At 39.7% G+C, this 121,896-nt stretch overlaps 3 protein-coding genes, 1 long non-coding RNA gene and 1 other non-coding gene across 10 annotated transcripts; 3 read left to right on the top strand and 2 right to left on the bottom strand.

Moving 5' to 3' along the window:
* Nucleotides 1-10,182: 10,182 nt before the first annotated feature.
* LOC119262926 lies at nt 10,183-51,100 on the bottom strand. The gene is made up of 4 exons (XR_005129986.1): nt 50,992-51,100; nt 15,122-15,184; nt 10,444-10,534; nt 10,183-10,312 (listed from the first exon to the last, which is right to left on the bottom strand). It is a non-coding gene; the product is annotated as an uncharacterized LOC119262926 (long non-coding RNA).
* Nucleotides 51,000-82,817, top strand: LOC108424687 (somatostatin receptor type 5). Of its 2 annotated transcripts, XM_037536384.1 has the most exons (3): nt 51,000-51,146; nt 79,211-79,381; nt 79,630-82,817. In XM_037536384.1, exon 3 carries the CDS (start codon nt 79,666-79,668, stop codon nt 81,163-81,165), a length of 1,500 nt encoding a protein of 499 aa, XP_037392281.1. In that variant the 5' UTR covers nt 51,000-51,146; nt 79,211-79,381; nt 79,630-79,665; the 3' UTR covers nt 81,166-82,817. The 2 variants fall into 2 exon arrangements, with proteins under 2 accessions (XP_037392281.1, XP_037392282.1); XM_037536385.1 differs by lacking the exon at nt 79,211-79,381 and having other exon boundaries at nt 51,001-51,146.
* An 8,519-nt stretch (nt 82,818-91,336) lies between these two features.
* On the bottom strand, nt 91,337-101,829 carry LOC108424720 (protein CutA homolog). 5 transcript variants are annotated; one of them, XM_017692909.2, is made up of 10 exons: nt 101,773-101,829; nt 99,465-99,525; nt 99,263-99,295; nt 99,043-99,091; nt 98,578-98,643; nt 96,622-96,770; nt 95,604-95,663; nt 94,730-94,775; nt 94,562-94,611; nt 91,337-92,597 (listed from the first exon to the last, which is right to left on the bottom strand). In XM_017692909.2, the coding sequence occupies exons 5-10, from the start codon at nt 98,638-98,640 to the stop codon at nt 92,498-92,500; spliced, it is 468 nt and encodes a 155-aa protein (XP_017548398.1). In that variant the 5' UTR covers nt 98,641-98,643; nt 99,043-99,091; nt 99,263-99,295; nt 99,465-99,525; nt 101,773-101,829; the 3' UTR covers nt 91,337-92,497. The 5 variants fall into 5 exon arrangements, with proteins under 5 accessions (XP_017548398.1, XP_017548397.1, XP_037392406.1 ...); XM_017692908.2 differs by lacking the exon at nt 99,043-99,091; XM_037536509.1 differs by lacking the exon at nt 99,043-99,091 and having other exon boundaries at nt 96,622-96,766.
* A 138-nt stretch (nt 101,830-101,967) lies between these two features.
* eif3d (eukaryotic translation initiation factor 3, subunit D) lies at nt 101,968-109,335 on the top strand. Its single transcript, XM_017692907.2, has 15 exons — nt 101,968-102,056; nt 103,705-103,830; nt 104,015-104,060; nt 104,155-104,291; nt 104,464-104,622; nt 105,033-105,154; nt 105,352-105,484; nt 105,800-105,947; nt 106,438-106,568; nt 106,682-106,767; nt 107,068-107,197; nt 107,434-107,576; nt 108,430-108,622; nt 108,772-108,865; nt 109,200-109,335. The coding sequence occupies exons 2-15, from the start codon at nt 103,708-103,710 to the stop codon at nt 109,211-109,213; spliced, it is 1,659 nt and encodes a 552-aa protein (XP_017548396.1). The 5' UTR covers nt 101,968-102,056; nt 103,705-103,707; the 3' UTR covers nt 109,214-109,335.
* LOC119262951 lies at nt 102,575-102,666 on the top strand. Its single transcript, XR_005130023.1, has one exon.
* Nucleotides 109,336-121,896: the final 12,561 nt, after the last annotated feature.

Raw genomic sequence — 121,896 nt, 5'->3', positions numbered from 1 at the left:
ACCTTAAAATTATTTGCAAAGTTCTCGCAAGAAGATTAGAAAAAATCACTCCATCTATTATACATTCGGACCAAACAGGTTTTATCAAGGGCCGGCACTCGGCCGATAACACACGCCGACTAATAAATATAATAGACTACTGTTCCATTAACAAATTAGAAAAAATAGTAGTCTCTTTAGATGCAGAGAAAGCATTCGACAGGGTAAATTGGAAATTTTTGTTAGCAGTTCTACATAAATTTGGATTTGGCCCATCCTTTATAAACTGGATCGAAACATTATACAGTTCTCCAAATGCACGGGTTAGGACAAATGATCTTATTTCACAAAGCTTCAGTCTGCAGAGGGGAACTAGACAAGGTTGCCCACTCTCTCCCTCAATGTTTATCATCTTCATTGAGCCACTAGCAGCAAAAATCAGACAGAATGTAAACATCAAAGGAATCCAAACAGAAAAATACAGACCACAAAATAAGCCTTTATGCTGATGATGTATTACTTTTCCTCGGGAACTCACAAACCGCTCTTCTAAAGACAATCACACTTATAGATAAGTTGTCATCTGTATCAGATTACTCCATTAATTGGAGTAAATCAACAGTTTTGCCTCTGAATTGTAAATTTCAGAACATCATACCTACATCACTACAGTCGGGCAACATTAGATATCTAGGTATAAATTTTTCTCCCAGGCTGTTAGATCTGGTACGACTGAACCATATTCCTCTACTAAAAACAATAGAGGACGATCTCACACGTTGGAACTCTCTACCTATATCTCTCATGGGTAGAGTTGCCACAATAAAAATGATGATTCTGCCTAAAGTAAATTATCTGTTCTTAATGATCCCTAATAAACCTTCTATTGCTTGGTTTAAGTCGCTAGACTCAAATATATCTAAATTTTTATGGAAAAGTAAAACATCTAGAATAAGCTTGAAGACTTTACAAAAGCTAAAATGCAGCGGTGGTCTAGAACTACCAAATTTTTATCACTATTTTTTAGCCAATAGACTACAGTATGTTTCAAGGTGGATGAAATCAAACCGTTCAGACAGCCCATGGCTGGATCTGGAACAAACACTCTGTGGGAAATTGAAAATATCTGACTTACCTCTCATTAGCTCCAGCATTAAACATTACAATTGCTTTAAAAGCCTTACAATAAGCACCACCCTGATAGCCTGGTGGGAATTCTTAAAGATGGCTAAGTCTTCACTAATCCCTTGTAAATTAACACCCATTTGGAACAATCCCGATATATGTCGGAAAAAGACAGTACTGAATTTTTCAGAATGGCAAGAATAATTTAGAACATGTTATTCATGATGGGACCTTTATTTCATTTGAAGATCTTATTTTAAAATATGAAATTAGCAGTAGCAAATTTCTGGAATATCACCAATTGAGGTCCATCATACAGGCAAGATTTAATCTAAGTAATCTAAATCTAGAAATCCCTGTGTGGATAACAGACTTTCTAAACCTCTATACCCCTAAACTGTTATAAAAAATATACAAATTATTATTAAAAATTAATGATTCAATATCCCTTCCAATTACAAAATGGGAGAGAGATCTTTCCATCATCCCGGATGAAAATTTCTGGACACAGATATGTCTAAATACTTTTAAAATGACTAAAAATCCAAATTTACAACTTATACAATACAAAATTCTCCATAGAATACATTATACAGGGCACAGAATGTTCCAAATGGGCCTCAGAGAAACAAATATATGCACTAACTGTACAGGTAATTATATTGAAAATTATATGCATGCTATATGGTCTTGCATGCCTGTTCAGAGATTTTGGCAGACAATATGTGAAGACTTATCCACATGGTTCCATTGTGATATCCAAGTCTCACCAAAACTGTGCATTTTAAGTGATATAAGTGAATTAAACATAGAAACGAATATATCACATATAGTTCTTACTGCCTTATGCATCGCCAAGAAAACTATCCTCATGAAGTGGAAATCAAAAAATGATTTATGTATAACTCACTACAGAAACCTACTTCTAGACCACATTAGTCTGGAAAGAATGTCTGCTACCACTAAAAATCAATTGACTACATTTGAATCCTTCTGGTCCCCACTGATCAGCTCCATCACGTGATGGGGGTAACCGGCTGTAGTCTTGTCTTGTGGTGTACCCAGCAGGTGGCTGGGGGTGGGCTGGGGTATTTGGGTGTCTGATGGCTCTTGGACTGGAGATGGGGGCTGACGCTCTGCGGTTTCTGTGTGCGGGGCCTGTTGTTGATGGTGGGGGCCTGGATGTGTGCGCTCACGGTCTTGGGGTGGGGACCTGGGGACCCGTGGGGGTGGGTGCTGGCCCCGTCCGGGGGGCTGGCCTCCTCTGTGTGGGCCGGGGTGTGGGATCTGGGGCCTTGGCGCCTGGGGTCGCCCGTCCCCCGTTTGGGCTCCTCCCTGCGCTGGAGGGGTCTGTGCCCCCCTGGGCGCACCGCCGGGTGGTGGGGGGTCTGGGGCGCGCCGGGGTGTCTGTCTGGCATTCCAGGATTCTGGATGCCTCCCGGGAGGAGGGGTGGGGCACTCAAGTAGGGGGACAACCACATAGGGCTGGTTGGTTCTGGACCCAGGACCACTGTGTTTGCGTATATATGGGTGTGTGTGAAGTTTGTGCGGGTGAGTGTGTTTGTGTTGGTATGTATGTGTGTGTGTTTGTATTGTAATTGTGAGTATGTGTATTGTAATCGTGAGTATGTGTATGTGTGATAATTGTTGTCTCTTGTGTGCATGTGGGTGTGTATGTTTTGTGCTGTGTCAGCTGTGTGTGCAGGCGCCGGCCCGGAGCGCGGTGGTGTCCTGGGGTCGTGGCCGCTTCGGGCCCAGGGCCGGCCTTCCCTGCGCCGCGGCCGGGTGTAGGAAACCGGGGTGCCTAGTGAGCTAGCGCCAGCTGGCTCTCTTCCTCCGAGGGGTAGTTCTCTGCCTCTCGGTCTTTCTTATCCTGACCCTTCCCCTCCTCCCACTCAGTCAAACATCACACTACACATGGGGGTTCTGGGGGAGGGGGGCCCATGCTACAGTGAGTAGGGCCACCTACCTGGCTCTGCTCGCTGTGATGCGTGATGTCCCACTCCTCCCCTTTTTTCCCCCCTTACAATGACACATTTCATGACACAGTACAGTACACACAGGGCTTTGGGGGGCAGGTGTCACTCAGTGGATGGTGGGTGGCGCTGCTGATGTGACCTCACTTATCTGCTCACTGCTACCTGCCCCTCAATTTTATTTACACATTAGACATTGAGGGCCTTGGGGGGCAGCGTGGCAGTGTGCTGTTATTCAGTACTACATTGCCTCTGTCCCTCCAATTTTAATTGCACTGTAGCTCACACACATTCTTTTCATTTCACACACATATTGAGTGTGGGGGGGGGGGGGTGGGCAGGTCCTCTCACACCGGTTTGGTGCACCCTGCCTGGTGGGGAGACCGGCCGGTCATTCGGGGCCGGGGTGGCTGCCTCCCTGGGTTACCGCTGACCCGTGCTGGTGTCCGCCCGCCGATACTGTGAGTCCATGTATGTTCCGTGTGTATGCATGAGTGGGTGACTGGTGTGTGCGAGTGTGGGTGTGGGTGTGTGTGGGTGCATGTGAACATGTGTGTGTGGACAGCTGGGCCTGGGTCTATGACTTGCTGAGCCTGGACATCTGTGGTACATGGTGGTGGGCAGGAGTTACCCCTCCCCACCGCTCCCCGCTGCTTGCCGACTCCGCCCCCCCCCGGGGTATGGGTGCCCTGTGGGTCCCTGGGTGCATGACTGGACATCTTGGTGTGGTCCCCGCCCTGCTCCCTTGGCGGTTGTGTCCTGAGGGTGGTTTGGGCCTCTCTGGCATGGGGGGGGGGGGGGGTCCTGCCGGGGGTCGGCCGGTCTCGGGCGCCTGGGCCCTTGGGGGCCGCATGCTCAGCTCATGCTGGGGATGTTGGCCTGCCGGGGGGGTGGGCTGCTCATTGCCTCTGGCTCTCCGGTCACTTGCCCTTTGTCTGTGGGCGCTCTGTCTGGGGCCTCCATTCTTCGTCCTCTGGGGCGTGCACGCGGTGGCCGTCGGAGCATGTGGCCTCAGGTCTCCTGAGTTCCTAATGGGCTGTGGATGGTCCGGGTCCCCCGGGTCCTTCCCTATCTGTCTCTGGACCACGGGGGCATGGTTGCGGCTTCTTGCCCTCATTGCTGAGCACATTCCATGACACATGACACGTGAACGCATATACACACATATACACATTGCTGCAAACAGTAGAATTGTGTGTGGTGGGTGGGTGTATATGTATAGAGGCATATGTATAGATATGTAAACATGTGTATGTATGTAGCAGCAAATAGTAGAATTATGTCTGGGTGTATATATGTATATGTATATGTGAATATGTATATGTATGTATATCTGTATAATTGTTTTTTTCCCCTCCCTTTTTTTTTTTTTTTTTTAACTTACTTATCTATTTATTTTTATTTAGTTGTCTGTTTATTTACTTATTTTATTTGTTTTTTCTCTCTTTTTTTATTATTATTATTTTTTTCTATTTATTTATTTACTTACTTAATTATCATTATTATGATTTATTATTATTATTATTATTTTTTTTTTTTTCCTCTCTCCTCCCTTCTTCTCTTTCTTTCCTGTCCTCTTTTTTATTGCCTGTCAGGCCTGGCCAAACAAATAAAATAAAAACTTTAACAAGAATAGGCTTTAGTAACCTATAGAGCTTTTTCTTGTGAAAACAAATATGTTTGGTACATCAGTACATTCGGATTACCATTCCGATTGCAAAAATGGCCAGATATGACAGGTTAAAAAAAAAAAAATTCAAATTCCTTTATTGATCCCAGGGGGAAATTGCAGTTGTTACAGTTGCAGCCATTTATGTAAAAATAAACACTTTACTAATAATTTAAGACAATATAGAGAATTTACAGTATGTACACCAGATTTAAGTACTCAAGAATATAGTAAGGTGGCGGTGATATTTGTTGCACACACAATTGTTGTTATTGCACATATGACCAGCTTCATATTGAGTTTTGTGAATCACACACTGAGGGAGGAGTTACAGAGTTTGATGGCCACAGGTAAGAATGACTTCCTGTGGCGCTCTGTGGTGCATTTTCGTACGATGAGTCTTGAGCTGAATGAGCTCTTGTGTCTCATCACCGTGTTGTAGAGTGGGTGGGAGCCATTGTTCATAATGGCCCGCAGTTTAGACAGCATCCTCCTCTCCGACACTGCCGTCAGCGAGTCCAGCTCCACACCCACAACATCACCGGCCTTGCGGATCAATTTGTTGAGTCTGTTGGCATCTGCCACCCTCAGCCTGCTTCCCCAGCATGCAACAGCATAGAGGATAGCACTTGCCACCACAGACTCATAGAAGATCCTGAGCATAGCCCGGCAGATGTTGAAGGACCTCAGGCACCTCAGAAAATAGAGACGACTTTGGCCCTTCCTGTAGAGGGCGTCAGTGTTCTTAGCCCAGTCCAGTTTATTGTCAATATACACACCCAGATATTTGTAATCCTCCACAGTGTCCACACTGACCCCGCTGATGGACACAGGGGTCACCGGTGCCTTGTCCCTCCTCAGGTCCACCACCAGTTCCTTTGTCACATTGAGCTGCAGGTGGTTCTGCTCGCATATTATATTTATATGTTATTCTGCCATATTCTAGTTCATTGTAGGTTTTTTAAGATGACATTTTTTCTATATTTTTATTGACTCTTGTTGTCTGTGAAACTACATTAAGTACAAAAAGTGCTATAATAATAATTATTATTATAATAAACCAGTGTTAATTCATCAGGAGGGACTAATCACTCACTTCACGCTCATATTCCACTACAGCATAACAAAGAAATGTGGAGAAAGTAGAAATCAGTCCAATAGAAATGATCCTGTAACCATAAACATAACTGTAGCATATACACTGACACTAGTGATACATGAATCAATCACACTATAAATCTTATGACAGGTAAAACGGACATTCCTTAAATTCTACTAAATGGTATAAATATATTTTAGATAAGAAAAAGTATATGAAGTCTGTATCCCCTCAGTATTACTATTCATCTGATTGTTTCGTACTTTGATTACTGCACTACTTCATTTAGGGCTTTGATGATCACCTGATTAAAATTAAGATTAAAAAGACCTGATTAAAAAAATAACAACTCATTTAAATGTATTTTATCAATGAATGGACTTCGTGATTAGCTGGTGATTTGAATGATAAACCTAGTATGAAGGTTCTCCACAGGGGGGTGGTTTTGGCAGACAAATTGCTTTTGTGAGAATCACTGAAAAAGAGGAAGCTCACGTCTGTAGGAATATTAATGCACGTGTGTTTGTAGTTACAAATGGAATGAATTTAAATTAAAATGAAATATTTGCCGCTTTGTGTATAGCCAGTAAAATGATCTCTGTAACTCGGTCTCGGCTGAGCAGCTCAGCAGTCAGCTAACAGGCTAACAGACGACTTCAGTAATGTTCAGTTAGTCACCATAAAACCTATCAGTCATGTTTTTAAAACTCTTTTTCAGTAGTGTTTGAAAATAAATAAATAAATAAATCACTAGCATATTCAATTACTAATATACTCAAGAGTGGCAGCATTCTTGAATCTTGCCTGTGTTTATTATTATTATTATTATTATTATTATTATTACTGTTGTTGTTGTTGTTATTATTAAACATTAAACCTGCAGCTGGACTCTAATCACACTCCTGTCTCTCAGTGTAACAGTCTCATACTACCCATTACCTGGAATGATCCTGCTGTATAATAACTAACATATGGTAGCACAGCACTACTAAACTGAACCATCCGTTTTTATAATGATGTATTTTCTTGTGTAAAACGGTACGGCCTCAGCAGAATGGCCAAGAACTCAACATGCATTAAGCTGTTAGAATCTCACAATAATTCCAATGACCGTTAACCAACAGAACTGCTGGTTTGTAGCACAGGTCTAATTTAACGTTATCGCACCGGGTCATTTTGTCTGAGGCAGAGGTTACAGTACAATAACAAACCAGTGTAAACACAAATATCTTACCCTTTATTCTCTTTTAACAGTTCGATGAAGGAAGTAAGTTAATAAGAAAAGAGTAATAAAGGGTGTTAACCAATTTGCTGGCTAGCAAATAAATCTAATGTAAATGGACGTAATTAGCTTACCATGCTACATTGGTTAACATTGCCTGTTGCTAGTCCAACTACTTGAAGTGTGTAATTAAAGGCTTCTTTTACACGGCAGGTCCAAACACTTCTGAGCACAGAGAGAAACCATTCCAGCGGTGTTTCCACACAGACACAAAACACTTAAAAACCGGGCTCCGCCACAGCTGGTTTATGTAGAGCCTGATCTCTTAATATTTCCCGTTATATCACAAAAGGATTGCAAAACGCCAGATAACCAGGAGACGTGAGTGTTAGCTTAGCTAGAATGCTGCTAGCGCTGCTCACTACAGAACAGCGTCGATTCTGACAAACAAAAACTTTACTGACAAATTTAAATGAGTGACACAGCTCTGCCGAGGAAGCAAAGTCGACCGGCTGATGTTAGAGGGACAGAAAGCAGAAATTAAACTTTTTTCCTGGAGCTGGAGCCTCCGAGCTAAGCTAAGCTAAGCTAATACTAGCCGGCTCCTCTCTACTAGCTACTTAGCTCCAAGATCCAAACACCCGAGTTCAATTCGACTAACTGGTGCTCTGCTATCACAAGTATAGGCAATAAAAAAGTTAGAACAGCGAGAGCAAAGTCGACTGATTGGTGTTGGGGTGACAGAAACTTTACATTAAGATGTAGCCTATACTTTAAGATGTAGCCTACTAGGCTAAGCTAACACGACAGCATGGTGCCTCCCACTGCATTACAGGCTCGGTTCTAGCGAACCAATCGTTGAAAACACCCGTTTAGAGAAGAAAGACTTTATCTGAGAGCACAAATTTGAAAGACTGGTGATATAATGCTGTTGTACTTTATTATTACCAATATTATATAGTGATATACACAATATTAATTATTCTTTGTACTTCAATGGAAATAAATGGTACAGTTCTCATTCTTTACTCTTGCTCTTCTGCAAATGTCCTAAAATCTGGATCTACCAGTGATTACCAAACCTAGGACCAGAAACTACATCCAAGGTCTGGATTTGAAGAGCCTTTAGGCTGGCTGGAGAAAAAACACTTACTCACTCTTCTCTTCCCCAGACACGTCCAGAGCTTCAGCTCAGCCTCCAGCTCTGGCAAACCCCCGTCTTCATCTCCAGTTCCTTGTCACTTTCATTGTTCATTGATCTCCATGGGCTCACCCAGGTCTGGCTGTAGGTTGTTTGAGTCGCAAAATATTCTTGTCTAAATACAAGGCCTTCAGACTTGAAATTAGCTGGCTGTAGATCTCAGTCCATGACGCTGACTGTAATAAATCTGCCTGGTCCACCTTCATGTACTCGTCCAGGCCTAACTGTTGTTCAACCTCTGTAGGCTCACCGAGATCTGGCTGTATGTTGGGTTCCTTGCTTTCACCCAGGTCTTGATGTTCATCGACCACCATGTGCTCATCCAGGCCTAGCTTTAGTTCAATCTCCATGGGCTCACCCAGGTCTGGCTGTAGGTTGGCCTCCATGCGCTCACCCAGGTCTGGCTGCAGGCTGTTCATTGATCTCCAAAATATTCTTGTCTAAATACAAGGCCTCCAGACTTAAAATTAGCTGGCTGTAGATCTCTGTCCATGATGCTGACGGTAAAAAGTCTGCCTGGATCATTCTTGTTGTCTGGAGAACCTCTTTCTGCCACTCAAGGTTCATGCAGCAGTGCTTTTTGTAATGAGACTATAAAGTCATAACTGATGCAGCAAAGGCATTAAATAGTTTTTTTCTCCCGCTCTCTTCTAAAGTGTATTAACTCATATTTGAGTGTAGTGACAAAAAAAAAAAGCTGAAATCGAAATGGCTGAGACTTCCAGCTGCGTTACTACTGTCCCGTCCCGAACCACATACTAGGACATTTTAAAGCACAATTAGTTTACTTGCAGATTTTAACATACTCTGTCATATTGTAAGAAAACACTTGAATGCAGACAGTTTATTGATATATTGAAAATTGAAGAGCATACTGTTGTTCCTGTCTTGAAGTGATCAGTTGCTCTTCTTTCACGCTTCAGCCTCCCACAGTGCTCTTCTCCTACAGGCCCATTGGAGCTGACCTGATGTCCCTTCAGCTGCCTCTCCATACTCATCTGTGATCAGACGTACTTTTACAGCAGTGCATGAACAGAGGTCACTGGGCTGACCCTCGTCTGGTTCTCTTTGGCCATGGTGTCTTTCTCTCTCTAACATTGTGCTGTCCATTTCAGTCTGAAAGCTTCTCTTCACTGAGGCCAGTTTCTTCTCCAAAGCCTCCAACTCTATCTGGTCTTCTCTGGTCTCTCTTTGCTGGAGCTGCCGTGTCTCTTTTCGTTGCCATCTCTTAGCTCAGATCTGTCATTTCTCCTTGTTCACCTGGGCCCATTCTTCCTCTCAGTGCTTTTTCTGAACAAGCTCTTCTTTTCTTCTTTCTCCAGCTGGAGCACTTTTCTGTCCATCTCTTCCCTCTTTTCGGTCATCGTTTCCATGATGCTCTTATTCTCCAGAAACGTCCACTCCAAGCAGCCACGATCTTCCCTTTCTCTCTGGTTCAGCACGTTTCTGTCTCTTGTTCTCCAGCTCCAGCATGGTGTTCTCTCTTTCTCTGCCACTTCTCGTGCTCCAAATATATATATAGCAGCTGGGCCCTGTCCTTCTCTCTCTCCATCTCCAGCACTTTTCTCTCTCTCAAACTCCTCCTGCATCTTACTGTCCATTTTCTCTCTCTTCTGTCATCGATTCCATGGCGCTCTTATTCTCTAAAAACTTCTTGAACCATACATCCACATTCTCTCCTAGCAGCCACAATCTCTTTCTCTACTTCAGCAAATTTCTGTTTGTTCTCCACCTCCAGCATGATTTTTTCTCTCTGCTACTGCTCGCGCTCCGAAGCCATGGAGGCCTTCAGCTTCTCCAGCAGCTGGGCCCTGTCCTTCTCCATCTCTCTCTCAAACTCCTCCAGCATCTTGGTGGCCTTTTCTTGAAGGCAGGCCCGGTAAACCTTACTTTAAGCCTCCCGAAGCTTCTCCAGCTTTTCAACTATAAATCAGTTTGTTCCTTTCCATCTTCCACTGTTCTTGCTGACTTTCTCTAGTCTTTCTCTTCTTAGTTCCTCCTCCATCTTGTTCAGCAGAAAATTCTTGGACGTCTTCTCCTTCTACATATAAAAGATGTACATATGATTATTGCTCTATGAATACAGGCAATAAACAAATATTCAAAAAACAGTTTACTTCAGGAACTGAATGACTAATCTCTGTTCCACAAGCACACGGTTTTGATTCTCACCAATCTGGGCCAGCACATCAGCAGGAAACGCACTCTTCATTCTTCTGTCACTTTCATGATGAATCCAAAGTTCAGTTTTATTGATCTTGTTCTTAGCAAAGTGATACACAGAACTGTATATTAGGAATCATTTTCTATTCTTTATAACAAAAGGAAATAATTCCGTTCTGTATTTCTGAGGCAAGTGAATTTAAGCTAACAAATCATTGACCAGATTCACAAAAACTTTAAGAAAAAAAACTTACAAAAGTTCTTAAGACAAACATTAAGAACTTCATAAGAATGTTCTTAAATGCACACACACGCGCACACACACACACACACACACACAGCCGCGGGGGTGCTAGAACCTATCCCAGCTGTCACTGGGCGAAAGGCAGGATACACCCTGGACAAGTCGCCAGTCCATCGCATCTCCAATCCTTATTGTTTTATTATGTAGGCTACGTTGCATTTTACCATATACCATAAACTGTAAAGTAGGAGGCACTGGGACAGGATGCAAGTGCGAGTTGCTTTTATTTAAACACGATTCAGAGTCCAAAAACACAGTGACAGAGGTCATTGGAACAAATGAATCCATGACAAGACACAACAAAGTAAAAAGAACTTAACAAGAAAAAAAAACCAACAAGACAAACAGGCAACAGGGTATATAGACACAATGCAAGACGAAGGGGCTGAGGAAACACAGATATAAATACTAACAAAACAACAAACACCTGAGACCAATGAGAGGACGGGGCTAGGAGACAAAGAACAAATGAAGACAGGACAGGACAGGAGAGGAGCCAACAATACAACAAAAGCACATGTCAAAAGAAAATGAAATAAATGACATAAGATACAATACTTTACAAGAAAGAATTTGTATTAACTGTTGTTTCTGTTCTAGGAGCAAAATGGGGGAAAAACGACACACCAGAGTTTAAAATTTTTTAGCAAAACAAGAACTAGAGGTGATGGTGGAAAAAACAGGCAACAGAAAAAAAAATCCTCCTTCAAAAACAAGAACTGGGAAGCAAGAGATGACGACAGGCAACAGTAGAAAAACTGATAAATTTAGATGCTCACCTTTCAACTCTTACAGCCTGAGACGAGTGTAAGTCTATCACAAGTTTAAGAATGTTTTATTTTTAAAAAAGCATTCGTTCTTAGAATTATTTTTAAGAAAACAATTAAAAAAGAAAATGAGAAAATTCTTAAGAAGTTGTTTGAAGAATAACATGTATTTGTAACTTTTTTCCAAGAATGAAGTTAGGAAAAGCACACATTTAAAAAGATTTTCTTTCTTAAAACACTTTCATGAATCCGGCCCCAGATTTTCAACTTAATAACTTACTTTGATGCTACTTACTTGAAGGTATTTTTAATCGTATGTTTTTTTTGGTTTTGTTTTATGGAAAGCGTAAAATGTGTGTGCAGCCACTATTAAGGTTACAGAGTAGTAATAAAACCACAGGCAGACTGTGACATTTACAGCAATTATATTAACTTTGAGTACAGAATATAAACACAGACTGGAAAAAAACAAGATCTGCCCACATCGTCAGTAGGTGTCTCTGTAGTCCACACTGAGAGACCCACTGCTCAGAAATTATGTGAAACTAGAAGGTAATAAGTCATGCCGTCTCCATCACTGGGCTGGAAATGGTAACTAATCACACCGGAAAAGATACACTATATTTCCAAAAGTATTCACTCACCCATCCAAATAATTGAATTCAGGTGTTCCAATCACTTCCATGGCCACAGGTCTATAAACCCGAGCAACTACGCCTGCAGACTGCTTCTACAAACATTAGTGAAAGAATGGGTCGCTCTGAATTCCATTGTGATACCGTGATAGGAAGTCCAGTCATGAAATGTCCTCACTACTAAATATTCCACAGTCAACTGTCAGTGGTATTATAACAAAGTGGAAGTGATTGGGAACAACAGCACTTCAGCCAAGAAGTGGTAGGCCATGTAAAATGTCACAGTGCGGTCAGCGGATGCTGAGGTGCATAGTGTGCAGAGGTCGCCAACTTTCTGCAGAGTCAAATCACTACAGACCTCCAAAGTCCATGTGGCCTTCAGATTAGCTCAAGAACAGTGTGTAGAAAGTTTCGTGGAATGAATTTCCAAGGCCAAGCAGCTGCATCCAAGCCTTACATCACCAAGCGCAATGCAAAGCGCTGAATGCAGTGGTGTAAAGCGCCGCCACTGGATTTTAGAGCAGTGGAAATGTGGTCTATGAAGTGATGAATCACACTTCTCCATCTGGCAATTCGATGGACGAGTCTAGGTTTGGCAGTTGCCAGAACAGTACTTGTCTGACTGCATTGTGCCAAATGTAAAGTTTGGCAGAGCACTGTAAAAAATGTGACTAATGGTTACTTTAAAAATTATGTCAACAAGTGACACTAATAATATTACCTAAACATGGATTAAAATGCATTAAATAAGTGAACTAAATTTAAGCAAAAATTGCAGTAAATGATAATAAAAGCAACAGTTAAAATGTGCTGTATTTAGTAATAGCACACCACATTATGAGATAAAGTAGTCAACAAATATTGAGTAAATACAAATTAATCTGAAAATTTTAAATAGGAAAATTTTGTAATATCTACCAAGTGTCTGAGCAAAATTGCTTTATATTTACTCAATATCTGTGGAAATTTTATTTACATTTACTAAAGATCTGGTAAAAACTGGTTTATACTTACTACACCTTACTACAGGTGTGGTTGCCAGATCTTCCCAGTAAAAATATATAGTGGAAAAGTATGAGAGATTACCGTATGCTTTTGCCAACTGTAAATTTCTCTCTTGAGAACTGTTGTTTGTTTACAGTTAATTACTGTGAAAAAAGCATATTGTAAAACTGTATACAGTAAATTATTTAAAAAATAACATATACTGTTAACATAATTACAATCTATCAGTGATACACAGTATAACCATATGACACATAGTATTTTATTGCAAATTTCAACTTTACAGTAAATTACTGGCAGCTGTGGTGGCCAGAATTTCATTGCACAAAATACAGTACAACCCACAAGAAATTACAATTAGTTAGCATAGATTTAACAGTCAACAACTGCTTATGGTAAATTACAACAAATGACACCTATTACAATCCAAGACTATTGATGAACTTCAATTGAATTGATGATTAAATAAAATGTCCAGGATACCCATAAAGCTATGCTGAGATGATGAAAAAACAGCACATATCCATACATATAAAGAATATTCCACGGTGGAATGAATAACGATCATGGAAAGAATTAGCCACTTGTCCGGATAGATCAAGAATAATGAGTCACCAAGTCCAGACTTGACCGAAGAAGGTCAACACAGGGACCTGTACAATACTCTCTGTAGTCATAAAACAAGTAAAAGTTGAGATTGATGCCTTACTTCAGCATGATACATACACACAGATAAACTCAAAGCCTTCTGCTGTTAAACTGAGCTCCTATGTAGTAAATATGAGAAACCAGCATTCAGCAATACAGTTCTGCAGGTCCCTTTTATAACTGATAAGAGTTTGGAAGTGAAAAGTAAGCAAGGACACATTTCAACACTATGACTTCATCGGCATTTGTTTCACCACCGTCAACTAGTAGCCTAAATGTGCAGATGCTGCCAGTCAATCAGACACCTTAGCAGCAAGGTGTTTGCACAAGAAAAAAAATCTAATACCAATTTCCCCTGGCTTTATCTTTTTGGTCAACTTCCGTAAATGACTGGTTTTACTGACTGATATCTGTCAGCACTAAAATATTTAGTTGAGCTAACATAAGAATATTTGTGGTACTAAATACAGCTAGTCTCCATCAAACAGCATAAGAAGTACAACAAAGGTGAACACAGCAGATCAATCAATAATCTGCCACTGTTCTAAGAAATATATGCATTATCATAGATTAAGACTCTACATGCTGTATCATGTCTTGAAAAGTGAATTATTAAAGCTCACGTGTGCAGAGGTAAGCATAAACTGATGATCTGATTACTCCAGAAATCAATGGCATTAACAGCCTGCAGTGAGACTGACATAGTAAGCGTGGTACTAGTGTATGAGATACAGCAACGTTTTAATCACCTCACTGTCACTACTGGACCAAGAATAGTCCACTGATGAAGGACTAGAGTATGACCAACACAAACTGTGCAGCAGCAGATGAGATATCGTCTCTGACTTTACATCTACAAGGTGGACTGACAAAGTAGGAGTGTCTAATACAGTGGACAGTGAGTGGACATTGTTTAAAAACTCCAGCAGCACTGCTGTGTCTGATCCACTCGCACCTGCTCTGTGGTGGCCCTGTAAAAAGGGAAAGGGGGGCACTGCATACAAAGAAACAGATGGACTCTATTCTATAAGTCAGGAGTACTGTAAAAATAGCCAGTGAGCATATATGTAGAGTATGTTTGGGAGAGAGAATGAACATCGGAATCGTGCATGTTAAAAATACTCAGCTCGTCACAAAACTGTTCCTTCCCAAAAGGTTATTACAGTCAGTCATCAGTCAGTTATGAGGCATGCTAATAACTATAGTTTAAAACACTTTAATTGGAGTCAGACATATTTATCTTAGACAATTACAAACGTAGAAAAATGAGCGTCAACAAACCAGCAACATGCCAGAGAAAGAGAGGTAAATAAAAACTGCTTCCATACCTGAGAAATGCTGTTGGTAGATGTAGGAATGGTAACAGCTGCCAGAAGAAAAGATGGTTAAGCCTGAAAATGGGGACATGAGGAGAAGAAAGAACAGATTTCACAAACGTTATTGTGATATAGGATTGTTAGCATGTAAAATCATTCACAAACAGAAGCTCAGCCGACATTACTAAACTAATGCTTTAACTGTACCAGCCACTCGACATCTCTCGCACAGATTTCTGGTTTTATCCTCCAAACTCGTGTGAGAAAAGCATCGAACATGTGGTGTGTGAGCCCGTTAGCCTGCAGTCCACCAAGCTAAACTAACATAACAGACCGTAGTTAGCTAACTAGTTACTGCTTTTCTGTCATTCAAACACCAGACAGTTTCTCGACGTCCCCCGTTCAGATCTGAGCCCATCATGGTCAGCACAGGTTAATGGGAGTGAACCGGTCGCCCAGGAGAGACATTAACTTAGCCTAAGCTCGCGCATACGTAGCTAAGCTAAGCTAACTTAACTGTTAGCAAGTGATGCTTATTTTCGTTTTGACATGAAGAGTTCAGCATTCACAAGTTACAGAATGACTTCTCAACATATATTCGTTTGAAAAGCTGTTGCTACGTCAAATAAACCAATAATTTATTCACAAAACGCGAATCCAGGCGCACAGTTATCGCCTCCGCGGTGAAACGTTGGTGAAGGCTCGGAGCTCAATACCGGTAGAATCGGCTCTCCTCAATACGGGTAGAATCGGCTCTCCTCAGTACGGGTAGAATCTGCTCTCCTCAATACGGGTAGAATCGGCTCTCCTCAATACGGGTAGAATCTGCTCTCCTCAAAACGGGTACAATCTGCTCTCCTCAATACAGGTAGAATCTGCTCTCCTCAATACGGGTAGAATCTGCTCTCCTCAAAACGGGTAGAATCTGCTCTCCTCAAAACGGGTACAATCTGCTCTCCTCAATACGGGTAGAATCTGCTCTCCTCAATACGGGTAGAATCTGCTCTCCTCAATACGGGTACAATCGGCTCTCCTCAATATGGGTAGAATCGGCTCTCCTCAATACGGGTAGAATCTGCTCTCCTCAATACGGGTAGAATCTGCTCTCCTCAATACAGGTAGAATCTGCTCTCCTCAGTACGGGTAGAATCGGCTCTCCTCAGGACGGGTAGAATCGGCTCTCCTCAGTACGGGTAGAATCTGCTCTCCTCAATACAGGTAGAATCTGCTCTCCTCAATACGGGTAGAATCTGCTCTCCTCAGTACGGGTAGAATCGGCTCTCCTCAATACGGGTAGAATCTGCTCTCCTCAGGACGGGTAGAATCGGCTCTCCTCAATACAGGTAGAATCTGCTCTCCTCAATACGGGTAGAATCTGCTCTCCTCAGTACGGGTAGAATCGGCTCTCCTCAATACGGGTAGAATCTACTCTCCTCAGTACGGGTAGAATCGGCTCTCCTCAATACGGGTAGAATCGGCTCTCCTCAATACGGGTAGAATCTGCTCTCCTCAATACGGGTACAATCTGCTCTCCTCAATACAGGTAGAATCTGCTCTCCTCAGTACGGGTAGAATCTGCTCTCCTCAAAACGGGTAGAATCTGCTCTCCTCAATACGGGTAGAATCTGCTCTCCTCAATACGGGTACAATCGGCTCTCCTCAATACGGGTAGAATCGGCTCTCCTCAATACGGGTAGAATCTGCTCTCCTCAATACGGGTAGAATCTGCTCTCCTCAATACAGGTAGAATCAGCTCTCCTCAGTACGGGTAGAATTTGCTCTCCTCAGTACGGGTAGAATCGGCTCTCCTCAGGACGGGTAGAATCGGCTCTCCTCAGTACGGGTAGAATCTGCTCTCCTCAATACGGGTAGAATCTGCTCTCCTCAATACGGGTAGAATCTGCTCTCCTCAATATGGGTAGAATCTGCTCTCCTCAATACAGGTAGAATCTGCTCTCCTCAGTAAGGGTACAATCGGCTCTCCTCAATACGGGTAGAATCGGCTCTCCTCAATACGGGTAGAATCGGCTCTCCTCAATACGGGTAGAATCTGCTCTCCTCAGTACGGGTAGAATCGGCTCTCCTCAATACAGGTAGAATCTGCTCTCCTCAATACGGGTAGAATTTGCTCTCCTCAGTACGGGTAGAATCTGCTCTCCTCAATACGGGTACAATCTGCTCTCCTCAATACAGGTAGAATCTGCTCTCCTCAATACGGGTAGAATCTGCTCTCCTCAGTACGGGTAGAATCGGCTCTCCTCAATATGGGTAGAATCTGCTCTCCTCAATACGGGTAGAATCTGCTCTCCTCAGTATGGGTAGAATCTGCTCTCCTCAGTACGGGTAGAATCTGCTCTCCTCAGTATGGGTAGAATCTGCTCTCCTCAATACGGGTAGAATCTGCTCTCCTCAGGACGGGTAGAATCGGCTCTCCTCAATACGGGTAGAATCTGCTCTCCTCAATACGGGTAGAATCGGCTCTCCTCAATACGGGTAGAATCTGCTCTCCTCAAAACGGGTACAATCTGCTCTCCTCAATACAGGTAGAATCTGCTCTCCTCAATACGGGTAGAATCTGCTCTCCTCAATATGGGTAGAATCTGCTCTCCTCAATACAGGTAGAATCTGCTCTCCTCAGTAAGGGTACAATCGGCTCTCCTCAATACGGGTAGAATCGGCTCTCCTCAATACGGGTAGAATCGGCTCTCCTCAATACGGGTAGAATCTGCTCTCCTCAGTACGGGTAGAATCGGCTCTCCTCAATACGGGTACAATCTGCTCTCCTCAATACAGGTAGAATCTGCTCTCCTCAATACGGGTAGAATCTGCTCTCCTCAGTACGGGTAGAATCGGCTCTCCTCAATATGGGTAGAATCTGCTCTCCTCAATACGGGTAGAATCTGCTCTCCTCAGTATGGGTAGAATCTGCTCTCCTCAGTATGGGTAGAATCTGCTCTCCTCAGGACGGGTAGAATCTGCTCTCCTCAATACGGGTAGAATCTGCTCTCCTCAATACGGGTAGAATCTGCTCTCCTCAATACGGGTAGAATCTGCTCTCCTCAATACAGGTAGAATCAGCTCTCCTCAGTACGGGTAGAATTTGCTCTCCTCAGTACGGGTAGAATCGGCTCTCCTCAGGACGGGTAGAATCGGCTCTCCTCAGTACGGGTAGAATCTGCTCTCCTCAATACGGGTAGAATCTGCTCTCCTCAATACGGGTAGAATCTGCTCTCCTCAATATGGGTAGAATCTGCTCTCCTCAATACAGGTAGAATCTGCTCTCCTCAGTAAGGGTACAATCGGCTCTCCTCAATACGGGTAGAATCGGCTCTCCTCAATACGGGTAGAATCGGCTCTCCTCAATACGGGTAGAATCTGCTCTCCTCAGTACGGGTAGAATCGGCTCTCCTCAATACAGGTAGAATCTGCTCTCCTCAATACGGATAGAATTTGCTCTCCTCAGTACGGGTAGAATCTGCTCTCCTCAATACGGGTACAATCTGCTCTCCTCAATACAGGTAGAATCTGCTCTCCTCAATACGGGTAGAATCTGCTCTCCTCAGTACGGGTAGAATCGGCTCTCCTCAATATGGGTAGAATCTGCTCTCCTCAATACGGGTAGAATCTGCTCTCCTCAGTATGGGTAGAATCTGCTCTCCTCAGTACGGGTAGAATCTGCTCTCCTCAGTATGGGTAGAATCTGCTCTCCTCAATACGGGTAGAATCTGCTCTCCTCAGGACGGGTAGAATCGGCTCTCCTCAATACGGGTAGAATCTGCTCTCCTCAATACGGGTAGAATCGGCTCTCCTCAATACGGGTAGAATCTGCTCTCCTCAAAACGGGTACAATCTGCTCTCCTCAATACAGGTAGAATCTGCTCTCCTCAATACGGGTAGAATCTGCTCTCCTCAATATGGGTAGAATCTGCTCTCCTCAATACAGGTAGAATCTGCTCTCCTCAGTAAGGGTACAATCGGCTCTCCTCAATACGGGTAGAATCGGCTCTCCTCAATACGGGTAGAATCGGCTCTCCTCAATACGGGTAGAATCTGCTCTCCTCAGTACGGGTAGAATCGGCTCTCCTCAATACGGGTACAATCTGCTCTCCTCAATACAGGTAGAATCTGCTCTCCTCAATACGGGTAGAATCTGCTCTCCTCAGTACGGGTAGAATCGGCTCTCCTCAATATGGGTAGAATCTGCTCTCCTCAATACGGGTAGAATCTGCTCTCCTCAGTATGGGTAGAATCTGCTCTCCTCAGTATGGGTAGAATCTGCTCTCCTCAGGACGGGTAGAATCTGCTCTCCTCAATACGGGTAGAATCTGCTCTCCTCAATACGGGTAGAATCTGCTCTCCTCAGTACGGGTAGAATCTGCTCTCCTCAATACGGGTAGAATCGGCTCTCCTCAATACGGGTAGAATCTGCTCTCCTCAGTACGGGTAGAATCTGCTCTCCTCAATACAGGTAGAATCTGCTCTCCTCAGTACGGGTAGAATCGGCTCTCCTCAATATGGGTAGAATCTGCTCTCCTCAATACGGGTAGAATCTGCTCTCCTCAGTACGGGTAGAATCGGCTCTCCTCAATATGGGTAGAATCTGCTCTCCTCAATACGGGTAGAATCTGCTCTCCTCAGTATGGGTAGAATCTGCTCTCCTCAGTACGGGTAGAATCCGCTCTCCTCAGGACGGGTAGAATCGGCTCTCCTCAATACGGGTAGAATCTGCTCTCCTCAATACGGGTAGAATCTGCTCTCCTCAGTACGGGTAGAATCGGCTCTCCTCAATACGGGTAGAATCTGCTCTCCTCAATACGGGTAGAATCTGCTCTCCTCAGTACGGGTAGAATCTGCTCTCCTCAATACGGGTAGAATCGGCTCTCCTCAGTACGGGTAGAATCGGCTCTCCTCAATACGGGTAGAATCTGCTCTCCTCAGTACGGGTAGAATCTGCTCTCCTCAATACGGGTAGAATCTGCTCTCCTCAGTACGGGTAGAATCGGCTCTCCTCAATATGGGTAGAATCTGCTCTCCTCAATACGGGTAGAATCTGCTCTCCTCAGTATGGGTAGAATCTGCTCTCCTCAGTACGGGTAGAATCCGCTCTCCTCAGGACGGGTAGAATCGGCTCTCCTCAATACGGGTAGAATCTGCTCTCCTCAATACGGGTAGAATCTGCTCTCCTCAGTACGGGTAGAATCGGCTCTCCTCAATACGGGTAGAATCTGCTCTCCTCAATACGGGTAGAATCTGCTCTCCTCAGTACGGGTAGAATCTGCTCTCCTCAATACGGGTAGAATCGGCTCTCCTCAGTACAGGTAGAATCGGCTCTCCTCAATACGGGTAGAATCTGCTCTCCTCAGTACGGGTAGAATCTGCTCTCCTCAATACGGGTAGAATCTGCTCTCCTCAGTACGGGTAGATTCGGCTCTCCTCAATACGGGTAGAATCAGCTCTCCTCAGTACGGGTAGAATCTGCTCTCCTCAGTACGGGTAGAATCTGCTCTCCTCAATACGGGTAGAATCGGCTCTCCTCAGTACGGGTAGAATCGGCTCTCCTCAATACGGGTAGAATCGGCTCTCCTCAATACGGGTAGAATCTGCTCTCCTCAATACGGGTAGAATCGGCTCTCCTCAGAACGGGAAAAATCTGCGACCTACTTGGAAATTGTTTGTTTCCTAGCAATAATTAAAAAGGTCTTATCTTCGTGAAGTTGAAGGATTGCAACCCCTGAAACGCGTAGTCACTGGTGTCAATGAAGCACAAAATGCGTTGGGCGGAAGTGTGAGGTAATAAAAAGCAATGACCTCCCAATGAGTGAAATCTATCGATTTTCTGCATCAACCTATCGATTTTCTGCATCAATCTATCGATTTTCTGCATCATTGTTGTTCCTGATAAAACATAAAAAGTAAATTCTAGTTTTATTCATTTTATTCAAATGCAATTAATAAAACATTCAAATGTATTGGATTCAGCTCAGTTTGATTTCTAACTGAACATAGTCTTTTTTTAATTATGCAGAGGTTACTATTACCCTAGTCCCACTTTTTACAATGAGGGGATTATGGTGAGGGTTTGTTTTTTTAGGAGTTGGGCTCGGCCCCTTAATTTTAGTGGAAGGAACTCTTAATGCTTCAGCAGACCAAGAGACAATTTCATGCTCCCAACTTTGTGGGAACAGTTTGGGAATGGCCCTTTCCTGTTCCAACATGACTGCACTCCAGTGCAAAGCATAAAGACATGAATGAGTGAGTTTGATGTGGAAGAACTTGTCTGGCCTGCACAGACCTCAACCCGATAGAACACCTTTGGGATGAATTAGCAGAGACCTTTTCATCCAACATCAGTGTCTGACCTCACAAATGTGCTTCTGGAAGAACGGTGAAAAATTCCCATAAACACACTCCTAAACCTTGCGGAAAGCCTTCCCAGAAGAGTTGAAGCTGTTATAGCTGCAAAGGGTGGTCCAACATCATATGAAACCCTATGGATTAAGAATGGGATGTCACTCAAGTTCATAGTGTGAAGGCAGACCACCAAATACTTGTGGTAATATCATGTATCTGTAACTCTACCTTGTAATCATTGGTCTCAGCTGTGTCTTATTCTCTCCTTCCTGTGCATTGTGTGTAATTGTTTCATGTATTTCTTGGATAGGTTTAATCTAGTTTCTTGTTTTGTTTTTTTGAGGTATTTAGTCTCTAGTTTTCTATCTCTGTTGTTTGGATGTCTGTGACACCTCAAAAACGACTCAAATAAAAGAAAACGTGTCCTACATCTATGCCTCCATGGTTACAACAGGAACAGGACCTTTTTTGTCACCCTTTTCCTAGTTTTTCATATTTTACACAAATCGATAAAAATCATGTTGATTTCACAGCACTGTGTAAGCCTACTGTGCTTGAAAATGGGACTATCGTCTGTATAAAAACCAAGAAGAAATGCATGGAATAAGAGGAGCGTCTGAATATAAATGTGTAGTCTACACTCTGTCAAATGTTAATACTCAGAGCAGACTTGCTTTTTTTCACATATTTATCAAGTATAGTAAAATTATAGGCACATTTATAACTGCCATATAAGTTGCAGGATATGAAGTAAGAGCTGTTAGAACCGTTTGATGATGGTTTTAGGTTCCATGGTTTGACCTCAATACCAAAGCTGTGAACTTAGCCAGAAGCCCTCCGTCCATTGAGGGGCCAGCTGGCTGGGGGAAACTCAAATGACCACAGAGATTAGGTCTGTACTCAGAAGATGTTTCCCGTTTACTGATCAGAACAGCAGAGCATATATACACTGAGAAAAAAAGGGTAGGCATACATAAAAATGGCACGAGCATAACGTGATCATGCGACAAGACAATAGAGAGAGAAAGTATTCATGAGACATGGGCCCCAAGGATGTTTATGACATCTGGGTGCATGGAGCCTAAACAACAGATAGTGTTAGAACACTGCTAATCAGATATCGCTGTCACTATGAGTTACAACTAACCATATGAAAGCACAAAAATGAGCTGAGGCCTCTGTATGACACAAGCCCTAAGGCCTTATGCGTACCATAGGCACGAATCCCATAGGTCATAATATAGTCATGAACCCAGGATTGTGCATTGATCAGTAAGCACTGACATTAGGATCTATAAAGAGCAATGACCAAACTCTTAAATTATCTATAGGGGGTCAGAGGGGTCAGCAATATAGGGCTCTGGGGTAATGCGACTCTTTGACTGCCCTGTTGCAACTCCACAGCAGGAATAGACTTAGGCAAAAATAAAAGAATCCTACTTTGTAGTAAAATAATGCTCTGCAGATCATTCTAACACAGTTTTAATAATAAACAGTCTTAAACACTGGAGTTCTATAACTGCTAATTCACATATTAATCCTTAAGATTGTTGTGCAGACTACTTGTCACCATAGCAACACAGACAACAATCTCATCTAACTAGACAAACATCAGAAATTTGGAGACAAATGGATTTATTTGCTTTTATAATTACTCCAGCTGGTTTCCTGATGCATTTAATCTGCAACAAGAAACTGTCAAATACTAAAAAGTTACAAGGCTGAAGTTACAGCTTCTCATTCGCCAGCTTCTTGTTCAAATTTTCCTGTTCCACCTTAAATGGTGCCGCAGTAACATTATGACAATCTCCCCTTTCCGTCTACCAACTTCAGGCTTTCCATCTTACAGCCAAGAAGCTGTAAAAGAGAGATTTCTTTTTTTACCATGACAAATATCTAAAACATGCATCAGAATCAAAAAGAAAATCAAATTCTTACAAGAAGTGAGGTATTCATCTACACACCTCAAAGATTTCCAAGGGTTCTGCAAAGAACAATCGCCCAAGGTACCACCAAAAAAGCAAAAGCAATGTAAAGTAAAAGCTTTTTTTTAATTGCTCAGCATCCATAAGAATTTGCACAGCAAGAAACATTTTTTGTTTTGACTTTGTGTTCAGGCATATAAAAGAAACTATGAGGTTATTCAAGATCTGACTGCCAGCAACAGCATCTGGATGAATTCTGAACTGAACCATTCTGAAGCACTTCCAACTGCTCAGATGCGACAAAATGCCTCAAACTTCAGAGAATTTCACCTTGGAGTAGGACAATGACCCGAAACATTTTCTAAAGCACCCATGACCCTTTCAAGGATGAAAAATGTAACATTCTGCCTCTGTTCTTGAAAGTCTGAAGACAAAAATCCACCAAAACAAGCAGAAAATTGGTTGTATTAAACCAGATACCCACTGTTTGGTTATGTCAATGGCACTGGCAACCAAGTACCAACCAGGATAATTATAATAAACACCTCAGGCAGTTCCTCAATGTCATGACAAAATACTTTTTCATAGTAGTTAATGAATAATTTATGGTAGTTCAGTCTGTCCCACAGGCCTGAAAAGTACCTGGGTGGGGGGGGTGTTGAATTGGAAGTACAGCCTATATTTGGGTACCACTGGTAATTACTGAATAACTTATAGCCGTTCCTAAATAATAAGTCTTAAGAATAATACATAAATAACAGGCTTGCATCTTAAAGGGCTTTTTTTATTGTCTTTTATTTTTTCTGGCTGAGATCCACTTATGATGTTAATATGAGTCATCCACCCATCCATCCATTTTCCAAGCCGCTTCTCCATCAGGGTCGCGGGGGGGTGCTGGAGCCTATCCCAGCAGTCTTCGGGCGGAAGGCAGGATACACCCTGGACAGGTCGCCAGTCCATCGCAGGGCAGACAGACAGACAGACACAGACAGTCACTCACACACTCACACCTAGGGGCAATGTAACATGTCCAATTGGCCTGACTGCATGTCTTTGGACTGTGGGAGGAAACCGGAGAACCCGGAGGAAACCCACGCAGACACAGGGAGAACATGCAAACTCCACACAGAGAGGACCCTGGTCGCCCGGCCGGGGAATCGAACCCAGGCCCTCCTTGCTGTGAGGCGACAGCGATATGAGTCATCATTTATTTTTTTATTTTTTATCATTTACTATTTCCCAACCTCTCTTTGTCCCTATGACATTGAATGTTTTTGTTACTGTGCCTGTAAGACTGATTTAAGACCTTATTATTATTATGATAAGACCTTAGATGAGTAGGCGGGGCAAAACAGTTTCATGCTTATATATAGACATTTACATTTACAGCATTTAGCAGACGCTCTTATCCAGCGACTTTCAAGAAGTGCTTTGTCTATCCTGAGAAAATATCTTTGTTAGTTACCAATAGGTTAGAGAGAAAGCTGAGCTCAGATACTGCTCAGATAGTGACAAAAAGTCACTGTTGATAAACAGAGAAAAAGGAACAGAGTTGAATACAGAACTCTGTGCAATACAATACAATACAATACAATATATAAGTGCAGAATAATATATTGCAGTCAATACATAATTCAATGCTCATTTAAGTGCTGTGTAAAGAGATGTGTCATTAGTCTGCGTTTTAAGCCAGCAAGAGACTCTGCTGTATGGACAGCCAATGGGAGTTCATTCCACCACTTGGGTGCCAGTACGGAGAATATTCTCGACACTTGTCTTCCACGTGCCTTGAAGGATGGCGGGTCAAGCCGAGCTGTACTCGAAGCTTGAAGGACTCGTGGTACAGTTCGAGATTTCACCATTGCCATGAAGTAGGTAGGGGCTGGTCCATTTTTGGCTTTGTAGGCCAGCATTAGGGTTTTAAATCTGATGCATGCAGCTACAGGAAGCCAGTGAAGGGAGCGCAGCAGTGGGGTGACGTGACTGAACTTGGGGAGATTGAAGATGAGCCATGCTGCCGCATTCTGGATGAGTTGCAGTAGCTTGATGATCTGCATGGGAAGACTAGCCAAGAGCGAGTTGCAGTAGTCAAGCCTTGACATGACAAAAGAAGCCATGAGTAGATATTACATCACCAAGAGAGCTAGTGTAAAGAGAAAAGAGAAGAAGACCCAGCACTGAGCCTTGTAGGACACCAGTGGAGAGCCTGCATGGAGAGGTGTAAACCCTCTCCATGTTACTTGATAAGAGGGATCCTCCAGATAGGACTTGAACCACTTCCACGCATAGCCAGTGATTCCAAGGTTGGTGAGGACATCCAGAAGGATTGTATGGTTAACCGTGTCAAAAGCTGCTGAGAAATCATTTAGACATTTAAGATCACTGGACAAAAAATTAGTCACCCTTCACTGAAGCGTATCTAATAGTGTATAATACCTCCACAAGCATGAATAACAGTGATTCTATTTGGCATTAACTGCACAAGTTTCTGGATGTAAGCAACATCAATGTTAAGCCACTCTTGCATCAAATAACTGTGCAGTTCACCCAGATTCCTTCCCTGGCGTCTTACTCTTTGTTCCAGGTAGTCCCATGGATTTTCAAGAAGACTCAAATCTGGGGATTTTTCAGGCCAGTTTAGATGTGTGAATACTCCTGAATGTTTATCATGCTAATAGTCATATTTACAGCCCTGTGAATGCAAGAATTGTCATCTTGGAATACAGGGAAAGGAATGTTATGTTCTTCGCTAAGATAACGAGCAAAAGGCAAAACCTGGTTGTCCAGCAGCTCAATGTAGGTACTGTGGTTCAACTTTACTGTCACCTCAACCAAGGACTCATGTCCACATAATCAAAACACCCCCCAGAATCAGAGACTCATCACAGAGCTCCTCCAGCTTTTGAACCACCCCTTGCACGCATTCCACATTGAACGTTTCTAGAAGTCCACAATGAACACACACCAAGCATCATTCACATACAGGCAGAAATTAGATTAATCTGACCAGATTGCATGTTTTCAGTCATGAACAGCTCAATTTTTGTGTCTGTACACTCACTGTAATCAGGCAACTTTGTGAGCAGAGGTGAGCAAAGGCCTCTTGCAACACCCTCTGCTGCATATGATGCAGAGTGTTCTTTCAGAAATTGGAACCTGTGTTGACTTCTAGAAGCGATTCCTGCCTGGAAGTGAAGCAATTTTTATTCAAGTCATGAAACACGTCAGCGGTCCCTGTCCATCAGTTTTTTTGTCTTTTGGCCACAATTCTGATGAGAATTTCCTGTAGACTGGGATTTTTGACACTGCTCTTAGAACCATATGACTGTGCGCTTCCATACACCTGCAAATTCAGCTACTTCCTTCACACTATGGCCTTTGGCACGCTCAAATGCAATCACTCCTTTTTGCCAATCAATAACATCTGCTTTGCAACCAATTTTCCACACATTAAACAAGACATTCACGGCACTGTACCACCTTTTTTCAATCTATGAATCTTACATTTTCAATCCCTGTATGTACTACCACCTTAAACACACAAGGTGACTATTTTTTTCTGGGGAGATTATATACAAATGCAATGGGACGTCACAAAAACAGCAATTTCAAATCAAGTGGTTTTGCAGCTTAGGTTCCTTATATGGACTGTACACACTGGGTAGTGAATGGTATGAATTGATACACTTAAACATCAAACTCTTACTTCAAAAGAGAGAGACAGTTTTCTGTTATGTGGACCCGTTAAGCGGTCATGGTTATATTGATTTGTCTAATTGCATTTAGTCCCCTGAAACATGTATGCATTATATATTAAAGGGGTTTGTGTCCAATTGGGAATCAGCAGCAGTTTGCTCACACAGCTTATAAGGAATTTTCATTCATGTTTCTCCAACCTTTACATTTTCCCATTACAAATACATATATACATTTAGAAGCTTTAAATTTGAAACCTTTCTGGCTGCTCCTGCCTTGAAAGCTCTATCTATAACTCAGAAGCATATATTCCCTAAACTCCTGTTTTTTAATGGTTTTAAAATTCTTGTGCCACTGCACTTCTTTAATCCATGAATGTAGCTCTAAATCTCCAGCCTACGCCTTTGTGTTTTCAGATGGCAGCTTAAAATAGCGTGTACATGAGTGCAGGGAGAACGCTTGCACTTACGCTCAGATGATAGGCTACTTGAGGCATCAGAAATGTTATTTCAGTGCGATACTGACAAACACGACCATTTTCTCATCCCACTTCATGTGAGTAAACCAACACCTGTGCTTGTGCTCCTCTCTGAAGACCTCAATTCAACCTGATGGCAGTAATGTAAACAAGGCTTGTAGAGATGTTTCATTTGTTCACATGAAGAAGGATCATTTCCTGCTGTGCAAAAGAATGAAATGAGCAATATTAGACCAGGATGATGTACCAGATGTAGAAGCAGAACAAATTGGCAGAGAGTTTGATTGTATTATGGATCAAGTCTCAGCCCCAATACCCCTACCTCGTTATGTGCTCTATGTGATTCAAATACATTGTAGTATTAAAGGACTACTCTGACATACAGTGTAACAAAACCTGACAGCTGAACACACTTGGAAGAGAAGACTAACTGCTATTTGTATTACATTAGAGTGGTGGGGGGAGAGGGAGGACCATCCTACCCACTAACAGAGGACAAGGCCAATCATGCTGTCTTGGAATCTCAGCCACTGATGGATGTAGCATCGCCAGGGATCAAACTCACAATCTCCTAGTAATAAGGCCGACGTTTAGACTACTATGCAGCAACCTAATCTTTATCTTCCACATCTGTAGCATGTGCTTAATTACAATAAATATTAGCTTTGAACAGAACAGAAAAGATGCTAAAGCAATTGACAAAATGCTAAAGCAGGGGTTGGCAACCCAAATGTTAAGAAGAGCCATTTTGTCCTGTCAGCAAAAATTAAACCACCTTGGGCGCCACAACATTTTATGTCATTTTTGCTATCTTGGTTGTAAATATGTTTCAGTATATGCCAATGTAAATACTATAGGATAACAAAATTTACATAAACAAAAATGCAGACTTACTTTGCTCTGCTTTCAGCTTTAGCTCAGCTATAGCTGCTTTTCTCACATCTCTGGCAGGAAACTTTTCCACAAAAGTAGAACAGTTTCTTGTAAAATGTCTCTCAACGTTTGAATTTTTCTCATTCACCTGCTTTTTGTGCAAATTTTCCCGTTCCACCTTAAATGGTGCCTGGCAATGCAATTGCTGCACCATTTAAGGTGGAACAGGAAAATTTGAATAAGAATCTGGTGAACAAGCTGACTCCAACTTTGTAACTCTTTAGTGTTTGACAGTTTGTTGCTGATTAAAAGTATCAGGAAACCAGCTGGAGTGATTACAAATACAAATATGTCTATTTGTCTCCAAGTTATCAATGTTCATCTTAAATCTCTCCCTCTCTTTGCTTTTTTGCTAGATTAGGTGAGATTTTTGTCTGTGTTGCTATGGTGACTAGCAGTGTGCGCACAAATCTTCAGGGTTAAAAGGGGAATTATAAGTTCTATGTTAACTCCACATTTAAGACCATTTATTATTAAAACTGTGTTAGAACGATCAGCTGAGCTTCATTTTACTGCAAAGGAGGATTATATTATTTTTAGCTAAAAGCCTAATTCGGTTATAGAACTGCAACAGGCGGTTAGGAAGCTGCATGTTGCTGACCCCTGTGCATTTTACCTAGTAAGCTGGTCAGGGTACACATTTACTATAAGAGCTAGTATATGCAGAATATTATAGCATGATTTGAATATTTGCAATAATGTAACATCTGTACAGTTGGGCAAATGAACACTATGTTACAGAAGAGTTACTATAATACAGTAAGGAGGTTGTTTACTCTAGTTTAAGTTTAAAGCGATTAATGAGTCCTTGAAGCTCTGGGGAAAAAGCTGTTAGCATGTCTGGTTGTGTTGATTTAATCGCCTTGAATCTTCTACCAAAAGCAAGTGGCTGGAAGAAGTGACATCCAGGATGAGAATGTTTAGCTGTAATTTTGCCACCGTGCTTCCTCTCCCTGCTTTTGTAGATGTCCTGAAGTGTCAGCAGTCACATCCAATGATCTTCTCTACTGTCCTGATCTTCTATACTGTCCTGGACTTGTTTGTGTGAGGTGGAGGAGCAAAACTAGAGAGTTAGAGATGATGCGATGACTCGATGATATCTGTGTAGTACTGCATCATCAAGCTCTGCGGAATGTTGAATTGGCTATGGAGAACAAGAACCTCTTCCACTTTAGCTCCCCGGATATAATAGTGCCCCGGACCTTGAGTGACTCCACAGTGGAAACCACAAAGTCACTACCCTCGCCCTATACTTTGCTGGTTACTCTGGTGACTATGTGACAATAAAGGCTTCATATCATATATCATATCATATCATTAATGCTGAGGCGGTGGTGTGGTTAGGGAGGGGAAGAATGCACCTGAAGGCCACCACCATCTCCACAGTCTTGGGCATGTTAAGCAGCAGGTGGTTGTTGCTGCACCAGGAGACCATCTCCTCGACTTCCTTTCTGTAGGCAGAGTCATCAATGTTGGCTATAAGGTCCGTCACAGCTGGTTCTTTAGAGACACAGCCATTGGTAAAGAGACTGAAGAAAAGGGATAAGAGCACACAACCTTGCATTATACCAGTACTGAGGGTCCGGGTAAAGGATGTGTGTTTTACTAGCCACAGCTGCTGTCTAATTTTTAAATCTTTCAATTGCAGTGGTTCCCCAAACGTGCAGGAACCATGGAGATTTATCGGCACCCTCATTATTTTAACCATATGTCTTTTGAACAAAGGGGGACAAATGGTCATTTACATGAAAAAACAGGTATAATTTATCATTTCTGTTCAATACGTTAAAAAAATCAACTAGTCAACCAAATTGCCACCTTGATAATTCATCAAACTGGTCAGGTTAAAGAGGAAGAAATTCAGCTAGCCAAATAGATTACAGTAAGGCAAATTCGAGTAGCCAATGAAGTTGCAGGAGGGTAAATTTAAATATCCAATCAGATTAAATTCAGTCAAAATCTGTTAGCCAATCAAACTGCCATCTTCATTTATCAGATTACTGGAAGGCAAATTCAAGCAGCCATGTAGATTGCAAGATAAATCCACTAGCCGGAGTGCAGCAGGGAAAATAATCAAGCCAGCAATATTTTATTTCTACCTGAAACCACACAAACTTTGTAAGAAGACTTAAGTAAAAGAATGAAATACAAGACAAAAGTGTACAATATGGGCCCTTCAAACTCCTCAATTTGCTTAATGTAATGTCTACCTTACCTCTGTCATTACAGCAAGGAAGGATTTTTACTGTTCACAGAAGCAAAAATGAAGTGACCTTATTCAAATAATTTCTTCATCTGTAATGCTTTTAGTAATGTTGTTGATTTATCTTAATTACTGGGTTGTCACAAACAGGCAAACAGCCTGGAAGAAGCCGAAAAAAGCTTCAAAGGTTCGAGGCCATGGCAGAAGCGATTGCCTTGGCCTGTTAGCAGAACACAGGCCTGATTCCATGCACACGAGATTTATGAGTTGGACAAGTTCCACGAGCGATCAAAATTCATGAGCTGGACGAGTTCCACCAACTATCAAAGTCTTATTTTTTTTTAGTTATAATCAAGCAGTCACACTCGCAATCAGTTCTCCACACTCAGCCCACACACGCACCACTCAGCGACCTTATTCTACCAAACAATGCTAACTGTATGTGCCACTCAGAGCTTTCTTCTGCAAGCTTTCTTCTGCAAGCTTTCTTCTTCAGTTTTGCGCGTGCTACTTCTTGCGGTCGCCATAGCAACAGCCCAGGGATTGAAATTGGCCCCTCCCAGATGAAAAGCCATCTGCAGATTATTAAAGAGTCTATTTAAGGTTGACAAAGTGCAAACGACTCTATGAAGACATCATGAAAGATTTCTAGTGTGGTAAAACAGCATGGATTCAAGCGGCTCTCCCATCTTGCGGAGAGGAGATATTAACCTAATTGCATTTCCATTTTTTCGGCTGCGGAATGTCTATTTGGATAGAAATGGAGTCAGACATGTAGAGACAGACTCACTGAGAGCACACAAAATGAACTGAACACATCTGGTTCTGTTTCTAGCTCACACATTCATATTGTATCTTAGCTTATCTCCTTAATATGCTGCAGCTGTGCAATTGTGTGCTTCTTTTGAGAGATACAGGGTCTAATTAGGGTCCCCAGGTTCTTCCACAGAACAACACTTTGTGATGACTGAGGTCCATTTCTGACATTTATGTGGTTTATGTGCCAAAACAAATGAAATGCATTTTTAAATGGCCATTTTAAAACTCTCTTTATTCCTGTAATTAAACAAAATGGTTTTGTTAAACATCCTGTTAGTTTCAGAGATGAAATGCTCTGTACAGTTTCAACAGAAAGTTCAACAGACTGTTTTGCAAGCATGCTTTGCATATGTGGACTGAATGGACTGGAACTTTAACAGTGTTTACATGCTATATTGGAACCCTGTATTTAAAAAAGTACAGTTTTCCTTTGGGATGCACTGATTATGATTTTCTATGGTCAATTCTGATTCTGATTTCCAGCATTGCAATATATACAACATTATTTGTTCTTTAAACAATATGGTTATTTACCTCATGAAACTGAGATCAACAAACACACACACACACTCACACACACACACACATCATAAACCGCTTATCCTTCTGGGTTGCAGGGAGGTGCTGTAGCCTGTCCCAGCTGTCATTGGGCAGAAAGCAGGAAACACCCTGGACAGGAAGCCAGTCCATTGCAGGGCAGACAGACAGATAGACATACACATCCACACACAGTCACACACGCATTCACACCTAGGGGCAATTTACCATGTCCAGTTAGCTTGACTGCATGTCTTTGGACTGTGGGAAGAAACCGGTGCACCCGGAGGAAACCCACACGGAAACAGGGAGAACATATAAACTGCACAGAAAGGACTCTGGTCGCTCGGCCAGAAATCAAACTTAGGCCTTTCTTGCAGTGACGTGACAGCACTACCCACTGTGCACTGTGCTGCCCGAGATCAACAAACAAAAAATATATAAATAAATTGACCATGTTTTGAGTGAAAACCTGCCAGTTCAGATCTTTAGGACTGATGTATGTAAACGCATGCTGTTCTGATTGGTTCTTGTAATACATTTCATTCAAAAAGCAGTTCAGACTGAAACAATCCTCATCACTTGAATAAAATAAAAATCACATAAAATAAAAAATGTTGTAAACTGATGAGGCTGATATATGTAAATTAGTGTCTTATATAAATGAGTGATATAGGTAAATGAGGAGTTTCCACACATGGACTGAAGAGTGAAGATACATTTTAAAACTTTAACAGTGTTTATGTACTACATTAAACACTGTAATTAAAAAGTATGGAAACGGTTGTTTTCTATTACATAAGAGCAAAGTACAAACTGCGAATCACCAAACAGTTAGAGAATGTCAGGCAGTGAGTAAGAGTGAGAGGAATAGTTGAATGGAAAACAGCAGCAACTACATGCCAGGACTCTTTACTGCAGTAGACACCGTAAAACTGCAACAAAGTAAAATATATGATCATTTCTCTCATACGCTTTAAACAAAACATGGAATGTTAGTAGCTTAGCATTAACATGCTACTAGGATCCCTTAGTGACGTTACCAGAAATTAGAGGCATTTTCTCCTCATTTTTGATGAGGTTTTGACATTTATGTTCCAAACTCTAGTACATACATGTGTAATAGTTTTATAAATGACAGACTAGACACAATTCTTTAAGGAATTTTAGTCCCATTCATCTTCACTTATGTGAGCTATTTCTGTTTGATTAAACCAGCCTGTCCCTTTCTCTCACATACTCAGGATATGATTGCTCGTGAGGATGTTTTCTGACTTTCAAAACTGAGATGAGGTGTTTGAAAAAAAGGAGACAGATTTGCACAGGCACACCCACAGGCCCTGAATCTTATCAGTCATGATTGTGAAGCAATGAGGCTTTGCCCAAACTGATGTAAACAAGGCTACAAAGAAATTTTATAAAACAAGACTAAGCTGAATGGCAAAAGGTGCATTCAGGTTGGAGAGATTGCAAACACTGGGCAAACATTCGGCTGTTTGGTGTTTCCAGCTGCTGCTACTCAACACAATCAGTGGGATATATTAAATTCATGCTTCAGTGGCCATCTGCAATCTCAGAATCCATGGGAGAGAGAGAGAGAGAGAGACAGAAACACAGAAAAAGAGAGATTGAAGCAATGATGGAGAATCGTCCTGTGGGGTTGTAAGTGTCAGTAAATTGACTTCAGCAGATAAATCATAAGTGAGAGGGAGTTTAGTGAATGTTTCACAAACTAGTCCACTGCAAATGTCACTTCATCATGGGGGGCAGAGTGTGTATGTGTCTGAAGAGGGGGTTGGAGATGAGAGGGATACACAAAAATCACTGAAAGCTAGGTTTGTTGCATTTGATGCTCATTTTACATGGACTAGTTTTATCTGCTGAGGTGCTATGATTTAAGTTAAGTTTACAGGAAAGTTTTTATTTTACTCCAGTACTGAATAGTATTATATAGTGATTTGAACCCAGTATTCAGCTGCAATGGGTTTGGTTTTTACTATGATTCTAAGGATCCCTACAAATTACATCACTGAACCAACTCAAGAAGTGATTCTGTGTTTTTGGCCAATGTTACTTAGAGTAAGCAGCCTCAGTAAGCCTTGACTCAGAGGGTCAGTTGTTTATTCCATATGGTGGAGTACAAATGCTCCTGGTGCATTCCCCATATGGGCATATGGGCCTCAGGGTGAATAGCCAAGGAAAGGACAACTCTAGGTCCAGCTGTCTTTCTTCTGACCGTTGCCATGGTTCCCTTGCTTAACCCCAGGATGCTCCAGGGCTATTATAATATGGAATCCCTGTCTCCACTCTTCAGCATAGTGACTAAGAGAGAACAAGACCTAGCACTGGCTAATGTTGCCTGCAGAAATGATGAGCACCTTTAGAATCATGTGAAGCAACAAATAACACCCCCCCCAGTTCACAATGATCACACAAAAGTAGTAAACAAAGGATTTTTAAGAACTTTTTATTGTCTAAATCTGTGGTCCTCAGGCGAAAGGCTTTTTCATCATCAACTGATATGATGACAGCTTATTTGTTAGGCTGTCTTTGTACAGTGACACTTTAATGAAACAAGTTGCATGTTGTGAGTTGCATGCAACATAATTTCTGTGCAACTTGACAGTTACACAAAGCAATTAAAAAACAATTAAAGTGGTACACATTTCATTAATGCACTATTTTTTTATTTTATTATTTTTAATGCACATGTATTATGATGTTCATGCTGTGACATGGAGATGACTTTATATTTGCATATTTGTAGCATTCTTTAAATTGTTCTATCTATGAGTTATCAGCTGAAAGATTATTCATTTTGGTATCAAAAATGCAACTTAAGAAAGATCACAAGAGCTGCACATGTTTAAAATTATAGCCTACATTATCAAAAACATTACACTTTAAGTGGGAAATTCAACCTAATAACACAGACCTTGTGAAGTGGCTGTAGAAAAGTTAGTCCAGTCAGAGGCAACCAATCCTTCATGTGTTGTGACATCACAACTACAATTTACAGGATGTCTGGCACACAATATTCATGGCTTAAGGCATAGACCAGAAAGGTTTGGATATTGCAGTCTTCTTGGCAAAAAAATCAGGTCAGAATCATAATTTATAGAATTTAATCACAATTTAAACTGCAATCGCAATATTGTTCATGAATAATGCAATTTGATATTTTCCCCAAATCGGTCAGCCCTACTCTGAAGCACTTCAAGTTCATCAAGAGCCACATCTTGATCTCCTCTTCTGTAATAATTTTCATTGCATTCCTCACTCTGTCTAAACTTCTGGGGCACCAAGAGAGGAGAAAATGAATAATTTAGAGAGATGTAGATCATGATAACACCAGGCTAACAAAGGAGAATAAAAGCTTACAAAAGCAGCCGTTTAAACAGCTGTTAGTGTTACCTGGCAAGTTAGCCCAGCTGGTTACATAAATTCTTATGTATTTTGTTGCTCTGGTTCAGGCAACTGACAAAATGAAAAACCACCTGAATAAAGTCATCAGGAGGATGTTCTTTTCAACCGTTCCATGAAGCATCCTCTGTTATATCTTCTGGCTTACTGATCTAGCAAAATTAATCCTTTAGTATGAAGTCTTTTGGCATGTTGACATGATGCGTCGTCTGTGTTTTGACTGGCTTTTTTGTTAAAACTGAAACGAGATTATATATATATATATATATATATATATATATATATATATATATATATATATTAGGGTTAGGGTTAGGGTCTTACACCCCTGGCCATCAGGTCACTCAATCATGTATGCGTTGAATATACTGCACTTCGGGGATGGACTGACAAATTTTTATTGCTGGGATATCAGTAATGCACATATAACCCCATTACTAGGGTCTGGATCTGTGTTTGCAGATATAGACATAAAAATACAGATTGTTTTAGTACAGCATTCAGTACAGTCTCCTGTTGAAACATCCTTGTCTTACAGTGGCTGCATGTTTGTACGGCACCTCTGAAATATCTGCCGTGTGCTGTGCAGGCTGGGTTTGGTGAGGTCATTGGAGTAGTTGTCTGACCTAAACACAATAAGAATATGCAGAGAATAAGGTGTTGTTTGCTAGTCTAAATGAGAGGGAGGGAGGGAGGGAGGGAGGGAGGGAGCGTGAATAGTGGCAGAGAGTGAGCGAGTCTATGTCAGAAAAAGAAAAATGTGAGCATGTGTGTGAGTAAGAAAGTGAGCGTGGAGGGTAGTGTATATGAGGGGGCGTTAGTGTGTGAACAAATGAAGCCCACGCTATGAGCATCTCTTTTTACTCTCTTTCTTTCTCCAGCCAATCCACTTCTCTGCACAGTGAGGAGATGGAGAAAGAGCAGAAGGGAAAAGCAGGGAGAGTAGAAAGTGTCATGCTCATTAACTGTTTAAGAGGCAGAGGGATAATGGGGTGAAACAGAAGAAGATGATGAGGAAGAGTTCATACAAAAATTAAACATATTGAAAATGTACAAAACAAACATATGCAATGGTCTGTGCACCACTGTACAATTGACATATTTTTCTGACTTTCTAAATGAAAAAGTGTTAGCTCGTCTACAGGGAACAGGTTTAAATGCGACATTTTTATGTCTTTAATGTTGCTACTTAAGCTCTGCTCGTTTTATGAGTATAACATAGGGGAAATAAGTTAGATAATTAATTGAAAATGTGCCATAATGTTTGCACAGGCCACATTTATGTCTTTTTCTTTTAGCAAATAATCAGTAAATGTACAGAAGTGTGCTCTCTGTAGAACAGTGGTCGCCATCCCTCCTCCTGGGGATCTACTTCCCTGCAGAGTTTATTTACAGCCTGCATAAGTAACTCTAAAGCGTCTGATCCAGCCAGTCAAGGAAGTTAATTAGCTGCAGCAGGGGTAGCAGATTGGGATTTGAGCTACAGTTTACAGGAAAATAAATCTCCAGGAGCAGGTTGTTGACCGATGCTGTAGAGGACATCTTTGAAAATGACTTTGAAAACCAACAAATCATGTAATCTGACCAGGGACGCCCAGACTTTTGCATATGACTGTGTATATGCTTACTATGTTCCGGTTGTTTACAGAACACTAGTATCTAATGTATAGAGTAAACCTTTCAACCTTCAATATTTTCCACAGATTCTAAGTCTGATTTCTGCCAGAAGAAATAAAAGCTCACAAAGCAAAAGGATTGCAGTGGGTTTGTTTACATGTTATAATGTGAAAAAATGTCCATTTCATTGTTACATTGTTCACTTGTTGTTTACTTGTAAACATGTTGCTTTTAGGCACTTTATATATGCAATATATTTAATCCTGGTGTGGTCTCTGGGGCACATATAAAATTTAAAAATAAAAATTGATGTGATTTATTATTATTTCAGCCACAGATTCCTTGGCCTTCATTCATTTTCTGTGAAGAATATAAATAGCACATTTTCAGTTAATAGCACATTTTTCTTCATACTGTTCACTCCCTACATATTTATATTACACATGTGGTGTTGGGTGAACCCAGAGGGGAGGAGTAAAAGTGTGGAGGTGCTGTGCCCCTTCACTCTGTTCTCCTCCTACATGACCTGCTGTTAGTGTGTGTGTGTGTGTGTGTGTGTGTTTGCATATATATATGTATATATGTATGTATGTATATATATGTATACATATATATATACACATATACATATACATATACATATATATATATATATATATATATATATATATATATATATATATATATAGTGTGTGTGTGTGTGTGTGTGTGTGTGTGTGTGTGTGTGTGTGTGTGTGTGTGTGTGTGAGCGTGGACAATATGGTCAGGCTGCTGACTGGCTATAGCTGCTAAAGGAAAACCCTACACTTACCGCTTGTGATATTTTAAACATCCAGTATTTTTACACCAAATGATTTGGCTGATCAACTATTTTCTATTTTGATTTTTCATTAAACTATGCTTAGTTTATGCTTTTTCATTCTGTATGCTTTCCTGGTGAAAGCCATTGTAGTTTCAGTGAGGAACTACCTGACAAACTACCAAACAAAGACAAACAAGTAAGTAATAAAATGTTTTTATTGGAAAAATACAATACTTCCAATCACAAACATACAATTCACCAATTCCCATTTTCCGCCTTTTGAATCATATGTATATGTATATGTTCACATACACACACAACAACAACAACAAAACTAACCAAAAAAAAACCTCAAAAAAAAACCTTGATAACAATGAAGGATAAAATAATTGAACTAATTACTAAATACCGTGTATTAAACAAAAACCACCCCTCCCCCAATGCCCCCACCTCAGCTCAACATGACCAACTCACATATTGCTAGTTTTTTTAACTATATAAAAGGCAACACAAAAACAAGCACACACTCAATCGGGTAGTGTCCATATTAGTGAAATAGGAAATAAAGGGTTGCCATTTATGGAAAAATTTGACGTACATCCGTACATCCTCTCAACATATATTTCATTTTCTCAAGTTAAAAAAAAAAAATGACGTCCTTGAGCCAACGGGAGATAGAAGGATATTTAACAGACTTGCAATGCAACAATAAGGTGCGTCTTGCTAGGATGGATGTGAAAGCTATAATATCCTTCTGTGTAGAGTTAAGTGCTAATGAGGGGTCGGGAATCCCAAATATAGTGATCAGAGGGCAAGGTTGGAGATTCACCCCAAGAACATTGGACATAGTCGTAAAATAACCCTCCCAGAAGCCTTTCAGATCAGGACAAAGAAAAACATGTGGCTAAGGTGACAAGGAGAGCCATGGCATTCATCACATTTGTCTTCCATTTCCGGATACAGTTCAGATAGTCTAGCCTTAGAGAAATGCACCCTGTATAAGATCTTAAATTGAAAAGTCCGAGACGGGCACAAGAGGTGGTAGATCGAATCCTTTCTATGGCCTGTTCCCAGGATTCCACATGAATTTCTATTCCCAATTCACTCTCCCATATGCCTTTAGATTTACCAGTTGAGTGGCTACTAAAGGCCAAGATAAGGTCATACAGCTTCAAAATAATTCCTCTGTGATGGGGAACAAATGAAAGCATGGTTTCCCACCGCTGTTCTAGAGGTAAAGAGGGGAAATTAGGAAAACACTTGGCCACAAAATTGCGAATTTGAAAATAGCGAAACAAATGAGTAACAGGAAGGCCGTATCGAGATGACAAATTGGCGAAACTATCAAAAACACCATCTACATATAAATATTTGAATTGTGTAATAACCTTGTCATACCACACTGAAAATGTTGTGTCCACAAGTGATGGAGGAAATAAATGATTATTATGTAATAGACCCAAGGAAGAAGCAGCTACAAATTTAAAGTGCCGTCTAAACTGATACCAGATCTTGAGCGTATTAAGAACCACTTGATTATCAGTGTACAGAGAGGGTACCGTAGGTAAAGAGGAATAAGGTAGAGCAGATATAGAAGATCCAGCATGATGCAGCATGATAGCTCCAATTTATACCAAGAGAATCCAGGAGATTTTAACCAGTAACAAAGTTTATGGATGTGAGCAGCCCAATAGTAAGTTAGAAAGTTAGGTAATGCAAGTCCTCCACTAAGTCTGCATCTCTGCAGTAAAGTTTTACGAACCCTAGGTTATTTCCCAGCCCAAACAAAAGAACAAATTATCTTATCCAGTGAGTCAAAAAATGTTTTGGCGGAAAAAGAGGTATTGTCTGAAATAAAAATAGAAATTTTGGTAAAATATTCATTTTAACAACATTGATCTTGCCAATTAATGAAAGGGGGAGATTACCCCATCTTTGAATATCAGAAGTAATCTTTAAGATGAGGGGAGTGAAATTAGCAGATGCAAGGCTAGATAAAGAATGAGGCACATTGATACCTAGGTATTTAAACCCCGATGGACTATACTGAAAAGGTAAATCTGACTGTTGAAGATGACAAGCTGCGATATTCACGGGAAAACACTCACTTTTCCCCAAATTTAATTTGTAACCTGAAAAGGTGCTGAAGTTCTCCAAAATACTTAAAACAGCAAGGATCAAAAGTGTGGGATCTGTTATATATAATAACAAATCATCCACATACAATGATAATTTATATTCAAGTCTGTTACGGGTGATTCATTTGAATAAGGAGGAAGATCTTAACGTAATAGACAGAGGCTCGATAGCAATGGCAAAAAGCAAAGGTGACAGAGGGCAACCTTGGAAACCTCCACGTCCAAGGGCAAAATAATCAGAATAAACATCATTAATGTGGACACTGGCATTAAGGGATGATTAAAGGAGGCGAATCCAAGAAATAAATTTATCACCAAATCCGAATTTCCTCAAAACCGCAAACAAGTCCTCCCACTCTACCCTATCGAATGCCTTTTCAGCATCTAAGGAAATTACAAGTTCAGGAAGTTCAGATTAATTTTTTGAGTAAATTATATTAAAAAGTGTACGGGTATTTAAAAACGGGTATTTTGCTCTTCGGATATAATATGAGGAAGCACATTTTCTAAATGGGATGCAATTACCTTAGCTAACACCTTTACATCAGCATTGAGCAAAGATAATGGTCTGTAGGACCCACAGGAGGTTGGATCTTTGTCCCTCTTGAGAAGGAGAGCAATAGTGGCTTGTGTCAGAGTTGGTGGCAATGAACCACTTTCTAAGGATTCATTGAATATGGATAAAAGTATCGGAGCCAATTTACCAATAAATATTTTGAAAAATTCAATCGGAAACCCATCAGGGCCTGGGGCTTTGTTAGATTGCATAGCTTTAATTGCAGTTGAAACTTCTTCAAGGGAGAGTGGAGAGTCTAGTTGCCTAGCAGTGTCAGTATCAATGACAGGGTTCGAATGGTTCCGAAGAAATTCGTTCATTTTAGTATCATCTGCAGGGAATTCAGATTTATATAATGAAGAGTAAAACGATTTGAAAGTAGCATTAATTTCCAAGGGATCTGTAGTAATAATATCATGAATGTTTTTAATACTAGGTATCAAACGGGAAGTGGCCTGCCGTCGTAACAGATGTGCCAGTAAACGACTTGCCTCGTCACCATGTTCGTAATATGAGCCACGACTGTGTAGTAATAAGCGCTCTGCCTCTTGCAAATCAAAACGCTGCTTAAGCAGTTCCGGAGAAGGGTTCAGTGCATATCTTTGATCAAGGTTACTAATCGCAGATGAAAGTTCATTAAGCTGAGCATTAATCATTTTATTAGAAAAAGCAGAGTAAGAAATAATCTGACCTCTCAGGTAACATTTAAGCGTCTCCCAAAGCAACGAATATGAAGAAGAGTCATTTTGATTGAAAGACAAGAACTCATCAATGGAGCTTGAAATGAGTTCACAAAGTTCCTTGTCTGCCAAAAGAAGAGAGTTAAACTTCCAGAGAGGTGGGCTACGTTGATGGGTAGAAAATAGAATATCTAGTAATAAAGGTGAGTGGTCAGAAATTACAATACCCAAATAGTCCGAAGAATTAACACAAGAATTAAACGTACTGTCGATAAAAAAATAATCAATCCTAGAATATGAATGGTGCACCTGGGAAAAGAAAGAAAATTTTTTGACAGAGGGGTTACAAAACCTCCACGGATCAACAAGACCGTTCCGTTTCATAAAATCAGAAAATACATTGGACATGGCAGATTGAGTCAGATTACAAGGATTAGAGAGGTCCAAGAATGGGTCAAAAACACAATTAAAATCCCCTCCGAAGATCAGAAGGTGAGTATTCAAGAAGGGGATGCTACTCAAGAATCTGTTAGTGAATTCAGCGTCATCGAAATTCGGGGTATATACATTTACCAATAAAACCTTTTTTTGCATTAGGGTACCAGCAACTATGAGGTATCTGCCATTCCTATCAGCAATAACATCTGTGGATGAGAACTGAACTTTTTTGTTAATTAAAATAGCGACTTCTCTAGCTTTTGAATTAAAGTTTGAGTGGAAGACTTGACTTACCCATGAGCAGTGTAACCTACGACGATCTTTAATACGAAGATGAGTCTCCTGTAAGAATACTAAATCAGAGTTTAAACGTTTCAAGTGTGTAAAAACTTTGGATCTCTTAACAGTATGACCCTGAAAGGGTTAACTTTCCTTTGGCCTGTCTCTTCCCCAGTGACTAACATGTATTAATAAAATCAGACACTGCTGAGGGTGCAAGGGTGTCTGCCCTTTGAGCATACTTACAGGCTGTTAATAACTATTGTTCCTCTTTTATTCTGCAAACCACTTGCACTTTTGACTTACTGGATTTTGATGTTGAACTGAGCACATCCAGAGATGGAGAAAAACAACTCCATGTATGGACCAGCAGGTTACGACATCTGTTAGAATGTGGTCGGGCCCTTCCTGGCTGCCTGCGTGCACGTGGGACGGGCTCTCTGTGTTTATAAAGAGGGGACTGCCCCTTCTTCTGTGTGCTTTGTGAATAAAACTCTCATCTCTCTACGAGAGTGTTGTTCATTATTGCATCGAGAGCTCTCTCTGTCTTGGGACTTAGTAGGATTGCCGAGCAGGTTTATCGCTTCATTCTCTGGTTTCTGAGGGAGAGCACTGTTCTAGGAGACCCTTCCTAACAGACCCAGACCTCTAATATTCCATCTAATAAATCTAAGAGGTGTGCCTGGCCCAGCAATGCTGGGATCTATATTGGCATTAACCATTTAAAAAAAAAAATGCAAATGGCCATAGAGAGCCGAGGTGGGACACCCTCCCCCCAAAATACCCCTAAACAAAAATAGACCCAAAGTCCCCTCACAAACCCAGAACAAAGGGGACAGCAGTGTTTCCCACATTAACCTAAAGTTGTAGTCCACACTATGTTGAACTACCCGGAGACTACGTGGAGCAAAGTAAGCAAGAAGAAGAGACAGAAGGAAAAAAGAGAAGAAAAAACCTCCCGCCGATTTCAACATCATTTAACGGTATGCACACAATGCAAAACGTGATATATTAAGAAAACTCACATCGCAAAATATTGTTTCATCTAAAGGTGAACATTCCAACAAAACAATAAAAAGATGACTGCCCTAAGAACACACATAAAATTTTCACACAGATCGGGATACCATAAAGCACATGAAAACACAAATGAGCAAATAACAGCAGGCCCACAGAAAAAGATGCAGAAAGCATAAAGTGTAGTGTTGATCCGATCAGACGTACAACAATATAAAACCTCGTATATCCTTTTTATATGTCAGTGTCCAGTGAAATTGAAAGACAGAACAAAACAAAATAGTGCCTGCTATCAACAAACAATAGTAACACCGACCTTACTAGTGCAACAAACCAGTAAACCACCTAAGACTGTACAGGTGGGGAATTAAGGCTAGTGAGTCCATAAACTCTAAGCAATAATAGAGCACAGAACTAAAAAGCTGTTAGAGTTCACTCAGACATCAAGGTTTTGACGTAGCGGCTGGCTTCCTCCGCTGAAACGAAGTCCTTCTCGACACCGTTGTATGTTATGCGGGTGAATCAGACCATCCCGAGCACCGTCAAAGCCACGATGTTGGCACCTGACCTCTTTGAACGCAGCTCGAGCCCGCGCTACCTTGGCAGTGTAGTCAGGGAAGATCGAGATGATCTGGTCTCTGACCTTAATCTGTTTGGAGTTCTCTAGCGCTGGCGTAGAATGTCAACACAGTCACTGTGATAATAAAATCTGCACACAATAACTCGCGGATGATCACCAGGCTTGGGTTTGGGTTGGAGGGTCCGGTGGGACCGGTCCAAAAGCGGCTCCTTTACCAGACCGAACGCTTCCTTCAGCATGGCAGCTATAGCAGCACACGAGGATGCGGTCGCAGTTTGTGAACCAGGCCGCAGTTGTGTCTGAATAGTATTGCGAGTTTTAGAGTTTTTACCAGACATCTTACGCAGTCCAAAGCTAGACTTCCCAACTGAAAGTAGAGCGGAGTAAGGTATGACTATATATAGGACCAAAACGCGCAGATAAATTACAATTTTAAATGAAATCGTCCTACTCCATTGCAGCTCAGCCACTCCCCCTACATTAAAGTAGCTTTGATTGTAATTTAATGGTAATCACTGTAACTGCAGTACTTTTCTTTAGCAGAGCAGAGGTACTTCTCTATTTCTTTGTATGTTGTGGGCATTTATTAAATGCTGTGCATTTTGCAGCCACCTGGCTTTCCTGAGCCACTCAGGGGATCTTGATACAGCTTGATTTTCTGGGTCAGATGAAGCTTTTCTTCTACAAAAGCTCCTCTTCAGCGCTCACTTACCACATTACCAACATTAGCACTTTTAAATTTAAAGGTTAAAACATGTTTTAAAATATTCAGCTAATTGTTACACTTCATTACCACAGCACCTAAAAAGTAATGAACGCTTGTGACTACCAATTATCTATAAAACCATGGACACAATTCAGGCTTCAATTGCCGCTATTAATGTTTATAGTCACATAGCATATCTTTGGTTTTTAATGATAAAAATATGCCATACAATGTCAGAAACCATATAAGCAAGTTTATCTGAGATGACTTGACCTCTAGATATGGTTTGAGAAAGGTATGTGATGATTTAACTGTGGAGTATGGACATCTTTTACTTGTTAGCTACATTACCTTAATAGCTAAAAGTACAAAACTAAAGTAATACATTTCCCAACACCAAACATTTATTGGCCAATCTGCCACACTTGAGGTTAGTAAGAAACTTCAATAGGTTCTTCTACATTGAATGGCTTTGACACAGACCTTCAGAAACCTCCAGGCTTGGCCACATTTTGGTTTTACTTTAGATGACAGCTCTGAAACAGTAGGAGGCCTTGGTACCTTGTGATAAACGGCACTCTATGTTCTATGTATGTGTGTATGTGCAGCATGCATTTGTTTCAGAGCTGTACTTTAGGAATAAAATCTGTAGCATAGCGTGGCCCATAATAGTGCAGGCAGGGTCCTGTTGGATGGCTGTGAACTGAACGCATTCATGCTGTGTGTCACTGAGTTCCAGTGAAAGCGGTGCGCTTTAATGCTAATCACCATGACTTAACAACAAAGCTTAATGACTACACAGAAAAATTCTGACAAGTCTGACTCATAAATTAACAAGTGCAAGGCTAGAGTGCAGTTTTGTTTAGTAGTGAGAATGTAGTGAAGGAGGTGGAAGAACATTCCTGCTGTGATTTTTTTTTAAATCACCAGATCAGTCTCATTCATCCTCAGTCATCTGTGAAGTTATAACCATCTCTCTGCTTCTTTATTTCTTCCTCTTCTTCCTAAGATGTTGTCTGTATAAACGAAAACAGTGTCCCAACGAAGGCCCCATCCAGATGTGTATTTTTGAAAATGTAGTCTTTTCTCTGCATTTTGGTCTCATGTTTACACAAGATGGCCATTTTCAGTCACTTTAAATGGAAGAGAAATGCTCTCCAGAGTGGGAATTTAGAGTTTAAAACCAGCTCAGTAATTTTCCTGTAGACGGGCAAAACACAGCTTGTTGAAAATGCTGACATCACGTTGTTAACTTGCACAGGCTTTTTGCTCTTTTCATTTGTTGAGCATGTAGAACTGGGTTTCAGTGTGCTCAGTAATTTTGGGGGTAATTTGAAGGTGATGAAGCTTTGAATTGAATTTAACTTTGCAAAATAAGCTCACCGGACAAAAAAAAGTGCCACTCGTGACTGAAATGTACCTAATAGTGTGTAATACCTGTATGAGCACAAATAATAGCTGTGATTTGATGTGGCATGGACTGGGCAGGTTTCTGGATGTAGGCAACATCAATGTTAGGCCACTCTTGAACATTTTAGTGTAAATGAGATTCATCTGACCAGATGTTTTTCAGTCATGAACAGTCCAATTTTTCTGTCTCTTCGCCAACTGTAACAGGGCAATTTTGTGAGCAGAAGTAAGCAAAAGCCTCATGAATGCCACTCTGCTACATATGATCATGGTATGCATTTCCCTGTGGAGTGTTCTTTTAGAAATTAGTTTTGAGGAGCCTGCATTGATTTCTAGAATCAATTCTTGCCTGGAAGCGATTTTTTATTCACAAGCCATGAAACATGCCGGTGGTCCCTGTCTGTCAGTTTCGTCTTTCAGCCACAGTTCTGATGCGAATTTCCTGTAGACTGGGATTTCTGGCACTGCCAGTAGACCCGTATGACTGCACGCTTCAATACACCTGCAAATTTAGCTACTTTCTCCATGCTACGATCTTTGGTATGCCCAATTGCAAACACGCCTTTTTGCCAGTCATTAACATCTGCTTTGCAACCTGCTTTCCACACAACAAACTAGACATTAAATGCACTGTACCATCTTTTCTCAATCTATGAATCCCTTTGCACACCCCACAGGTATTTATAGCCCAATCATCCTTGTGCAACACCATCTGCAGGAGCATGAAGTTACTACTACCTTAAACATGCAAAGGCTTATGAATACCAGTTAGCATTGTAGCACTGAATAACATGCTTTTATATATAAACATGGACAAAACTATGTCACATGACATGGGGTGGTCAATGTGACATTTTTGTGATAAATGATGTCACATTATGTTTTGCTTTCTTAGCATATCTTGGGTATCAACAGTACTTAAATAGCATCTACCAATTGCATGTTTCATTACAAAAAGACCAGGATTGGTTCTGTTTAATTAGATCACAACATTCATCATTTTTTATAGTTTTCACATGCATGAGAGTATGATTTTATAGTATGACACTATGATAAGTTTTCGAATGAAGCCCAACTTTGTTTTTTTTGTCTGTTCCAGTTTGTCAAAATTCAAGAAAGCTGAATATTGTGATGCATATTGTGCGTCGTGAAAGTGTCTTTAAGTATCATAATGCTATATTTTTGCCATATTGCCCATCCCTATCATCACAGTGAGATAGGTAGCAGAAACCATTTAAATGTTGTACTTTTGTCCTGGTTTATATCAAACAGGGTGTCAAATTGGGTCAAAAACTACTCCTTTCATGCAGGGAACCATGCTTAGCACAGTGTTAGAGAATTTTGTGTGAAATTGCTGTGCAGACATCAGACTTCGATGCATCATGCTCGACACAGCAGGGGCAGTTGTACACTTACTGATGTTTTCACAGTGCCAAGAAGCATACTAAAAGAGAGAGAGAGAGAGAGAGAGAGAGAGAGGTAGAAAGAGAAAGAGAGAGACCATTTTACAAGCAGGTGAGAGGGAGGAAAGAAGATGTAAGTGGAATGGAGGGAAGAGTGGATGAGATGAAGAAGAGGTGGTAATAGAAGGATGCCAGCAGGCAGAGTAACGAGGGCAACAGGGAAAAGTGCGTTTGCGCCCTCGTGATGGACTGATGAGGGATTGATCTGTTGTTGCCTGTTTATAGAGAGGCTTTCACAGCTGCTCAGAAAGAGCAGATAAACAAGCAAGGACAAGACACACTGATGTGTGTAAAGACACCTATACAGTCACACACACAAATACTCACATGCCCACATGGACACACTCACAAAAAATGGCTCCAAAAAGTATCTGGACACTCTAACTACTTAACCATTGGTAGATGAAGTTCTTTAGGTTGTTTCATAAAATGTTCAACAAAACGATATTAGTTTCAGAGAAAAACTGGTGGTGCCTCCTTGTGTGGAGAAAGCCTGGAGAATTCTAGCCAGACTGCAAAAAGTCTGCTGTTAGTGGGCTCTTAGTGTTTGTGAGCTTCTGTTCATTAATGGGATCCTGAACTTAGAAGTGTTCAAGTTCATTTTGGGTGCAAACCTGCAGAAGTCTGCAAAAGAAACTGCTCAAATGATAATACCATACTTTGCCAAAAAGAAAACTAGCCTTGGAGCAGTCTGGTCATTTTATTTGTGTGCTGCAAAGAGCTGAATACATTTTTAATTGTGGCACAATTTCTTTGAGGGGGTAATATATATCACTGCTGTCGGAACAAAGGTTTTTGACATAATTTGAAAATACCTGTTGCTTTTTACATTGTGTGTACGTGTCATGAACAATGGATCAAAGGAAACAGGCCAAAATTATTTGAACAAAAAGTCTGGTTCCATTGACTTACATTAAAAGTAAAGTCTCCTGTAAATGTATTATTTTGGAGATATGAGTTTTTGTTCTGACAGCAGCAATAAGGTTGTAATACTACATTGACACACACAGGCACTACTGGGCAAAAGTCAGAGATGTTATTTTTTATTGACTTTCCAGTCAAAAGCACCATTAAGTACAAGTCATTCATTTTTTAGCTTTGGAAAACATCTGTTTAACAGAGAATTACACAAAAGCCTCCAGAACTAAATGTTATATCAGTTTTTCAGTATTTAGCTTGTCCACTCTTCATTCTTTTTGGAAGACTCACTTTCAGTTTTTCAAAGAAATTTGCTGGGATATTTTTCCACACTCCAAAGTTCAGTCTTAGAAGTTGGTTGTAGTTTCTCATGATCCAAGTGATTCTAAGCGCATTTAGTGATTTTGAGGTCTGGACTCTGGGAAGGTCAGTCCATTATTCTACAGAAACCAGCAGCTTCTGTGTTTGATTTGCAAATTTTCGTCTCTTTTTTGGCTGTTTTCTTTTTTCAGTGAGGCTTCTGACAACTACACATCCTTTCAGACACATAATACTGAGTTTTCTTCTCACAGTGGAAGGATGAACAGAAACACCTGTGGATTTTTTCAGATCTAAAGCAGCTTGATTTTCTCCTCTCTCTCAAAGATGAATACTTTGAGACCTGTTTATGTGAGTGGTCTCCACATGGTACTGCATATCTACACACAGATCTACAGGCTCTCACACATGGACAAACTCACAGCGCTCTCCTTGGGGAAGAAGAGAGTGGGAGGGATAGAGTGTGTGTGTGTGTGTGTGTGTGTGTGTGTGTGTGTGTGTGTGTGTGTGTGTGTGTGTGTGTGTGTGTGTGTGTGTGTGTCAGTGAGTCTGTGAATGTCAGGGTAAAGCGAATTGATCCAGAACGGGTATCTGAGCCCTGCGTCCATATAAGAAAGAGCAAAATGGCATCAATCATTCAACCATTACAAAACAGGCAGTCTATTGGGATGGTCTCTTTGAAGTAAAAAAATAGGTGGAAGCTTCTAAGATCACTAAAAACATCACAGCTGTCGGATGTGTACTGTGGCGTCAGAGAAGAGTACAAAAAAGAAGGGAGGCCATGACTGTGCTGTGATTAGTGCTCTTTTATTAAACACCAAGCACATACAAAGCATTGAACTCACATGGGAGCTCACCATTAGTTTTAGGCTTCCACTCCAACAATGACCAGCCCCCCAAAAAACACCCACAACCCTGACACAGAATAACACACATACACATGCTTTTAAACTAGCAACATAAATGTCCATTTCTAGGAGGAGCAAGCATTTCCCATGAGCCTCTTCGCATGGCCCCTGCCTGGCCACACCTCCCGAACCTCTCACAGCTGTGCACGGCCAGTTGTGGGATGCTACAGGATTGTCAGTATCATTCATATTTCATTATTGCACTTTATTATGTGCAGACCAATCAAAATGATCCACTGTTTACTAAGTTGGCCCCCTGTAGCTGCATGATCACACAAGCTGTTACTATAGTGATCAGATAGTTCTAGCATAGTTATAGCACACACACTCTCTCTCTCACTTTCTCTCTCTCTAATAATAATAATCATCATCATTCAAACACAGAGACCATCTGAACACATTTATTGGAACTCATCTACTTAAAAAATGATCATTATTCACCAGTGTTATATTTACTGTTACACTTTGCACTAGAACCATCACTGAGAACAATGTGCAGTATTTTTCTATACAACATGCAATATTCTTTTAATATGAATATCGCTGCTGTCATGCCATTTTTGCCATTTTCAGTTTTTGACACAATTCAAAGAAGCCTGTTGGCCTTCACGTTGTGTGTACATTTCATGTTGAATGGGCCAAAACAAATGACCAGAAATTACTTGGAAAAAAGTCTGGTTCCAATTACTTACATTCAAAGTAAAGCATGTTTTTTCCCTTCTGCTGTAACATTACCATTTTGGAGATTTGCAAAAACAGCTACATATTTTTATATTTTTTCCCTTTATGTATGTTTTATGTCTGTCTATGCTGCCTAGTATATATATATATATATATGTATATATATATATATATATATATATATATATATATATATATATATATATATATATCATTTTGATATTGACTTTGATCATCATCATCATCATCATCATCATCATCAACAACTCTAGTCTAATCTTATCTCAGAAGCAATCATAAAACAATGTCTCATGCATCAGGCAGCATACATAAACATAGAGGTGGGTAATCCAGGTCCAAAAAGTAAAAACCTTCCCCAGGATTTTGTTCCAACTTCCTGAACACCTTTGCGACTGGTTAGAGCAAATTAGAGAAGCCAAGCAGTTAGAACAAAACCCTGGGGAGGGTTTTTAATTTTTGGACCTGGATTACCCACCTGGACGTCTGCTTCCTATCACCATCACTGTGAACAATTTTTCTTGGTTAGTTTCTCTAGAACAGAGCATTTCACATTAAATCTGTACTTGTGACCTTATTTACCTCTTAATGTAATTTAATTACACGAACATTCCCAAACGTTACCCTTAAACTGAGTATGTACTGTTTTTTTATCAATACGTCCCCACAAAGTATAAAAAACATTCCCAAACGTTTCCCTTTAAACTGAGTATGCACTGTATGTTTTTTATCAATACGTCCCCACAAAGTGTTAAATACAATACGCGCACCATTCACACGCACAAGCACACACAGTCATGTACCCGCATAACGCACGCTCACACATACATATACAATAAAAACAGCCTAGTAATCTACAAATTAATTCTACAATAAACTCAAAGCAAAAACATGCACAAATGCAAGCTCTTCCGCACGCACCCCCACCCCAAACACACACACACACGCACACAAACATAAACGCTCGTGCCTGAGGGCGCTTCGTTACCTGGATACGGGATGCTGGTCGCGCGCGCCGCGCCGTGTGCCGGATCATGAGCGCGCACTCGCGCCTCGTCGCTGCTGCTGGACTCTCCGCGGCTTCGGGACCACGCGCATCACGGCCGGACACCGCTGGACACTCCAGGCGCGCGCAGGAACACGGTGAGTTGGGCATTAGATCAGAAAGTGAGCAGCGTTGAAACTTTCCTCAGCAGCTGTTGCTGTAAGGCTCGCTGCGCTCACAGCAGATGAAGGAATGCGAGCTCGTGCCGCACGATCTGTTTATGTTCGTTCACGTGCAGCATGTGTTTGGGTTCAGACAGAAGCAGCCTGCGTTCTCCTACAGAGACCAGGCCAACAGTGAGAAAGTTCAGCCTGCACCTCCGCTCAGGTCTGAATGTGTGATGTGTTGAAATGTCTTCATGATTTTTTCAGATGAATAAACTCTAACACATCAACACACCTTTGTCTCCCAGTTTAACTTCTTTGGCAGTGTTTGCGTTGATGTAACAGGTGTAGGCATTTCTTAATGTGGAAATAAATTCAATCAAAATGCTGTTTGGCCATCTTACACCAGAGAATGTTCTTCCTTCAGCATGTTCATCCTCTGGGTGGGCTCTTATGGCTGGGTTCAGTGCTCAGTGCAGCCTTGTGGAGCGGATTTTAGCTGAAGGTTGCTTGTGCAGCAGGTGTGGCCAGTTTCCCCTGATGAAAGGAATGAATGAAAGGAATGAGTGAGTTTGATCTGCATAATCTGGTCTACTTAATATCCAGTTTGTGTAGGGTACAGCCTTTAGAACTCAGTATGAAGTGGGGATTTGTATAGGCATGCTTCAGTGTTACAGGAATGGCTCACCAAAAATTCTAATGTACAGAGTTTCCTCTTTAGCCCAAATGAAGTCCATTAGTCAATACATGTTTGGTGTCTGAAGTTGGCTTCTTTAGTTTTGCAATTGAGCTAAAACAGCTCAAACATAATAGAAGTCTAAGTCAGCCGAAATCTGTCTAGGCTTTGGCCTCATAGCTGTAGTGCAAAACTAAAGAAGACTAAATGTGTCTTGGCTAATCAGCTGTTTTTGGGACAAGGGGAAAATGTGTAAATCAGGCAGGTCAAATTTAACCACAAGCGTGGCTGCAATTATGAGCACAAAACTTAATGCTGTTATAAACCCAGCCTGACCTGTCACATCACTGACATGCCACTTGGATGCAGTGCATGGCTGGATGGTGAGCTTCGCTATAGCTGTGGAAATAATAGTGGTAGTGTGTGTCAAAAAGACATATGGTAATGATGCCATTCAGCTGAACCTTCACTGCTGATTTTCCTCCATCCCTGTCTTCATTTCCATCTGTGTGTATATCCCTATACCTCTCCACTGTCTGTCTGTCTGACTCACTGTCTATACATCTGTGTTTCTGTCTGCTTGACTTCCTCTCTGTCCATCTGTCTTTCTGTCTGTCTGATCTACTGTCTGTCTCTTTCCACTGTCTGTCTGCCAGCCACTTTCTCTGTCCCTAGCTCTGATAGCCTGTCCAACTTTCTGTCTGTCTGACCTACTGTCTGCCCATCTGTCAGTCTCTCTGTCCATTGCTCTGTCTGTCTGTCTGTCCATCTGTCTGACCTACCGTCTTTCCATTAATCTCGTCAGTCTCTCTGTCCATTAATCTGTCTACGTGCCCAACTGTCTGCCTGTCTGTCCATCTATCAGTTTTTCTGTCCATTGCGCTTTATTTCTGTTCATCTGTCTGACCTGTTGTCTATCCATCCATTTGTCAGGCTATTTGTCTCTTATTTTTTCTGTCTGTCCAACTTTCTGTGTGTCTGACCATCTGTCCATCCATCTGTTAGTCTCTGTCCATTGTTCTGTCTGCATGTCCAGCTTTCTATCCATCTGACTTATAGTCTGTCCATCTGCCTTTTGGTCTGTCCATCTCTCTGTCTCTCTAAATTATCGCCTGTCCATTTGTCTGCTCATCTTTCTGACCGCCTTTCTGTCCTTTGCTCTGTATACATCCATTTGTTAATTACTTTGTCCGACTTCCTGTGTATCTGTCTGAACGATTATCTGTCTGTCTGTTCGTCTGTCTGTGTGTCTGTCTGTTTCTCTATCCATCTTTCTGTCTGTCCATCCAACTGCCTGCCTGCTGTCCATCACTCTACATGACTGTCTGCCTGCTTGTCTTTCTATTATTCTGTCTGTCTGTTTGTTTTCTGTCTGTCTGCCTATCTATCTGTCTGTCACCTTATTTTGTCTGTCCCTCAGTCTGTCTGTCCATCTGTGAATGTCAGTTTGTAAATGATCAATTTCAATGATGATATTTAATCATTTTTGTTATTGACACACAGTAGTCAGTTATATTTTAAAACATCTGAAAGTGTTGTTGAAATATCTATAGTTATGAGCAGGAAGATGCTGAATTTCGGAGCCTATGAATAATCCTGAGGGTCAACAGAGTCTAATCCTACTGCATTATATATGTGCATCCATCATTACATGCAGGTCTGACCCTCTTACTGACTCTTCAGTCCTGGGTAGTCAGTGTTTGTTTGGGAAACACCACGTGATGAGATTTGCAAATGGATTTATTGAAGACCCATGCACCTTATGAGCCTCCCATAAATCAAAATGGCTGCCCTTTTGCCCGCTCAGGTGTCCATTAATTCAGATTAGAGTCCACAGCTGTTCACACTACTGCACCTTGCTTCAGTTTGACTGATGGAGGGAAAAGCACGGGTGATTGATGTCCTCTCCTTGCCCTGTTGGTGCAATTAGCTTCTCTTCACTAACCGCTATCTCTCTCCAGCCGCCAATCTGGCCCTTTCAATAGGAGAGAGATCGATGGAGAGAGTGTGTGTGAGAGAGTGTGTGTGTGAGAGAGAGAGAGAGAGAGTAGAAATGGAAGGCTTCTATTTAATTGTGCTCCATCCTGCCCAGAAAACCTCCTAATGGTGTTTTGTTTCAGTCTCTGTGTGCACTCATTTGATTCTGGCATCGATGCTGAAGTGTTTATTTGAACTTCTTTGTCCAGCTAGCTAATGGCACGGCTGCTCCTAGAGAGCCAAGACTCTTCCATTTAGCCACTGGTTATTGCTGGGAGTCTGAATCGCAGGTGATTTTGTCCTGTCACTGTTGGTTTTAGCTGTTCCTGAGGACTCAGTGTGGCAATTTCTGCTACTATAAAAACAGTCAGAACCAATCAGGCTGGCAGCACTGCTGCTAACCGGCTGCGTTCCACTACTGCCACTGCAGAGGCTTTCAGACAGCTACAAGTGGCAAGCCGGGAATAATCTACTTGCAAATGAGCACTAACAACACAATTAGGAATTTTGCCTCAACAAAGTGGCAGTCTTGAGTCCTCTAAACATCAAAGGAAAATGTTGGCGGCAATGTTTCCTTCATAATGTTTGTGAGTACAGAGCTTCGACTAACAGCTTTTAAACCTTCTTTGGCTTGTTTAAAAGCCTTCTGGAAAGTACACACAAAGACATATACATAAGGCCTTTTGTGGGCATTTCCATTGTTTACTAATTTTAGTGAAATTCTACTCTGCTAATCTTAACCCTACTCTAAAGTTAAAGGAATATTTGGACAAAATGTCTAATTTACAGTATGTACAGATTGGGTTAAGTGGTTTCTGACATTGTATGACATACTGAGTGTGTTTACATGCACTTAATCGTCCAATCATAATCAGATTTCTGCACTCATCTGATCGCTCAAGTGGTCATGTAAACAGCATGCACAGATTTCTTAGATCAGATTAAGGCCTGGAAATCTGATGAAGAAATCTGACAAAGAGAGGATTTTAGCTGAGTAATGTTTTTTTTTTTTCTCCAGTGCAAGTAGATCTGCTTACTCGGATGTATTTTGGGTTTCTCAGTCTGCGCAGGCACAAAAACAGCAAGCAGCGTTTAACACAGCAGCTACGAGATGGCAACACAACTCATTCAAAGCCATGCTGGAAGCAATTGCATGCTTGACAAAATGAAGAATAGCAATGAGTTTTATGTTACCTTTACATCATGTTTTCTTCTATGAGTTCATTGGCTGGTCACAAAGCAGGTATCCATACATTGCCTGGCTCATGTGGACCTGGAGTTTTCCCGTTATCTGATTACACAAGTGTATGTAAACCTGTTGCACGGACTACTGACAAAATCAGATTTTCTGCAGTTTGCAGATTATTAAGTTCATCTAAACACACTCAGTGTTATTTATAAAAAAAGTGTGGCCAAAATTCAGGCTACATGGAGGCTACTGCTGTTTTCGGTTACTTTGTTGTATTTTGGTCCATTTTTATTATAGTATAGAAGAGTGGAGCACAACCTAACACATTTAGGTTTTTTCGAAGTAATTATTTTAAGATAATTTATTTTTTAATATTTTTTTATACAAGCAATCAACGCATCTCTGCTACATATGAAAGCAGGGTTAACTGCAACAGACAAAGGGGCTTGTATCAGTCACTAAAAAGTCTTGTAAGTTAATGCAAATGAATTGATTCTATACAGTTCTATGTTCTTCAACAAAACAAGCGTTCCAATGTAAATACATAAGAATATATGCATCAAAATAAATGTAATTGGCAAAACAAGGGTGTGTCAAACACTGGCAAATCTTTACCCCTTAAAAGGCCAGGGTCCACTGGCAGGCCCAAAGTTTCATTACACATTTCTATAACCCAAGAATAGCTCAGCCAGTTTGCATTGAAGTCCCTGTGCTGAATAATAAGCCTTTGTATGTAATAAGCCTGGGATTTTAAGGGGTTATCTACAAGGTACAAAAGCTCATTTTAGCATGATAAAATGTATTTTACTTACATGATATTTGACATTATTGATGATTCTGTGCATAAAATGTACAAACAATTTTGAACAATTTAGAGGCTCACCATGTGAAGACTTAAAAACAGTGCTATATTACAGCCCTCAAGAAGATGAATTAAAGTTATAGGTGTGAGTTCTGTGCTGTTTTCCTAGTGTAGTAAGGTTACATTACTACATGATTACATTTGACTTTTTCACCAAACTGTTCCCTCCACCTTAGGAATCAAAAGCAAGTTTTTGACCTCTTTACTTTTTTTTTTTACAAAAGCATATATATATATATATATATATATATATATATATATATATATATATATAATGTTTTCCTCATGGGGACCATCCCAGTGTCCTCATAATGTCAAACACTGTCATGTTTTCAGTCTTCCTCGGGACATTTTATTTGTCACATAGAGGTAAATACACAAATACATACACACACTGACAGAGCAGGTACTGAAGCTCCATTCATCATACTGACACAACATTGTTTGACATGAACAGTGTTTGTCTCACCTTTTCTCATGTTTCTGCTTCCGCCACATCTCACACCACGTCCTTTCAGACAGCACTTGCTGCATCAGTGCATACACTTCAGTTTAACCAATTACATTTGAGTGACAGAAGTCAATTTGTCTATACCTGCCTGTTTGAGCCCGCCGCACGCATGCTTAGACACTTCCTTTTCTCCCTCCAGTCAAGCTTCCATTTTACATTTCATCAGAGCAGCAGGGATGAAGTGGGATTCTGAGAATTACAGGAAATAGTGAAAAATGTTCAAATGTGCCGACTGATTAATACACTATACTCTTCTAAAGGTGCCAAAAAGGGATCTTTGGAGCGAGGCCACAGAAGAGGCACTTTTGGTTGCATAATGAAATGCATTCTTCTTTCCTTTGACTATTTTTCCCACTTTTGTGTAAGTTTATAGCCAATATTTCCAAGCTCTCTTTTTCCTTTAGGATTATCCATTAGCAACATGGCCTCAGTGTGAATAAGTGAGCCAAACCTCTGAGGGCTGAATAGGCAGATGCTGCACAGTGCTGTGCAAGAGTCAGAGACTGCTTTAATTACGTTCAAAAAGGCAATTATAAGGGAAAAATGTCCTTTTTTCATAGAATTAGGTTTAAGATAAAAATCTTATAAAAGGGAAAAGTCAATGATAAAGTAAAAGAGGAGTTTCCAAAACTGGAGCTTGAAACACGGTATAATTAAAAGTATAGAGAAATTGTGACTTCTAACAACTGTGCAAGAGTTGGTAGACCAAAAAATGGACAAATTAACTGTCCATCCCAGAGTCCAGACCTCAGCATCACTGAATATGTTTGTAACAACCTGGTCAGTGAGAAGCAGCGTAACGAGGAGCAACGAGGCGGACGCATACGCTGAGATAAGCGAGTTTTATTGAGGGCAAATCCAGGGTCATGGTCTAAACAGTGCAGGGTCAATGAGCCAATACGGAGAGCAGGAGGGACAGACATAATGAAAATAAACATGTTACACAAACAACAGGGCCAGATGATCAAACAACACACAACACATCAAACCTGAAACATATCAAACAAAGACCAATGAAACCAAGGAGCAAACACAGGGCATAAATACACAAGGGATAACAGGACACAGGTGGAAACACAGGTGGGAACAATCGGGGGCGGAGTTACAAAACAAGGGGCTGGACTGGGGATCAAAACAAAGAAATCACATGGACTAGACTAAAACACAGCATGAACACATGGACAGGACTGGGAGGGGCCAATCATGACAAGCAGAAAGCACAACCAACTTCTATGACTGAACTTTGGAAGTGGGAAAAACATCCCAGCTAATTCCTTAAAAAAACAAAAAAAAAAATGAAAGAAAACCTTCTGAAAAGAATAAAAGCTGTAATAAAACTCAATACTGAATACTGAAAATACAAAATCTCGAAAATGTTATTATATTTAGTTGTCGGGATTCTGTCTAATTTTCTGTAATTTGGTTTTTCCTGTTATTGAGAAATTAATGACTTATATTTAATGCCTATGTGTAACGGGGAGCAGGGAGGCGGACGCACACGCTGAGATAAGCGAGATTTATTATGGGCAAATCCAGGGTCGTGGTCAAAACAGTGCAGGGTCAATGAGCCAATACGGAGAGCAGGAGGGACAGACATGACAAAAACCAGAATCAACACAACAAACGGTGACCGAGACATCAAACAAAGACCGGCAAACACACGGGGAAAAAACAGTGCTTAAGTATACAGGGAAAACGAGGGACAGGTGAAAATCGGGAATCGGGGGCGGAGTTACAAAAGAGGGGCAGGACTACAGATACCAAAACAAACGCACATGGACTAAACCAAAACACGAACACATGGACAGGACTGGGAGGGGCCAATCGAGACACTATGTTAACCAGACATTAAATAAATGAAATGTGGTTGCTGACTTTTGTGCACTACTGTACATGGTAATATGTAATATGAATTTTATGAATTCCAAGTGGACTGCTTTTGTAACTTAGTTTCTTAGGACTGAGGCTATAGTACCAGCGCAGGTGCTCAGGTACAATTTGGGTCTCTTGGCAGTGGAAATGAACTGTACTGAACCGCACCTCCACCTCCAAGGCTATGTTCACACAGGAGGTAAAAGCAGCCCAAATCCGATCTTACATATGTGACACATATGTGGCATCTTTGTGGCAGTGTGAACAGAAAAAAACACACTGAATCTGACTTTTTCATTTCTGATTTGAGACATTTTTATGTGGTACTGAAATCTGATACGTATTCGCAATGCGACCCAGTCTGAACAGCCAGATCGGAATTCATGCTAGTTTTATGTCAATACAACCAATACAATCGATAATTTCACGCTGCTCAGACCTCATAAACATCTGGGATGATGTTTCTGTACAAAGAATTAGAAGAAACAGACCAAAAAACCCTTCGAGATCACGTTTAAATGATATTGTGAACAGCCAAACAAAAAAAAATCACATTGGTAAGAAAATCTGATTTGGGCCACTTTTACCTGCTATGTGAATGTAGCACAAGTGACCTGCACTACCCCTGAGTGCCCACGCTGGATTTGGTTATTGTTCTTTCCAGAATAAGTGTGCCAACCTGCAACATATAGGTGGAGCTAGAAATAGCATAGATCACTGATTGTTCAAATACAGTCATCCCAGAACCACCACTCAAGTGGAAAAACAGTGGAGAATATATAAATATAAAATATATTTGTAAGAGTGCAAGCAAATCTCCACAACTAATTCAAGTTTTCTATTAGTTCAGCATTTTATGGCTATGATGTTTATCACACGACACCAGCAGAGAGCCAATCAGCATGTGTTCGGATGATTAATAAAATATTCATGCTTGAGACATTTAGCAGATGATTATTATGACATTATTGTGGCTCAGGCTATGGCTTTTCTGAGCCAGCACTTAGCAGAAACACAAAATTACAGCTTGATTTTTTTTTTTATTTGGTAGAATCACAGCAGCAACAAAGAACACTGATTGCATGGGCTGACATGATTACAATGTTGTCAAAAGTGGTCCAGAAAAAGCTACACCAGAGCACTGGTTTTTCATTTTTATTCATTTATTTGTTGTGCCAGGAAACATAACATAAATATGCCCCCATTATTAGCAGTACAAAACAATTTATTACAATTTCAACTTCAGATTGTTATGTGATCTCACATTTCACAGATAAAAAGATTGCTAACTCTTCAAATAATGCAAATATGCAGAAATTCTATTCAGAAATGGATGTTGGCTAATAGTTCTTTGGCCTTACAGTGATAAAATGTCTCAGAATTTCCTGCCTTGCGTTCCACAATACGAGTGGCTGGCCTTCACATAAAAATTGGCTAAAAAGGAACATATCAGGATTTGGATAAAAGTGAGAAAATAGTTTTTCAACTGACCTGTAAGCCCTGCATTTTGGGTTCGGATGGAGGGTTTGGGACACCTCACCTTCCTCCAAAACTTTCCTAGGTATGTTTGTTTTTTGCTGTTACTTTTCAACTAAGAAGAAAAAACTTGAATGGTATCATTCAAGAAAAAAATAAAACAGCTATTTACTAACACTGAAAAAATCCAGCATCACCAAACGGTCTTCCATGGTATGAGATGCACATTTTGAATGAATAATGTTTGACAGTTTCTATGGAAATAGAAATAGAAATGCTTTGGCCTGAAGTTTCGTTTAAACACCTTTGAGATAAGCTTGCAAGCTGACAAGGAAAAATGCTCCTTTTAATTAAAACCACTTCAAAATACTCTCCAAAAAGTGTACCCAAACTTTTCACAGTTGGTCTTGAACCTAAGTGGACAACCTCCTAAGGTTTGGACATCTTGTCGGGATTTCACAAATTTGAATTCTGACAATATCACAAGCCTTTTTTTTGCTGCAATATTAATATTACTTTTATTTTTATCAATAACATCTGCGTTTGGCCACTACTGGCTGATATTAACGGCCAACCGATAAATTAGTGAGGTCCTAGTGGAGGATGCAGATTTTTCTGTTTTGAATTTTACAGATAAAACCATAAAATTATGGAAGATTCCATGTATTAAGCTAGAGAGTTTTCCTGTACATACACTGAGGACGTGTTGTAAATTAACAAATGTTTCCAATGTAGGAGTGATAGAATTGTCCATTGATCTAAAATGTCATTTTTACAGTTTTTACAGTGATATAGGGCAGATGAGTTCACATGATATGCAGCTTTCAGCCTTATATCCACTAGGAAACCAGAATTTATGTGTATAGTGGGGTTCAAAAGTCTGAGACCACCTTTGAAAACTAGATTTTTTTTTCATTTAAAACAAAGCAAAGTCAGGACAAGTTTAAATGAAGTATAAATATGGAAGATTCTGCACTTAAACAAGATGTTCACTCAGATTGTTTTGCTGATAATATAATTAGTAATAATCTAATATTTCTCATTATGAAACTGTTGTAGTGACATTAAATTATTCAACATAATTTAAGAAAACTTTTAACTATTTGATGTCATTTTCTTTGTAAAATTATCTCCATTCACAGATGCTTATAGTTGGATATATATACAGTGGGGCAAAAAAGTGTTTAGTCAGCCACTGATTGTGCAAGTTCTCCTACTCAGAAAGATGAGAGAGGTCTGTAATTTTCATCATAGGTACACTTCAACTATGAGAGACAAAATGAGAAAAAAAATCCAGGAAATCACATTGTAGGATTTTTTAAGAATTTATTTGTAAATTATGGAGGAAAATAATTATTTGGTCACCCACAAACAAGCAAGATTTCTGGCTCTCACAGACCTGTTACTTCTTCTTTAAGAAGCTCTTCTGTCCTCCACTCCTTACCTGTATTAATGGCACCTGTTTGACCTCATTATCTGTATAAAAGACACCTGTCCACAGCCTCAAGACTGTCCAACAGTCAGACTCCAAACTCAACCATGGCCAAGACCAAAGAGCTGTCGAAGACAACCAGGAAGAAAATTGTAGACCTGCACCAGGCTGGGAAGAGTGAATCTACAACAGGCAAGCAGGTTGGTGTGAATAAATCAACTGTGGGAGCAATTTTAAGAAAATGGAAGACATACAAGACCATGGATAATCTCCCTCGATGTGGGGCATCACGCAAGATCTCAACCCGTGGGATCAAAATGATCATGAGAACGGTGAGCAAAAATCCCAGAACTACACAGAGGGACCTGATGAATGACCTGCAGAGAGCTGGGACCAAAGTAACAAAGGCTACTATCAGTAACACACTACGCCAAGAGGGACTCAAATCCTGCAGTGCCAGGCGTGTCCCCCTGCTTAAGTCAGTACATGTCGAGGCCCGCCTGAAGTTTGCCAGAGAGCATATGGATGATCCAGAAGAGGATTGGGAGAATATCATGTGGTCAGATGAAATCAAAATAGAACTTTTTGGTAAAAACTGAACTCGTTGTGTTTGGAGGAAGAAGAATGCTGAGTTGCATCCCAAGAGCACCATACCTACTGTGAAGCATGGGGGTGGAAACATCATGCTTTGGTGCTGTTTTTCTGCAAAGGGGACAGGACGACTGATCCGTGTTGAGGGAAGAATGAATGGGGCCATGAGATTTTAAGCCAAAACCTCCTTCTATCAGTGAGAGCATTGAAGATGGAACGTGGCTGGGTCTTCCAGCATGACAATGATCCCAAGCACACCACTCGGGCAACGAAGGAGTGGCTCCGTAAAAAGCATTTCAAGGTCCTGGAGTGGCCTAGCCAGTCTCCAGACCTCAACCCCATAGAAAATTTGTCGAGGGAGTTGAAAGTTCAGGTTGCCCAGCGACAGCCCCAAAACTTCACTGTTCTAGAGGAGATCTGCAGGAGGAATGGGCCAAAATACCAGCTACAGTGTGTGCAAACCTGATGAAGACTTGCAGGATACATTTGACCTCTGTCATTGCCAACAAAGGTTATGTTACAAAGTATTGAGTTGAACTTTTGTTATTGACCAAATATTTATTTTCCACCATAATTTACAAATAAATTCTTTAAAAATCCTACAATGTGATTTCCTGGATTTTTTTTTCTTGTTTTGTCTCTCATAGTTGAAGTGTACCTATGATGAAAATTACAGACCTCTCTCATCTTTAAGTAGGAGAACTTGCACAATCAGTGGCTGACTAAATACTTTTTTGCCCCACTGTATATGTGTATATATATATATATATATATATATATATATATATATAGACTTGTGCAGTATGTAGTAATTTTGACAGAAAAAAAAGTAACGAATTAACACAGAAACAGCCGAATAAAATTCTCTCTTATTTCACTGACTTACAAATGAAAAAAGTTTTCTATAAATCACTTACCACTTGGAATGCTAGCTATTAACAGTTCTTTTACTTAATTAACATTGCTCCATAATGAATATTAATAAAATGGTATGTAATATATATATATATATATATATATAAAAATGTATTATGTCTGAAGTGAATTATCATTAATAGGTCATATGTTAGATGTAGCATTTATGTTACACTGCTACATGCTACCTGGGCTAGTCTTGCTAACCATGGGTGACATGTGGTAGTCGATTCTTGTTCCTCTGGTTATGTATAGTATGCATGCGTGCAGATGCTGGAGGGGGTCAGCTAGTCACAACATATCCTGTACTGCAGAATACGGTACACTGCTGCTACTGGCCATACACCGTCCAACACAGCATACACAGAAGTGAACGCTACTTCTGTTCAGTGCCGTAAGCTAGTATACAACACAATCACCAGCTTTGCCAGTTATCAAGAGTGAGGCATACAGCACAGCTGGCATCCAAACCTGGAACCCCAGCTGCACTGTGAACCTCCGGTTAGCAGGACGCTAGTTTTCTTCTCCTGCATTAGGCGGCCGCCCCATTACAATCTAAGTAGCATTTCAGCCATTTGCTCCAGAGCCTGCTGTCCATTAGCGTTACTGCGACCTCTTAAGAGCTAATTTCACATTAAATGAGACAAAATGTACCGGCCGCTGTTGCCGGTTTATTCCTGTGAGAGAATGTTTACGGGCCCGCTGGTTGGCTTTGATGGACGCACTCGGGCCCTTTGGAGAGTGTTTTTTCGCCGATGAGGATTGCGAGGCGGATTTGTTATTATATGTAATTACAGTGGAGCTGTCTCAGATGCTACAATAGGCAGCAAAGCGTCAGCAGCTGAACCATGCAATCAGGCAGAGCATTCAGGTGCACTAGAGCCATCATCAGCCATTTAAGTGCAGCTTTACACACAACTTCAGGAAGTGTGTTTTACTCTGGTGTTTTGCTGCAAGGTAATGCATGTGTGTTTGTGTGAGTGTATGTGAGAGTAGGAGAGTGTATTCGAGCATTTGCTTGGTAAAAAATGACAGTGCAGTATTTGTTGGCAAGCTTAATAGGATTTGAAAGAAACTGGTGTTATTCTGAAACAGCTTACTAGACAAAAAGGAAATAATGTCTTGAGTCTTGAAGTTTCTGCATAACTACTTTCAAATTAGGGATGTAAATAATTAAACACAGCTAAAAACAAAGGTGTTCACAACCACGTTTTTTAAAGGACAATAGCACAACTACAACAATATACCATACTGATGTAACATAATGCTCTATTTAAGCTGGATTATTATCCCAGGGGAGCTCTAATAATTTATAATTCGTAATTTGTTTGATTTGACTGGCTGATTCGTTTGGCTTAAAGGATCTCTGTAATATCCCCAAAGTACCACAAAAAAACCTGAATTGAAACATCATCACATGGATCTTCAAATCAGCATTATGCAACAGGCACCACACTTGCAATGACAACACATTATTTGGCTAAATTATATATATTCTAGCTTTAGGCTAGTAAAGTGGGTTCAATTCGTTTACCAAATGCTGCCCAATAAGACAGAAAACACATTGCCTTGCAAGAGGTGCTTTAAAGGTCATTTTCCTTTTCCTTGTAATATGGCCATCACCATATGTGTATTTCAATAGTCTCATCATAAGGATTAAAGAATTGGGTCAAATTTAGCTCCACTTTAGCTGTTAGCCTCATCTTCAGGTCACAAAAATATAAATAAAGTGAAGCAATGTCTCTGTGAGGCTAAAGTCAGCTTCTCGTTTGCAACCATCTTATTTGAATTTTCCCATTCCACGTTAAATGCTGCAACAGTTACATGTTAGGGTGCCTACACACTAGAGGCTGACGCAGCATGAAAAACACAGTCCCCCAATGTATTTCAGTTAGAATGCTGTGTTAGCTCTGTCAGACTAGAAATGCACCTGTATGCAGTGAAAAAGAGTGTCAACAAAGTTCTAACCTTTTCGACTATTGCTGCAACAGACTCTGACAGGGAGGCACATCAATCAATAGAAACGTGCAGGCAGAAAAGGGACGAAAATCCAAGCTGGAGGACAGTGGAGACGCTGTGTACTCTTTTCCTGTTCTATATGAAATCTTTGCCTTTGTGGGTGTTGTCTGCTTGGCTCTGTATATGGCCATCACCCAAATTTTCTTTCGATGGACCATATTTCTTTGTTTCTGCTCCAAATGTTTTGTTTCCTGATGGATTTCGAACTGTACAAGCTCCGGCCCACAGCTGTGTTCACACCTTCTAGGCATACAAGATCTGTTGTTTTAGTGATATTGGATAACACTAATGGCTGTTAACCATATTGGATAATAGCTCACACTCTCTGACTGCTAAACTGGATAAACTGAGAAGCACATTCAGTGGCTGTCTGTTACAGCTGCACTGTGTTAAATAGCGCCATGTGAGATCTTTCTTACCCACTGCAACGAGTCTCCTTACTGCAGAGATGGTACTGATCTTCTGCTGTCTGAACTGTGCTGAACCACATCACTGTATCTCCTCTCCGATTAATACACATTATGCAATACATCATAACTGCTACTGTAATGAAACTTTCACTATGCACTTTACACTGTAGTATTGTTGCAACTCTGAGTTATGTCTATAGTATGTGCTTTTAGTTTACCTCATACCAGTTAGTACCTGTTATCATGGAAATACAACATATCTATCTCATATGCCATGTGAATATGCAAATAGATATACTTTTATTTCCCTTGCAATGTTGCTACTGAAACATTATCTATCCATCTATCTATCTGTCTTTCTGTCTATCTGTCCATCCATCCATCCATCCATCCATCCATCCATCCATCTCTCTCTCTCTCTCTCTCTCTCTCTCTCTCTCTCTATGTGTATGCAGTATGCATATGGTTTCATTTCTTTTGGCAGCCAATCTGAGCTTCACTAGTCCCACCATGTCTTTATGAATAGCTCTTATTTACCCTCCCACACCTTTTGCATGGCGATGCACTGTTGCTGACAACTTTTCTGAATCTGACCTATATAAAGGCTGGAAAATCATCATGTAAAAATGAATAATAACTGTATTTTATACATAAACCAACATACATGCAACAAGTGGATACCAGGGAAAAGAAGGAAAAAAAAGATAAATGTAAGAGACATTTAATACAAATTAATATTATTTTAAAGCTACTAAATGAACCAAACATGAAAATAACATAGTCTTAAAAGCAAGTTCTTTCTTCACTACATCCATGTAGTGTCTGTGCATATAACAATCCTCAAAGCCATATCAGTGCTACTGAAGAAGGCAAAACTGGGTGCCTTATAAATTTAGAATCCCTGCAGTCACATTAGCACATACATCCCCCAACCGTGCACGCACCAATTTGGTTCTGAAAGGGGAGTGTTGCCTCCTCCCGACCCTTCATCTCCATGGCGACATGCCAGGGCTGGTCAAGGCCCGAAAAGGCCAAAAGGAAGCAGGAACAAAAGAAGGCAGGTCTAGGAGCGAGAGATTGTGTACTTCCTCTTTGTGTGTGTGAGAGATTAGGCCTGTACATCTGCTGCCTTCCATTACGAAAGCAGCCGAGAGGACACAGGCAGGGCTATCACCACCTGGTAGGCAAGCCTGAGCTGAATAGGGTGGGGGCGTGGGGGGTAATGAATGATAGGGGCTTAGGATATGTTTCTTAGGCTTAAGTTTGTCAAACCTCAAGGAACTGTTTTTGGCCTTCAGACTCAGAAACAGGCAAAGGTTTTCTGAAGGTATAAAAATATAACTGGGAGGCCGGTTAAAAAATGCAGGGGAAATAAAGTGTCAATTGTGAATTTTAGTGCACCTTACATTGTTTATTAGCAATTCTGTCACCAAACACACAACAACAACTACTAATTACAGTACTAATAATGCTGAATATGAGTGGAAGAGTGGTTAAACCTGCGTTCTCAGTGGATTTGTTCAATAATTCCATTCTTAATTCTCACACGCTGCATCTACCTCTACGTCACGCATGCATCCACAAAGGCAGATTCAACTAATTATTACTCTAACTTAGAATAATAGCTGAATTAATTATGGCTAAATTAAAGCAATGCCGCACTTTGCAGTGCTCATGTTGTGTCCAGTTTTCCTTTGAGTGGTTCCTCTTGCATGCCAGACTATATTTTTACTTTTAACATTCTAGTCATCAGACTAATCTGATTTCATTTAGTTTATGGTGTGTCATCAGCCACAGTGTGTCATGGCTGAAGAAATGTTGTGAAGCATACCTGTCAGATGTTTTTTTGTTTAGCTGCAGCAAAAATTAAAAAAAAAGTGTAAGGAGGTAGTTTCAGACTCAGGCATAGATAGTTGCATCACTTGGAAAGCAAGATTTTAAATATTTTTTAATGGGATTAACCACCACTCTGGAATGTTTTCCAAATATTCACTCTGCTTTAGAATGTTCTTCCATATTCACAGTGATCCACAGTTTTAGAATGTTCTCCCTCCTTTCATACTGTTCTACAATATCCTGAATTCATCCACACTATTCTAGAATGTTCGACTCCCTTCAATGCTATTCTTTGATGCTCTTCCCCAATTCATGCTGTTCAATAATCTTCATACCCAATATTCTGTGTCTTCTAGAACATTATCCCTATCCACACTGTTCTAGAATGTTCTCCCAATACATAATGTTGTAGACTGTTTGCTATATTCATAGTTTTCTAGAATGTTGTCCTAATTCACACTGTTCTAGAATGTTCTCTCCTTGTTCATAGTGTTCTATAATATTCTTCCCCAACCCACACTGTTCTAGAATGTTCTGTTTCTAAGCTGTTCTCTGAGGCTCTTCCCAAATTCATTGTTCTAGAATTGTTCATTGTTCGTCCATATTCACAGCCTTCTAAAACATTATCCCCATTTACACTGTTCTCGAACGTTCTCCCCGTTCATAATGTTGTAGAATATGTGTTATATTCGTGGGCTCCTAGAATGTTATCCTAATCCACACTGTTCTAGACTGTTCTCTCCCCTTACTATTCTAGACGGTTTGCTATATTCATAGTCTTCTAGAATGTTATCCTAATCCACACTGTTCTAGACTGTTCTCTCCCCTTACTGTTCTAGACGGTTTGCTATATTCATAGTCTTCTAGAATGTTATCCCAATTCACACTGTTCTAGAATGTTCTCTAACCATTATACTGTTCTAGAAGGTTTGTTATATTCATAGCCTTCTAGCATGTTATCCTAATTCACATTGTTCTAGAATGTTCTCTCCTTGTTCAAACTGTTGTAGAACATTGGCTATATTAATAGTGTTCTAGAATGTTATTCTAATTTACACTGTTCTAGAATGTTTTCCTGTTCACACTGGTCTTGAATGTTATCCTCATTCACACTGTACATACATACTGTTCTAGAACATTTGCTCACATCCACAGTAAAGTGCCTCCCTGCTTCTGACTGTTCTAGATTTTTTTAGGTGGAATGTAAGCTTAGCTGAGGGCGTTTTTGTGGGTTATGGTATAGTTTCAGAGAAGCATGAGTAAATGGTTGTGTTATATGGACTATCTGTCTGCGAGTGTGGAAGTTGTCACATCGTCTTTTCTGGTTGGTGCTTTGAGCTATCCCTCATTCTCTTTTTTAGATCAACTCAAGCTGTGTTCATGCGCCCCTTCACGTCACCCATGAATATTTTTTGCACACCTTCTCTCCTGTTTTTTTACACTTGAGCTATTTAGAGCTGTCTTCACACTTCCCACTTCCAATGGCCCAGTGAACAACCCATTTCTTCTGGTGTCGACAGGAAAAGAATATCTACTTGAGATATCTGAGCTCAATTCCAGCCATCTTGACTTCTGTGATGATATCTAGACCCGGTATAATTTCGCTATAGAATTGAGTGGAGATGGGCCTGATTATTTTGGGCATGTAGTGCACAGTGTTATCTTAAGCTGCTTGACACTGAAATCTTTTTCTTTTTCTAGTTAACCCCATATGCCCTAAGGACCTATTCCTAGACTTCATTTCATATTATTTCATATTATATTTTTGTTTCACATTAGTTACCAAATCATTCATAGTTATAGGTCTTTAGATTAATAACTGGCTAATGAGGCAGAAGTTAAGGGGTTAATCACATATGCAAATTTATCAGATGTATCATTCTATCTGACAGTGCAATAGGCCAAAAATTGGATTTAATCTTGGAAATATATATACATTGGTGAAGATGTGTTTAAGCTTATCATTTCTGGCAGGTCATTGGCATTCACCTTCACTGAAAGCAATTTGACTTGCATTCCGAATGAAAGAAGAACATCTCAAACCCGGAGGGGAAAGTTAATTCCATCTTCCCGGCAAACAGAAGGGCTCCAAAATTCACAGCGCTTTCAGCAGTGGAGCAGGGCTGCATAATATATCATTTGTTAATCAGTATCTACAATACATAACATTAAACTGCAATTGCAATATGTAATATAAGTGGTATTCTGACCATATTGTGCAGCCCAAAATACTGAGATACTGTCTTAAGACAGCATTTGATTTTTTTTTAAATTCTGCCTAATCTAGTTGTTAAGATGTAAATAACATCATTCAGAATGGCTTGGTGTGAAATGTGCCATTCTAGAGAAAAATCTGAATTGTTCACAGTGGTGGTGATAGGAACCAAATGACAGAAGCAGTTAATGTTTCTAAAAGCTTTCTTCCAGAAAGCTATTATATGAAATTAAAGTTATTGCATGGGATGGTTACGAATTTGTTGCCGGATGCCGGAGGCATAGCTTTATGGTAGTTTTGTGGTTCTGACCTATATTTTGGAATCCATTCATAGTAAAGGGCTAACCGCATGGCGTTGTAAGGTGCAATAAATAAATAAATAAATTATATATATATATATATATATATATATATATATATATATATATATATATATATTATATAATTATATATATATAATAAATAAATAAATTGGTACCCAATAAAAATATATTTTTTATTCATTTATTTTTGCCTCAACTTTACCATTTGAACATTACATTAAAAAAAAACATTTGTAGATCTACTAGTCACTTTTATAGTAAATAAAATGTCTATAACTGTTCTGTAGAAATTGCAGCCCCTGGTTCCTATAGTCACCATTATAAAGAAGTTGCTAAGTTTCTTTACAACAAACCCTTTCACAACAAACCACTCTGAATGACTTTGTTTACATCTCAGTGACTGAATTATGTATAAATTATTAAACATTTTTGTTATGCTCCTTTAACTTCACCTTTAAATGCCCCGTTTCTTCATTTTGGCTTTGAAATTTCAATTGCTGAGTGATGATTGTGGCTTGAAATTAGCTGGAATGCACCAGAACCCCATTCCAGGAATAAACACTGAGATGCAATAGTGTTCTAGCTTAGATCTCAAAACCCTAGGTAACTATTTTTAAAAGGAAACTGGGTATAGTTGGTTTACTCTGTTCTAAAGTGTGTGCATGAAGTGAAGTGTCAATTGAATATGCCTTGCATCTCATTCAATCAATGGAAAGTCACTGTACTGCCCATCCAGTCTCATTGGTAACAGTTGTACATTACACTATATGTTTGGAATGTAAAGGCAGCCCAAAACATCTACAGTCAGTAATAAAAATGGTCTTCTGCTTTCTAATTTTCTTCAAACCTTGGTGGCATTTGTTTGGATATGTAATCTATTGAATATAATTCATATTATTTGCTGTGTTTATATCATATATATTATGTGTTTATTGCTGAAAATTTCAGTCAACAAGCTCTCAGATTAAAATATCCTCTATAATTTGGCATGTCAGTTAAGTGACTCGATTATAAGTAAGCCAGATGACTGATATCCAGCTAGCTAGCCAGACAACGTCAGCAATTCATTGTAAGCTATGTATCGATATAAGTAAGTATAAATAGATTTCATGTAAAAGTACCTGGACCCTGAGCGTTTAGACAGTCTAAATCAAATAATGAGAGAGGAAATTTAGTATTCCCGATGCAATAATGGCTGTGACAAGCATTTTACAGTTTTCTTTGCCATGTTGGAAAGCTTGTCACTAATTATCAGTAGTTCAAACAAAAGTGACACTAGCTTATGGGAGGTGTTTCTCTATGGTGTTATTAGTTTAATGTCTGTTCCTCTTAGCTTCTGAACAAGTTCCGTTATGTTTTTAAGCATTCAAAGTGCCATTTTGTTCCACTTCCAGGCTGTTCTCTTAGAAATGGTATCATATGTATGAGACAATTAATGGTAAACAATTTTATAGAGGTTTAAGTTGCAATAAAAGTGTTCAAAAAAGTGAATTTGTGATGTTTAATTAAAGCATTAACAATTTTAAGGTCTGAAAGGTAAATGCATATTCTAAATATAGATTGTGATTTATTTCCAATAATCAATCAGAAGTACTGTTGTTTGCAATGTATATAATTTCAGGGTTTTTAGAGGCCCCTGATGTAGGTCAAGCTAAATGGAGGGCCCTCCAGCACACCCAAAATTGTATTATACATTTCTATAACTTGATAAATAGTTCTGCCAGTTTGCATTGAAATCCCTGTAGTTGCTGAGTGATAAGCCTTGGTATGGAATAAGCCTGGGATTTTTACATGTGTAGGAAAAAAGTGTTTTAAACTCTTTTGAGATGCCCTATTACTTTTAATGCACAATAATTATTGTTTTTCAGTGTGAAGTTGCACCATAAACCAGAAATTGTAAGACAAGAAAAAACACACAGGGTTCCCCATGAAAATCTGGAAACCCATTTCCACTCCTGGTGATAATTCGTCACATTTGGGAATAGTTTATCTGGGTTATATGCCCTAAATTTGAATCTAGATTTGTTAGGCCTTTTTGTAAAGTGCAGTTGGAAATCTCCCTCTGTGTACACACTAATAATAGTTTGTCGGCCAAAGCTCTGACTTCTGCTTTTGGGAAAATATCCTGAGAATGTGTGTCGTCATAGAGGTCCAATAAAAGAACAGGGGAAAAAGAGTCATGACAGCTCTTTCCTGTCTACCTGTCTAGCAGTTAACACACTGGAACTAAGAGGCCTCTTGGGGTCCAAACTAATGACTCTCTGCATGAAATCCATCTTCTGGAACCAAGATGGAGTGCCTGTCATTCTGGTGTTGAGCTGTACAGTCTAAACAAGCAGCTGCTGAGCCTCGGGTTGGAAGCTGTGGAAGCTCTATTACATATCAGAGTCACTTGAATTAGTTCCAATTTAAGTAACACTCTGTTTCCAGTTGCCTCTGAATTTTTCTTATGTGTTAAGAAGAACTGTTGTGCAAGGATAAGGTATGCAGCATAAACTGCATTCCATGACTAAAACCTTTGCACTGAAACCTCTCAGCATGAATGGAAGGCGAAACTGCTTAGAAACCAATAAAACAGTGCAATTAACTCAAGCACAATACATACATACCACAGGCTCTCAAAACATGAGCAGCTTCATTCAAATAAATCGCATTTCTGTGGCACTTTGGTCTGGCTTGATTGTGAGTGCCTTTTAGAGTTCAAAATAAAATGCTACAAGCTATACAGGACTACAGACGTAAATGTGTGACATCCATTTGGGTTGGATTTGAAAAACCTATTGAGAAGACATTTCACTCAGCTCTGCCTTTTTGTGTCACCAGAGTAAGGCATCATTGGGAAGTGGAGTGGTACGATTTTGCCTGGAACATAGAGCAGCTGCCATGCAACTTTACCTGTTGAAACTAACAAAAAACTAAGCTGCACTTGAGTTGTATAATGTAAAGTCTCTTGCAACTCACTTGAAACTTAGCTGCAACAGTTGCAGGCAGCTGAACTTTGTGAAACAAGTTTCACTAAAACAGCTAGTTAAAGCGACAATAATACATCAAAGTGGAGCAGCTGTAGTATTGCATTACACAGTGAAAGTTGCATACAACTTGTTTAAAACCAACAAAAAACTAAACTGCTCTTGAGCTGCGTAATGTAAAGCCATCTGCAATTCACTTGAAACTTCACCACAACAGTTGCAGACAGCTAAACTCTGTGAAACAAGTTGCATGAAACAGCCAGTCAAAGCGGTGATAACATATTAAGTGATCACATCCAACAACATACTTTAAAATGACTGATTTCACTGGATCAATGGAAAGTGGTTTATTGGGTAGTTGAAAATTAAAGCCCCCTAACTTTTACCTTGCCCCACACTGACTGCAAGGTTGCTAGTTTTGTCAGTTTCCTAAAGCAGAACAATAAACATGAGTTTTATTTTAAAACAAATTCTTTAAACAGGTTCTTGTGTCAACATTTCTTCTTTGTTTTTAGCTTGCTCCTTTTGTAATTTGCATAGCTCGATTCATTTCTCTTTTGACACCCTGTAATCCTACAAAGAGCTTAGATGTGTTTGGAATCCAATGGATGGAAATTATTACAGCAGGGGAGGCTGAGATGCTCTCCTCAATGAAGCACATCATAGGTCGATGAAGCAGAGTGTGCTTCTGTGACAGGATAAGTGAGCCACAAGTAGGCCAAAACCATAACGGCTATATTCATTTTCAAAGGCTTGACATACAAACAACAGTTAAAATGCAAATATGCAGTAAAGAACCATGGATGTAGATAAAAGTACAGATAGGCAAATATGTAAATTACACCTCTTGGATGGCTTTACAGTGAGAAATATATGAGATGTCAAAATAATATGAACTGTAATCTAGTAACTAAATGTGAATTGCTTTGCATAACTGTCAATTTGCATAGAAACTATGTTGCAGGTGACTTAGAACATGCAACAAGTTGCATGGAATTTACCCTGCCGCACAACACTTAAGTTGGGGTTCTTGCTCTCTCTCCCTCTCTCTCTCTCTCTCTCTCTCTCTCTCTCCAAGGTCACTTTGATTACTCCATCCCACAAGCCTAACACTGCAAAGTTCCTCTGCCCAAGCTAAAATTTAAACTCCTGTTGGCGATCACGTGGCGATCATTAGGGTCCAGGTACCGGGGTCCATCGCATCATGTGCCATTTTGAAGCCAGTAGACCACAAACATTTTTAAAATGGCCTTTACTTATAATGGATGTGATGCCTCAAAAGAAATGTCTCCCAAATTCATATATATTGACCTTTTGACCTCAGTAAGCCCTGCTAGAAAAACCAGCATAACCCAGCATAGCTGGTCTCCAGCAAAACCAGGGTAAGTTGTAGTTTGGATGCTGGTATGCTGGTCAAATAGCTGACCCACCGGACCAGCATACACCAGCTTAGAACAGCATGGAATTCAAGCAGGACTCTGTTGTTAATGTAAGCAACAGATTTTTTAACAAATAAATTGAAATACTTAGAAAACAATCCAATACTTTTACATGATTTGTAGGTGTTGAACGTTATTCTATATTAAATGATATTACATATTAAATTTCCACAGGAATTAAACTTGTATTTTATGTTAAAATCACTAAAAATACCTCATAGGAACAAGGACCCTGTACTGAGCTATGGGAGTTGGTTTTTAATCTTGTCACCTTTTTCACTGCTCATAAATTTCCATGTGTGACAGTCAAACTATGAACACTAATCCAGATCAAATTCAGAAAAATGAAAACTTAATAAATTAGATCATGAGTAATAAGTCTCAAAGCCTGAAGTTTAAAGGGTTAAAACAGGCTCCATAAGCACACATGGAGGATGGAAGAGTGGCTTATTGAAGATATCCAAAACAGCAACAATGTATGGGAGGCAAATCCGTCCAAAAAGGAAATGAAAATGAAAAGAATAAAATGTAAATGCAAACCTCTTTTTGCCATTTCTTTTTCCAAACATCTGCGCAAATATCCTGTCAAAATTGAAAATTAAATGAAATGCCTTCATTTGCAATTTCAATTTCACATGAGCATGAGCCGTTTGTGACAAAAGTAAAAATAAATTGAAAACACCTACTTGTTATTTCATTTTAGTCATTATTCTGTTTTTTCATGGCCAAATCTAAAATGAAAAAGCTAACAGACAAAAGAAAACACAAACTTCACTTTGGCTTTGGCTTTTCTTCATGAAACACAGAATATGTGTCAAAACTAAAATCAGAATACAAAGTTTACTTTCTTATTACTTTTTCATAGTGATCGGCTGCAGATTCTGACAAAATGAAAATGAAAATAAATAAATCATAATGGGTAAATCAACAGCAAAGTGACAGTTTGTTATTTCATTTTTTGTTGTGGACGCGCTTTAAGTGTCAGAATGAAAAAGAAATTGAAGGAAAGAAGGAAAAAATCAGGAAAAAAATGAAGGAAAAAATCAGCACCACCTGCTGGAGATTCACTGTTCATTTTCCAGTTTTCAATTTCGTTTTCTAACTGACCAACATGCAAATATATGTTAATTAGCACTAGGCAGGGCTATGGGGTACATTTTAGGACAGCCCCAGCCTTCCGAGGAAAAACACGTCATGTCTCAGATCTGGTGACCAAATGGCCCTAGAGACAAGGTATCAGACCAAACGGCCTCAGAAAAAACTGTGAAAATGTTACACTGGCATTTATATCGACATACACCAAAGTTTTCTAAGTCATACGAACCAGTCTATGCTCGACCAGGCTTGTGTTTGGTCTGATACCTTTTCTCTGAGGCCGTTTGGTCTGACACCTTTTCTCTGAGGCCTCTGATGGCGATTCTGACGCAAATGGCTGAGGATGTCCTAAAATGTACCCCGTAGCCCGGCCTAGTGCTAATTAATATACATTTGCATGTTGGTCAGTTAGAAAAAGAAATTGAAAACTGGAAAATGAAAAGTGAATCTCCAGCAGGTGGCGCTGATGTTCGTTTTCATTTTCCTTTTCATTCTGACACTTAAAGCGGCCCACAACAAAACGGAATCATGAACTGTCACTTTGCTGTTAATTTTCGCATTTTCATTTTAATTTTGTCAGATTTGCAGCCGATCACTTTGAAAAAGAAATAAGAAAGTAAACTTTGCATTTTGATTTTAGTTTTGACACATATTCTGCGTTTCATGAAGAAAAGCCAAAGCGAAGTTTGTGTTTTCTTTTGTCTGTTAGCTTTTTCATTTTAGATTTGGCCGTGAAAAACCACAATAACGACTAAAATGAAATGACAAACAGGCGTTTTCAATTTAAAATTGAAATTGCAAATGAAGGCATTTCATTTCATTTTCAATTTAGAAGGATATTTGCGTGGATGTTTGGAAAAAGAAATGGCAAAAAGAGGTTTGCATTTGCATTTTATTCTTTTCATTTTCATTTCCTTTTTGGCCGGATTTGCCTCCCATAACAGTGAAGCATATGGAACAGACACTGAATGAGTTTTCTCTTGCACACATTTAAAAATGATGGTTCTTCGAGGGTTATTTGGTAAAGAAATTGGTTCTACATAAATGCATGTACACACAAAGAACCCTTTGCATGTTTAAATGTGTTTCATTTCATTGTGAAAGAGTTCTTCAGATTGATAGAGAATGTGCTGTAGATGGTTCTATATAGAACCTTTTTGAAAAGGGCTCTATATAGCACCAAAAGGGTTCTTATATTACCACAATGTCAAGCTTGTTACAGGAGAATCAACCTTTCTGGTCCTATATAGGACCCTTTTCAAAAAGGTTCTGTATAGAACCATGTTCTTTACTAAAGAACAGTTACAAAACCAACATTTTTAAGTGTGTATGAGCGGTAAGCTCTACATGCTAAAGACTGTCAGCTGTGTGAATGTTTTAAGCAGTCAAATAACTGATAACTTGAGCATGAACACTTGACAGTTTCTTTGTTTTGCTGTCTTATGGTGAACCAGACGTTTGCATAAAAAAATTTAATCTGCCACTTTGGGAACATTTTGTTCATCTATGATAGGAGAAATACTTTATTTATGCAAAATGAAGGTTTTCTGGTTCCTGCAGTGAAGGTTAATGGTGGATTAGCACTGAGCCTAGCAGTATTTAACAGGAGTGAAACACAGATGAAAAGAAAGATAGAAGTAAAACTGTGAGCGTTTTATTTAGGGATGACATTCTCACACTGAATTAGCCTTTTTTTATCTTCAGTACATCACTTTAGCAGCTGTTCACATCTTTCATTGCCCTGCTTGTCTGAGAAGGCGAGAGGGAGAGAGAGAGAGAGAGAGAGAGAGAGAGAGAGAGAGAGTGAGAGTAATTTTAATTAAAATCACTCCATTCCCCTCAACATAATTGCTACATATTCAGTTTGTATTTCTTTTGCACTTTTCTAACCTGAAACACAGCATATTTGACAGGGTTTTGTTGTAATGGCTTTTTCTTGCCTGATTGCTTTGGGAGTCTGAAAGCTCACCTGCAGGCACAGGTTCCAGCCTGAGTCAAGCTAAAATGCTAATTGCATTGTTAGGCTACTTCACTTTGCATTTTACTGAGGCACAGAGGCAATATCAGCATTTTAAATGGCAGTACACACTAAACCAGCCGGTGGTCACTGTCATAATAAATATTACAGTATCTGTGGGGTATCTACTTAAAACCAAATGGAAGGCTTTGGAAATCATTGAAATTGAACACAAAAATGAAAGTGTGCTCATTTCTCAGAATGTATAACGTGGAAAAAGCTCATGCATCCACTTGGTTGCCAAGGGCGCACTGGTGAAGTAAACTTAGACGCATGCCCATGCTTTACCCTTAGCAAGGGAGAAAGGAAGAGGAAGATGAGGGAGATGGTGTTGTCTCCGCTTTCATAGTTTGGGATAGTTTGTCGCTTTAGGAGAGATCCAATAAAAATCATTGCCCAGGTGTGCACTGCAGCAAAATCCATTGCTAAAAAAGGTCATTTCTCTAGGTTAAAAGATGTTCTCTTTTAACATCTGTCGTACGATGCTAGCAAAATGCGCACTATTGCCCCCCTTTTCATGAGGCATTGGATTGTCACACTCAGTTTGTTCCCACCTTAATAAGTCTGCATTTCTTCTTACACCGATCAGGCATAACATTATGACCACCTACTTGTTTCTATGATCACTGTCCATTTCATCAGCTTCACTTCCTATACAGGTGCACTTTGTAGTTCTACAGTTACAGACTGTAGTCCATCTGTTTCTCTGATACTTTGTTAGCCCCTTTTACCCTGTTCTTCAGTGGTCAGGACCCCTATGGACCCTCACAGAGCGGGTACTATTTGGGTAATGGTTCTGGATGAATGAATGCTGGAGTTTTTAAACACTGTGTCCACTCACTGTCCACTCTATTAGACACTCCTACCTTGTAGATGTAAAGTCAGAGATGATAGCTGCTGCTGCTGCACAGTTTGTGTTGGTCATCCTCTTGTCCTTCATCAGTGGTCACAGGTTGCTGCCCACAGGACGCTGTTGGCTGGATATTTTTGGTTGGTGGACTATTCTCAGTCCAGCAGTGACACTGAGGTGTTTAAAAACTCCAGCAGCACTGATGATCCACTCAGACCAGCACGACACACACAGTACCACCCAAAAAGTACCTGCTCTCTAAGGGTCCATGGAGGTCCTTACCACTGAAGAACAGGGTAACCCCTTACTATATAGGTGTACTTTGTAGCAGATAAAATGGACAATGAGTGTAAAAACAAGGAGGTGGTCATAATGTTATACCGGATCAGTGTATATTAATCCTTATATTTCTCATGGTTTTTCCTAGACATCTTGTTATGAGATTCCATCTGACCACCCAATACCACACCACCTCACCCATGGCTGGATTACCGACCAGGCCAGTGCAGCCAGCACCCAGGGGCCTCTTACTGACAGGGCCAAGTTGTTCAAAGAATAGTAACAGGTGCAAATGTCTGATGAACGTATAACCTTTCAATTTGTAATGATTAAGTAAATGAAGTAAATGCCGATCTGCCCACACCCTGCAACCATATTTAAAACCATTAAAAGCTCCATAAAAACAGTGCAGAGATATAATTGTGTAGTAAGTAAAAGGCTATTGCACATAAAGTGAGATGAGTTGGTTTGTTTACACTATATTTTTTCCAACGTTGTTGAAAGCACATACAAACAAACCATATAAACAAACCCAATCTGTTTATTAAAGTTATTTGTCAGGACTCTTTTTTTCTTTCATGTTTTTTGCATGATAGATGTGTGTCATCGCTGTTAAGACAAAACCTTCCATCTCCAAAAACTGCAACTTTACAAGAGAAAAACCTTCTTTGAATGGGAGATTTTGGAGCATTTGGAAGTCATTTTGGAGCATTTCTATTGATCAGTTCATCATTAAGATACTTTAATATCTGTAATATATATGAGCAAATATATACATTTTTCTTTCCATATGGAATCCCTGCCCTGAAAAAAACAATATTTGTTCACTGTATTAAATTCTTGTTTCCCTTTTTAAATTATATTGTTGAATTGTTTTAGTAACGAGACCTAGTGTAATGTTGTAATATGTTTTCAAAAATAATTTTTGAAACCTACTTACCTTCTTTATTTGTATATCCTTCAGTCTTTGCCACATAGGAAGCCGTTTCATATAAGCTCAGGTCGGTCTGTGTGTCTGTTTTCCTCCACTAATGCTAATAGATCAGTTTGTACCTTGTGCCATGCAACAGCTCTGTCTCGTTCTTGCTCTCTGCTTCTCTAATAGAAAGCCAATTAGCTGGCATTAGGATGGTGGCGGAGAAAGGGTGCAGAGCGTGGGCGCCAGCGTCACGAAGGGGTACCTAACAGCACAAGCACAGGCGTTGTGAGATTGTCGTGCCTCATCAGACACCATTATTTATCCTTCCCCCTCATTTCCTGCACCGCTGGGGTCCAGGTACTCTATAATCTTGCTGAGTCTTCTCTCAGACATGATTTGGTGCCACTCTCTAGGCCTGTACATGTTCTCTGTTTGTCTCAGTAATTAATGGACCTGGTTCAAGTGGTTCAAGTGCACAAGTTGGTTATGCTTCATGAACCTCCTGCAGGAGATTTATCGTTCTTACCATTAAAGCTAAAGAATAAATTATATTTTAATACGAACAAAATATATGCTACAAACATTTCTCATTTTCTTATTTATAGGTGACATGGACAGTGGCTAATGACCTCTCCAGCAAGATGGAGACACCAATTACAATCCCAGGGTTAGGACTCAGTGTCCTGCAAGCTTCAGACTCTTGGGGCAATACATCGGTTCTCCCTGCCAACCCAGCCTTTCCCTTTTCCTCTCAACTCCCAAATGATGTGCTCCTCCACAATGGATCCCTGCAGAACTGGACAGACAGTGATAGCATGGGTTTTGTGCCTAGTGTTGCAGGAATCCTCATTCCTCTTATCTACATAATTGTCTGTGTGATTGGTTTAGGGGGCAACACCTTGGTCATCCACATCGTCCTGCGCTACTCTCAGACCCAGTCTGTCACCAACATTTACATTTTGAACCTAGCCATAGCTGATGAGCTCTTCATGCTGGGTCTTCCCTTTCTGGCAGTCCAGAATGCCCTTCTGTCTTGGCCGTTCGGCTCATTAATGTGTCGTCTGGTCATGACTGTAGACGCCATCAACCAGTTCACCAGCATCTTTTGCCTGACCGTGATGAGCATTGACCGCTACTTGGCTGTAGTGCATCCTATCCGGTCTTCAAGATGGCGGCGGCCCCGAGTGGCCAAAGCAGTGAATGCCACAGTATGGGCTGTTTCCTTTGTGGTCGTCCTGCCTGTGGTGGTGTTTGCCGACGTGTTGCAGGACGACGGCAACTGCAGCATTGTGTGGCCTGAGCCTGCAGAAGTTTGGAAAGCTGCATTCATCGTTTACACCGCAACAGTAGGCTTCTTTGGCCCCCTGCTGGTCATCTGCATGTGCTACCTTCTCATTGTGGTCAAGGTGCGCAACTCCGGACGCAGAGTGCGTGCCACGTCCATCCGGCGACGGAAGTCTGAACGGAAGATCACACGAATGGTGGTGATTGTAGTGGCCGTGTTTGTGTTCTGCTGGCTGCCGTTCTACGTATTAAACATCGTCAACTTGCTAGTGCTGCTCCCTGGTGAGTTCCGTGGCCTGTATTACTTTGTGGTGGTTCTGTCATATGCTAACAGCTGCGCCAATCCCATCCTGTACGGCTTCCTCTCTGACAACTTTAAGCGAGGCTTCCGGAAAGCTCTATGCCGCTCAACTAGGCGAGTGGAAAATCAGGATCTGCAACTGGGAACCATGGGAAACCACACCCTGCCGCTTGAAGAAGTAAAGAAAGACCTAGAACCCAGAGAGTGCCTGAGGGAAACTTGCACAGAGGTGCAGCCAGAAAGAGAGGAAGACAATGAAGAAGAGGAGGAAGCAGACATGGGTTACATGGAGAATGCCACTCAGATGATGGAAATCTGCAGGTCGGTGCAGAATGGCTGCAGGAATGGACACATGGAGGGCGCTAGGACCCGGTTCTCACAAACAGCTGAGGCCAAAGCAGCAGGCCCTGTTAATGGAGCCAGGACTGGGGGGAATGGAGGCTATATTAGTCCAACCCTTGGACCTGTTGCTTCTCTTAGTGGAGCTCAAAAAGGAAATGTCAAACGGCTGTCAGATGAGGCAGCAGACACCGTCCTGGAAATCAGCTACTTATAAGAAAATGTATTAAAATATAACTGGCTGTTTTATGCCTCATTTTCTTCAGATTCCAGCATAAGTCAAATGCTAAATCCTGCCAAATTGGGGAGTTTTTTTTAGAAATCATCAGAAAGTGTCTTGTGTCTTTAAATGTCAATTTGAATGTTCTCAGTGTTGTGCGTGCTTCACAAATAGTAATATATAAACACATATTCTTTCTGAATTCTGGAGGAACAATTAGAGCAGAATTCATTTCTGCAGTGATGAGCTTGAGAAGAAAGAGTGGTGATGCTGAATCATATTGCTTAGAAAATGATTCTTCAGACCAGATTGTGCATAATTTTATGGCTGGAGCTGGGAAGCTCTAAACACTGAATGGAAAGCTGATAAAGAACATTTGTAAATGCACCTGTGTTTCATATTACTGTGATTCACATAGATTTGGAGGCAAAATGTTCTGTTCTGTTCTTTCATGTTAGGTTGTGTTATTGTGTAGCACAGTGTGTAATGAGGAGCATTCGAATTATATATTAATGTTTTAACATTAAAGCTGCCCAACAGAGTTTTTGCTGAATAGCTGATGCTAGTGAGAAATTTACCCATCCAAGCTCCACCCACAGTAAGTTCTTTCACAGGTACTATTGCGAGGTTACCAAGTTTTACAGAACTGTGGTCAAATTTCATTTAATGAGAAATTCAACTCACACTTGAATTTGAGGTTAGTGTGCTATTAATATTTTATTAGTGTAAAAAGTCACAATGGTTTGGTAGTTTGGATGTAGTTTGTTGGTGATCAAGCCAATGTCAGCCTTAGTCTTGTGAGGGCAGATGTGATGTCATAACACAAAAACACATCTGGGGCAACTTAAACTTTTGTTGCTGGACTGTGGTGAAATTTGCTGCTAAATAAGGGCATACCCCCTCTAAAACTCAAAATGCCTCTTTTAATGTCCACAGTACAATCAATAACACAAGCTAAACAAGCTAGTAGAGATGTACCAAAATTTTGGCTACCAGAGATTGTGGGTGACAGAGAAAAATTAACATATGACACTTAACAAAGAATTTGAATGCTAATAAAAAAATTAGACACAGTGATTAAGCACAGTGCTGTTTCGTCTGTTTGTTGACATGTTCAGGCCTGTTCAAACAGCTTGAGCAGCAGCAGATCCACAGTGAAACACACACAGTCCACTGCAGCTTAGACCTTAGACTTCTAGACAGTCTTTAGCTTACATGCTGTAACTGGTTTAATGAAATTCCTTAAGGGAAATCATATAAATAATATTTTTAAAAGTTGCTGCTGTAAATGTGTGTTTGTTAGATGCTGTTTTTAGGTTTATGGCTATTTCCTCTCTTTAAATTACAAGCATTGAGGGTCTGCTGGAGGAACCTCAAGCTGCTAGACGGCAGTCTCGCCCAATGCTTTACCCAGTAAAATGATGAGGTGTCTTCTGTCGTTATAGTCAGCATTCATCAAACCATCTTGTATTATATTTTCATATTTTTACAACTTTTAATATTTAATATTATTTAGCAAACAGTTTCAAATAAAATTATTCCTGTAATTCTCTCAGTTGTTTTTACAGCTTCGTGATTAAGACATTTGAGGCCTCATCAGCACTACTAAGTTAATTTTTAGTAATAATAATAATAAAAGCATAAATAAAATGGCACATTATATAGGAAAAAGAACGCTTTCTTTTAGTATTTTTTTCATGTTTTGATTGACTGTGTCCTAAATTTTGGTCTTGGTCAAAACATTTTATATCGGTGCACCGTTAACTACTGGAACCAAAAATATAACTTACACACGACACTCTTTTTTTGGGGGGGATTCACAGCCCTTACGTTACACCCATGGGCTAATGACAGGCTTGTCCAACATCGAACAACATTGACAAGCACACCATTGCAACCTTGAGCTCCCTTGGACTGGTTTACAAAATTCACACTTATTTTGTGAAGTCTACATTCCCACCCACACTTAGCCCAAAATTTCTCATAGTAGATGTCTACAGCATCTTTTAGTTAACTAAAGTGTCCTACTATTCTGTATAAGTTTGCTAATGTTCTGTAAAGCTTACTGAAAGAACGTGTTTGGGGCGGAGCATAGATGGGTCAATTGTAGCTCAGAGCCAATGAGTTTCAGTCCGGCATTTTAAATTTTTCTAAAAGCAGAACAAGCAGCTTTGTAGGTAATATCTTAGTGAAGCTCTACATAGTATGTAGTAGATACAGTGATTTCCAGATGTATATGGGCACTGACACCTGTTTGTCCTTTTGCGCTTTTCCAGCAGTTCCAGTTGGTGTCTTTCAGCACATTTTGGCCTGCGTAATGGCCTATTTCTCAGATTTTTTCCCCCTAATTTGGATTGTATACTGTAAATGAGGTTTAAACTAGGTTTAAAGTTAAACATACAAATACATTTAAAATGAAGTGATGAACAAAACTTCTGATTTTCTCTTAAATGTTTCATCTCATATGGGTGATGCTATTTTTAAATGAAAGCTTACTCCAGCACTTTAACCAACTCTTAAAATCTTTGTGTGATTAGAGATCCAGAGTGCCAAAAAAGTTCCAAAAAAGTCACCTTGTCCTTGTAACTTTGGAACACATTGCATTGACTGTATTGAAAGTACATAATTCTTTGGGGACCCTTTTCCTGTTCCACAGTGCCTTCTATCCTCTGGAGAACAAAAGCTCAGTTGGACAGCTTTCTGGAATAAGTCATTTTGTGTTAGAATTATTTTAAAAAGCTGTGTATTGAATTGTGGAGCCAATGCGACAGTGTACTCACTGTTACACAAATTAGAAATTGTTAATAAATTCATTTTGTTGTGGATGACAGTATTGTTTGTTGCTTGTGTAATAAATGACTGTGCACTAAATGAAGTTAACTTTTTAAATGGCTAGAACTTTTATTATACATCTTTAATTTAAGAATGACTATGCTACTTAATAATAATAATAATAATAATAATAATAATAATAATAATAATATAAGGCATAATATGTAATAAGCCTGGAGTACAATACAATAATATTGGGAATCTATGTGGTGTCAACCAATCCTGACTGCTAGTCTAGCCTCTGATCTACAGGCTAATAAGTACAACCAAGGTAGCACTAGTGTCACTCTTAGCATGGTCGTCCAACAAAATCATTAAGAAAACAGAAATTCTTTCTATATTCAGTACAAAATGTATGCCAGAGACACATTTTTTACTTTCAGCCAGATAAAAGATGCCAAAAGCATCTAGATAGCTGCTAACTTGCTAACTATAGCTTTTACCACAGTAGTACAGCTCAATATGATATCCAGCCTCCTGCCTGTAACATTAGCTAACTGGCCAATGAGAAAAGAACAAAAGGTTTCAAAGCAGCACAAAAATCCACCCAAAGCAGTTGTTAAAGGTTCCTGCCACCTTCAAGATACAACATCAGGATGTTTTTTTATTCTTTTAAGTTGGAAAATATCACTCTAGAGACCCCTATAAGATGTACGTACAAAAACAGATGTAACAATTAGTGTTTTTTATTTTGGTCTGAGTGCCCTTTCAAACGTCACTACTATTATAAATTAGACACCACCCTCCACCACTGGGCACTGGTGTGGCTCAATTGATCAGACAACTCTTCTTTGCCATTAAGTCCAGTCTTTGCCAGTTATTCAGCTAATGGTGATTCTCCACTAAAAATGCTCACAGTCCGGCACTAGGATTAATCGGTGCTCTGACAACTAGGCCTTAGGGATTAGAGTAGCTGGAGAGGCCAGGCTATCAGTTGCAGAATGTCTGGTGAAAATCAATGAGCTTTACTCAGAACAAAAGATGTGAGAGCAAAGAAGGGTCTGTATATGATGCTTCAAATTCAGATATCATGTGTTACAAGAAATAACATAGTAGTAACTTTTTATCTTATAAATATTATCAAAAATATTTTGATTTACACCATTTCAAAATGCCAACTGTCCTTTACATTGCATTAACATTTTGGACAGAAACACCTGTGGATGTTTTCAGATCTGAAGCAGCTTGATTTTCTCCTCTCGCTCAAAGATGAAAGCTTTAAGTGCAGTTTTTCTGATGGGGATATTTTTCATGGTCTACCAGGTCTTGCAGGTGGTTATTAGGGGTCCCGGTTTCTCTGTATCTTTTCATTTCTTTACTTTTACTCCTTTTTTCCACATATTTTCCTTTCTCCTTTCTCATACAAGCACATTTTCTTATATCTAATCTCCTCATAAATATCTCCTGAAAACTTTATGACTTTGGTGATCTATGACTTTCGCACAGTGCTGTGTATGTAATTTTAATATGTCCACTCTGTACAAAACTGGAAGGCTAATTCCAGGTCAGTGTAGCAACAGGTCCTGATGTTGCTATCAGGCAGAAATTCGGGCCAATCCATGCATGATGAAAACAGGTTCCCTCTTCAAGAGGTACTGTAAATATTAGGCTACACGTTAACAGGAGAGGTGAGAAAGTAATGGGTGTTTTAGAGTGTGAGAGAGAGTGTTAATGCATCCCACTTTTGGATGTGTTTGTATGTGTATAAGTTTGTGTGCAAAAGGCAACTGACTCATTATCGTGTAATGTAAAATGATGGAAACCAGATGGCCTACATACTGAAAGATTCATACAAGGTCTTCCAGGATTACAGTATTTTTGCACCAGTTCTCTCATGAATCACATTAGCGGCATGCTGTCATTCGCCCTAGATACGCACCCCCTGAATGGCACTCACATGATAGACAAAACTGCAATTAAAGCACCAACCAAGATTATTTTAACAATAAAAACGTAATAAATATTATTAAGTTACTCTCAATAAATGTCATTTTAACATTGAAAAATACTGCATATTAGTCAAATTAGTTTCAATTAATGTGAAACATACTTTGCCTAAAGGCCCAGACAGACTAACATTTGCCAGCCAAATTTTTGCAAGCAAATTCACATTTATTTTAATGGAATTTGCCGGAATGAGTGATTTCATATCCAAACCTCTGAGGCAAATACATTCTGCCTATGAAATTTCATGATGACTTCAACTTTGGTGAACTTTGATGTGCAAATTCACATCTTTGACCATTAGCACTACTGCTTTGGCTGCGAATAAGCTCTGAAGGGGCAGCAGTTCTTAGGACTGAATCTTCAAAATGGAGGAGACTATATTCTGCTGTGTCCAACTTGGCTCAGAAGGTCGGAGTTTAGAACTGTGTCACTTTTCAAGATTCAAGATTCAAGAGTTTTATTGTCATATGTACAATGAAATTCTTACTTTTCTGTTCCTCCATTCACCAAATATAATCTTAATATAATCTTAGAAGAGAATAGAAAAAAAAGTAAGAATAGGTTTACTTGCAAAGTTGAAAGAAAAATGAAAGTTACATGTGTATATGTGCAAGTATGTAGAGCAGCTCTTCATAAAGTGCATGTTGCAAGTAACAGATGTAAACAGTAGTGTTCTGACAGCAGCAGCACAGCGTATGTAAGGTGCAGTTATTGAGTGCAAGGTTGGCCAAAGTTAAACCGGTTCAGAATGGGAGGGGAAAGAGGTAGTGAGTGAGGTGTTCACCAGCCTGATGGTCTGTGAATAGAAACTGGACCTGGACTTCACACTCCTGTAGCATCTGCCTGAAGGTAGGAGTATGAAGAGTCTGTGCTGGGGGTGTGTACTGTCCCTGATGATGTTGTGGGCCCTCCTGATGACCCTGGTGTGATAAATGTCCTGTAGTGAGGGGAAGGCTGCTCCTGAGATGGACTGTGCAGTTTTGATCACATGCTGGAGAGCCTTTCTGTCCTGAGCAGCTCAGTTTCCATACCAGACCGTGATGGCGCTGGTAAGAACACTCTTGATCGTACTCCTGTAGAAGGTGCTGAGAATTTTGACTGGCATGCCAAATCAGGGCTTCCTTATGACGAGGTGTGTGTTGTAAAGGTAAAATCCTCACTGATGTGGATGCCGAGGAATTTGAAGGTTTTCACCCTCTCCACCTCTGTCTCATCTATGTACAAGGGTGTGTGTAGCTCCCGCTTCCTCCTTGGATCAACAATCATTTCCTTGGTCTTGTCTGCATTCAAGAAAAGATTGCTGTCATGACACCAGGTCACCAGCTCAGCCATCTCCTTCCTGTACACTGTCTCATCCCCACCAGTGATCAGTCCAATGACTGTAGTATCATCAGCAAACTTGATGATGCTGGTGTTGTTCTCGGAGGCCACACAGTCATACGTGAAGAGCGTGTACAGAAGGGGGCTCAGCACACAGCCCTGCGGGCCCCTGTGCTGACAGTTCTTGTACTGGATGTGCGGCTGCCGACTCTGACTGACTGGGGTCTGTCTGTTAGAAAGTTCAGCACCCTGTTACAGATGGCGGGGTTTTGGACCTCCACATGTTCAAGTGACAAAGTGGAAAAACATGGATGCTTCAATGACAGCATGTATTGTTAGCAATAAGCTAACCTGCTAACACTAATTATATAAGTGATCATTTTAACTTTCATAATGTATTTATCTTCTCAAAGCAGTGGCCATTATGGTTAATTTTAGAGTTTAACCAACTATTTTACTACTGACTGTGTGAGCAGCCATGTTGATATGCTCAAAGTCCCAAGTTATGAGCTTCAGTGGAGGACAGAATTATTAGGATTCAAGCATTATTCTTTTTCTTCCCTGAAACAAAACGCACAGACCAAACCAAAAGTCCTAGAGACTTGGTCAATAGGTGGTAGTGCCTCCTGCTACTCAGGCGCACGTCAATCGGCCATAGGGGGCGCTATTGCGCAGGTCAACGTGTTTGGGCCTATAAATCCTAAAGCATTTTTTTTCTGGTTCCTTGGGTCCAAACAAACAACTTGCAATTTGGAACATTTAGCTCTGCCCACTTAGGTTTTAAGCTAATTTGCATAATATGAGAAACCTACTTTTGCAAACTAGTCCTACAATTTTTGCCTGATCCTCATGTATTTGGTGTCAAAAAATTCAGAATCAATAATTTATCAAAAACATGAATTTTGTAAACAGCGTGGCTACCATATGCAAATGAACCCTTCTGAATAAATTCAAAATAATTCAGAATTAATTTAAAATTCTGTAACTCAACAATCCTTCAGCCAAGAAAATTTAAACTTGACAGGAATATTCGGCAGAAGATTCAGAGGCAGCCTATCAATTTTTATGTGTATAGGTCATTAGGGGAGGAGTAATTGTTTCAAAAGATTTGACCACTGGGGGTTTATAAAAATAAACCTGTTATTACATATTATTACTACATTACTACAATTTTGCTGGAAAATCCTTGTGTCATATGTAGTACATCATTCCAAACAATTTTGCAAATACATATTTATTACAAAACTGCATAGTTTTTTAGTAATCATTAACGGTTTGAAAACTATACTTTTTGATTTTTATCAAAACATTTTGAAATTGGCCTAGAAAAACTCTGGCCTCTCTAGATAAATAATTATCAAAAACATGCTGACTTTTTTACTCAGAGTCGTGTGGATCAGTTAAATAATTGCTGCCTCCATTGAACTGCTAGCTTGATTTTCTATAACTCATCATTCTTTAGTCAGATCATCTCCAAACTTGGAGTACTTTTACATATTGAGACAATAATGGGGTAAAGCCAATTTGGGTCCAGATTGGATTTTAGATGGCGGTTCAGCAGTCAAGAACACTTAAAAATCAATACAAAATGCTATTACAATGTTATTACAAGGTCAACAGATAAACAGTTGGTGCCATGTGACTCAGTTCAGTCACATGAACAACTTTCTAATTACATATTATGTAAAAAACTACTGCTTGTCTGATATTTTGACTTATTCATTGAAAGACTACATTATACAAAGACTCATTATACAAAAGATCAGATGGACGGACGGACGGACGGACGGACGGATGGATCCCGAAAGAAGTTTAGCACAAAATTTGTAAAGTTCAGTCTGCCCAAACCTTGGATATGGTCCCTGATCAATAATCCTACCGTATTCAAACACGCTTTCAGTGAGCTCCTCACACAAAAAGTGCCCCCTTTGAGTACAGTAGGCCTCACTATGGCCTACATCAAATCAAAGGGTTAAATATACAACCAATTCACTGTGCAAGTGCTACTATATAAGAAATGCTGCCACTAGTCATGTAGTTTTGACATCTATGTTGACAACCTCATGGATGTTCTACAAACCAGTGTAGCTCAGAACACCTGTATGTAAACTAATATTGTGTTTAAAGACCTCTGCTCATTGTTTATGGCAAATGAAGGCCTTTCGATGAATTGACTTTGTTTCAGTTCTATTCACTCTGCCTATAAATACGACCTACACAGCTTGAGGCCTTTTTAGGCTAATGGGCTAAAACTGCAAAAGGGCTGTTGTTGCATTCTTGAATCCGCTCTTTGCCGCTTGCAGCTATATTTATCTTCAATTTTGTGGTAAAAAACTGCTAAGTGCAGTGTTAGCTTACTGGCTAGCCACAACTGCACTCAGTTTACCATGCTGCTGCCAACCACAACAGGCACACTTTTTTGCTACTGATCAGTGTGAAGCACAACGCTATAGTGAGTATATATTTATCTAATTATGTTTACCTTTTTGTTTTTACTGATTATGGAAGGGAAATTAGCAACATAAGTCTATTAGTATTTAAACAGTGACACAATTTTGGAATTTTTCCTCTGTACGCCACCAAAATGAATTTGAAACGAAGCAGTCAATACGTGGTTAAAGACTTCAGCTTCAATTCAAAGGGGTTCCCATGAATGGGTCTTGGGGGAAGCCTGTGGTAAAATTCACCCTCCTAGCATCATGTGACTGGGGGAGTCCTAACTAGCGGGTGGAACTGGACGCGACTAAATTGGGAGACAAATTGGGTAAAAATAAATAAAATAAATAAATAAATACATAGTAACTCAGTTCCACCGACAATCATACATGCCCATGCCATAACACCATGTTTCTTTCATTCTTCATATATTTCTATTCACATCATTCTACTACAAGCAAACCTTGGTTTCATCTGTCCAAAGAATCTTGTTCCAGAACCAGCCACGCTTTTATTCGATCAACTCCAGACGTTTTAACTCTTTGTCATGACATAATGAGGGCACTGGCCAAAGCTGGCCATGAAACTGCACACCAGTTAACTGTCCACGGTCATTTTTGAGCCTGTGAAGATGGAGGGACTATGTAAAAATGTCTAATTGCTAAATGGTTAATGCAATATCTTTGTTAAACTCCTTGATTTAAAGCTAAAAGTCTACAATTCAATTGCATCTTTATTGCTCCATTTCAAATCCACTGTGGTGCTTTATGGAAGCACAATTACAAAAAATTGTGTCAAAGTCCAGTTACATATGGATCTGACTGTAGAGGATCTGACTCATGGATCTGACTGTAGAGGATTTTTGTCACAAATTTTTCAGTCCAGCCTCAGTTACTGCCATTTTGCAAAGCATCACACATTGCAAATATCTAGTGTGATTATAACTTTACTCATTTGTACTTATTTTATTGTACAGAAATTCTATTCACTGCACATTTCCAGCATCCAAGTCTAATGACGTGCTGTAAGCTCTAGCATTTTGCACAAGGATCTGTTTCTGGCATGTCTGTACCATATGGTGAGTTGCAATGGACGATAAAATAAAAGTCTTCTGTTAATAATAGAACAGAAAAACCAAGGACTAAAAGCACACTTAGAACCTTGTGCATAAGGACATAAGTACCCACCTGTTGTCTTATTATAAGTATGGCTTCCTTGGTAAATGACTGTAAGCTATAGTTGTGACAAATAAAGGTCAGTTTATATAATGTTGAAGTATTCCTTTAAAAGGTAGTATGTTAGTAAAAAAAAAAAAAAAAACTATCGATAAGAGTGGCAGCATAAGTTCATATGTAATTTAGCAGACCCTCTTATTCTTTTAGCAAGAGTATCACCTTTTATGTGGATCCTTCATATTATTTTTCTGGTGCCTAATGGAAGGTGCCAAACATATGCACTTAAATGGAGCACTTTTGGTTAAAAAGCTCAAGTAAATGCCTCACTCTAGTGGTGGCATTTGATACTTAAACTTAAACAGCTCCTTTCATACAAATATAAAGCTCTTTCAGCAGTTTCTGAAGCAGGCATTCATTTGATTCAATTGAGTCTCTAAAGCATTCAAAGCTTACATTCCTTTGTATTCACAGTAGGTAGGAAAGAACCAGTTTTATTCAGAGTGCAATCCCAGAAATGAAATTAGGTATTACAAAGCCATAATTCAAGGGTTTTAGCTCAGACTGTTACAACATTTCCTCTGTTACTTAAATGCAATTCACATTTTCAAAAATCCCCAGTGGTTGTACCATTTTTGCAAAATAATAATAAACTAAACCACAGTAAATATAGGTTCCATTTTTAACTGATAATTACTAAAACTGAGCATTTCAATATCTGTATTACATGTTAGCAATGTATTATGTATAAGTGTATCACCATCATAATATGAAGATTCATTCTGGCTTGAAGATAAGAAATGCTTTGTCACATAAAGGCTAATATCTTTTTTGGCATTAAACAACATACAGAAAAAGAATAAAACAAAGCAAGATGTATTTGGCCAACCACGATATGTTTGGTGTCCCAATTTTGCCCAAACTCTTTAGTTTAGCGCTGGAGCTACAAGGCTAACACTGCTAGCAAACATGAGACTTCAATAATCACCCAAATATTGTCAATATATATGGTAAAGTATGGTGAGGTTTTGTTCATTTGTATAGTTCAAAGTCATGCTGTGCTCTAAACCACCACGACAAGTCTAGATGATCACAGTGAAGACCTGAATGCAGTTTGCATAAGTTGAGAGAAGGTCTGGGGATGTATGTACAAAAAAAGATTTGGGTGAGTATTGACTTCTAGTGTTTGATAGCACTATTAGGCAGATTGACATCTGGGGAAAGAGGACAACTGTGAGAGAACCATTTCTATAATGAAGGTGAAACTTGTACACTCATCTTTGTAATTTGTTCATAGAAGTAAACCGCAGCTTTTGGGGGAAAATCAGAAGCCGATGATTTAAGGTTGAATTGCTTTTACTTTGGAGATGACGAAGTAAATTTTCAATTCTAGACAACTGAACATGTTAGTGTTCATTTTAAAGCACAAAACAGTACTAACACTGTACCTGGTGCTTTGCACAATTTACTGCCTTTTTGTATAAACTCTCTAAACACGCACATAGATAACATGACATTTCACCTACTGCATTTAAACAACTGAGGAAAAATCACCAGCTGCAGTCCTGAAATCTTGCCAATAGAATTGTGGAGAGCTGAGGTTCAGCCGTGATTTTGTCCATTCATTCCGGCACAATATCTCCAATCCACTTCAGGTAGGGAGGGTTTCCCTGGTCAATAGGCAAACTGATGACTTCGGCCACTTCATACGGATGATTGGACCTGCAGCAGAGGAAAAGTGTGATCACACACATATTGTTATTTGTCTTTGGTATTTTTATCTTCATGGGCAGGTTTCACTCAGCTACAAAGAGGTTGTGCAAAAGGGGTCCAAGCACTTAGTGTTTATCAGTTTTGCAATATATCTGAAATTACAATCTCCTTTTTTATAATTTGATAATGCATGATTAAATATTAAATTTCAATCACTCACTGAAGTCTTAGTTATTAAAAATTACTGCCAATTAAGAGTCAGAAATAATTACTGCTTTTTCATTCTGCTTTATTCTACAGTTCTGTAAGTTCCACGTATAAACTAGGTTAGTTGTTAAGTAGTTAAGTACGTTGTGCAAACTCAAAAGTACTAGATAATTATTTCAGGTAACAAGCTGGTAAATTCCAAGACGACCTAGTTAAATTACACTAAAATGCCAAACAGGTTCTATATATTAACAAAGTAACTCCACAGTACTGTCTACTTATTTTGGGAAAAAAGTGCCATGTAGTTAAATGATATAAAAAAAATCCTTACCTAGTTACCTATGTTTGTATTACCTTCTAGGTTCTACCTATCTATTACATACCTGTACCTTTTGACAAAACTAAATCTGGGCTGTAAAAGAAAGTAATGATTCTTACTGTGGTTGTTACTTTCGAAATATGCTGTCATTATACACTCTACAACTACCCAGTGCTTGAGATTTTTCTGACTTACGTTCCTGCTTCAACATGTGACTTTACAGTAAAATTTAGTGTTTAGAATGTTTGTACTGGCCACCTTGTCACTGAAAATACTTGATAAATTTTACTTCATCTGCTTAATAGTTAGAACCTGTTAGACATTTCAGTGTAATGTAATTAGACTGTTTTCATACCTGCCATCATTTCATCCAAAATCATTAGACAGCACTTTAGAGAGTGTAACCCACACATGCTCAGTTAATAATCTAGAACTTTTTGAGCATTTCAGTATAACTTAGTTCAATTGTTTTGCAAATTAGTTACAGATACCTTGTTATGGTTCAACTCGAGTAGGTTGGAGTTGGAGTATTTCACAGATACTTGGTTAATTCTGAGAAATTGAAGGACTATAAAATAAAGCTTTAATCAATTTTATTTATGCAATGCAGACAAAAAACTGAATTTCTTGTGAATTACACTCTACATTTGTGCTGTAGTTAGCTACTGTATATTTAATATATACTGATCAGCTGTAACATTAAATCCACTTCCTTGTATCACAATTAAATTACAGGGAAAAAGGCGTCTAACAAAGCATTCTGTAATTGTAGAACTACAAACTGGAGTAAATGGAGCCAAAACAATGGACAATGAGTGAAGAAACAAGGAGGTGGATTTAATGTTATGGCTGATGCATCCTTCTTTAGGGGTCGCCACAGCGGATCATCTGCCTCCATCTTGCCCTATCCATTGCCTCCTCTACTTTTACACCAACCATCTCCATGTCCACCTTCACGACATCCATAAACCTTTTCTTAGGTCTACCTCTTCTCCTTCTACCCGGCAGTTCCATCTCCAACATTCTTTGACCAATATATCCACTATTCCTCCTCAACACATGTCCAAACCATCTCAACATGGCCTCTCTGGCTTTATCTCCCAACTGCTCCACCTTCACTGTCCCTCTGATCTGCTCATTTCTAATCTTGTCCATCCTTGTCACTCCCAACGAAAATCTTCATCTCCGCCACCTCCAGCTCAGCCTCCTGTCTTTTAGACAGAGCCACAGTCTCCAAACCACACATCATAGCAGGATGCACAACTGTCTTGTAAACCTTCCCTTTCACTCTTGCTGCTATCCTTCTGTCACACATCAGCCCTGACACCCGTCTCCACCCACTCCATCCTGCCTGCACCCCTTTCTTCACGCATCCTGTGATGCATTAAAAAACAAAATCAACAATAACATTTTTGTGAAGGTAAAAGTTTTAATGAATTGGGCTTACCTAACATATTCAGCAAGAGCAGGGATCTTTGTACTTCTTGTCTTAATCATCTGAAAAACAGTAAAGATGTAAAAAATGTTTTTATATGAAAAGATTAATCATTTCACTTTAATCTTAAAGGAATGTTTTGTTTTTCTTTGCTGTACTTGAAGTCTACATAAAACTCACCAGCAATACCTCACTGTCTTCTTCAATCTTTCCTTGCCATTCATATCTGTAGGAACACAGAAAAGATGCTGACAAGCTAGCACTCGCAAACCTTACATACAGCCAAGATAAAGTTTTAAAGATAGATACATTTTAAATGTAATTTTCTTTCACAATGCACTATATGTGCACTGTAAAAAATTAAATTAAATAAATTGAAGGCTCCTAAAAATATATAGTATACATGATATTTCCTTATTTAATTTTCGTTGTTGTTGTTGTAACAATTTCAGATTCAATATTCAACCCGTTTCTGCATACTTATGAATTTGTAGATCTTTATTAAATAAAATGATCTTACTCCACTTGCACATAATTCTTGAAAGCAAGAAGGTTGAATTATCTTGACTTATTTTTTTAACCATTTCAAAATTTTTAATATTAGATATACTGTTTACTTTAAGGTGCCTTTTCAGTGAGAAAAATGAGCCAAGGGTTTTGTCTCACAGTTTTAAAATAAAAGATAGAAAGGCTAGCTTCTTACTATTGAAGATTATTTCTTTTTCTGAAGATTACTTCTGAAGCTAATCCTACCAAGAAATGACTAGAGAGAAGATCCACTAATCTGATGTTTTATCCTGGACAGACTGAAAACCAGATTGAGGTCTGAGATTTGATCTCAGACTGAGGCCATTTTAACTGACTGGATGTAGACAGACACATCCAAGGTTACCCCAAAGACTTCAGTATTCCCATTTTTAAAAAAAAACAGAGCTTAAAAAAGAAATTGCTAAAAATGATATTACCTAGAGTGTAATTTTTGCCGTGTATATTATGAGTGTCTCTGTTTAACAAAAAAAAAAAATCAACATAAGAGTAGGTAAAAGTCACTCACATTGATGTAATTTTGGGCACGATGTTGACACAGGCTGCCAGCTTCTTCTCCACAATACCTCTGCAAAAATATATCACAAAACTAATATTTCGTTCCAACTATTAACTGCTAATCTATATATCAATACATAATGTAGAATTTTAAAAAAGTGTTTTCATTATTTTAAATATTGTGAGACAAGAAGTATATTACAATTATTGGTAACACTTTATTTGGATGGTCTACTGTAGATTCTTTGTAAATGTTCAGTATATCTTCAAGTAACACTGAACTAAATAGCCATTAAATGCAATTGTTTGTGAAGTTATGTGTTACTTGGATGGTCCACTGTAGGTCCTTTGTAAATGCTCAGTTGGCCGTTAAGTAACATTCAACTAAATACCAATTAAATTCAACTGAACTTCAAGATTAGTGTGAAAGAATGTATTAAATCTAACTCTAACCGGAAACCTTAACCTCAAGGTAAAACCTACATGTACCCCTAACCATAATCATAATATTGTTGATAATCAACCAAACATCACAAGAAAGTTTGTTAATGATTTAAGTCTCTGTGGAGCATCTATACCATCCAAATAAAGTATGATCCAATTATTTTGTAAGATAATTGTTATCATAAAAATTTTGTTATCTGTTTCAAGATTTGATCACTGCTTTTGAAATATGAACTTTCCTATATACGAATTTCAACTTCGTTCTTGATGTTAAATAGCTTTCTCAGTCTTCTTACAATAAGAGTATTCATTGCTTGTATTTAAAAATGATCCTGACCTTGTAACTTCCAAGTAATTATTCAAAACCTGATGTTACACAAGACATTTAAAAATTTTAAATTTTAGGTTTTGAATGGTGATTCCAAAATTTAAACAGAAGTGTACATAAATAACTACCAAGGGATGATCTATACATGCATCACAAATAAGTACTGAATACAGACGTACTGTGTATAGTAGTCCATAATAAGTTGTTCAAGCTTCTGGTTACATTTTTTTTTTTTTTTATTACAAGTGGATTTTACCTGGCCAGGTCTTTGGCCACTGTGTCATTGGGGCAGGTGACAAAGGCTGCAGAGTGAGTGCCAGAGGAATAAGCTTCGCTCGCCATGGAGAATGCTCGTAGTCCAACAGTCCTCAGCAGTGGGAGCATCAACACACTCAGAAAAACTGTCTAAGGAAAAAACAAGCAAACAAAACAGGTTTCTTGTTAGACATTTTAGTAATATTCATATGATTTTACAATATGCAAATGTCATATTATTTATCACCAGGATTTCACGATGAGTACAAATTCCAACCTCCCCAAAACTTGCAATTTTTCTGAATGCTGCAATATATAAATGACATTTACATATATGTCATCTGGTAAACACTCTTACCCAGAGTGACATACAATTTATTCATGTTACAAAGGTAGGAGAACATAGTCCTGCTCAAGGGCTATGGGTGTGCGTTCCTGAGCAGAAAATGTAACCCCTACTACCATGTATCACATAGCGAAAAAATTAATAAGTATAATGTCATAAGTGTGATTCTGCTCATTATTAATACAATAATTTTCTCATATTTTCTTGTAAAACTCATGCATACAGTCATTTGAATACCCCATGTCAAATTAGGCTTTGTTGATTTTGAAGTGAAAATATTTAAGTCTTCTACAGGAAACATACTTAAATTTGGCATTTTCTGCATTTTTATGTATTTATTTGTTGAGTTTGACATATTAGAAAACCACAAAATATAAAAGGTGCCATTACTTTTGCACAGACCAATATGTTACATTCAGGAAATAAAGTAGTTATTCTTTAAACTTAAATTAAAACAATTAATTATCATAGTCATTGTCATTCATTGTCATTTTCCTTCATTGCATTCAACTATTGAAAGGACAAGCCTGAAGTGACCCAATTGACTGACTAGCTGTCTTGCTGCCCGGTTGTCGATACTTAACTGCTCCCCAGAGCTGCTTTATTTCCCCCATTATACTAAAAAAACATGAAAGTAAATTGCCAGAGTGCACCCACAAGCAAATCCTCAATAAACGGGAGTAAATGGAGCTGAACGGCTAAAATAAAATAATTTCTAATCACTCGCCCAGAACTTTCCTTTAATTTTACAAAGTAGAGGGATGTAATTCACTAAAAGAGCAAAGAAAACGCAATTACATGTTTCCTTTTTTCTACAGCAAACGGGTTCTGGGCAGCAGGACACTACTGCTAGCGAGTGCTGATTTGTTGGCAAGCGGAGCAGCGCATTGGCTGTTTGTGCTCACTGACGTCATGAATGTACACTGAATCTCCTGTATCTCGATTTCAAAAGCTCTTAACAGGAGTGTTTAAATGTTTTATGCTGTTCTGTGTTCAAGATATGATTTTGCTCAAATGCTCCATCTTAACCCGTCTATTTTGGACTTGCTCAAGAGCGCCCTCTAGTGTTTTAGAGACCCAAAAGACGTTACAGAGTTTCCCAAGTACAAGTTCTCTGGTAGCTTCCAACTGAGAACAGAAGCATACATTACATACTTCTGCCCAGAACCAAGTCAGAAGTTAGAATTAGGTGTTGTCTTCATTTTTACGTGCATTTCTCCTTACTGAAAACACACCCAAATTAAATTCTATACTGCGATGCCAACATATGATGGTGCAGAAAATAACTGTGGTCAGCTCAAATAATTGCGATCAGGTGATTATGTAATGTAACTCGGCCAAACATTTGCACATATCTGTATATACCAAACTATGCTGTACTGTGAATGTCATCACACGTTCCTTAAATAATAACATACGGTCTGAATCCAACTGCAATTTGGCTTGAGGTCTTCTGCACCAATTGTTTCAGACAATTACACATGCAATATTTAATTGAGTGATGCAGATATCTGACAAATGATTTCTTGTCTATGCCATAGTGTGATATTTAATAAGGCAGTATTACTGATATTACTGCCATGTCGAGTTGTCATTGGAGAACACACTCACCACAAAGAAAGCTTTTAAGAGTCTTCCTTGCACTGTCTCTGCAGGTGGCAGTCCAAACTGCATTGCCTGTGCAAGCAACATGCAGGTATGAGCCAAACGCTGATAACGCGACAGCCCTTTGTACGTCCACTGACTGAAAATCATTAACTAGAGATGTGGGGATGTTTTCCCGGACATGAATTAAGCCTGGCCTAAATTGAAGTGCCAACTGGAAATGCTTTGTAATTTAGGCTTTCTCTGAGACAGGGAAACTGCCCCCAAGAGAGGGAACTCCTTTTATGACATCCCTGCGACACCTACTTTGTCACTTGCATACAAAGTATTGGCCTTCAGAAAAGAAAAATAAGAATATTTAACTAATATTTCCAAAATGTATACATTTTTCGTTGGGATGTAAAAAAAAAAAAAAAAATAATAATAATAATTCTGGTTAGATGTGAAGCCGCTCAGTGTGGAGAAACTTACTGACTCTGATTTCTTCAGTGTTTTTGATAGGAACCAGGGGTCACGTTTACTGCGCAAATATTATAGCCAGTCATGCATCAGACAGCATATTAATAATCATTTCATGTATCTTTCTGTGAGGGAGCTTTTAGAGGTGTTAAACTCTTCAGACGTCTGGCTGTTAATACAGCTGTCAGCAATTCTAAAATGATAAAATGATAAAATGATCTAAATCACTTACCGTCTGGCGGTGTGTCGGGTTGACAGATGATGTCTTGAAGAGGGAGAAATAAACAACACTTTTAATATTGAATATCTGGAAATGTTACAGATGTTCCAACCTTCCTATTCAGAATGTAGGATCAATCTGTTTTTTTACCTGACCTATACAATATACTACTATACAACATCATCTAATAAGGAAGAATGTACTATTTACTTACAGAACTGATGGTTAGGTGTTTAAGATGATGTATTTCCCTAACATCACTAACATTTGTCAGGCTGAAAGAAAGTACAATGAGAAAAATTAGCAACCTCATGTTTTCCTTCACAAAGATCATCATCATCGTCATCACTTTTATTTATATACCGCCTTTCCCATGCTCAAGGACGCTTAGAGATGCTTTCTAGTGATAAAGATCTCTCTACCTTCTTATTATTTTTTATACACCAGATGGAAGTTAGTTCACCACGCTGAGGACAAAAAAAATCACTGTGACGAACTCATCTTTGGACAAATACTGACGTTTTGTTCAGCTAGATGCTGCTGTCTATGTGGAAAACAAACGAGAACCTTACAAAGGAGAACATATATGGAAATGTAACTTTTCATGCAACTTTAACTTGGGTTTCATTTGCAACAAAGCCAGAACAACCAAAGGAAGGAAGGAAGGAAGGAAGGAAGGGACGGAAAGAGGGAAGGGAGGGAGGGAGGGAGGGAGGGAGGGAGGGAGGGAGGAAGGAAGGGAGGAATGAAGGAAGGAAGGAAGGAAGGAAGGAAGGATGTATACAATTATATCACTTGCATACAAGTTCTTCAATTTCCAGCACCAATACGCTCAGTTACAACTGAGTCATGATCCAATAATTAAGTAAGCTTTCTATGTTTGGTCCAGCTTTCTTTCGCCGGCCGTTGGTCGTAAAGACCTGACCTCTCTCTTTGTTAAATGTCATCTGTATCAAATGCCCAGATGACTAACCTATTGATTAAACACTTAAAAGAGAAATTAAGAAACTGCAGGCTTCATGCAAATATAATGCAATTCCCCAAGCAGCCAAGCAAAGACTATAAATAAAAGACAGTAACATTCTGAATGGAAAGTAATCAATTAGACCATGCAGTCTAAATCTAGATTTTAGTTATAGTCCCATACTTATACCCTTAACATTGCAGATTTATTTCATATAAAGGCGTATTAATCAGTAAATACATAGACTTCAATGCAACTAACACAGCTATTATATATAAATTCACATTCATATTTCAAAATAGATCAGTCTTGCTCCTGTCACTCGCATGCTGATGAAAACTAGTTCAGCACACAGTACTTTCCCAGCTACACAACTCAAGCACTGGTAAAATAAAGCAATAATTCATGAGAGGCTGTGGTTTATTTGAAGCAGAGTGCCTGAAACTTTGTAAGTTTCTCTAGAGCAGTGCATTTCACATCAAACCTCTTTGTATGACTGTCTACATCTTAACCATTTAATTATTTAAAAAATCTGCAGAATTCGTCCATAATAATGACTTGAGTGTGTCTGACTTAGATGTCTGATACCATCTATAACAAGAATAAAAGTAATATATATGTACTGTTGATAATGGTAAACTAGTGGAAACTTACTTTTCAGGTTTTTCTTTGGGGCCTATTGTGCTTTACACTTTGCATGTACCCCTCTGCCATGAATGGGTTTAAAAAATGGTTTAACAAGAAGTTTTAGGCCAAAAACTTTACAACAAAATGATCATTAAATAATGTCTCAGGCAAAAGGCAGTGTATTCACAAGCTTTAAGGCATTAAACTCTTCGGACTGGTTCCTATCACCACCACTGTGAACAATTTTGACTCAGTATGTTTATCTAGAATTAATAAAAAACACCCTGAATGACGTTGGTTTCATCTTTACCATTTAATTATGTACAGATTTTGTCCCTTTAAGTCTTCTCTCTATTTCTTTATGTTCCTCTCTAATAGCACAAAAGCGACACACCTAGCTACATTAGCTAGTTTATATCTGGGGCCAAAAGCACATACATAGCCACACCTGCGATAATAAAGTTTTGATTTATCTAATATGATACGCTAATGGACTGAGGGGTCTTCACATCAGTTAACATGAGTTTTTAATATCATGCAGTGTGGTCTACAGTGGGAAACCCAAACATGTCAAATGACGAGGCTGAAGTCTGAAGTCAGCTTCTAATTTGCCAGCGCGTTGTTCGAAATTTCACGTTCCACCTTAAATGCTGCAGCAGTTCCATGGCTGGCAGCTGATAGCTTATAAAAATAAATTGTGCTGCACATTTTTTAAGGTGGACCGGAGAAATTCGAAGAAGCTGGCGAAACGGACGCTTATTTCAACTTCGTAAACTGGAGCCTCGAAAACGCGTTTTGTTCACAGATTTTTGCCAACTTCGCTATGCACTGTACATGTAAGCACTACAATATTGCACGCTTCATGCATATTTTCATGTTATTTTAACCATAAATGTGGTAAATATGCTGCATATGTTGTGAACTTTCTTACCTCCTCCAGCGGGGCAGCGTCACTGCGCATGACAGTTACTGCTCACAAAAAAGAAGTCTGCAGCAAATAAAAACAACAACAAATAAATAAATATTTTTTTATCTACATGATCAACAGAATAATAAAAAACGGCGGAGATAAAATTACACACCCTATGCACTTTTTAAAAATCCATATTGTTAGAAAAGGCTGACGCTTTTATTACAGGATATGCGTCAGTTTTGGGGGACCCTCTTCCGTTTAGCGGCGACACAAATTGGAGGAGCCGCACTGGGGGTGAAAAGGTAGGTTTAAAGTATCTTTAAACATCGGCGGTTCGTGGCATTACGTTTTAAAGAAAATAGACGTTGCCGATAATGCTTGTTGTTGGCCGCTGTTCTGGGGGATTATTGAGCAAATTAGGCGTCCTTGCTGCCAACATTTTTCCCGCACATAGCATTAGCTACATTAGCAAAGTGGTAATGCCGCCCAGTAAAAGCCGCCTTATGTCTAAAATACCTGTTAGCGGTAACTTGCTATAACGGTGTCATTAACGTGGCGTTAAGTTATATGTATATATGTAAGTCGCGGTATTCATGTCCATTGAGCGTAAGCAGGGCTTTCAGCTAATGTTAAATCTCTAAGCCGGGAAATAGAAAAGCCGGCTGAGCTAAGTTGGTAACGGTTAGTGTTATCTTGAAAACGAATCACTAAGACAGCAAACTACACATGCACACCCCCTTTTTGTGAAAATTGGTCTAGTCGCTTGGTTTTGTAATAAAAACGTCTGCATGCAGTAATCCTTAGTTCACTGTAGTAACGGTGGTCAGTGATGACTAGTCCACTGCGCAAGCTGAGGTGCTGTGAAACACGCACTCATATGACGAAAGCAGTGCTGAGCTTAGTCTGAGCCCCGCGTACTCCAGCTGTGCTCTCACAGATTATACACCAACACCAAAAATGATCAAGACACCCCTTTTAATTAGCGAATATGGCTACTTTAAAGGGGAATGGCAACACTTATTATTTTCTGCGTAGTTCAGATTAACGGTGGTTTGATGTGAAATGGTAGAGAATGTTACCGACTGATTTCTTTACACTGGCGGTGATGGGGATCAGGGATCATAATGTCTACAACACAAATATAACCAAAATGACCAGTGAGCCTACACATGTATTTAAAAGTTTTGGTGGTAAAAGTTGGTAACTTGCAAACATGCAGTGGTAAAAAGTTGTAAATCTTGGGACCGTTTTCGCTTATAATAAACCACCCTGCCTTGAACAGTTTAAAAAGTATATGTTTTAGGTCAAATCTTTAATCGAAAAACTATCTCAGCACTTAGCCATCTTGTAAAGTATCTATCCATTTCAGGCTGTAGCTTTTGGTAATGTAGCTTTTAAAGGCATTTAAAACTGCTCCGGAGGTCTGATTCCTATCACCACCATGAATAATTTTAACGCTGTGGGTTTCTCTGCAATGGGAAATTTCACATCAAAGTCACATTCTGAATGACTTTGTTTACGTCATGACAGTTTAAATAGAAATTTTGAAAAATGAAATAGAATTTCCCCTTTAAAGTTTACCCATTGCATTCATCTGTGCACACAACTTTCTCTAGAGCATTGCAAGTAAAATGGGGCACAGGTCATCATGCCAAGTGCCTGTCTTCAGCTAGAGAGATATAAAGCTACCCAGCAATGGATTGTGGAGCAGTGAAACACATTTCCTGTTGAGATGTTGCACCAGAACCAGAGGCTGCTTTTGCAGAAAAGGGAGACAAGATGTCTGTTAATACACTTCATTTCAGAAGAAACATTGAATGAAGTGTCTGCAAATGTTGGGATGTATTCTCCATTGCTCCCACTCTGAGGTGTGATTTGTTAGGTTATAGGTTTTCTATGTGGTGACATAACTGCAAATCCTCACTTTATCTCTGTCTGCTGTTCGTGAAGACCATGGCAAAGTTCCTGGCCCCAGTGATTCAGGATAACCCCTCAGGATGGGGTCCCTGTGCTGTGCCTGAAAAGTTTAAGGACATGCCCTATCAGCCCTTTAGTAAAGGAGATCGGCTGGGCAAGGTAAGGTTTTGCTTGATATAATTATATAGTTTTTTACACTTGATTCATGTCACCAGATAATTATGAAATCCTTCATAAGTTAGATCTACTAGAGAAGGAAAAACACTGAACTGTGCAGTCTGTTGACCAAGATCTAAAAGATGTTGCAGGACTGGGACATCATCTTTTTTCTCTGTGTTCATAGGTGGCAGATTGGACTGGAGCAACCTACCAGGATAAGAGATACACAAGTAAATTATGGCCAGTCATACTTTCTTTTTCTGAACGCACTGATGCTGTTTCAGTACTGTTAGTATCTCTCTTGTTCTGTGTTGTGTCTGTTAGACAAGTACTCATCTCAGTTTGGAGGCGGCAGTCAGTATGCTTATTTCCACGAAGAGGATGAAGCAAGTTTCCAACTGGTGGACACAGCCAAAACCCAGAAAACGGCCTACCAAAGGAACCGCATGCGTTTTGCTCAGGTATACAACAAAGACTGAAACACCTCTCGATTCGAAATATTTTCAAGTTGAAGTTGATCTTAAGACTGCAGTTTGGGCAGGTGACAATGGTAGTTATGATTTGCAATTAGAATGGGGCATTGTTTGTTAATGATTTGACTAAGGCTATTTTTCTGTTGTGGAATGTTCACAGAGGAACTTGCGGCGGGATAAGGACCGCAGGAACCTGACACAGTTCAGCATGCAGACTCTCCCGAAGAGTGCCAAACAGAAGGAGAGAGATCGCATTCGCCTGCAGAAGAAGTTCCAGAAGCAGTTTGGAGTCCGTCAGAAGTGGGACCAGAAATCACAGGTACCCTCACTATTCCCAAAAAAAAAAATCAGACATTGACAACTGGAATAGACAGCTGGAGCTCTACTACTTTATTGTTATTGAATAAATATTATAAGTACAAAACTGATGTCCTACAGTGCTGATTTTAATAGTGATAAACAGTCAGTGGTCTCAGACTGACTGAAAAATAAGAGAGGTGTAATAGTTACTTTACTAGAATAGATTTTTTAGTAGTTACAAACTGCTGCTCCATTATGTTTGCTGGATATTCAGTGATATCAGTGAATGTTTTAAAAATTGCAAACTACTAGGGTACTTTGTCTGGTTTGTCCTGTGCTTTCCTAGATTTTTCTGCAGCACTGGGTGTTATTTATGCTTATTTATCAGTTGGTATGCCAATTCAATTCTCATTATAATGTCTCACATAGGCCCAGCTGAAGCCCAGGGACTCATCTGTGGAGGTGCGCAGTGACTGGGAAGTGAAGGAGGAGATGGACTTCCCCAGACTCATGAAGATGAGATACATGGATGTGGCAGACCCTTTAGATATGTAAGTATTTGAACACACTGACCTCTCCTGGTCTAGCTGACCATGTACAGCCTCTGGTATAAAACTGTTGTCTCTTAACTGGTAGATTTAACTAGCATCTGACAGATCCAATGACTCCAAGTCAGTCTTAAAAACCTGGCCTAGTTTCTTTTTACCAGTATGCTGATCTCTTCCCTCTGTTCCTTCTTCTGGTGCAGTGAATGCTGTGGTGCTCTTGAGTATTACGATAAAGCATTTGATCGCGTCACCACCCGCAACGAGAAACCGCTGAAGAGCATTAAAAGGATCTTCCACACGGTCACCACCACTGACGATCCAGTCATCCGCAAGGTAGAACAGCGTGCACGCACATGCGCATTCACAAACCACCAAAAGCTTTGTAAATAAAGCTGCAAGCCATTAAATCTAGGCAAATTTTTTGGTCTAACTATGCTAGAAGGCTGTTTCCAGTTTGTTGATGGAACGTGTTTACCTGCCTTTATTTTGGTTTTGAGGCCTTTTTGGCACTTTAATAATTCTATAAAAATTGTACACCTGGTGAAACTTAGTGTAATTATCAAGCCTATTAATACACATACATTGAAATTACAATCATATATTAATATCACTGTCCCCCTTTCTTCTCTCCCCTCTCTCCCACACTAGTTGGCTAAGACTCAGGGTAATGTCTTTGCCACTGATGCTATTCTGGCTACGCTGATGTGTTGCACACGCTCAGTGAACTCCTGGGACATCATCGTGCAGCGTGTCGGAAACAAGCTCTTCTTTGACAAGAGAGACAATTCAGACTTTGGTGCGTCTCATAAGAATCATCAATAACAGTAGCAAGATCGCTCTTAACAGTTAAAGCTTTTTTGAATGTAGATCTAAGATGATCTAGCAGAGACGATTTAGAAATTCACTTTTTTTATATATAGTCTAAAAACATATTGTAAATGAAGCACTTTCCACATTGAGCATGACGGTTCTCTAAATTTAGAATTCAAGAATTTAGAGAAGATACAGTGATATCTCGATTTAATCATTTTAATACAACAAATGTGCATTACATTAGTATCTTAATGGTTCCAGTTTCACTTTATTGTGGCATTCAACATTATAAAAGTACATATTTGAAACATGCTGTGCTTTATACTGTTCTATCTTGATGGCACAAGCATGTTGGCTATGATTCAGTGCGCTGCAATAGATTTTGATACAATATGTGTTACAATACCCTGCATTGGCTATTCCATTAAATGATTGTGTGTGCAAGTGAGTAGCTTCCTGCTTGTCTCCCTTAGATCTGTTGACTGTCAGCGAGACTGCGAACGAACCTCCTCAGGACGAGGGAAACTCCTTAAACTCCCCCCGGAACCTGGCCATGGAGGCCACATACATCAACCATAACTTCAGCCAGCAGTGCCTGCGCATGGTGCTGTACCAAAACTCGCTTTAGTACTTGATTTACTGAGATGCTAGATTTGCATGCTTGCTTGATATAGCTTAAAGATGAGTGTAATAAATACATTAAATGTGATTTGTCAGGGAGGAGAGAGGCACAAGTTCCCCAACCCAAACCCATTTGTGGAGGAAGATATGGATAAGAGTGAGGTTGCCTCTGTAGCCTACAGGTAAGGGGCGAAAAAAGTGCTTTAATAAAGACGTTATGGTGAAAACTGAACTATAACCAGTTACCATAATGCTGGTGAGATGATACTGACATTTATCTTTCATTAATATTGAAATTTGCAAGTCTTCAGAATATTTGCGTATAGAATTCTTTGCCATGACATTGTAACATGTACAGGGTGAGCCCCATAGTGACTGGTATACAGCTCTGATCTAGGACAGATCTGAACAAGCTGTGTGTTGCGTTGTGAGTATACTGTAATAGAAAGCTTATAGTATTGACTTTGTGTGCGTGTTTGTAGGTACCGACGGTGGAAGCTTGGGGAGGATATTGATTTGATTGTGCGCTGTGAACATGACGGCGTTATGACTGGAGCGAACGGAGAGCTGTCCTTTATCAACGTTAAAGCACTCAATGAATGGGACTCACGGGTGAGATAGAAATTGTGCATTTAATAAGTAAGAAACTGTAGGAAATGAGGGATAGCAGGAGTAAAAGCATATTTTTTTATATAGATAGTGGGCAACATGTTTATTCCTCTTCTGATTTAAAGCTAATTTCTTCTTTCAAACATCTCAGCATGTATGAGACTACATTTAGAATTTATTTTTGAGACTTCAATGGAGTTAATTAGCATATGTTGGCCAAACTGCTTCTGTTTCTACAGTATTGTAATGGAGTGGACTGGCGTCAGAAGCTGGACTCTCAGAGGGGTGCTGTGTTGGCCACAGAGCTGAAGAATAACAGTTACAAACTGGCCCGCTGGACCTGCTGTGCCCTTTTGGCTGGCTCTGAGTACCTGAAACTGGGGTGAGAATGCACACTCGCATGCTTACTTGTTTATTTGGGCACATAAATGCAAATGCATATACATAGCAGGGTGCATATCACTAACACAAAGATACTTTATTACTTATTTGGGCAAGGAATGATCAGCTATAAGCAATCTCTACTCTTCGGCAAGCTTCTAGTTAATATAAAATTTTTGTAAATTTCTGCTTACATTAATGGTTAAGATGTAAACAAAGCTGTTCAGAGTGGTTTAATGAGAGGGTTCTTTGTAGAAAAACATGAGCTTTAGATTTCTTTGTGATTTTCAGTAAACAAAGTTCACAGTGACACACACACACTTTATAAGCAGCTTATCCTTCTGGGTTGCGGGGGGTGCTGGAGCCTATCCCAGTGCTGATTGGGCAGAAGGCAGGAAACACCCTGGACAGGTTGCCAATCCATTACAGGGCAGTCATCATGATGGCTACAGGACAAATACATTTTATTCACTATCCAAAACAGCCAGTTAACCCTACTGAATATTTTATATATAATGTTGAAGGTGAAATAATATAGTAAATCAGAAATATTGGTTTGTTTGAGCACTAATTTGCCTTGCAGTGCCCTGCCTGTACCTCTCCACCATGAATTAATTCTAAAAAAAACTTCTATCACCACCACTGGGAATGATTTTGATTCCAAATTTCCTAATAATGGAGACTTTTACATCAGTTCACTTTTAATGACTTTATGAAGTTTTGAAAGTTTTGTGGGATTACACTTCAGTGCTGTGAAGTTGTTATAGAATTTTTTTTTTTTTACCTCCAATGAGTATGCTGCATTTTTGAACGTTTTTAGATCAAACATTGAATACATTGTTTTTGTGCTTCAGTTATGTGTCCCGCTACCATGTGAAAGACTCTGCACGTCATGTGATCCTGGGCACGCAGCAGTTCAAGCCCAACGAATTTGCCAGCCAGATCAACCTGAGTATGGAGAACGCCTGGGGCATTTTGCGCTGTGTTATAGACATCTGCCGCAAACTGGACGAGGGCAAGTACCTCATTCTCAAAGACCCCAACAAGGTGAGAAACCACAACACGCACACAACATAATCCTGTTACTGTGAGCCTAAACCGATCCTTAAGCATTTTAATGATGTTTTATTTTTTCTCTGAATGATAACTAGGGACACTGATGTGCTGTTTTGTTCATCACTTGTTTGTGTTCACAGCAAGTGATCCGCATCTACAGTCTCCCAGACGGAACCTTCAGCTCTGACGAAGATGAAGACGAAGAAGAGGACGACGAAGATGAAGATGATGAAGGTAATAAGTTTTGTTTTTGAGCTCATGTTGTGCACTGAAAAGCTGCTGCCGTATGCGTATTTCTAAACCAATGAGCATGCTGTGTAATAAAGCCCAGGTTAAAATAATTTGTAATATAAGTCGCACTTGCCAAATCAACATCTAAATCATTCTCCTTTCTCTGAATGTGTGGTATATTCCATTAGACCATCTAGACTTGGAGATTGTCCCAAGTGGAGATGAAAAAAATTGGCAAGGATGATCTGAGGCATCTTTCTGGCAGAATATGCATGAAAGTCTACACGAAAAGGGGTTTACTCATTCATGTATTTTTTTTTTTTAATCTATTTCCTAGACGAAGAGAACTGAGAAGCTGGATGAATGAATTGGAGGACAATGAGACCAAACGAGTCAGCACTTTCCCTGCTGCTCTCACACCTCTGCCCATCACATACAGATTAAACAAGGCTTATTAAAATGTTGAGCAATAACCGTGTCCCTGATATCTTGTTTTGCATTCTGTGGTTGATGGGGAAAAGGGTTTGGAATGTTGATTAATTTTGCTATGTCCCTCCCCCTTGCTAATACCGGCTCAGTCCACAAGAGGGCAGCGTTTGGCTGTTTTGAATGCAGGGTGGTAACTGAAAGACATGCATGTACAGATTTTTTTTAGTCAACATTTTTGTGTCTGTAATTTGATGGGGTAAGTTGAGGGATAGGAGGGTGCAGGAAACATTTAACAGAAACTTACACAAAAACCTCCAGCTCTAATGCATCGCATCTGTAATGTAAGCCAAATGCTGCTTTATCCTTCCAATTTCAAAACCAACCACTTACAACCAAGTCCTCCCAACAAAAGCTCTTCTCAAAAGTCAATAAAGACATTATGTTCATTTAAAGAAATGCTAACATTTACACAAGCAACACACCAAACTGCTTAGCTGCCTTACAAATGTTTCATAAGTGCATCTCAAATGGCTACAGGAGAAATTTCTGAGAATGTTAGATGCAAGTAAAGTTCAGAAATAAATTCCTGAAAGTTATTTAAAGAAAATTAATGAAAACTGAGAAGACAACAGAATGCTATGGGTGCAAAAGAATGTTTAACTGTCAAGACACCTTTACACACCTTTACTGTTAAAAAAAAAAAGCAATTGCACTAGAACACCACATTTGAGATGTGGAGATTTTTATGGATGCGTCTTAATTTAGATTTAAACTGAGACTGTGAGAAGTGGAAAATGCAACCAGTTCCTAAGACTCAACTTTAGAGGTGTGGAAAAATATTCCTGCAGGTTTTCTAGACCTGAAATCTAACAAAGGCCCTAATAGATACTGAAAACATACTGCGTTTTTGTGCAAAATGTCTTCCTTTTTCCAGAGAATGATTGCAGCTAATGAGCGTTCTCTTTTGCGCAGTATGAACTGTATAACAAGTTAACTGTTGATCTGCAGATTTGACATTTTTTAACTAATGCCGAAGCATCTGCTGCATTAAAACTTGAACAGCATCCTGTAAGGTGACCTGAAATTGGCTTTTAGTAATTCCCTTTTACAACAGATTTAGACCGCAGTGTAAAGGCTCCATATCTGAACAGCATCTAATGTTCATGTTAATGTGTAATGCCTTCAGAGACAACACAGTTTCACATACTGGATTAGTATTGCACACGTGTACGGCTTGTGTCTTGACCACTGCTTCATGTCCACCCTAAAGGGCCAGGGCTGTTTGTTAAAGCATGCTGCTGTATCGCTGCTGAACCTCAAATCTCTGCATTTCTCATAAAGCTCTCTGCAAGCGTTCGCACCAGAGCTGAGCCATGGACCCCCTCTCCCTCTCTCATCTTTTATTCTTGTATTCATGTGGCACCTTTATTCCTCTGCTTTAATATCATCAGTCACACCCCTCCCCTTCTTCCCCTCCTTCTCTCCCTCTCTCCCTCCCTTCTTCCCTCTCTCTCTTTCCCTGTCGTCCCCATCTCTCAATCACTCTGGTCAAGGTTAAGGAGGGAGCAGGTTAAAAATAGTTCAATAAAGCGAAGAGGCAGACAGAGCGCTCCCAGCATACTGATCAGGCCCAGAGTCCAGCAAGGGTGGGGGGCTGCAGAAAGAGCCGTAAAAAGAGAGCAGGCGGGTAAAGGAAGAGGGGAAGAGGGTGATTTGGACTGGAAGATGGGTTGATCACTAGAATGCTAGTGAGATGGGAAGAAGTTGGTTGCAGGGGGGGGGCTTTTTATTCTCATTATGCATCAAAAATCTAATAGGTGGTATCCAATCCAAGCTTTAGGCATGTGATTATATAAAGCTTAAATGCCCAGTGAACCAAAATCTGTTTTCTTTCTACCTAGTAGTAAATATATACTCAGTATTCTCTTTAAACAGTGTTCCATTGATTAATAAATGACCAATATATTACACCATATGTCTCTCCTGGGCGGTCCTAGTCTCGGGCAATGTTTATGTAAGCATTCCCTTCACCAATCACAAGGCTGACCTCTCTTGCCCCACCTACACAAAACCGTCTCAGACTCAGAGAAGCTTAGCGAGCTAAAGCTAACTCAGCATGACCTTAAGCTGGAAAGCTAGACCACCTGTAGCTGTTTGTCAGCTGTTCGTTCGTTCATCCTAGGGGTCAGCAACTCAAAACAATAAGAGGAGCCATTTTGGCCCTTCAACAAAAATCAAACTACCTTGGGAGCCACAACATTTATGGCCATTGTACCATCTTGGCTGTAAATATGTCCCAGTATGTGCTGATGATCTAATACAGGCTAAAAAATATTAATGAAAACGCAGACTAAAGCTTTAGCTCAGCTGTAGCCACTTTTCCAGAGAACTAGAGTAGTTTTTTTGTAAAACGTCTCTCAACATTGGTTTTCTTATGAGGCTGAATTCAGCTTCTCACTCGCCAGCTTCTTGTTCGAATGTTCCCGTTCCACCTTAAACCAGACGTAACGTTACACTTTGCAGTTTTAGCCCATTTTTAAGCCCAATTTTTTCGGAGCTGTCACCAAAGAACATGGTGCCTGAGGCACCAGAATGAAACTGCTGCACCATTTAAGGTGGAACAGGGAATTCGTACAGGATGCTGGAAAACAAGCTGACTTCAGCTTTGCGACCTTTTACTGTTTGACAGATTCTCGTTGCAGATTAAATGTATCAATCAACCAGCTGGAGTGATTATAAGTGAAAGTAAGTTCATTCGTCTCCAAATTATTGTTGTCTGTCTTAAATCTCTCTCTTTGCCATTTTGTTAGCCACTAGCTAAGCGAGACTATTGTTTGCATTCTTATGGTAACAAAAATATACATCAGCTCCAGCATTTAAACTACGTTAAAACTATCAGCAGAGCTTTATTTTACTGCAAAGCACGATTATTTTATTTTGAACGAAATATCTAATTTTGCTGTGGAGCTTCAACAGGGCAGTAAAAAAGCTCTGGAGCTGCATGTTGCCGACCCCTGGTTTATCTAAACATGAATACATTGTCTGTTTGACCTTTCATTCACACATTGCTTTGTCCATCTGTCTGTCCATCTTCATATCTATTTGTCCATGACTTTTTTGTCCAGTTACAGTCACACAAAAGCTGGATAATGATTTTAGTTCTGTATGAGTGGTGGAACAAGCTAGGAGTGTTGGACAGAGAGCTGTCAATCAACACTAAGGTTTATTATTATATAATTTTTTTGTATTTCATTTGTTTTTACATGACCATTTCTCAGCATTTTTTGCTTCTGTAAGTGTGTCTTTAAGACTGACATGTGCAAATCAGCTCTGCTCTTATTGGCTGCCCTCATTCAAAGCAGTCAATGCTGAAACACTCCTTTAGCATGAATGGGTGGGGCTAAACTGCTGTGCCCTAAAGATATAGATGTGGTTGTTTTTGCGATACCACAAAAACAATTTACATAAAATATGTGATATTTGCAACCTGGTTTCCATAAATGGATTTTATGGACGTGAATGTTATGTTTTGAAACTTGTTTGCATACTAGATGAAAAAGTCTTCTAAAGAGAGAGGACAGTCTGTTTTCTCTGGTGTAGGCTCTGTAATGTGGGCCCAAAACCTGAAGAAGATCCGTGATTTGTCCATCTGTGACGTGTCGGTTTCTTTTTCTCTGTGTTCTCACCGTCACCACTGTCCGTCCACACACATGCACAATACTCGCGTACTGCACTTCTCTCACACTGGAGCTCTACAGATATTGATTTAGTGGATATTGGACCCTCAGTTTTGTAACAGTTCTGTCTCTTTTGTCTCTCTTCTCTCTTTTACTTTCTCTTTCTCTCTCTCAAGTCTTTGTACTCTCCTCTTTCACTCTCAGCTTTTTTTTCAATCTCCTCTTTCTGTTTTCTCTCTTCCCTCTCTCTCTATCTTTCTTTGTCTTCTCTCTCACTGCTTCCTTCTTCTCTCTCTCTTTCTCTCTTTCTGTCTTGTATCTTTATCATCTTTCTGATCTCTCTCCTTTATCTTCTCTCTTCTCCCATCTCTCCCCTGCTTCTCTCTTTCTCTCTGTCTTCTCTCACGTCTCTCCCTTCTGTCTCTCTCTTTTCTTTTCTCTCTTCTTGTCTTCTTGTCTCTCTTACTTAGTCTTCTTTTTATCTCTCTTTCTGTTATCTTTATCCTTCTTTTCTCTCTCTGTTTCTCTCTCACTCCATCCATTCTCACTCTTTCTCTCTCTTTCATTTCTGTACTCTTTCCTTCTCTTTCTGTTTCTCTCTCACTTCTCCTCCTTCTGTCTCCCTCTTTTCATGTCTCTTCCTGACTTTTCTACCTTCTCTGTCTCTTCCTTTACTCTTTTAATTTCTTTCTCTTTCTTTCTCTCTCTCTCTCTCTCTCTCTCTCTGTTTTCTTTCTTTTCTCTCCCCTTCATCTCACTCTGTCTCTCTCTCTCTCTCTTTTGTTGTCTTTCTCCTCAGTCTCCTCATTTCTCTTCTCTTTCTCTCTCTCCTTCCCCCTCCTCCACCTTCTCTCTGTCTCTACTTGCTTTCCTCTTTGATTAAATGCATGACAAATGCCTCCTCCTCTTTAGGAACCCTCACACGACCACCACCATTTCTAATCTCACAGTAAGCCGGGGCAATTACAGAATTCAACATATTCATCCGTTCACTGAACATATGTGGTCAGAAGGTGATGCAGTACTTTTGTTACATCCCCATGTAAGTATGTACTAATTCTTGTAAATGTATACACATGTATGACTATATATGCACATATATTCTGACTCTCTGATGCTTTTGTACTTACATGTGGACGGAGTCCGGCACGGCTCATAAAACACTGGAGCACATACACAGCAAATTGTGGTGTTTTATAGCTGATGTGGAGGACAGGCAGGCATGTATAATAGTTCATCATGTGCACACACACATACACACACACACACACACACACTGCAGGCAGGGAAGAAAGTTGAGTGATGAACACACACACAAAAGACGCGAGACGTGCGGAGAGCGAGTCAGGCTTTCATTGATGCTGTAAGGATGAAGAGAGAGTGAGCGGGTGGAGGATGAGGGGGAAGGGGTGGTTCCCATGGAAACTGAGCAGTCAGCACATCTGTATGGTTCCCTGCTGCTGTCCGCTGCTGTCGGCATCCCACAGCCGTCACCGCCAACACACACACGCACATACATACAACGATGCTAAGAGCACCCTCACACACATACACTCACCCTGATGATTTGTGGGTTTTCCATCCACCTTTTACTACATTTTGAATTTTGTGCATAAAAAGCCTGAACTGAATAAACAGAAATTAAAAGAAAATTTTGCAAAGACATTTTCACTCTTGGGGGAGGTGGAAAAGTTGGTTTATTGATAAAAGACAGAATGGTAGCTAGGTTTTAATTCAAACTGCCAGATTAAGACACATTTCCAAAAAAAAAATTTAATTCTGAATTATGAAGTGTTTGTCAACTATGTTTACACACATTCCTGAAGATGATGTGACATGCTTTCACTGTACAGTGCAACACAAAGGCACTAAACTATAAACAGAATCTAAACTTCTGAAGTCAGGAAACATTTAGTGGGGCTCAGATTGAGTTTGGACTGGAAACTTGATGATGTGGGTCGAGTCCAGTTTGTCTGTTTTGGTTTCAAGTTCACAAAGCTTCATGTGACTCGAGCTGACATCATTTTGTTGGCCTCAGGTTGAGTTCAGACTCAAAACTCATTGATATGGGTTTGAAACAGTTCAGACAAAATTTTGTTGGGCTTAGGTTTGTCAGGTTTGGGTGAAGTTCAGACTTGAAATCTGACAATATGCGATGGTTCAGACAAAATTTTGTCCAGTTCAGGTGTTCAAATGAAGCTTGATGATGAGAGTCGAGTTTGGACAAAATTTTGTCTCTCATTTTGAGTTCACGCTCCAAACTTGATGATGTGGGTTAGTTTAGAAAAAAATTTGTCAGGCATGGATTGGGTTCAGACTGGACCCATAATGATGTGAGTCGGTTCAGCCAAAATTTTGTCGGGCTGTGACGAAGTGAGTCAGTGTGGGACGAGTCAGATCAAGTTTAGACAAAACTGTTTGGGCTTCAGGTAGAGTTTGGACTCGAAACTTGATGTAGGTTGGGTCGGTTTTAAATAAAATTTTGTTCGGTTGCGATAAAGTTCAATCTCGAGGTCGAGTTCAGGCTCAGGTCAGCTCAAAACTTTATGTGGGTTTGATGTGAGTCAGGTTTGGACAAAGTTTTCTCAAGCTCAGGTTGGGTTTGAATTGAAAGCTTGATGTGGGTTGGCTTCGGAAGAAAGTTTGTGTGAATGAGGTTGTTTGGTAGTTTGGATTAGAAACTTGATGATGTGATATCCTAATGATACCAACACCCTTTCAACATACACTGGCCCTTATTATGCTACACCACAACCCCCCCCCCCCCCCCCCCCCCCCACACACACACACACACATACGCACACTCAAAATCACAACACCAGCTCCCTTTTAACACATACACACTGGCTCTCATGATGCCAAAACACCCTCAGCACATGCAAATCCCCACCCCCCCAACACAGACTCACAGCAACACTGACAACATCACGCACCAACACTCCAAATGAAACTCATCCCCCAACACATATACAGGCACACAGTCGAGGGTACTTAACTACCCCTGCTCACCCGTCCAAACAAGTGCTAGAGCTTATTAGAGATTGAGTGCATGTTATGAAGATCAGTAAATGGTTATTGAAAATCATCTGGAGGGAGCACAAGCTCTCCAGCGTAACGATCTCTCCCCAGTGGAATTCTTGAAGAAAATCCAGCGTGTCGAGAGCTTTCGAAAAGCTTTAGGCAGGTGTTTTGTAAATGTTTGAGCATTTGAAGGGATGAGATGACAGAGATGTTGTGAACAATGGAAACAATCATATTTTTTAAAAGGTATTTTGACACTTTGTCAGCCAACCAGATGATTCCTGGAACCAGCTGAGAAAGTCAACGTCATAATACCAATGTCTCTCTCTCTCTCTCTCTCTCTCTCTCTCTCTCTCTCACTCTGCCCTTATTAGAATGCGGGGGAGCGAGTCGCTGCTGCAAATTGAAAACATATTGATTCTCCCTCTGTTCCCATCGCCTGTGTGCAGAGCAGAGAGACAGAGACAGAGAGAGAGAGAGAGAGAGAGAGAGAGAGATGAAGGACAGAACAGGGTCAGGAAAGGGGTGAGATTTCAAAAGCAGAAAGCATCCGAGGTGGCTTGGTTCAGCATTTAATCCACATATGTGAAGCATCTTAGAGGACAAGTGCTGATTTAGAATCAGTCCACACTGAAAAGAGGTGCTTCAGTTGGTTCTTGGATTGCACATATATTTCTAGGAAAAATTCCACCAATGTTTCATTTCTTCATAATTACGTGGGTAACGTGTAAACTGTCTTTAACAGTACTTCAGTATGAGATGTTCTGTTCTAGTGAAACTTACTAAGTCAGAATTGTTCACAGTGGTGGTGATAGGAACCAGACATCTGAAGAGTATATACTCTAAAAAATGTCTAACACAAGATGGTTATAATTTTGCTGCTTATTGCCTGAGGAATTGTTTTAGTATATTTTTGAGAAGGTTTGAGCCTAAAATGTGTTTTCAAACTCCATTCATGGTGGAGGGGTACATGCAAAGTGTTGTAAGGCAAAATAGTCAACAAAGAAAACTTGATTTACTTTTATTTTACCATCACTGACATTACAGATACAACTCAGAAGACATTTAGGTTGTTCTGGTTGTTCTGGATAATAAATAGAATGGCTATATTTGTGTTGTAGACATTGCAACCTCTGGTTCCTATCACCACCACTGTAAAGAAATGGGGAGGTTTCTTATCATTTCATATCAAATCACTTTGAAAGACTTTGTTCACATTTTTGTTTACGTTGTTTAACCCTTGTGTGGTGTTGATGTGTTTGTTATTCACTGGGTCTGGTGGACCCACCACATTTTTTTTTTTTTCACACACACACACGTGGGCTGGAGGTTAGGGATCTGGCCCTGTGACCGGAAGGTTGCCGGTTCGATCCCCAGGGCCGACAGTCCATGACTGAGGTGTCCTTGAGCAAGACACCTAACCCCCAACTGCTCCCCGGGCGCCGTGGATAGGGCTGCCCACTGCTCCGGGCAAGTGTGCTCACTGCCCCCTAGTGTGTGTGTTCACTAGTGTGTATGTTGTGTTACACTTCATGGATGGGTTAAATGCAGAGGTGGAATTTCCCCGGTTGTGGGATCAAAAAAGTATCACTTACTTACTTACACTTTTATTCTCCATGGGTTCTGAAAAAATAATAAATCACATTTTTTTTCTTTTGGTAAACATGAAATGGGTTCCACAGACACCATGCAAGGGTTAAATGCAATGGCTGAAATATGCAGGAATTCTCCTTCAGTAATTCCCCTTTAATTGGTATAGACTAGAGGTGTAGCAATACACCAAGGCAAAAATACAGTGTTACCCCAGCAAACTAACATGATAAAACCTTGTTTAGAACCCAATTAATATCATCCAGCACCATCTACTACTGCACTGGTTAGGACTAGTGTTAGCATTAGCTCATTAGCACATCTGAAGGGGCAGCACCTGTTAATCACATTGACCAGAGATTTCCCTGGACTATTTATTAAGACGACATGTTTGCAAAACAGAGAGCTGCTAAAATTGCATTTATGCAAATTTTTAATTTTTTTTTTTAATAGGACCAGTGAACCTGTTTAGCACGTTTGTGTATTATGTTAAAAGCCTTTATTCCATGCATCTTAGAAAACTTTAGTAGATTTAAATTTTAAATCAGTGTGTATATTTTAAAATATTGTGTTTGTATTATTTAAACATTTACAGTGCAGCAATAAAAGGAGGTTTTATATGCCCTACTGGTCAGCAACACAAGCATAATGTATTAGCTCATCTGTGTCCAGCACAGAGCTCAGCTTTGACTCTGCATCCTTTGCACACGGATACTAAAATAATCAATGCTTAAACTCCGACAGTGCGTTTTCTATAGGGGAAACTTATATATAACGTAGCAGACAGCGTCACCAATGCAAACCAGCCTTTGTCACTGTTACTGTTACTATAATTGTCACTGCTGCTGTAAACAGGGTCAGGTCATGTGGGGTGACGGTGTCAATGTACACACATACGTATGACTCGTCCATCAGGACACTGAGCTTATTCATGATCACAGCTCATCAGCCGGAGGGTGCTGAGCCTTAAACAGCATGTCTGCCTGATGATCTGTACTGTATTCTGAGACGTTCTTCAATAAAGCAGCTTTGTGGTCCGCTATAAAATTTTAAGGAATAGCCTACATTCCTAGAATTCTTTATAATCTATTTTTTCTAAACATTTGGTTGATATCTGTGTCATTTAATTATGAAAACATTTATTTACACTATTATAGTATTAAGTAATAGCTATACATTTCAATCAGGTCTCACAATGTGTTCAACCCCTTTAGCCAAATGTATTTTTCCTGCTAAAACAATAGGAACCCGATAAGTCAGATGATAAACAGGAAATGACCATTAGACTCTTTTTTAAACAGCATGGCCATGTAGTAAACAGGGGCAAGTTCCCTGTTACATTAAACAGCCATAAGAGCACGGTAGATCAGTGGTTGGCTGACCAGGCCCCCAGCTTTTGCCTTGAAACGTGGCCACCAGAGGTAAGGTTGTCAGGCCTGTAAAGACCATTTGAGAAAAGCTCTCCGTTCACTTCTATTCATTTCAGGTTGTCTTTAGTCCAGTAATAATGGCACATCTGAGCCGTTATAGATCGTCTCATAGCCCTGTCCTCTTCTACAGAGTCTGGACTGTCTGGCATTTTATCCACAGGCCATTCAATCATTTTATTCCTTTAAAACAAATGATTTCTGTGTCAGTACAGAAAATAATGTTGACGTGAAATACTATAGTACACTGTAATATTAAAAAAAGCTCATCAATGATATAAAGCATGGAGCAGTCTCACTGTAATAATAATAAAAATAACAATGAAAACATCAATCATTATTAGGAAGCAGTGACTAAAATTCACTATGTGGTGAAAGTGAACGAATGTGCTAAATGGATATGATGAATTTTGTTCCTTCAACATAGATTGTTGTTGTTTAGCTCCTTCGAACAGTGCAGTAATTTGGATTGGCGCATTAAGATACCTGCGCAGTCAAGAAGCCAATCAGCAAGTGACACAATTGACCTCACCGGGTCCGCATTAAGAGCAGCAGGATCAACAGCAGGAAGCATATCAGTGACACTTAAAGGGGCATTTTGGCCTTAAACTAACTTTAATACATTTTTAATTATGTGATATCCTGTAGCACTGCAGACCTCAGCTTCACCAGTTTGACAGAATTCATGATAGCTTTTAGCCATTGCACTCCAAGCCACTGGAACAGTATGCCAGTGGATATGAGAGCAACTGAAAATACTCATATATTAATATTTTTAAACATAAACTAAAAACTCATTTATTCAGTCTCTTATCATTTTTTTGGTTTTAGTATTTACGTTTATTTCATTAAGTATCGTCATTATTATTTATTTTACTCTATTCTGTTTTCAACGTTTTACTGTTGATCAATTTTATTTAATGAATTCTATTTTATTTGTTATTCCAATTGCTTTTACTATCTTTTATTATCTATTTTTTTTACTATCCTGAATGCCCATCTTTATTGTTGTCTTATTAAATTGGGTGTGTATTAATCTCTATATTTCAATATCTTACGCTCTGTCACTTTGTCGCTTTGAATTTGCTAATCAATTGCAATTTGATCTGTTTGAAATGTGCTATATAGATAAAGTTGATTGATTGATTTTTGCCTGTCAATGTTCTCTCACTACAATACTCATTACACAGCATTACACAGCATGCATTACACAGATATATCATACAACCACTGGGAATCTCCACAAGGCAATAAAGAAATCATGACTGCCAGGACACCTACTGATGTAGAGGCTAATAAATACAGACATGACATTCAGCTTTCTAGCAGTATCATTATCTTTCACTTCTTTTTGCATTATTTAGCTGTATTATTCATTTATTATTCATTGCCCTATATGTCCCTGCAGGACACGCATACACTTATAATATAATGCTTATTATTACTTTAAATAAGCTAATAATGCAAATGCGAATTCATGTTTTCAACATTTAGGAACAAAGTAACCAACCAGTATACAAAATATAAGACAAAAGACTTACAATATTTTGTGTATGTGTTACTTAAAGGCCCCATATCTGACTTTTTTCTCTTTAGGTGTAAAAAAAAACCCTCACTTTTAAGCAGGCTGTATTGGTTACTGTGCCTTTAAGACTGACATATGCAAATGAGCTCTGTTCTGATTGGCTGGCCCGTATTGATCCTCATTCAAAAGGCAGCCCTGGCTGAAAAACTCTCTATAACTTTAGTGTGAATAGGCCTGAGTAGGCAGATATTGGTTGGTTTCTGTGACTCAACAAAAACTGTGTATTTAAAATGGGCTGTTTTTGCAACTTAGTTTCCATATATGGGCTGAGCAGAACGTTTTTGAGACCTTAACATCATTCACACACTACTTCAAATTCTTTTAAAAAGGGATGGTTTCCATAATATAAGCACTTTAAACATTTGATTGAGTTGCTGTTTATTGATTGATCGATTGATAATGTTTAAGTATCCCAGCAGTAGATTCTGATCTGTCAGGATCCGCTCCTAACCCCAGATTGCTGTTTTAATATCTCCCTGATCTAGCAGATTCTGAAATGCCTGCTTCCAACTGCCTAACTGTCCTCATGTTACCCTCCTTTGTTACCCGCCACAACCTCCCTGCTGTTCTCCTTCATTCTCCTCCTTTTCTCTCATCTCTTCTCCTCCTCCCGTCTTCGCTTTTCTCTCGCAGAAGTGTGTCACTCCTGCGTGCATCCGATATCTGCCGTCCCAACAGGACTCGACACGCTTTATTTTTAAACTGTCCTTGGAACCAAAGCGAGAAAGAGAGGAAGAGAGAGAGAGAGAGAGAGAGAGAGAGAGAGAGAGAGAGAAGGAGGAGAGGGATCTGCAAGAAAAGAGAAGAGAGAGAGGAACCACAGGGGAGTTTTTTGTAAAGAGACAGAGAGAGGGTGGGGGAGGCAGTAATAGATCTTGAATTCTAAAGGCTCACGTTCAAGCCTGTATCGTATGACTCCGTTCAGACTGTTGGTTCAATAAGAACAAGTAAGGCCAAGTATCAGCTGCCAAATCTTCTACTGTGGAGCACATAGTGTTCCGTAAGCTTACTGACGTAAGTTTCGGAAACAGACCCAGGCTATAAAAGTATGACCTAATCACTGGGTCCTAAGCAGCTGTTCTGTACTTCTGTACTGAAGTCATAGAAGAGAATATCCAGTGTTCCACACAGGGTAGTGCACAAGATATACCCTAGTAGTAGTAGTGAACCTTGACTATTAGAGCTAGGCCTTTAGTGCAGGCCATAAGTGCCAAACCTTGGAAGTATGCAGCCTACAAAGATGTGCCCTTCGAAGGTTGCATCTTAACAGCAAAGTAAGAATTTCATTATACAGTGTAACTGCCT

Source organism: Pygocentrus nattereri, chromosome 30, assembly GCF_015220715.1.
Source record: "Pygocentrus nattereri isolate fPygNat1 chromosome 30, fPygNat1.pri, whole genome shotgun sequence".
Classification (NCBI taxonomy): domain Eukaryota; kingdom Metazoa; phylum Chordata; class Actinopteri; order Characiformes; family Serrasalmidae; genus Pygocentrus; species Pygocentrus nattereri.
The sequence above is the reverse complement of the archived record's forward strand: the minus strand, read 5'-3'. Positions and strand labels throughout refer to the sequence as shown.

What these genes read in the sequence shown, in the direction of transcription:
- LOC108424687 (XM_037536384.1), top strand. Translation starts at nt 79,666, where the DNA reads ATGGAGACACCAATTACAATCCCAGGGTTAGGACTCAGTGTCCTGCAA.
- LOC108424720 (XM_017692909.2), bottom strand. Translation starts at nt 98,640, where the DNA reads ATGCAGTTTGGACTGCCACCTGCAGAGACAGTGCAAGGAAGACTCTTA. An exon ending in GTGCCCAAAATTACATCAAT is followed by an intron (nt 94,776 to 95,603) that starts GTGAGTGACTTT and finishes GTGTTCCTACAG; the next exon opens with ATATGAATGGCAAGGAAAGA. An exon ending in AAGACAGTGAGGTATTGCTG is followed by an intron (nt 94,612 to 94,729) that starts GTGAGTTTTATG and finishes ACTGTTTTTCAG; the next exon opens with ATGATTAAGACAAGAAGTAC.
- eif3d (XM_017692907.2), top strand. Translation starts at nt 103,708, where the DNA reads ATGGCAAAGTTCCTGGCCCCAGTGATTCAGGATAACCCCTCAGGATGG. An exon ending in ACCGCATGCGTTTTGCTCAG is followed by an intron (nt 104,292 to 104,463) that starts GTATACAACAAA and finishes GAATGTTCACAG; the next exon opens with AGGAACTTGCGGCGGGATAA. An exon ending in AGTGGGACCAGAAATCACAG is followed by an intron (nt 104,623 to 105,032) that starts GTACCCTCACTA and finishes TGTCTCACATAG; the next exon opens with GCCCAGCTGAAGCCCAGGGA.